General features: G+C 48.1%; 1 protein-coding gene across 3 annotated transcripts; it reads right to left on the bottom strand.

Moving 5' to 3' along the window:
* Positions 1-67,948: 67,948 nt before the first annotated feature.
* ADCYAP1R1 (ADCYAP receptor type I) lies at positions 67,949-123,171 on the bottom strand. 3 transcript variants are annotated; one of them, XM_067746660.1, is made up of 17 exons: positions 122,548-123,171; positions 111,388-111,526; positions 109,774-109,879; positions 99,172-99,279; positions 97,135-97,155; positions 95,857-95,898; positions 93,216-93,325; positions 92,583-92,680; positions 91,970-92,102; positions 90,969-91,122; positions 90,476-90,536; positions 89,795-89,864; positions 85,765-85,856; positions 78,750-78,830; positions 75,432-75,561; positions 73,995-74,036; positions 67,949-72,773 (listed from the first exon to the last, which is right to left on the bottom strand). In XM_067746660.1, exons 2-17 carry the CDS (start codon positions 111,436-111,438, stop codon positions 72,585-72,587), a joined length of 1,488 nt encoding a protein of 495 aa, XP_067602761.1. In that variant the 5' UTR covers positions 111,439-111,526; positions 122,548-123,171; the 3' UTR covers positions 67,949-72,584. The 3 variants fall into 3 exon arrangements, with proteins under 3 accessions (XP_067602761.1, XP_067602760.1, XP_067602762.1); XM_067746659.1 differs by having other exon boundaries at positions 78,750-78,833; positions 122,548-123,169; XM_067746661.1 differs by lacking the exon at positions 78,750-78,830 and having other exon boundaries at positions 122,548-123,168.
* Positions 123,172-144,179: the final 21,008 nt, after the last annotated feature.

Raw genomic sequence — 144,179 nt, 5'->3', positions numbered from 1 at the left:
AATGCAGTAGAGCAGAGTAAGGGGGTGAAGTAGAAGGTTCAGAAAAGACAGACACTGAAGAAGAGGTAAAGTCACTGGGGCTCAGCAGATGGCTTTGCTGTGGGAGGCAAGGGATAGAAAAAGAACTGAAGAACTGAAAGACAGCCAGGAGGTTCTGCTTGGAGTCTGGGAAGATGAGACTATGGAATTGACTACAGAAATAGGAAGAGAGTAGAAAAACAGGTCTAGGGCGTCCCTGGTGGCGCAGTGGTTAAGAATCCGCCTGCCAGTGCAGGGGACACGGGTTCGAACCCTGGTCCGGGAAGATCCCACATGCCGCAGGGCAACTAAGCCCGTGCTCTAGAGCCCACGAGCCATAGCTACTGAGCCTGCATGCCACAACTACTGAAGCCCGTGCGCCTAGAGCCTGTGCTCCTCAACAAGAGAAGCCACCGCAATGAGAAGCCCATGCACTGCAACAAAGAGTAGCCCCCGCTCAGTGCAACTAGAGAAAGCCCACGCACAGCAACGAAGACCCAACACAGCCAAAAATAAATAAAATAAAAATAAATAAACAAAAAGGAAAAACAGGTCTAGGAAGGATGATGACCAGTACAGTTTTAGAGCTCCTGGGGACTGACAATTTTAAATGTGGTTGGAGATACAGAATTGTAGACATGTAAATTGGGATATATATACACACAACATATATACATACATATTATATACACACAATCTTTGTTTGGAAATGTATAATATATTTGCTTTGGGGAAAGTTTGCTTATATATGCTTGGGACATTTACAGACTTAGGACTAAGCGTGAAGATACAAATTTTGGATCATCACTGAAGCTATAAGAGGGGATTAAATTGCCAAGAGAAATAACAGGAAAACGGAAGAGAGGTTTGGGTGAAGGACACAGGGAGCATTTAAGGAACAAGGGTCAAAAGAGAAGTAAATGAGACTTCCCTGGTGGCGCAGTGGTTGAGAGTCCGCCTGCCGATGCAGGGTACACGGGTTCGTGCCCCGGTCCGGGAAGATCCCACGTGCCGCGGAGCGGCTGGGCCCGTGAGCCATGGCCACTGAGCCTGCGCGTCCGGAGCCTGTGCTCCTCAACGGGAGAGGCCACAACAGTGAGAGGCCCGCGTACCGCAAAAAAAAAAAAAAGAAAGAAAAGTAAACGGTGCATTCTTTGGAGAGGCAAGAGAAGAGCTTCTACTTGTTGGAAAATCTCTATTCAGCCACCGTAGCTGTTCCAGAAACTTGAAAAAAATTCCTTGCATTTAAATAATTAAAATTTTCAAGGGAACAGATGAAAGGATTCCCCCTGTTTTAGACAATAACGTAGATCCATTTTTACTTGCATTATCAGAAGACGACACAGGAATCTTAATTTCTTCTTAGCTACAGTAAATCTAAATAAAAGTTTCAAAAATCAAAGAACTTAGTGGCTACTAGCTATTGCTAGCCTCAAAATTTCCTTTAAGGAAAATAAATGTATTTTCATAAAATATGAAGAAAAAAATCAAATACAGCTACATAGAGTATTGGTCCTAGAAGTGATCCAATCTAACCTCTTTTTCCCAGGAAGCAGTAGAATTTCAGTCAAAGAACTCAAGAGAGTTTACATTAGTAAACACTGGTTTTTCATATTTCCACTGCATCAGTGATAGAACATTGATACAAACATCAAAGCCATAAAACTATTCTTGCTGATACATTGCATGGCCTCTTCTTTCTGTTTCTCTCTGCACAAGGCTGACCTGCAGCACTTGTGTTTAAATATCCCTGGTTACAGCCACATGCAAGGACCACCCAGTGCCCACCTGATCTGCTGAGGGCAGAAGGGCAGAATCTGTCCCAACATACAAATGTGGTTGCCAGGGCTCACAGTTGTGACCCCACAGGAGGTGATGCTTATTGAAAGGATGGGCTGAGAAGGGTCCCCAAAAGATGACTTCCTCCTTGATAAGAGAACTACCTTTAAACTCTTCCTTTTCATTCCCCAAGCCCCTGAGCTTGAAAGAGACAATGATACTCTATGTAAGTGGATTTATGAGCGGCTGTAAGCTTTATAGAGTATTGAATCTTCTGTGCATTTTTGGCTACTGTAGAATAGAGGCTCCCTAACATGCTTCCTGAGTGTCTGTTTATATGATATCCAGAAATAATTAACTAACCAATAAGATATCAATTTAATAAATTGAGTTTATTATTCCTATTGCAACATCTTTGCTGTTAAGATCTATCAATGTTTTGCCAACAACTACTTAACTGGCATTTTGAATAAACCTTTAAAGAATTTATAAAATATGGATTTATAGGAAACACAGAGCATATAATGCAGTTGAAGAAAATTTATCATTCTTTCTCTTTTGTAAATGGAAAATCAATGGTTAGGAAGCATCAAAGGTTTTATTTGCTTGGTCAAATCAATTCACAATCATCGATCTGAGAGTGTCTGTATATCTCCTTCCAGATAGGATTTGAGAGCTACTATCAACAGATAGTGTACATTCAATATGTTTATTATAGAAATAGAAAATCAGAGTCATGACTAGTGAAACACGGAAAACATGAAATAGTGATAAACTTCCACAGCAGAAACAGAAAGCTAGCCTTTCTTCTATATTGCAGTACATGCAAACACACTACCCCAAAATACGGCACTTGGCATATTGAATATTTAAAGCTGAAGAAGTTTGAGAAAACAGCAGAAGCAGGAAAGTCCCTTTGACTTTCCTCCCACCCTGCTTCCCTGAAACAGGTCATAAACTTTCATGTGAGACGTCCCTTCCCTACACATGGAAGAAAGGAGAGCATCCTTATCTTGGAAGACAAGGGGACACTGTCCTAACAAACGGGTCTTGCTAAGTTTCCCCGTTTGCTACACTTACTTCATACTCCATAACCTATCATATCTCTGCATGACTGCCCACTCCACATCAAACCCAGCATAAAAATTCTCAAGTCAAACTGTTTCTTCGCGTCTTCATTTCCTTATGAAGGTTTCCATGTCACGTAAAACTTAAACTTGGTGAATTTTCATACTTTTCTCTGTTAATCTGTCTTTGTTAATTTAATGTTCAGACTCAGCCAGAGACCCTAACTTTTTCCTCCCCTATAAAACCATCAAGCAAGGAGAAGTAAGCCTCAAAATATATTTGCTAGTGTTCAATTATACAACTATGCCGACCATCTCAGGAATCTGGTTAAAGGAGTTTGAAAGGATTTTCTTTCCACCTGCTTCATAGGGCATAATACTAGTGCTTTCAGCAGCCTCCTTCTATACAGAAGCATCAGTTATTAGATTGGACATCATAATCATCATAACATATTTCATTGCAACATTTCTTCCCATATAAAGCCTTTCTGCATGCTTTATGTCAAGAAAGGATTGTTATTTTTGGCAGTAATGTATCTTAAACGGAATTTGTATGAAACCATACTGTCTTTTTAAGCTATGTACAGACCATGTGGTGTTCCCAATATTAAATTTCCCTTTAAAGAAATTGTCAACTTTGAACTTGAGGATGTGTCTACAAGCATTGGTGACTCAGAGACAGAGCTGTTTAATTATAGTGGTACAAGGTATTAATATGCATCTGTTCTACAAAGACTAATTTTAGTTAAATTTTTTTATCACAAGTGCATTGATGTTGCAAGAATAAAATGGTGAAAAGGCTGCCGCAGATGTTATTTGCATTGGGGCTGGAGGTGGGTAATTGGGTCAGTTGAGTTCATATATTAAAGAATTGTCTGCTGGCTATTGCGTTGGCTGTCACAGTCTGTCTCAATCAAGCATAACTGCAGATCTCCAGAAATCTGTATTGATCAAAATAAAAATCTACATTTTATTTAGGTTCAAAGGGTTGGTGCTAATATCAACTACATTTGATTACCAAGCGTGTGATAGTTGAGTATTCAGGTTTACTGTACTGCAGCTTGCTAAAATAAAAACGTCTTGGTCTCTTTGGAAATACAGACAGGTCTGATTATTTGTCTCAGTTTGAGAATAAAAAGTGATGTTGAAGGAATGAATGTTTATTTGATGATGTCCCATCTCTGAATAAAAAGAAGAAAACAACAAAAACAAGCAACAGCCAATATATAAAAATAGTTGAACCCCATCACAAAAATTTCTGACTTCCCTAATCAAGCCACATTTCCTAAAGACATGCATGTTTTTCCTCATTGTCTATTTAAATGGCTCAAAAAAAGGCATCGCAATGGACAGACTCCCTTGTTAGAGGAAACAATTACTTGGTAGTATAGGTTATTTTAATGGACATATCACTTTAAACGAAGCCATCACATCTGTTCCGCCTTCTAATTACGAATGCAAAAGAAATACAATTCACCAATGCATCATAAAAGAGTAAAACATAAGTGATTTAATGCATATGTATGTTCCTAAGTCAATGCAGCATGCAATCTGCTATGTTTTTTACATGTTCTGAGCACAAATCAGATGGAAAACCTGTTCTCTGATGAAATGTGATTTCTTCTCCCTGGATAAGTTTGGTGCTGTATGGAAGCAATGGTTTGCACAAACGATTTGCAGACTACACTGCTGCTCTAGCAAGTGTTCTTAGCTAAACTCTTCCTGGGGACTAATATTTTATGATCAACATAATGGGTTGCACCACTCTGATGCAGGTTGAGTACGAAAATATCTTAACCTAATGTACAGGGGAAATTTTCATTGACACATTAAGAAATAACTTCTTTTTCCCTCTTTTTCCCTAAAGGTGGGGGGAACATCAGAAGTATTAACAGGGTTACCCAACTGTCCTTGCTCAAGGGGGTGACTAAATGGCATTTACTGCTCCTCAATGACTGCTTAAAGAATTGTGTGTAGCTCTCATATTAGTGGTAGAATAGACATTGGTAAATGAGGATGTTATTTTCTTGTTTCTAGTAAAAAATAGTCCCATTTAAAGAAAATATTTGAATGGGGTTAGCTTTCTGTACCTGTGAGTCAAGCAGGAAGGCAAGAATTTGGTTAGAGTTAGAGGTCAGGAAGGGCAATACTCCCGATTTAGGACAAAGCAGCGTAATCACAATTCCATGATAGCAACCAAACTTGAATTAACAATTCAATTTAAATGTTAAGAAACTGTTAGTTATCGTATCCCTTCCTCAATCAAGGTTGGGTCCATCCAGTTTCTCTTACCGGCTTTTCACCAGGGCAGGAAGTGTTGGAGGCGTGTGGATGGACCTCAGTTCTCCCTCCGCTAAGATGTAGGCATCTCAAAAGCAGGGGCTATGTTTTATCCATCAGCCTGGTCCATTACTGAAAATAGACCCATTACTGAGAATAGAACTGAATAGATATTAGCTGGCAGCAGTTTCTGAGTGAATGAGTAAACCTGAAAGTATGGATGGGTAATTGACTAGTCCTGACAAAATTCTGTTTCCAAAGGGTCATTTTATGTGGAAATATTAAAACAAGTGTTAATGCAGCCTTTCAATCTGAGGGCAATTTTTCCACCTTGTTAATTATTACTAAATTTCAGAAAAACCCCGTTGGTATTTCTCTCCCAGAACTGTCGTGAGGATAAAATGAGATAATATATGTAAAGGACTTAAACAGTGCCTGGCCCAAAGTAAGTGCTTGGTGTAAACATTAGCTATAATTCTTCTGTTCATTCTTACCTATGCCCAAATGACTCAGCCAAAGCCTGATCAATTTCTCATCCAATGGAAAATTAATCATATTAACTATTAATATGTTTAAAAACCTGACTTTGATGGCAGCACTGGATAAAACCAAAGATTCAAATGCACTGAGTACACACACACACACATAAGCATACATAATTAACGGGCGATAGACAATCATCAGCATAAATTTTATTGAGATACAATAGAGAATAAAAGTTAAGAATATGGCCTTTAGAGCTGGCCAGTTCTGCCTTAGAGAACTAACTTTGTCTCTTCTTCTCTATGTGAACTTAGACTTAACTTGTCTAAGTCTCTGCTTCCTTATCTGTAACATGGGAATAATAAAGAATACCTGCCACCTCATAGGTTTGTTGCCAGTGATTAATAAGACATAGTGCAAAGCACACTGCCTGGATCATTGTAAGTACTCAATAAATATTAGCTAATATTATTTTTATGGTTACCACCTCTGGTAGCAATAAAAGTTTCATCACATGCTGTCAAAGCATTTAAAGTGAATTCTGTCATTTTCATAAGCAAGAAGAAGGAAATCCTGATAGAGTTTGACAAATAAGGACCCCAACATAAATTACTTTCTCCTTTCCATACACAACTGACTTCCTTTGATATGAATATGAAATCTCCATGTGCATAGAAATGAGGAGACACCAAATGCTCTTCACATCTATTTGGCTTTCTAACTTCAAAAGCAGAACTCTGAGGCAATCTGCTGCAGCAGGCAGTCCTCACAGCCTCCTGACTGGGTTCACTAATACAGCATCAGATAGAAGCTCTAGTCTTCAAACCCCAACTGTCTATCACCTGATTGGCATAAAAGACATATATACACGGAATATTTTTCTTCCGAGCTTCTTCTCCATCCTCTCCATTCCCACTGCAACACCTTCACGTCATGGACATTCAGACTGTTGGTCTCCTGGTAGATATCCCTTCTGTACATCACCCAAACTTTAATGCCACCTTTATCCTAAAACATAGTCCAATAATATTGTCTTTACTCAAAAAAAGTTGTCATGACTTCCCAATGACTCCAGAATGCAGAAACATCCTTAGTGCTGGGTCTTCTCCATTTGCCCTTCCAGATCCACTCTCCACCCTTCTCCACTGTGCTCTGTCCAGTAGGCTCACCTCCAGAGGTGAACGCTAGGAGCTCTTGTTCTTTGGCTTCCAATTGCATTTAACCAAAGAGAAAACCTAAAAGGTCTAAATGAGGACATTGCTTGAAGTGTGGAAGAAGAGGGAGCCACCTTATTCTTCCCTGCCAGAATATGGTTTGGGGACTGGCTGCACTTCTCTACTTAAGGCCACAGTTCCTGCCAGATATCCATTTCCCACGTAGCACTTTGCACATTCTGGTAACCGTTTCCTCCTCTTGCCTATTCAGGTCTGAAGGTGAGGATTGCTTCCCTTATTAAACTCTTCTATTTTATCCCATTAAAGTATGTCATCTATTTCTTGCTAGGACCTTGACTAATACAGGTTAGTTCTAGAAAACAGACCCTCAAAGTGGGATTCTGGGAATGAGTTGCCCACATATTTCATGAAAGCACAAACAAACTTCCTGCCAGGGAAAAATAAGACACTGGCAATCCATGGCATGTGCTACCATCATGAACAATCAAATTATCATCATCTCCTAACCATTCCCCTGAGAGGACCTGGACAATGCTTTATCAAGGCATTTAGAAATGCACTGACAAGAGAAGAACCAGCACCTTTGAAAGTCCCTGAGGTGGTGATGCAGAAGACAAAGGTGGAAGCTGGCATTGAACTTCCTGATTTCAAAGGAAATACTGGGACCTCAGGGTAATAGAAACCAGATGGCAGTGCTTAATCATCACATGTAATTACCCCCCAATAAACCAGGGAAGGGATAAGAAAATATACATAGAAATAGGCTGTCTTCAAGTAGAAGGGAAAACTGTATACTTTGCAAGGCTTCTGTCTACTCTCTTGCTTTCTGTCATAAGACAGTCCAGAGGTATCTTGACTGCCTTGGTGTCCCGCAAAATATTTCTCTGGTCCAGTTCATCCCTGATATCATGCTAGTTGGATCTGGAGAACAGAGAGTAGCAAGAACTTCAGGTGTCTTATAAAGACATGTGCATCCCAGACTACGGAAGAAAATCTCCACAAAATTTCAGAGGCCTGCCATATTACTGAAGGTTCCAAGGGTCCAGCAGTTGGGGAGCATAGCAGGGTATCTCTTTAAAGTATAAGACAAATATTTTACCTTGACCCATTTTTCCCAAAGAGCATTAGGTTTGTTGGGCCTCTTTGGATTCTAGAAAAAACATAGGTGTACTGCTCTGACCCAAGTTCTGGATCACCTGTGAGGCTGGCAGTTTTGATTAAACATGGGCAGCCATTCAAACTGCTTAGCCACTTGGACCTTCTGACCAATCATATCCAACTGGACTGGAAGGGTCTATGGCAGACAGGGATGCTCACGGATTCTCTGGCAAGTCCTAGTAGGACAAACACAGAACACCTCTCTTGGGGTTTGGAGTATGGCCATGCCAACTCCTACCAATGGCAACTCTGTTAGAAAGTCAGATCCAGACTTGCTACCAAGCCTAGTAGAGTCTGAACACCTGACCATGGAACATCAAGTGGTTACCTGTCATGAACTGGATGGGATCTGATTGACTGGATCAGAAAATTGGATGTGCACAGCAGTATTCCATCACCAAATGGAAATGGGTTGCTTAAGACTTTGCCCAAGCAAGTCTGCAAGGGACTGTAAAGAGCACAGACGGTGACTCAGACCCCCACTGCACTTGCTCCTCATACTGAGCTGTCTCTTTCCCAGCCGGAACCTGTGATATCTTGGAGAGTTCTCTCTATTACCGGTTAACAGAGGAAGGGAATGCATGGGCAGGTTTACTGATGTGTTTTCCAGCCTACTGGCACCAGCCAGAGGTGAAAGGTGGTTATGCTACAGCCCTGAAGGCAGTAGAGGAGAAAAATCTTCCCAGGGAGCCAAACTGTGGGCAGTACATCTAGTTGTCCACTTTATATGCAAGGAGAGAAGCCTTCATATGTGAATTTACAATTATTCATGAGCAATGCTCAAAAGGTTTGCCAGAAGGTCAAGTTTTAGGAAAAAATGATATTGGAAAAATGGTGGCAAGGAGGTCTAAAGGAGGAGGTGGGTAGGTAACTCCTAGGAATGGGCACAGTATAGGAAGATATGTGTGCCCCACATAAATTTCTGCCATTGGACATCCACTGAGGAGGACGATCTCAGGAATCTGGTGGACAATGTGACCTGTCTGATGGGTGTCAATCAGCTTCTTCTTTTCCAGCCACCCCAATACTTGTCCAATGGTCCCATGTACAAAGTGGTCATGGTGGCAGAGAGGGAGGTTTGCACGGGCACAGAGATGGGGACTTTCCCTCCCCAGCACTCACTGACCACCTTCATTGCTGGCTGCCCAAACAGCCATCAGCAAAGAAAACTCAGCCTCTACTATGAAATCCTCCTGGACAGCAAAATGAGGACAAGATTTTTCACAGAGCTAAACAGATCCATTTCAAAAGACAATTCTCTATTTTGAGATTAGGTCCTTCTGCTTTTTGGTATAAAAATATATTTTTATTTGATTGCATAATGGTGGTAGGGTTTCTTGCTTTTATTATTTGTTTGCTACTCAATGTTTATACTAGACAAAATAAAATATGACTACCTTATGTTGGTTTCTGGAAATTGTATTAGTTTGTAAAATCTAGAGGTCTAGAAACCACCGGTGTACTGGTTAAGAGCACTGAAGCCCTTGGCAATAGACCACCAACCCCAACTCCACTACTAACCTCTGGAGGAAATTTACTTACCCTTTGTAGATCTCTGTTTCCTTATTGACTTCATATGATTTGAGGGCAAATTAAATGAGGCATTGCCTATTTTGATATTTCATATACATGCAGTCATATAATATGCAACACTTTGTGCCTGGTTCCTTTTACTCAGCATGTTTTTGAAGTTCATCTACGTTGTAGAAAGTATCAGTACTTCATTTCTTTTCATGGCTGATACCCTATTAGTATGTACATACTACAATTTACTCATCATTTCATCCATTGCTGGACATTTGGGCTATTGTAGCCATTTTCTAATCACCCTTCATCATTAATGATTTCCAGCGTGGTTATTCCTTTTTATTTTTAACTTGCTTCTATTACTTTGCAGTAAAAGACATTCAAGATCATTTGACACTTTAGCTAATGTTGAAAGACCCATATTCCAAAAATGCCTTACTTCTACAGATATATGTTTCTGCGAGAGCATCCTCCAAGACACAAATCATCAAACCTGAGTGGCTCAGTGAAAACTTTGGTGGGCAGACAATCGTATAAAGAGAGAACTTTGGTTCAGTCAGTTAAGATGGCAAATGGTACATCTTCACGGCACCAGTCCCAACATTGGCATGAGCTATCATGAAAGAGGTCTTCCCTGGGTGTGGAAGGGCTCTGTCATCTCTTCTACTTCTGCCTAGTCACTCAGTCCCCTCATTACAGACCAACATCATGAGGACCTTTTCCCTAATTGGATATCAACTTCCAGGAAGAATAAGGAGTATGGTCCCATACAGAGATTACGGGGCCTGTTGAACTGATTATGTGATTAGGAGTAAACTAAGTCCATGACCTCTCATATGGAGTATCCACATGTAAGGATGACATCATCACTTGCTTTGTGGTGCTTTTCCCCTCCCCTTAGACTCTGCTGCTTCCCACGATGAATTCTGTCCCTGAAACTGCCTCACCCAAAAAGTTGTATCTACACCTCACTGAAGGAAATGGAGATCTGGCAATGATCCAGTTCATTTGATCAACATAGCTGGCGGAACCAGATAATTTAAGCTCCAAATTTCCCCATTAATCAAAATTGTCTGACGACGGCTACATCTGCTTTTACTTTGGGTTGTGTAGGCACAGTCTAATTGTGCATTTCCTAAAAACTGAATTTTATCATCTGTAACATTCATAGAGCTCTTCTTGCCCACATTTCTTTCCCAGCCTGTTTGACTGAACAGATCACTCAGTAATTAAAATTCATAATCAACACATGTTGAGTGTTTTTCCTCTTTCTTATGTTTTTACAATCCTTTCCCCTGACTTCTGGCTGGTTTGCCAACTGTCCCACTTTTCAGGAGTAAATACTAGAGGTTATCTTCCCAAGGGGCCACCATATTGGCTGCCTTTCTTAACCCTTTCCTCTCGTCTCAACCTCCCACCCCACCACCTCTGGAGGCAGGAACTTCAGAAACATTGACAGTTCTGACTATACCTCAAAGGCTAGTTGCAGAATAAAGTAGTAAATAGTCAGAGAAATAAAAAATGGAGACAACAGAGGGTCTGGTTTGAAGCAAATATACCACTGGCTTTACGGCTATGATCTCCCTTTTCAGAAGGTCTGTGAGTCCTAGACAAGCCCATTAGGCATGTGCCACTGGAATGGAGCCTGGCCAAGCCAAGCTTGTGTCAAACAAGGGGGAGGAAGGGTCAGTGGGCTGGTAGGCAGCTAAGGTTGCAGTTAACAGGAGTCAAGAAAGCCCTTTGTAAAATGTTTGCCTGGGGGCACAAAACAGATGCCTTCTGAAGAGGAAGACCAAGCTCATGAACCTGACTTAGTTTCTTTCCGAGTTGACCCTGCCGGGGAGAAAACAAAACTCACATAGCTTCTAAAGTAAACCTGAACCAAGATTATCACCAACATCCTTAACTGGAAACGGACCCTCAGAGTCAGGTCTTCTTCTGGAGTCCTTGCATCCTTCCCTGCAACACACCCATAGTTTCTTTTCTCCTCAGCACTTAGGGAAGCTTTCCTCATGAACAGATCTCTTTCATCCCACACAACAGTCCTGTTGCTCCGTCTTATAGAGGAAGCCACCACCAAAGTCAAACCTTGACGGGGCTGCCTGCCTCTGTCCCGTTCTATCCCACGTAGCTTTGCTCCTTGGGGCCCAAGAAGTTGCTGGTTCTTTAAAATCTTAAGCACTGAGATTCAAAGCTGCTGTTGTATAATCCAATGAGACAAATACTTTGAACTGGCTTGTGCATTTCTCCCAGAATTACCTTCACCCGAGTACATAAATGAGGATGCCTCCTCACTGTTCCATAAACTTGTGAAGCTGAGATGGTATTTTTAACGCACTCATTTTAAACAATGTCTGTGCCGTACCCCTTTTGCTTTTGCTGTTGGCGCAGGTGAGGAGCTGCCTAACAGCTGAGCTCCGGATCCGACATGTGTGGCCCGGGGCGGGCCTTGGATTTTTCAAAGGGTAACGTTTTCACACGTGGCAAAACCCTCAAGTGTTTTCAGTATTCGTGGCTCAGTATAGCTCCTTCGTGTGTATTTCACAGACAAGCGAGAGGCATCTAACAATGGAAATTCTATCACCTTATCTGTTTTACCTTCCTTCCATCTGGAAAGCGCGCGCGCGCGCACACACACACACACACACACACACACCTCTAGGAAGTTCACTTTCTTCTTGAACTCCAAAAAGCTTTTATGATTGTACATAGAATCGTCTTAGAGTAGTTAGAAGTGCTATGCATATTCCCAAAGCCCTGAAGAAAACATGGTCTGGAATTGTTTACTCCAGCAGAACCTGCCTAGAAGCAATAAGATTTCCTAAAGTTCCCAGATAGATAGGACGTTGACTTCCTAGCAAGAGAATGCTGTGGGCCATACCCTGAGGGCTGCGTGGAAATGAGGGTGCAGTGCCCTTAGTCATGCTTCAGAGAAACCTCAGATGGGGCAGGACTGCACTTTCTCAAAGCTGGGCCACCTACTCAGCTCTCTGTGTGGAGGAAAATAGGAAATTTTGGTCTCCCTATGGTCCCCCACAGACCATGCTACCTTTGGTGGTAAAGGGTTCCCGAACACACCACTGTGGCATTAAAGTCTATTTTGAGCAGAGGCGTTTGAGTTCCTGAAATCTCTTTTCTGCCTAAAAGCAGAGCCTCCCAAAAGGACTCAAAAGAACTCAATCGTCATGAGTCCCAGAGCTTGCAACTGGGAACACTGGCTCATCATGGGAGATGAGACACTGTCATAAAACTATCATGTCTCCCACCTTTTCTTCTAAGCATGCATCTATCTTTGCAAGAAGTCATTTATTTTCCTGTAAGTGCCCTTCTCCCTTTCCTTTCCCCTATTAAGATGGTGTATAAGCCCCAAATTCTAAACACTTCCTTGAGTTACATCTTTCTGTGAATTCCCTTAAGTACATTTTAAATCTCTCTTTTCTCTTGCTAATCTCTCTTTTGTCAGTTTAATTTGCAGGTCCTCAAGTTCTGAACCTAAGAGGGTAGAAGAAAGGCTTTTCCTCCTCTACAGTGGGATCAGCCTGTGCTGGGTATCCTCCCTTTGCCCACGCCCCCAGACCCACCCTCTCCTCTCTGCTCTCGGCTCTGCCCTAGGAGACTCACCTGTATGGACTACTTCAACAGGCCCGCCCCCTTGGTCCTCTAGTTTCCAGTTGGTTTGGCTAATGGGAAGCCTCAGGAAGAGCTCACAGAAAGAAGAATATGGTCAAGGTATTTATTCCCTCAGTTCCCTCCAGGGCTGTGAGGTCACCATGGGCTATGTCCCTCAGCTGAAAGCCCAGCTCCTGCAAGGGAGCCCACTCCCCATAACTTCTCTGACTGCCTCTTCTTACCCTTTCTGGTCTAAGGGTGAGAGAGTCCTATCTAGCCCCTGGGTACTACTGTACCCCTTGAAACTTTCTGTAACCCCCTCTGCCTTTGTTCATGGTTTCATATGAACCCCTCCAAATTACCCAATTTGGATGTGTTTTTTTTTTTTTTACCGGAACCCTTGCTCACATATAAGGAAGATGGAAGACAATCATGAATTTGGAGGCAATCTCATTACCTTTGAATGTAATCCCCATCTCTGGGGAGTCACTGAACGCCTGTTACACCAAGCCCTCTCTCCTGATTTGGCAGCAGGGTCCCAGCCAACTTTTTCATGCTCCTTTGGAGCCGTGAAAGCTCAATCACTGCTCTGCCACTTCGGCCACTGTCCTTATGCTTACGGTCAAGGTGAGGGGAGGAAGTAACCAGGTACCACCACCAGCATGCCGCACTTGTGAGTAAAGGACAAACTGATCTTCTCTGTCTCTCTTTCATCAGAGAGTTGATTAAGTCTCTGCAGGATCCGGTGAGAAGACAGCTGAGCCAGCATCCACCATGTGCCCAGAAGAATCCTCTGCAGTTCCTTTGCCTCAGGTCTCAGTACAAAGCTGCACCCTCTTCACACCCTCCCCACAGAAGCCAAAGTGTCATTTAACAGAGCACTCTCCTTAGAGGTGGGAGGAAGCCTTTCTCTTCTCTCTTAGAAGAAAACTCTCATCCATCTATCTTAGCCAGAGTCCCCCCTGCATCCTCTCTCCAGTAGATCTCCCAGAAAGGGGGTGTCCCACCTAGGATACTACATGTTAGCTGCCAATGCAGGAAGGTGACCCCTTGCTTCTTGTCAGGGTTTATAAACAAAAGAGGAGTCACCTGGCCTCCCCATATGATAAGGGACACCTCTGGCCATGACAAACTCACCTGCACTGTTTTCCCATTACCTAAAGGATTCCACCTAAACTCCTCCACCTGGCATTCAAGGTCCATCAGGATCTGCCCTCAATCTGTCTTTCCAAGTATAACTGAAACTCCTTATCAGGTGATAGGTTAGATGATCAGAGACCTTACAGGCCAAGTCAGGAGTCTTCATCTTCCTTGTAGGTGATGGGCCCTGGGCAGTGGGGGAGATAAGATGATTGCAATGAAAGGTCACCCAGACCCCATGCGGTGGAAGACCAGAATGGACGTAGCCTGCGCAGAGGCGGGATAGGGAGGTTGGGAGGAGGGAGAACCACGGCTTCCTTGGAATGTGACCCTCCCCAAGGTCAGGAGAGGTTGTGAGTGAACCTGCCCTCTGTTGAGAGGAGCACGTGGTATGGAACAAGCTGCTGGCAGCTCCCAGGGGGAATCGAGGGGTCAGAGGCTCAGCTGCTGCAGCCCTGCAGCCCACCTGACCCCCTGTACAAGGGAAACTGGAAAAGGGAGGGAGAGAGAGGTTCAAAAAAGGAAAGGAAGAGAAAAGAGAGGCCAGTTCGTGAAAGTCAAAGTCTCTGGGTTCTCCCAATATCCTGAGCTGAGATCTATTCTCACACCCTCTCTAACCTTCCTTGGCATTCCAGAAAGCTGATCAGACCCTGGAACTCAGGGAGTCAGAAGGAAAGGGACATTCAGAAGTTAGGGTTAGGAGGCAGGGATTCCTGCACTGATAGCATCTCCCCGCCCTTCTGCCAGCCTGTGTGCTGAGATGTTGGCACGGTTGCCTGGGAACAGTCATGAATCCCCAAGGTGAGCAAAGGGGCTGAGAATCCTTGTGTCCTGACTTCAAGAGATACACCCACCTCCTGTCAAAGACCAGAAGAGACAATTCACAGAAGAAGAAATAAAGGTTCAATAGCACACGTAATGCTGGACAACCTCACTACTGATGAAAAATGCAAATTAAGACATCATTTTTTATCTACTAAACTACCAAGCACTGAGAAAAAGATAATACCCATTATCGGGGAGAGTTTAAAGAAACAGAGCCTGTTATAAATCACTAGTGCTCATGTAAAGTGGAACTGTCTTCCTGGTACTTTTTAGGAAATATCAAAACCCTGAAAAGTGGCATACCTGTCACCCAGCCATCTCTCTTAGTGGATTTATCCCAAATGACTAATTAAGAATGTGACCAAGGTACTAACTTTCATCGGATGATTGCCTTATGTTCAATCCTCAATCCTCCGTATCAAAGGACTGAAGATGGTATTTACCCCTCTTAACAAACAACTCCTCATTATGTTACCAGTTGAGTGAAAAGAATATTGATTTTTAATAAGCACATGTAGTGGCCATATAAACAAAAGTCCCACATTTCTTAACTTTCTATAATAGGCCTTAGTTTTGGGCTTTGTTTCTACTGTTCCTAGAAATAGTTCAACTCTACACACTTTTTTTTTTAATTGAAAAGCCTTATACATATGGCAAATAATTCAATATGGATTTGGTCCATGCTGGGTCACTCAAGAGAGATTAAGATGCAGTAACAAAAACTCTACAAATGTGTGTCATTTGTTACCACAAAGCTGTGTTTCTTGCTCATGTTACACATCCCATATGGGTAAATGGAGGGTCTGCTTCCCGTCTTCTCACTCAGGGACCCAATGTCCTGGAGCCTCTGTATCTAGAGCATTACTGGTCACGCAGGCAGGGGAAGGGAACCTGAGTGGGTACCGCAATAGCAACTCAATGCTCCGGCCTAGGACAAACACCCATCACTTGTTTTCTAGGAAGAAAAGAAGTCACGTGGTTGCACAAATAATTTCAAAGGTGTGGGAATTGCCATTCTACTACGATTGTAAGGAAGAAAGGCAGAAGCAAGTGAATCAGCCTTGTTTCTACCACACAGGCCAGAGTCAGGGAGTTTGTCTCTAAGACGTGAGACTTAGTATCAGACTGCATACTTCACCCCTGAAATTTTCTGAGAGCATTAGGAAAGAAGAAGAAACAGGATCAGTCCCATTTACTGATGATTCATTCAGGGATTATTGAGTATTCGTTCAGCATTGTGCTAGGAAATTCGGAAAATACAAAGAATATAATCACAATGTTTCCAGGTGCTTAAATCTAGTGGAAGAGGTAATACTATAATATTGCATATAAATTTAATTTATATAACATTGCATATAATATAGCATATAAAATGCAGGGGCTCCATGATAACTACTGACCACAATACAAGACTATTGTTTCTTAGCCTGTTTCAGGCTTCAGAGTCACTCAGAGAGCTATTTCAATGATACATAATCACGTTCCAGCGCCAGAAATATTGAATATTTGAATCAGCAAATATTCAGTGAGATAAAGGCCAGGCACATGAATTTTGATTAAAACTCCCTAGATGACTCTGGGCTCACCCCATTTTAAGAACCCTTGCAATATGAAAATGCAACAGTCATGCTCTCAGGGACAAGTGGGTATTAGAGACACTAAATAGAGATTCAGAGGAGGAAGAGGAACCTGTAGCCTGTAGCCTTGCGGTCAGGAAAGTTTTCAAGGGAAAGGTGGCCCTGGGTCCATGAAGGAGGCGTAGGGTTTGGCTAAGTGGATACAAGAAGTGAGGAATGGCCAGGGTTCAGGAGTCGGTGTACGTATATATAAATTATACTAGAGGGATAAAAAACATGTCAGTCAAGTGAGAACTTAAGTTGCAATGATGATTAAAAAGTGAGTATTTAGGGCTTCCCTGGTGGCGCAGTGGTTGAGAGTCCGCCTGCCGATGCAGGGGACACGGGTTCGTGCCCCGGTCCGGGAGGATCCCACATGCCGCGGAGCGGCTGGGCCCGTGAGCCATGGCCGCTGACCCTGCGCGTCCGGAGACTGTGCTCCACAACGGGAGAGGCCACAACAGTGAGAGGCCCGCGTACCGCAAACAAACAAGCAAAAAAAGTGAGTGTTTAGTTTAGAGCAATATCCAGCTCTATAGAAAGCCTTTGAATCAACGTAGTTCCTCAGCTATTTAGACAATGACAGGCAAGTGATAAGTGCTTCATTAATATTTGTTGAATTAATTAAATTATTAATTAATCAATTCTGAATTGAGTAACTGAAGATCGAACCTCAAAAGTCTAAGAAGGTAATTAATGGCTGTTTATGAATAACTGATATCCAACTTCTTTGGTTTTACTTGTCCCAGAGATCAAAACCAGAAGTGATATGGCCCTTTTGTTCTTTTTAATAATCTATAAGCTACTCCTACTTCCATAAAGCATTCTCAAAGTTCACTGAATGAGCTGAAGGGGTCATTGAGATCTCCTAAAAGGCAGAAGCATTTTGCTATACTAGCCTCTCCTAAAAGGAGAGGCTAGTATAGCAAAATGGTTAAAATCATGACTGTTGGGGTCAAACAGACCTTGCTTTCTCATTTACGAGCTGTGTGACCTTGGACAAATCAGTCAACCTCTTTGGAAAGTTTAGATAATAATATCTAACTCATACCTAACTCACTTGAGGATTAAATAATATCAAGACCATAAAGACAATTTAGAAAAATCTAGAACAATGACATGGTCAGGACAAGTACATCTTAACAATTACCTGAAACTATCCCCTGTGACAGATGAGGATATCAAAACCTGCATTCAACTAAAGCCACAGAAAGACCCACATGGTAAAGCTCAAATCTCAAACCACTCAGTGACCATACCTTGGTTGACATTGGATTTTAGACCTTATTAATTTATACAATTGCATTAAAAATGCTGGACATTTTGCCATGTGCTTAAACTACCTTGCCGATAGATGGAGAAAACTCCCTGCATTTTGTTTTCACAAATCACTGAGACACAGATGATTTAGCCAACAAACTTTCTTTGCATTGGCCTGACCTGTATTTACAAGGTTCTCTGTTGGCCATTCTACCTCGTTTTCTTCCCAGCCCTGTGCCACCAGCTGGAACAAACACGTGCATCTGCTCATAAGAAGCACACTCAGGTCTTTGTCTCTTCCAGGCAAAGAAACAAAACAAACAAGTAAACAGAAAAGGTTGATATGATAAAAATTGAGCCAACCATGGTTTTTGGCTATAGAACACCAAACTAGCTAAACTAATTTTAAAAATCAAAACAGACTTGACTGCATGAATGCACAATTTATTAGATACTAATCCAAAAGAGTGGGTTCATAGCTGGCCAAATAAAAGCAATAATAAGAGTAGTTAGCACTTTAAAGCGTGACACTGTGTGCCAGGAATTGTGCTAAATGCTTTGAATGGATTACTGTGCTATCCACACAACAACCTAATAACGTAGTACTATTTTATCCACATTTTGCATAGGAGGCAGTAATAACACTGAAAGGGTAAGCAATTTGCCTAAAGAAACGGCAAATCACTAAAACTCAAGTTATGTTACATGGACCTCAATTCCAATGCTTGGTTATTACCAATAATACCAACAACAGGATTGCTATGGATATAACACATGTTGATTTTAACACTGTCTTCAACAAAACTTCCTGAAATCCTTGTGCTCGGTATCTGAACAGTTTAGCTGGGTATTAGCAAAATGAAGTAAATGTATGGTACATTGATTAGTCCTGGCCAAGAAGTGTGGATTACTATCATTGCAATTCTTATTAAACTTTATGAAGGCTGGTGTCTAGTTAGGTCCTATATAGCTCTGTCTTAATCAAAATATTACTGACTTGGGATGAAAACATAGAAGAACACTTAATATATTTACATATAACATATTTACATGCTACAAATAATGTTGTAAAAGTTATGAATAAGAAACTGAAGATTCAAAGACTCTCAATTGGCTCATTCTTTCAGTCCACAAGCATTTGTTAAGCACCTATGCAATGCCAGGCGCTGTGTTGGGCACACACAGAGTTAAGAGACACAGTCTCTGACCTCAATGAATTCATAATCTAGCCAAAGAAACTAATAGTCTGCAAAATGAACAAGTTGGTATTGATGAGACAAATACAGAATCCGGTTTCTGGACTCAAACAATCAGTCAAACAAGTACAGGATGGGGAGTGGGAAGTAGTGTGGTTCAATAGCCCTCGATGTGAAAAAACTTTGGAGTTTATTTTGCTCCATGCTCCACGATTCAAGAGCAAAATGTTGCTCTGAGAGACACTAATGTACTCCTGGAACATGTTAATGACGGTGCAGTGTTTAGAATAAAGCAGGTGATAAACTAGCACTCTGGGAAAATCCGATCTAATCCACAGTTCCGGGTTCAAATTGGGTACCAAAATCTAAGAGGTGATGAGAGACATTTACAAACTGGAGAAGATCTAGAAGCTAATAGCAACCAAGATAATGACGATTCTGAATCATGCTCCATGAAGAATGGCTGGAGACCTGTGAAAGAGAATTCAGGAGCTTTGGTAGCTGTCTTTGAATATCCCCAGAACTGACAGGTGAAAAGAAGGATCCAGCCCCTCTCCAGAAGGCAGACTAAGTACTAACAGGAGGAAAATGTACATGGCGGGATCTTCAAACACCACAAATGCAGCAAAATCAATGGGAAAAGAAGACAGAAAAGCCTAAAGGCAGTGGTCTATTGTTGGATTAACTTTCTTACTACTTATCTTGTACAGGGTGTTTGCAGAGAAAGAATGGTACCCAAGATATTTCATAAGGGGAAGATCGCAGTGAGCATCTTGTCCAGCAATTCACACCATAGCAAGCATTTTCATAAGCATCCCCTGCACATGAAGCCAAAGTAGGAGGGGGGATTGGTGGGGGGGGGGGGAATCTCTGTCCTCTAGGAAGCTGTGATTGGATGACCTGAGCGTGAACAACACACAGCCAGCTGAACCACAGAGCAAGAAATAAAATACCCAAAGTCCCCATGAAAGTCCTGTTCCTTTGGAATTTGAACTTGACAGGGTTACTAAATCCTGAGAATTGTCCCTTGAAAATGTGTCTGGGGGCAGACTCTTCCTTTCCAACACCTGCCACCCTGATTGTTATCACCCCACCCCTGACTCCTTCACCAGGTTCCCAAGGGACATTCCTTCTGCTTTAGTTGGACATTGTGTTTTTGTATTGGGATGGGGTAAGGGACTCACGAAATATATTTAAAGAAGATTACTCTGGTAGTCATGTAGGGTACAAACTGGAAGGAGTAAAATTGTGCTTCCCAAGATGAACCAGGGCATTCCCACCCCTTCCTGAAAATTCAAGGACTGCCTTTGTAATGCTTCCAATGGTAATAATTAATGTCAGCCAACAGTCACTGAATGTTTACCGAATTATCTTGTAGGAACTTTTTAAGAAATGAATTCTCTCGATTCACCATCATTTTACAGATAAGTAAACTGAGGGACAGAGAGGTTAAGGACTTAGGACCTCACAGATTGTTAGTGATGATCCTTTGCCTCCCAGCCCACTCCCATGTGAACACAGGTAATCCGCCTCTGAAGTCCTCCAGTTAATTACTATGCTAGTTTGCCATTTAATAACTACTTTTCATATCATTTTAGGGCCTTTAAATTCGTAATCACTCTTAAGGATTTAAAAAAAAATAACGAACAAGATTACATATAGTAGAAATAACCTTCAGTTGAGACTTCTCGTGTGATAACCAAGGCTGTTTGTTTGTTTTCTCCTCTGGGCCTCAGTTTCTTTGTGGATAAAGGTTTGACATAAAAGGTATATGAGGTTTCTCACAGCTCTAACATTTTACGGCTCTTGGATGCAAGAGGTTGAACGCAGCCCAAGCAAAAATTAGAGATTATTAGAAAATATTACTAAGCCATCTAGAGCCATCTTTCTTTTCTTTTTTGTTTTTTACCATTAAGAAGTGAGGCTAACCCCATGAAATTGAAGAAAAATTTGACCTTTTCTGCCTTCGGAAAAACGCGTCTTCAGGAGGAGAACCGCGGGGAGGGGCGGCGGCGGGGCGGCGGCGCGCAGCGGCGGGGATGACCGGGATGCTCTCTGGGGCCTTCAGGGAAGCCGCGTGGCCCTGGCGCCCAGCTCCTATCTGCCTAGAGAGGCACGTATCCGGACAATCCCTGGATCAGACTGACCCCTAGGGGCAGCGCGGCAATCCGCAGCCAGGGCTCCCGCGCACACAAAAGGAGTCGCCGGAGCTTCCAGCTGGAGCGGGCCAACAAATCTGCAGCGAGTGCTCTCAGATGCAGACACCACAAAGCCAAAACATTAACATTTTGCTTGCTATTTATTCAGCTTCTCCGTCTTGAATTCCCCCTCGCCAAGTAGCCTCCAAATGTGTCTCTTTGGGTATCAAAGTGATCACTTTGGATTAAAGTATTCCTTCTCAAAAGATACCTTAATTAAAATGTGTGTGGTGGAGGGAGGAGGGTGGAGAGAGACCTCTGTACTTCTAATTCCTCTATGAAAAAGAAATGACTGGTTAAAGGAAAAGGGGGATGGCCTTTTCACAACAGGAATTAGGAGACACAAAATAAGTTATTTTCAAGGTTTTTATTTGTTTCTTTCTGGTAATTGTTCAAAAGCTTTGGATAATGATGACAATAATAACAGTATCAGGTAACATTTACCAAGTGCTTACTATATGCTGCTAGGCGCTGTTCTCATTACGTTCACTTAGCATACATATTATATTATAAGGCACAGAGAGGTTAAGTAACTTACCCAAGGTCACACAGCTGGCAAGTTGCAGAGTTAGGATTCCACCCCATAGCCTCCTTCCCTAACTGGTATACTGCGCCCCCTTCTAAGCTGTAGCACTCAAAGCATTTTCAAACCTGAATTTACGCACTCAACAACTTCAGCAAATAGCAAAATTTTATTAACACTTAGATAACCTAGCACTCCAGGTTCAAAAGGAAAAGCCAAGAGTTTCTCAAATAGGATGAAAAGAAGTAGGAAAAAGGAAGATTCATGCCTAAAAAGCTCTAATATCAGGCAAAAAATTATTGGCCAGAAAATATCAGTGAGGTGGACCCTGGAGAAGTATGCACCCTAATGTGGAAAACGTGCCCCATCCCCCCTGTACACCCAGAACCGCACCCAAGGCTCAGTGTCCAAGAAATGGTCCGTGACATTGTCTCTAAAGCATTCTTACCCCGTATTTCAAACCTGAGTCTGATCAAGTCTGTAGACCTAACTACCAATTTATGGGTAATACAGAAGACAGAAGAACATATTAAGCCATGCTACAGGAATGCAGTCAGCAAAAAACAGAATGTGGGAAATTCTATAGGACAAATGATCCAGTTTCTTTAACAAATAAATTATAAGGAAAAAAAGGGAATGTATAGATTAAAAGAGATTTAAGTGACATATCAACCAAATACAACGGATGGACTTTCTTGGAATCCTGATTTGAATAACCAACTATAAAACTAAGTACATAAACATTTATGAGACAGTCAGAGAAATTTAAACATTGACTATAAACTTGATATTAAAGAATGACTTTTTATTTTTTTAGATGTGATCATGGTATTGTGTTTATGTTTTTTAAAAGAGTCCTTGTCTTTTAGAGATACTTACTGAAGTACTTATGAATGAAACAGTATGGTGTCTGGGATCTGCTTTAAAATAGTCTATTAAAATGCTACTTACAGCAACATGGATGAACCTAGAGATTATTATACTAAGTGAAGTAAGTCAGACAGAGAAAAACAAATATCATGTGATATCACTTACATGTGGAATCTAAAAAAATGACCCAAATGAACTTATTTACAAAACAGAAACAGATTCACAGACATAGAGAACAGACTTGTGGTTGCTGTGTGGGGGCGGGGGGAGGGATGGTTAGGAGTTTGGGATTAGCAGTTGCAAACTATTATCTATAGAATGGATAAACAACAAGGTCCTACTGTATAGCACAGGGAACTATATTCAATATCTTGTGCTAAATCATAATGGAAAAAAATATGAAAAAGAATGTATGTATATGTGTAACTGAATCACTTTGCTGTGTAGCAAAAATTAACACAATATTGTAAATCAACTATACTTCAATAAAATAAATTTTTAAAAATAAAAAATAAAAATAATCTATTAAGGGTAAAGTTGAAACAAGTCTGGCCATGTACTGGTTATTGTTGAAGCTGGGTAACAGGTACATGAAGGGTCACTTTACTATTCTATTTAGTGTATACAGTTGGCCCTTGAGCAACAGGGGAACTGCCTAGGTCCATTTACACATGGATTTTTTTCAATAAGTGCATCCTACAGTACTACACAATCTGTGGTTGGTTGAATCCGTGGGTGCAGGACTGAAAATACAGAGGAACCTCAGATACGGAGGGCTGGCTGTAAAGTTAGACTTGGATTTTCCACTGCATGGGGGTCAAGTGCTCCAAACCCTGAGTTGTTCAAGGGTTAACTATATACATGAAAATTGACATAATTTTTTTTATGAATGACTGATCTAACCATGGATAAATAAGGAACCAGGTGGAAAGACGTACATGGGTGCAAGTGCAGAGGTGGGCACATCCAGGCTGCTGTAAGGAACAGTGAGCAACTCAGACTAACACAGATTATGTAAAGAAGGGTGGTGACCCGTGGGTTTGGGCAGAAATGATGAGAACTGATTAGGAAGAGCCACGAATACCTGTCATAAAAAGAGCAGCTAACGTTCTTTGACAATTTCTATGTGCCAAGCATATAGTTTCCCTAACACTGTTTTGTGTTAGATCAATAATGAATTCCATCTTTCAGAAGAAAGTGAAGCTTACAGAAGGGATGTGACTTTTGCAAGCACACAGAGTCAGCAAGCTGAGGAACGAAGACCCAAACCGAAGAGTCTGACTAAATAGTCCACCGTCTTAACCACTGCTGGCGAGCAGTGTGGGATCAACTCAGAGTCGGGGCCGGGCTTACTCAGAGCTGTGCTCCGGGAAGATTCATCTGGCAGCAGCACAGGAGACGTCTTGGAAAGAAAAGAGACTGGAGGTGGGGAAACCAAAAGACCCTGTAGTTGTCGAAATGAGAGGCGGAGAAGGCTTGAACAAAGAAATGAGAGAGAAAATAAAGCGACTGAGAGGAGAAATGAAGAACGTTAAGAACACATAAGGGTCAAACAGCAGATTGCATTCAAATGACTAGAGAAAGGGAACCCACAAAGAGAGCTCTGAACTTGGAAGGATATTTAGGGAGAATAATTCCTTTCAACCGCTGATATTGGGGGAAGAAGGACATATACGCTGTTACATTCGATGTACTTATGTTTGGGCGCACATTCTTTGCTGTGGAGTATATTCAGATGTCATTTTGCAAAATGATGCTTTGCCTCATGATTTATACACCATTATCTATTTAATTTCAGCTATGAAATTGAAATCAGACATGTCTTTTAAAGAAAAAAAAAGCAGACTTTGATGTATTTTTGTGCCTCACAATTCCAGAGGCACCCTTGGATTCTGGTCTGGAAAATGGTGCTCCCTGGAGCCTTCTTGACAGATCTGGACAAAACAGCCAAGCCACCTAGAGCTGTGGGAGAGATTTAAATGGCCTCGAGTGAGAGGAAGAACCTTCTTATGTAGGCAGAAAATTGAATCCCTGATGCTCCAATAATGTCACCATGCTTGATTTATTAGACATGGAAGGAACTCTCATCCCCTATGAGTGTGAAGCCCAGAAGGGTGAGGTGACAAGCCCGAGGTCACACAGCTAGATGTTGGCAGAGGCAGGCCTAGAAGTGAGGGCTCCTGCTGCCCTGTTTCATGCAATGTGTATGCGACTGGGCCTTGAGGTTTCTAAAACACAGCATCTTAGGAGCAATAGAAACATACTTAATAACCCCTCCAGTAAACTAATAATTTCTCATGCTTTTTCAGATTAAGAAACCAAAACGCAGCTTAACTGTCAAGGTAACAATCTGCTCACTTGCCTGGTAAATAATTGGACTTTACAAGGGTCTACTCACCAATTTTAACAGGGATGAACATGGTTAATTGGCCGTACTCTGGGGAGAGCATCTTAGCCCCTTCATCCCAGGCACAACACCAGCTCATCATAGATATATTCTATGCCTACTTGGTGAACACACGATGTGGGGTTCTAAGAGAATGAACTGGACCTAGTTATGTCTCCACTCTATGACAAGATGATCTTAGGGAGGTTTTGTTCGCTTACTTTAAAGGCCCATTGAAAACTTAACAAATACAGACTTACTAGGCCCAAGACAGACACCTAAGAACTCGGACAGTTTTAGAAGAGTCCCTATACTCAGGGCAGGCGGGAGAGCTCGCCCTGGCCACTTGGCCTGGCATCCTGATGGAGGTACACTGGGAGAGATGGCAGTGTTTTCGGATGCCAAGCCTGCCAGAGGCACTCAGAGACATCTGGTCGCTCTTTTAAGAAGGCAGAGACCCCAAACGGCAGGGAAAATTAATTCAACAGAGCAGAATTCGAGCGCCATCAAAGTCAGGCAAGGAGCACCGAGAAACGGATCCAGGCTTCCTGTCAAACGATGATTCTGCATCTGAGGCAGGTTGAATAGTAAGCCTTTGGGGTCTGCTGGGAAGTCACCAAAATGGGAAGGAAACGCACAGCAGTGTACTAGCAGCAATGTTCAATCGTACCAGTAGGAGTCAGTGCAAGTTGGCTGCTCCGTGCAATTTCACCCCCAAGACTTGCAGAGAGAGAACTTCCGCAGCAATGACCCCATCCTTGTGCAGAGGGACAGCCTCAGAAATTAACACATTGTACCATGGGAGAATGTGGTCATAAAATTGGAGTGGTGGTTGGTCAATATACATAACAGATGAATAACCTCACTCATTTATTCAATTTCTGGGCCAGCCACTGTGCTAATACCAGAGACACAAGAATGAAGAAAACTTAGGCCACTTCCCTCGATGACTTAATGATCTAGCGAAACAAGATAAACACTTGTTTACAATATGGGGTAGGGTCCACAATAGAGGCATGAAAAAGAAGTGTTGTGGGAACTTAGAGGAGAAAGCAACTAACTCCATCTAGGGGGAAAACGATGGTCAGGAAGGTTGCACAACGCAAGTGACATCTGAGTAGAATCCATACGAGATTAGTTTACCAGGTTGGGCGAAATATCATTCCCAGGCTGCAAGGATGCAGCAAACTTGGAAACACAAGGAATAGCATCTTCAGCCTGTTGCTGTGGCTTCACAACCTTCCTTATCAGAGGACTTGTAGCTCTGATTATTGTCTCTCCCAAATGTATGCTTTAGGTCACTCACAAGAATTGTTTGACTAGTGCCAACTCTTATCATTGCTTGTCTATGGGCCAGTGATGGAACGAGCAAAATATTATAAAGCCTCCCTTTAATTTACAAAAGTACAAGAAAATAAACTTTTAAGGTATAGAGCTAAAATAGCCACTATTAAAATCCCTTCCACTCAGCCCTTAGACACATCAGAAAGAAGCAGCATTTGTAGCCAAGCACATGCCCTGCTGACCACCTCTCTCAGTATTATTGCAAGAGGAAGGAGGCTTTCAGTAGCCAGAGTTTTCTCATTTCCCACACAAATTTCCAGTCATCTTGGGCAACCACCTTGGATTGTTCCGTCATGTCATTTTTCAGAAAAGGCTTATTGCTTGCTTATCCCTTCGTGCAATGAAAGATGTTATGCTCCCTGAAAAATTCTATTTTTATTTTAAATGCTCAGTTGGGAACTTTAAACTTTGTTTTGCTAACTCATTTGCAACTGAAGCTGAAAAACAGCATATGATCCAGATTCTATAAATTTGCCTCCTAGCTTCAAAGACTTCCACTCCCAAGAGCTTGAACTCTGGTACTTCACACAGCCACGTGGCTGGAATGTGGCAGAGGACTAAGGGTAAAACTTTCCATCAGAATAGCATTTGGGGCTGAAATAGTCCCACAGTCACAACTGGGGCATCCCCACCCTTCTGTCTGGATTTTTGCTGCCCTCGCCCAGCCATCCTGGTTCCCACAGTGACCCCAGTAGGAAAAGAGCTAAAAACAGAAGCAGAATATATAACGGTCATGGATGTTCCCTCGTGACATCCATGCATAGAGGCTGCCAGATAATAGTGTTTATTCACCATTCTTGGTGTGCCAAGTGCTAGGAACACCATGACAAAAAAAAATAAATAAATAAAGTCCAGGCATCATGGTGCATGCATTCCTGTGGGGAGACAGAAAATATATACCATCGTGTTAGTTACATAATGAAATGTAAAGCTGGCTAAGTGGGCAGACAGTGACGGTGTAGGTGGAGCCTATTTTTGTCCAGATGATCATGGACTGCTTCTTTGAGAAGCCAATATTTGAGCGGAGATTTGTCTAAAGGGAGGAAGAATCCAGACGAATATCTAAGGGAATTTGCTGCACTGTCTTCTGGGAAAGACATGTCTAAGTGCCTAGGCCCAGAGTAGGGGGGCAAAGGTGGACTCTGGTTCCCATTAGGAACCTGCCCAGGCATAAGCAGAGTGGTGATCCTGGTGGTCTGTTTTCTGTAAGAACTCTCAGTCTGCATCGCAAAAGTGCTTTGGCTGTGTCAGTGGTTACGATGAGTAGGTTTCGTGAGCGCTCAAGATCCCGAAAGGAAAAGATTGATTCTGAGTTTCTAAAACCAGTAATCTACCCAGAGGAGAGAAGAATCCATTCAAATTCAAAACAACATGAACAAGGTGGTTATCAGCATGTGTTTCCAGGCCCCTCCCTTATAACCATCCCTGAACCTGTCATGGGAAAGTCAAGCTGATATTCAAATGGAAACACTGAGTCAGCAGTTAGCTGTGAGTATGGAGTCTGGAGTTAAGGTCAGGGCTGTGCATGTATATTTGAAGACTTTAACATGGTTACGGTATTAACAGCCAGGAGAATGCATGAGCGTACCCGCTGTCCTGCATATAAATAGTGAAGAGAAGGGGTTCTCTTTTCCTAGAGCAGATCTCTGGAGTTGCCCCCATCTAAAGGTCAGCAAAAGGCAAAGAAGGATGGGAACATGTGGCCAGTGAAGAAAGGGGAATATCATCTAGTTTAGTGGAACCAAAATGAAAAAGAACTCAAAAGGGGGGCAATGATAATTCTGACAAATGTTATTGAGCAGTTACTTAGAACCGACATTTGAATTCAGCAACCTGATCGTTGGTGATCCTGACAGCAGTTTGGGTGTACTTAATGAAAGTAGGTATACATATATCAACACAGAAGGTCAAGCAGTCCCACTTACAGTGTGTAACCCAGAGAAGCTCTCTAATCGTCACATGGGGACATTTATTAGGATTTTCACTGTAGCAACATTTACGAGAACAAGGAATTGGATACAACAACAGGAAAATGGATAAATAAAATAGGAGTTTAAGCAGGATGGAATATAATTTAGCAGTCAGAAATAATGGACTAAATTATGTATGGCATTTTAGATAGATTTTTTAAAATAATATTCAGTGACAATAAAGAAAAAATTTCTTAAATTAAGAAATAGTAAGATTTAGAGCATGATACTACTATCACATAAAGTTTAAAATTACAAACTCAAAACAACACTACCTATTTTTTAAGAATATTAGGAAAGTAGACTGAAAGGACATAGCTTGAACATAACAGAGTGGGTGCATATGGAGTAAGGAGAATGGGGCTGGAGAGAATGAGGAATGGGTGGAAAAAATAAAACCAAACCAAAAAGATGGACCAACGTTGTTCATTGCCATGAACTGAGGAGTCTGACTGACTCAATTCTGTTCACCTGAGGTCCTTACTTCACGTCCTTGCAACAAGCAGTAACAAAGTTAAGAAACAAAGGGCAGAGTGAGAGGGGGAGTGATTTGTCACAAACTCGTTCCCTTTATAGGCTTCACCATCCCTATCATCTCCCTCCCATCATCATCCCCTTCCTGATCTTTCTAAAACACCTCTGGTCAACCACCACGGCTGGATGTGTCTTTCCACATTTGCCCACTTAGGGCCTCTCTTCTTAGGACCCCTTGTGCACACTCTGTATACTGTCCTTGTATTGTCAGTACTCACCACAGTGTATGGGATTATCTGTTTCTACCTCTACCTGCCTATTCTGGGCTTCCCCAGAGGTTTCAGAGCCCATTTAGGAATTTTCTCAGCGATTCATCTAACATTTCTGCACTAATTGAGAACTGCATATACTGTTTATCCTTTCGCTTTTTTGCACAATGCCTGGCACATCTGTAGCCATAATTGTGTTTTAGGTGTATGGAGTGAATGATTCAAAATATATGTCTCAGATGGACAGATTAGTAACATTGTGGAGAAATTATACCATATCTTCCTTCTAAAAGCTTTTATACTGTTGCCTTTAATAACTTTTGAAAAGTGATTTCTGTGACGGAAGAGTCAAATTTCCCATACAGAAGAATTCCAAATCATCGAGGTAGAGACTCTGCCCTCAGGGACAGGGAGCCTAACGCCCCACTCCTTAGGTGTGGGCTGCACACAGTGAGTGTGGGAAAATCGTAACTCTGCAGTGCTGAAATATGACAAACACTACCTCATCCAGGTTATCAAGGTCAATATGAACTATCATAAATCACATTGATAGGATGTACCTTTGCAATGCCGTCATGCTAATGGAACTTTACCTCTGTGATCTGCCCCCCAAAACACATGACCCCAGTCTAATCACAAGGAAAGCATCAGACGAATCCCCAAACACCTGACAACTGTTTATCAGAACAGTCAAGGTCATCAAACACAAGGAAAGTCTGAGAAATGGTCCCAGCAAAGAGGAGCCTAGAGAGACAGGATACCTAAATGTAATACAGTATCCTGGATGGGATCCTGGAACAGAAAAAAGACATTTGGTAAAAACTAAGGAAATCTGAGTAAACTATGGATTTTAGTTAATAATAACAGACTAATATTTGTTGACTAATTAATATGCCAAATATATTTATATATAACAAATATACCATACTCCTGTAATTGTTACTAATAGGGGCAACTGGGTGTGTGGTGTATGGGAACTCTCTGTACTATGTTGTCAATTTTTCCATAAATCTAACACTGTTCCAAAAAATAAAGTCTATTAAAAAATAAATTGGATTTTTAAGAGTGATTGCCAATACCGTAAGAGCAACGGCTATGTACTTTCCATTAGTGTTAGCGTTGTTAGCTCATAACCATAGGTTACCCCCTCTTCTCCCCTCGCCCAACTAGTTCAGCCCACAGGTAATGAACATAGTCACTCGTCTATAAGGCTGACACAACCAAAAAGAGTGTCAAGAAGTAAGTGCCGAGGAGACAAGTCAGCCCTCTGGCTCCTAGAAAGTAGAGCAGAATCAGGACTAGGAAGTCCCCCAACCAGTGAGTGTATGAGATGAGTCTCCTCTCAATGGAAAAGAGCCCCACCTACTTTATTGCACTGGTAGCAAGGAGATGCAACCCCAGAGAGGAGCGATGAGAGACAGATACCAGAAGATAGAGAGATAGAGAGATAGACATAGAGATAGAGAGATAGAGATAATAGAGATAATGTATTAGTCAGGGTTCTTCAGAGAAAAGGAACCAATGGTATATATATATGGTCACTTTTTGCACATTTTTGCAAAGACAATAACCTAATGCAATACTTTGCTGAGAAAATATGATTTTCTTTTCTGAGCAAACACATGTTTCTTTAGGATTAGGGGAGATCTGAATATGAAAACAGTTTATAAACTGTGATAAACTATTCACATATCAGTTATATTATTCAACCTTATTAGCACCTTAAGGTAATCAACAGAACCAACATACACTGATCTACAGGCTCGTAGCTAAAAACTCAAGAACCACTGCTGATAACAACTAAGAAACCTCAATTTGCAAAAGCCATAATGGAAAGCCCAGGCAGGTTACATACGGAGGTTTCAGCAAGTTAATGTGGAATGGTGATGGACACTTAGGCAAAGAGACCGTCCTTCCAAAACGGATGTGAGAATTAAGCAAGTGGGAAAAAAGCTGAGTCAGAATAGAAGTGATCTTTTACATTAGTTGAAAGTGTTCCATTTTCTTTCTTTTTTTCTGGGTCATTTCCCGCAAGAGAATGGACTGTTAATTTAAAAAAAGAAAAAAAGCAAGATGATATTGGTATTTTCTGTATTGCTAACAGAAACAGCTGTGAAAAGAAGATAAGATAGTACTACCTCACAGGACCAGTACTGCCCAACCCTGCCAAGCACTTGGTAAGCTCTCAATAAAAGTTAGCAATTATTATTTATGCTTCAATTACTTAAACTATGCTCCCTTTACTACTTGGCTACTCTATCCTCATTCTTCTTCCAAATCTTAAGATTCAGAAACACAGATTCATGGGAAGTGGAAGGGGATGGAGAATCCATTCCAAAGACAGCCCAAACAGGGGGTCATCCTGCCTCTACATGATGCTTCCTCTAGGACGGCTAAGATCCCTTGTCACGCTAACCTACCACGAAGCCCTGCAACAGGAAGGCTTGCTGTGTCTTAAGCAGCCCTTTCTAACTTGGGACAGGTGTGTTTATAAACGCCCTTTTCCTTTTATTAAACTGAAACCTTCCTGTCTTACAGCCGCTACCGTCATCCCAGTTTGCTCTTTAGAAGCACGCAGAGTCAATCTCATTTTCCTTCCTGCAACCAGACGGCAGGATGTAGCCATATTCATCTACTCATCCCAGGCTCCATGTACCGGGCTGGCTCTGAGCTAGTGCTCAGATTTTTATTTCATTCACTAAGGCTTTAAATATTTGGAAGCAGCTATGAGGTACCTCCACGGCCTTAAGTGTCCCCCCTTGAAATCTAACTTTCCTGTTTCTTCCAAATTCCTCATCAACGCGATTCCCAGACCGTCACCATCTCAGTGGTCCTTTGGTGTGAGCACAATATTTCAGGTGCAATCTGGCCAGGTCAGAGAAGAAACGTCATCATCCTTGTTCTGTTCAGTTCATTCACTCACTGGCACCTTCTATCCTTGTTCCTAGGAAATTTTTGGAGTTCTCAGAATGGGAATTGTACCTAATACACAGCTCAACACACTTACTGTTGATGTATTACTACCTCTCCCTTCAGGGAAGAGCCCTCCCAGTTCCTTCTATATCTGTTGCGGCACTAATTTCAGCTCACCTGGACTGTCAGATTATTTGCTGCTCCTCGCTTTGGACACTGAGCTTCTTGAACTTTCCTGATGGACCTAACCTTTCTCCAAAATTAATTTTAAGAAAATAGAGTTTGATTTTTTTCTTCCTTTCACGTTGGTGAGTTTCTTATTCCTAATTTTTTCTAATTCCTTCTGATGGTCAATCTTTCTGTTCTTCCCTTCACTCAGTGGCCAACGTATATCTCTTCTTTCCTTTTGATCTATGCAGTGGCAGAAGACGTCAGCCATTCCCAGAGGAACTTGGCCTTCAGATACTAATCACCACCACGGGGGCAGGGGAGATAAAAGGAGAAATATTTTGCTAACTTGAGATTTAAAAAAACAAAACACTGCTTCCATACTTCTGCAGGCAAGTCAGCTACACAGATGTCTGAAACTTTGTGATTCTCCCAAGGAAGAGCCGACAGGTTTAATTTTAACACAATTCTTGAAAGAGCTTAGGGAGCTCAGGATAACTGGTGTGCTGTAAACCTATGATACAACAGGACAGGAGGGGTGGGCATCCCCTAATAAACATGGATCCTGGCCCTCAGATTTTCATATGATGACTGTTTTCAAAGGGAGAGTCTTTTATCTGAAGGATCAGATTGACAGGTAATGTTTTAGAAGCTCTTTCATCAACAAAATGGGTGGAGAAATACTAGCATAATTAACTATTTTAGCTGCTGCTTATTTTTTTTAAGAGCTGTGATTCCACAACTCTTAGTTCACTATTCTCTTTCTGAAGTAAGTTCCATTTCCTACATGGTCAAAGACAGTCTACCAACTTCTTCAAGGTCAAACTACAAACCAGTGGGATATTTGAAGTCAGGCTGCTTGGGTATGATCCTAGCTGAGTCAGACAGGAGCATGGGGTGTGGCGCATGTGACCCTCTGTGGGGTAGGTGAATGTCTAAGGGAGGGACGAGAAGGGGCTCGTGGGACTTCCCTGGCAGTCCAGTGGTTAAGACTCTGCCCTTCACGCAGATGTAGAGAATGGACATGTGGACACAGTGGGGAAAGGGGAGGGTGGGATGAATTGGGCGATTAGGTTTGACATAAATACACTACCATATGTAAAAATAGATAGGTAGTGGGAACCAGCGGTGCAGCCCGGGAAGCTCAGCTCTGTACTCTGTAATGACCTAGATGGGCAGGAAGCTGGGGGATGGGAGGAAGGTCCAAGAGGGAGGGGATATATGTATACATATAGCTGATTCACTTCGTTGTACAGCAGAAACTAACACAACATTGTAAAGCAATTATACTCCAATTAGAAAAAAAAAGACTCCGCGGTTCCAGTGTAGGGGTGCTGGTTCCATCCCTTGTCAGGGAACTAAGATCCCACATGCCATGTGGTGCAGCCAGAAAATAAAAAAAAGAAGGGGCCCGTGTGAAGTTGCTGCAGAAGTGAAAACGGCTGTCCTACAGAGTGCATGCGCGTAAACACTTGCGAGGAAAATCTACCAAAGTACCTCAAACCCACGACTCTTCCCACTTACACAATTTCACAGAGAATAATCACAGAGCTGGGAGAAATGTGGAGTGTGACACCAGGGAATCTGAGTTGAAAACAGAAGGAAATTCAGGTGGTGTTTTCATCTCTTCTTCCCTAGAAAGTTTTTTTTTTTTAACTTTTATTTATTTTTGGCTGCATTGGGTCTTCGTTGCTGCGCGCGGGCTTTCTCTAGTTGCGGTGAGCGGGGGCTACTCTTCCTTGCAGTGCGCAGGCTTCTCATTGTGGTGGCTTCTTTTGTTGCGGAGCACAGGCTCTAGGCACGCGGACTCAGTAGTTGTGGCGCACAGGTTTTGTTGCTCCGCGGCATGTGGGATCTTCCTGGACCAGGGCTTGACCCCATGTCCCCTGCATTGGCAGGCGGATTCTTAACCACTGCGCCACCCGGGAAGTCCCCCTAGAAAGTTTTGATTCTGGAAGAGAAAGGAGGCTGAGGTAAGTGACCAGTTGGACTGGATTTTAAGGTGCCTCTTACAACGCCAACATGATGCCTACTGGCATGAGTGCATCCAGTGGGAACCGGGAAGACATCGCTGGCAAGAAAATTCTGAATAAAGAGGGCTTTAAATCAGGCAAGAGAGAAGAGCGCCCACACGACACGGTAAAAACAGAGTATGATGGAAGCAAATCCACATTCATATATAAAAAAGAAGAGCATCTGGCTTCTTCAGAGAACCTAAAAATCCTGAACTCTTAATATTATTATTCTTATTAAATCTTTGTATAAACAGTTGATAGGATGACTTGAATTCAGCAGTGGAACACTATACATTGTCCCTTTCAAATGAATTTTATTTTATTTTAACAGAACCAAATGAGATAACGCATACAAAGGGCCCGTCAGTTAAAACTCTATTCATTCACTTATTCATTTATTGATTCTATGAAGATTTACTGCTCAGCAACTCCATGTCAGATCCTGCACTACAGACACCGCAGCTACTTAAGAATGTAAACACAACTACTTCTTGCTCTTATAAAGCTTACTAGCTAGTGAGGTCCCCATAGTACATGTCATGTCAGAAAGAGATATAATTGAAGTCACAGAGGGGGAAAAAAGATTCTAATAAATATCACGTGGAGAAAAGACCATAACGGGCAGAGCCAGAGTGAGACGGCTAGGTCAGCCCTGCAAGAATTAAATGCAGTCCAGTGCGATGATTGAGAGAATGGGTTTTGTTACCTGGTGGACCTTCTGGAAAAGTGATTTCATCTGCGTGCCTCATTTTTGTTATCTGCAAAATAGGAATAATAATGCCCATTTACAGAGTTGTTGCAAGACATGAATGAAGGTATGCATATAAAGCCTAGGGGACATGGTTAAGTACCCAACAAATAATAATTTTTTCAAAAAATTAAAGAAACTTTCTGTCATACATTTCTGTACTATTTGCATTTTTACAATAAGTATGTATTATGATAATAGGAAAAAGGACAGAAAAGAGTCCTACCAAAAATACAAGGAAATATGCAAATTAATCCTCAAAAACGTTGATTTTGAAAAAATACGAGGTAGGTGAAATGCTGATCTCAAAAACAAGGACAGAATTAGCCAAAGCCAACTTCTTTTTCCCAGAGGTCATGTTACAGATTTAGGTACCCACCCAATCAGCACCATCCTTGAAGAGGAGCACCCTATGTGCTGGGACCCAGCACTCCAGCTCTGGTGCCTGCCACACACTGAGCCTGCCAATGTCAGATACTGAGAAGGGAAATCCCAGGCCTGCCTCAGAAGGGGCAAAGTGTGGATTCTCTGGAAGGTCAAGCTACATGGAGATTTTCCACACAGGTATCAGCCTGGGTAAAGAATGTTCTTTCTGATACACACAGAACTGGATATCAAGAGGATACTGTGCCACATGAAAAGGAATGGCGCTTCAGAAAACAGCCCCTCAACTCAACCAGTACAGACTGACCCATGTGAATCATTCAGACCTTTAGACATTTAATACATGCTGTGCGTTTGAGCTTTCCAAATACTCTGTGTTCTGTAGCAGAAAGAGTAGGGCTTGGTTTCAGACAGACCTGACTTCAAATCTGCTTTCAATCACTTATTACTACGCGGTCATCTCTATCTCCTTCTATGTACTGGACTGTAAAAATAGGGATAATACTACCTGTCTTGTAATAAATGATCTTTCAGTCTGTGAAATCTCCTAACCTAACGTCATTTAAATAGTAAATGCTGTAAATAGTAAATGGTGGCTGTTAATACCTGGCTTTCCAGATTATGATTACTTGATTAGTCAAGTATATTGAAAATTTGCCCAATCTTTACTTAAATTTGATCGTGTGAATTGAATCAGATATAGTAGAATGGACAAAATATTGGATTGGGGTATTTTATGGCCCCAGAATAATAACCACTGACTATTAAGACCTGCTGGTCTGCTTGTTTAGACTCTTTGTATGGAACTTATTCATATTTCTTTTGTCACAGATTCAAATGGCTAAACAAGTAGTAGTTCCCAAATAATAATAATCTACGATTAGAACATGAAGCATGTTCAGGATGACTAAGACGGAAGCCTGGGGAGCTGTGCCTGGAAATCTTGGGCCTCTTTGATGTTTCCCTGTGCTTTCTTTCTCCTGCTGTACTATATTCTCTACTTGACTAAAGGCTTACAGGAGTACACTCTCCGGAGTTTTGTGAATCCTTTCAATGATTCAAACTTGTGTAAATGATGCAGGAACTGTTCTAGATTAGAAGATTTAAGAAATGCAACAACTAAGTGTAATGTGTAATCCTTTATTGGAACTCAGATTGAAAAAAAAAGCTATTAAGAACATTATTGAACAACTGAGGAAATTTGAATATGACTATATTAGATAACTGTATTTATCAATGTTTAGCATAATCATTATTTTGTGCTAATATATGAGAATGTTCTAATTCTTAGGAGATACATGATGAAATATTCAAAGATAAAGTATTATTATATCAACAACTTACTTTAAAAAAGTTTGGCAAATAAAAGTAAATAATGCACACATGTATAGACAGAGATACAGAGCAAATTAGTAAAATGTTAACAATTGGTAAATATAGATGAAGCATATATGGATGTTGGCTTTAATATCTTTTCAATTTTTCTGGACAGTTGAAATTTATTTAAATAAAAAGTTGGGAAAAAACTTTACTTAAACCATAAATTTAAAGATGTAAAATTCTGTTTTGAAAGGACACACTAAATGTTGGAAAATTTTATCCAGAATGGCCAACACCAAGACAGAGTCTAGTAATTTTATCAAAACTTTAACAAAAATAAAAGAAAACATATATTGGATATCCAGACAAAAAGACTAAGTCACTGTTAGGGGAAAGAAAATCAAACTGTCACTTTGTTTTTGACGGTAATGTGATATGCCAGATGATAGTAAGAGTAACAGTTTATATACTTAAAAAAATATAATGTGAGCCTTTTATATCGGACTAAACTGACCTCAAGAACAGAGGACATCAACATTTTAACTTTTTATTTTGAAATAATTTTATAGTTACAGAACAGTTACGAACAAAATAGTACAGAGAGTTCCTGTGTACCCTTCACCCAAGTTTCCCTAATGTTCTCATTTTCCATACCACAGTGCAATTATCAAAACAGGAAGTTAGCACTGACAAAAGACTATGAACAAAACTGTAGCCCTTATTTATTCAAACTTCACCAGTTTTTCTAAATTGTCCTTTCTCGATTCTGAGATCTAATCCAGGATCCCACATTGCATTTATGTCCCTTTAGTGTCCACCAATTTGTGATAATTCCTCAATCTTCTTTGTCTTTCATGATCTTGGCATTTTGAAAAGTACTGGTCAATTATTTCACATGAAGTCTCCCACTTTGGGTTTGTCTGATAATTTCTCATGATTATATTGAAGTTATGCATTTTTGCAAGAATATTTAGAAGTGATGTTGTTCTCTTTCCAGTGCATCATACAAAGGGTTACATGGTATCAGTATATCTTATTACCTGTGGTGTTAACTGATCACCTAGTTAAGATGGTGTCTACTGGGTTTCTCCACTACAAAGTCACTATTTTTCCCTTTGTAATTAATAAATTTCTTGGTGAAAATACTCTGAGACTAAATAAATATCCTGTTTCTCCTCAAAGTTTCATCCACTGATTTTAGCATCCTTTGGAGATCTTGGATCTTAAATCCAAGTTGTTGCATTTCTTCAATATTATGGTGTTTGCCTAACAGTGACTTTCTATTGCCATATATCTTCTACATTTTTAAATTATTATTCTTCTATAAGGAAGAGCTATCCCTCTTCCCGCTTTTTTATTTATTCAATGATTTATTTGTATCAGTATGAGTTAATAGCTATTAATTTTATTCTGTGGGTTATAACCTAATATTATCATTATTTATGTCGTTGCTCAAGCTGTTTTAGTTTTGGATATTGGGAGCACCATCTGATTGGCTCTTGTATCCTAGAAAAAGACTTCTTAAAAAAGAGATGTAAACATCACTATTAAAGAAAAGATTTAAACGCTTACCATTAAAATAAGAAAAAAAAATTATGTTCATCAAAAGAGGTCACTAAGAGAATGAAAGGTAAGCCACAGAAGAGCAGAAGATTTCTGCAATACTTATTACATTCAGAATAAGTAAAGGACTCCTAAGTCAGTAAGAAAATGTCAGCTGACCAAGACCAACAGACTTGAAATGGCACTTCAGGAAGGAGGAAATTCAAGCATCTAATAAACACACGAAAAGGAGCTCAACCTTATGAGTGATCAGGGCAGGGCAAATTAAAAACACAATAACATGTCACTACACACCCGCTAGACCGGTTTAAAATGAAGTACAACCGCTTTGGGAAGTAGGCTGTATTTTCCCACTATAGTTAGGATACCTGTAAACTATTACATGTTAATTCTATTCCTAGGTATATACCTAACAGAAATGCATGCTTATGTGTACCATATACATATATGATGACATTCATAGAAGCACTATTCATAATAGCCACAATAATTGGAAATAACCAAATGTCTATCCATGTAGAATGGATACATTATAGTATCTTTACTTAATGGAATACCATATAGTAATGAAAATGAATAAACTATTACTATACATAACAACATTCATGAATCTTAAGAAGAAAGCATAAGCAAAAATTATATATATGTGTGTATATATACATATATATGTGTATATATATATATATATACACACACACACACACAAGTGGTGTTAAGTGCTATGGTGAAAAAAATGAAATAAAAACTTTTAAAAATAATAGATGTAGAAAAGGTAGATTAGCCATGAGCCCTGAAATCAGTTAAAATTTTGGTGAATTATAAATTATAAATATGGTAGAAAATGGAATACAAATTTAAATGATTTTTTAAAAGAGAAGAGATATAGTAAAAATATAATAATCATAAATCAATTTAATAGAGTATTAAAAATAATTATATATGATTAATAGTCATAAACATTATAATCACATAAAATTAATAAGCTTACAATAAGAACAAATTCCTATATGAGTACATTTTAATTATTACCATTTTATATATTTTAATAATGAATAGAGAAAATCATTCCCCCCTCTCTTCTTTACCAAAACTTTCTTAGTAATTTCTTTCCATTTATTTTTATATATGACTTTCAGGATCATGTTGTCACATCCCAAAAAAGGCATATATTTCATAAAGCTTTTAAAACATATGAGTATAAATCAGCTCCCCTTGAATTTGGTGGCCAATATCCTTTTTCTAATTTCTGATTCTGTGTCTGTGTTTTCTTTTTTCTTGACAAAATCAGCCAAAGGCTTAATTATTTTACTTTCTCTTTGAATGAACTGTTAGGCTTATTTACTGGCTTTACTTATTTTCAATAAAATATGTTAATTTTTTTCTTTAAAATATGTTAATTTTAATTTTCATGTTTATTATCATCTTCTTGTTTGCCTTAATCAAATAGCCACAAATTGGGACATCTTCATGACTCCCAATAGTGGCCGTATCTGTGCAACTCCAGACCCTTCTGGTAACAGACCCAACCCTGGTCAGAGGAGTGTGTACATAATTCAGCCCATCCTATTATCTTATCCTCCTGTCCACATTGATTAGTCCAGGTAAGTGAATTTGAATTCATCAGAATCCTTCAGGATTTTGCTCTAGCTCTTGGGGAATGTATCCTAGTCACTACAGTATCTGACTCATTTAGATGAGGTGAGGTTATGCTATGGTAGCAAAGCTCAAAATTTATTTCTCACTCACATGAAGTCTTCAGCACGTCCATAAGCACTCAAGAGCAACCCCTCGGGCTTCCCTGGTGGCGCAGTGGTTGAGAGTCCGCCTGCCGATGCAGGGAACACGGGTTCGTGCCCCGGTCCGGGAAGATCCCACATGCCGCGGAGCGGCTGGGCCCGTGAGCCATGGACGCTGAGCCTGCGCAGCCGGAGCCTGTGCTCCGCAATGGGAGAGGCCACAACAGTGAGAGGCCCACGTACTGCAAAAAAAAAAAAAAAAAAAGAGCAACCCCTCACAACTTGTAACTCAAAGATCCCTGTATCTTTGCTTCTCAACATAGCACTTCTAGGGTCACTGTGCAGGGGAGGACAGAACAAAGAGAACCCTTAAGTACCTCCAACTAGATATGGTTTGTGTCTCTTCCATGTAAAGCTCACTGACAACTTGGCCCCAAACTAACTGCAAAGGAGGCTGGGAAATGTCATAGTCCTTTGTGCAAGGAAGAGGCCACAGAGTAGTAAGCACATAGTGGCTTTCTCTGTTACAGATACTGAAATGGTCCAAGCCACGTCCCCCACTCTGGGAGAAACCCTCTGTGCAGAAGCTATGAGAGGAGTGGAAATTAAAAATCATGAGGGAAAGTCTGACAGCTTATGGTCTGAACCCACTTATCTTGAATGCCAGGCCCACCTCACCTTTCCACAGTCTGGGTAAGTGTCCATAAATCCCTCTTCTAGGCTTGAGTGAATTGGTATTGGGTTTCTGTCCTTTGCAACGAAAGAATCCTAACTAACATAGCTGAGATTTTTTATAGGTGTTTTTCTAACACTGATAGAACACTTAATTCACTGATATTTGTGATTTTTGTTTAGCATCTAAAAAAAATTAATGTAGTGAGGAAATTTTTTGAGACCCTATATACTATACACTAAATAAAATTTTAGAAAAAGTGAATTTTTTATTGTGTATGCAGATTTTTATGTATTTACTAACAATCACATTAATTTTGAATGATCAGATATCCTATAATCTTATTCTGGTTTGTGGATCTATCAGAGGCTAAGGACTGCTTATTAAAGTGTCCAAATATAGTTGTGTGTCTGTCAACTTGTCCTTGTATTCTTAACATTTTATTTAATCGATGTATTACTAAGTTATTCTGCACACAAATATTTAAGCATTGAGGATTATAAATTTCCCTTCACCATTGTGCCACATCCTAAAAAGTTTAATGGATTATACAAGTTTTAGTGTATAGTATTTTCATTTTCATTTAGTTCTAAGCATTTTTGAAATTTCTATTAAGTTTTCTAATGTACCTGAAGTCAGAAAACAAAATCATCTTGTTGAAATTGCTGTAAATTCTTATACATGTTTCATTGTGTTTAAGACGAACGCATACTCTATTTGACAGGTGCAGAATTTTTTGCAAGCTCCGTTAGCTCAAATTTATTAGATTATATATTTAAATTTTCGCTGGCTTTACTAATATTTATCTGCCTTTCTATAATTGGAAGGGCTGTGTTGAAATCTCCCATCGTGATGGTAACTTTGTCAATTTCTCTTTATAATTTTTATCAATCTGATGTATGTATTACTTATATATTTATATTTCTCTAGATTATTTTCTTAGATGCCTAGAAATTTATAATGGTTATGTCTTCCTGGTGAATTAAAATTTTTATATTATGTAGTGACCCTCCTTGTCTTAAAATATTCTATTTGACTTAAAATTTTATTTTGACTAAATTTAATGATGCTACTCTAGCTTTGTTTTGGTTAGTGTTGCCGGGTATATATTTTTCTATCCTTTCACTTCCAATCTTTCCAGATTCTTCTTTTTTCTTATAAATAGCATAAATAGGTGTATTTTTTTCTTTTAATCTAAACTTATAGACTTCATCTTGTAACTGATGGATTTAGTTTACTTTTAATGTGATTCCTGATATATTCTGATGGTGTCTACAACCTTAATAACTGATTCATCTTTGTCTCACTTTTTCTATGCTGTTTTTTCTTCTCTTTTTTCCCCTTTTTATATTTAATAAACTTGTATTCATTCTTTTCTTCTTCCATTTTTGCTCCTCTACTGGTTTGGAATTTTACACTCCTATTTACATTTTGATTCTGTTTTCCTAAATTCCGTAAGTTGGACATTAATATTTATTTATTGATAAATAATATTTGCTTAGGTTTGTAAACTTAAGTATGTATTTATTTCTTACCTTTCTTTCTTGCATCTTAGATCAAAGACAATTTAGGATCATTTTCCTCCTACTTGAACCAATGTTCCTTTAATGAATGTCTCTTAAAGGTAAATTACTCTTGTTTTCGTTTACCTGAAAACGCCTTGCAGGATAATTTTCTCGGTTGAGAATTATTTTAAATCAACCAATTGAAAACATTATTCCATTATCCTCTATCTTCTATTATTGCCACTAACATCTCCTGTCAATTGATTTGTCTTTCTTTTATAAGTCCTGTCTTCTATTTCTAGCTGCTGTAACAGTAACAGAAACAGAAGAAACCCCTTAGCTCATATAAGTCACTGCCTAAATCTACTAGGAACACATTAGTAATAAGCAAACAAATATATATCACAAGACTTAAGTGTTATGAAAAAAGATAATAAAGCTGTGTAAGAAGGAAAAGAAAGTGACAGTGAGTTCTATTTTCTATGTGATGGTCAGAAAAGACTTCTTTGGCAAGGAGCTCTTTAAACAGGGACCTTGCAGCAGTGAGGCTCTCTAAGGAAAAGCATCCCACGGACAGAGAATAGCCGTTGCAAATGCCCTGACACGGGAGTATGCTTGGTGTCAGAGATACAGTAAGAAGATCAGCGTGGCTGGAGTGCAATACACAAAGGTGAAGAGTGTTACAAGAAAATGTTGGAGAGGCAGCGTTGAACCAGATTACACTGGCCCTTTCAGGCCATTTTAAGGCTTTTGGAGAATTTTAAAGAGAGGAGTGTTATAGACTGAATTATGTTTCCCCAAAATTCATATGTTGCAGCACTAAATGTGACTGTATTTGGAGATAGGGTCCTTTAAAGAGGTAAGTAATATTAAATGAGATCATAAAGGTGGGGTCCTAGTCCAGTATGACTAGTGTCCTGATAAGAAGAGGAAGAGACACCTGAGATGCACATATACAGAGAAAAGGCCAGGTGAACACACAGGCAGAGGCAGCTATCTGCAAGCCAATGAGAGTTCTCAAGAGAAATCAGCCCTGCCACTACCTTAATCTTGGACTTTTAGCCTCCAGAACTCTGAGAAAATAAATTTCTGTTGTTTGGGCCACCCAGTCTGTGGTATTTTGTTATGATAGCCCAAGCAAACTAACACAAGGAGTGACATGACCTAACTTCCATGTTTTCTGCAGGCAGTCCTTTCTTCCCAGCCTCTCCCCTCCAATTTAGGATATCATACTGTAACTCTGCCAGAACTTTCATCTCTTACCTCCAAGGATCTTTGGTTTCTTGGAATGGTCTAACATGGACTGATTCTTTGTAGTCTTCTTTCAATCTGCCATATAAAATCTTGCATAAAATTCCTTCATGTTTCTGGCATGGGGAGGCATCGTCTCTAGTTTCCAAGACTGTCATATTTTAGCCCTACTTTATATTCAAATAGCCGTTTCACTGAGAATCTGCAAATATGGTATTATATGCACATACTTACTTCTTCAGCTCTCCAGGAAGTCTGATGAACAGCCTATTTAAATGAATATTGGCTATAGTAACAGATTTGTTAAAAATTTCTTGATGCAGCAAGGTTATGAATTTAATAGTCTCTCTAGTTTATGAAAATCTTCTAACCTACCTGGTAATGAAGCAGCAGACAAACAACATCTGGGCAGATATTTATCTTGTTAAGTTAAACATGCACCTGGCCCCTTAATTATCAACTGTAACTGACAACTTCATCATAGCAGAGCACTTTTCTGTCCATGCCACAGTGGTGCAAGTAATTAGGTAATAATTAATGATTCTTTAAGTGCATTATTTCCTATGAGTTCAATTTTCACTGTATGTATATTTAAAGAGCAACAACTCTGTTTGTTTTACCCTTATAGACAAGGGTTAAAATGAATGAGAATCACTGTGCTTATCCTGGGTATCTGGAGGATCATCTATAATCATTTCTGACCTTTTTTTCTACTCAATGAAGTGCTTATTTTATTTTCATTCGGCCTTACCAAATAACCATAAAGTATTAGAGCTAATCATAGAGACCAAATGAATATACATTCACAAAGACACTCATCACTATGTTACACATAATAAGGAAACATGTAAATAACCAACATTGGAGAAAGGATAAGTAAATTATGGTACATGAGCTAAACAAAATATTATGCAAAAGTTTAAAATAATTTTGAAGACTATAAAAATATGAAAAAGTTATCTTAAAAAAATAAAAAATTCTCTGATTATAATTATGTAAAATATGTATGATAACAGGCAAATAATAAAAGGAAATAGGCAGTTCAGTAATGCCCACAAATGAAAATTATTTCACTAGAGAATATGAAAATGCATGTTCTATTTTAAAAAATGTTTCACTTACATTTTTGAACAGGTAACACATGCCCACAGTATAACATCCAAAACAAAGAGAAGGATATGCATTGAAAACTTAATGACCACCTTGAACCTGTCCCTCAGTGACCTTGTCCCATTCCCCAGCAGTAACTTTTGGAGAAAGTAGTAACTTTTACTACTTTTTGTATATATTCCAGACTGTTTATGCATTTATATAAAAAAAAAAAAGTATACATTTTTTTTCACACAAATTATAGCAGTAATATCATACACACTCTTCCACGCTTTGATATTCTCACTCAATACCTCTTGGAATAGTTACATGTCATTACATAGAAAGTTACCTCATTATTTTTAATGGCTATGATGTTTTATTATATGAATTTATCATAATTTATTTAACCATTCTGTATTCATGTACACTTAGGTTTATTCCAATCTTTTGCTATTTGAAATAATGTTCCAGACAAAAGCCAGAGGGATTCATTTAAAATTAAAATGAGATCAGACTTCTGATTTTTTTTTTTTTGGTTGTGTTGGGTCTTCGTTTCTGTGTGAGGGCTTTCCCTAGTTGCAGCGAATGGGGGCCACTCTTCATCGCGGTGCACGGGCCCCTCACTACCACAGCCTCTCTTGTTGCAGAGCACAGGCTCCAGACGAGCAGGCTCAGTAGTTGTGGCACAAGGGCTTAGTTGCTCCACGGCATGTGGGATCTTCCCAGACCAGGGCTCGAACCCATGTCCCCTGCATTGGCAGGCAGATTCTCAACCACTGTGCCACCAGGGAAGCTCCCAGACTTCTGATTTGAAGATAGCATTATAAAGTTAGAATTTTTCCCTTCATCTCCCCAGAAGTCTTTGTAAACTAAAAAGAACAGGAAATATAAACACAGAAACCACACACATTTTCTTTGTAGCAGTGGGTAAAGAGAAAAACCCTACAGATATCTATTCAATTCACAGGGAAAAAGATAAAAGTGAAATGAATTTATACACCAAATCCTGGATCATAAGAAAAAATTCACCTTGATACAGAGCCCTTACTATTCTTCCACAGAAATCTCCTGTAAAAACTCATCCAGGAAAATTATATATACTTCAAATATTAGTAATCAGAGATTTATGCTTCTAATAATTACAGAGTAGCTGGTTTCAAATCAACTTTCCCACTAAAATCAACTAGAAATACTTGGAAATATGTTTTTAAAATATGTATTTGGAAGTTATTGGAGAGCTACAAAACAGTGAGAACTTGAGGAAACAAGTCCTAGAGAGAATGAGTTTACAATGAGGTGAGCTTGGCATTAATTTCATACTGCTTTTCTGATCAAGGAATTTGATGATTCACAAGTGGTGGCTAACAGACAGAGAGGCTGAGCAAGGACCTCCTACACTTTTATAAGACTTGGGGAAAATAAGTGGAGGGGGGCCCTAGTAAACAACCTAGGATTTTGGTTGAGAGCCCTAAAGAACCTATATTGTAGGAATAGAGATGAACCAGAAATACACCATCCCTAACAAAGACTGAAGCCCAGCTTCAAATTAACTCATTATCTGATTATGTTAAAATTATTGTATCCTACCCTAACTGTCTATCAGGGGCAAAATAAACCTTCTCTAGGCATAGATAACACCATCCAGAGCATCTCTAAAATGTTTTTATATTCAATGTAGGGATTTAGTCAAAATTTGTTGCTACATCAGGAAATAAAACGAAATGGTTTAAATCATGAGAAAAAAACAGATAGGGCTTCCCTGGTGGCGCAGTGGTTGAGAGTCCGCCTGCCGATGCAGGGGACATGGGTTCATGCCCCAGTCCAGGAGGATCCCACGTGCCACGGAGCAGCTGGGCCCATGAGCCATGGCCGCTGAGCCTGCGCGTCCGGAGCCTGTGCTCCGTGACGGGAGAGGCCACAACAGTGAGAGGCCCGCATACTGCAAAACAAAAACAAAAACAAAACAAAACCAGATAGCAGACACAGAGCCACAAGGTTTAGTCAATATTGATGATTCAATATTGGTTTTATAAGACACTGTCTTTAAAATAAGTGATTGCTGCTGTTCAAGAAATTAGGCAACAAGTTGGTAGGTTTGATTAGAGAACTGTAAACAGTACAATAGAAAAAAATAGAATCTTAATTTCAAAACCAAAATTAAAAACTCAAAAGATGTGTTAACAGCAACATATATATATATTATATACATATATATAATGTATATACATATCAATATAGAGAGAGCTCTGTATATCTATCAATCCACTGAGAGAGAGAGAAAATTAGTTAGCTGGGAATAGATCAGAAGAAAATATCAAAAGTAAAGGACAAAAAAGGAGGAGGATAGAGTAAGAGACATAAAAGACACAACAAAAATGTCTAATATGTATAATTGTACTCCAGGAGAGAATATAGAGAATCAGTGGGACTGAAGCAATATTTGAAGTGATACTAGACAGAAATTCTCTAAAACTGATGAAAGACATCAAGCCACAAGTTTGAGAAACACTATGAACCCCAAATAGGAAAATATAAAGAAAAAACACACCTACATTTATCACAGTAAAACTGCTAATACACACACACACACACACACACACACACACACACACACACAAAATGTATTGAAAGTAACTAGAGGGAAAGGAGGCATCTCCTTGAAAGAATCAAAATAAGAATTACAGCATACTTCTCAATGAAAATAATGGAATCTAGAAGACAATGTAATAGCATCTTCTAAGTACTTAAAGAAAACAACTGCTAAACTTGAATTCCTTCCCAGAAAAAAATATCCATCAAAAAATTTAAAAAGACATTTCAGAAAATGAAAAACTGGGAGAATTTGTTAACAGTAGATCTACAATAAATGAAATATCAAAGACATAAGGGAAATAATCCTAGAGTAATCATGGAAATGCAGAAAAGAATAAAGAGCAAAAGAAAGTTCAATATGAGGGTGAATCTAAAAATAAATATTGATTGTATAAAAATAATAATTGTTTAAAGGGATTAATAGGTATGTAAAACTAAAATACATGATAACAATTCTAGGGTCTTTGCATTAACAGAGAGTGGTTAAAATACTAATTTATGTTCCATTTTAATAAGTCAGCATTTGCAGATGACATGATTGCATGTAGAATATTTAAAATTTACAGATAATTTATAATGCTTGATAAGTAAGGTAACAAGTTTGTTTATGTAAAAATTAACTGTATGGGGCTTCCCTGGTGGCGCAGTGGTTGGGAGTCCGCCTGCCGATGCAGGGGACGCGGGTTCGTGCCCTGGTGCGGGAGGATCCCGTGTGCTGCGGGGCGGCTGGGCCCGTGGGCCATGGCCGCTGAGCCTGCGCGTCCGGAGCCTGTGCTCCTCAGTGGGAGAGGCCGCAGCGGTGAGAGGTCCGCATACCGTAAAAAAAAAAAAAAAAAAAAAAAAAAAAATTAACCGTATTTCTTTAGGTAAGTAACAAAAATTAGAAAATAACATTTTTAAATATTATGCCATTTTCAAAAGTATCAAAAAGTTAAACACCAGAAATAAATGTAAGATGTCATCTCTTCACAGAAAACTATAAGATTTTACTGAAAAATATATTTTTAAAGAAATGGCTTAATATTACCATGTTTATTCTTTGGAAGACTTAATATTGTTGAAGGTGTCAGTTACTCCCAAATGGACCTACAGATGCAAAGGAATTTCAGTCAAAATACTAGCCTATGTTTTTAAGGAAACTGACAAACTGATTCTAGAATTTATAAAAAAAAATGTAAAAGGGGAAAATAAGCCAAGACAATCCTGGGGTTGGGGGGGCAGGGAGAACATTATTGAAAGACTTACACTACTAGATATCAAGATATATAATAAAATCACAACAATGTAATAATGGCACACAGAGAGACAAATAGATCAATGGAATGAAACTGAAAGCCCAGACAGACACATACATGAACACCTGATTTACGATAGTTGGTGATTGTGGTAGGCTGATAAAAATGGCTCCAGAAAGATAGCAAGTCATAATCCTTAGAACCTGTGAATGTTACCTTATATGATAAAGCTTTTTGCAGAGGTGATTAAAAACACTGAGATGACTATCCTGGATTACCCCGGCAGGCCCTAAATGCCATCACGAGTGTCCTTATAAGAAAGAGGCAAAGGGAGATTACACACACCCAGGAGAAGGTGATTTCAAGATGGAGGCAGAGATTGGAGTGAGGTGGCTATAAACAGGCATGCTGGCAGCTGGAAGAGGCAAAGAACAGATTCTCTCTTAGAACTTCTGGAGGGAGTACAGCCCTGCCAACACCTTGATTTCAGCCCAGTGATACTGATTTTGTATTTCTGGCTTCCAGAACTGTGAGAGAATAAATTTCTCTCGTCGCCTTAAGTCACCAAGTTTGTGGAAGTGTATTATAGTAGCCACAGGAAACTAATACACTGACACTGTGGGACACTGGGGAAAGGAAGGATGGCCGTGCCAGCAAATGGTGCTTGGTCAACTGAGTAGCCATATGGAAAAGCAGTGAACATGGGCTTTGACTTCATATTATACACAAGCATAAACTTGAGATGAATCAGAAACTTAAATGTAAATGATTTTTAAAGGAACATCAAAAAGATAACATAGGGAACACATTCACGAAAATGAGATAGACTAAGATTTCTTTAATAGAACTCCAAGAGTAACTAAGAGAATGTACACAGAGAAGAAGATTGGTAAGTTGGCCTACATTGACATTAAGGTTTATTCATCAAAAGATTACATTAAGAGAGTAAAACTGGAAGTCATATAGTGGGAGAAGATATGATCAACTACATATAACTCTCAAGAGATTTGTATCCAGAAAATATTTTGAAAACACCTCCAAATAAAAACAGAACGACTGTCAACTCAATAGAAAAACAGACAGGAGATTTGAGCAGGCATTTGAAAAAATATAATATCCAACTATACAACTAAACACCTAAAAATATGCTTAATGTCATTATTTAACAGAGGAATGAATATTAAAACTATAATGAAATATACTGTTACCTACCCATGAGAATAACTAAACTTTTAAAGATCGACATACTAAGTGCTGGTGAGCAATTTTAAACTCCATATACTGCTGGTGGGACTGTTATGTTGTACAGCCAGCCACTTTGGAAAAGTATTTGTCAGTATCTCCTAAAATTTGACATATACATACCTTACTATGTCCCTGCTGTCTGATATTTGGGGGATGACTCTTTCAATTTCTGTGTCTTCATCTGAAAAATACAAGGATATAAAACAAAAACAAAAAGATTCTTACTACATAGGGGTTGTTGGGTAGATGAAAGGTAAACATCTTTATGAAAAGCTTAGAGCAGTGCTTTGGTATGTAAGTTTAGTTTATCTGTTTTTTTGTGGGGGGGGTTGTTTGTTTGTTTGTTTGTTTGCGGTACCCGGGCCTCTCACTGTTGTGGCCTCTCCCGTTGCGGAGCACAGGCTCTGGACACGCAGGCTCAGCGGCGATGGTTCACGGGCCCAGCTGCTCCGCAGCATGTGGGATCTTCCCGGACGGCGGCATGAACCCATGTCCCCTGCATCGGCAGGCGGACTCTCAACCACTGCGCCACCAGGGAAGCCCTATCTGTTTATTTATTTAACAAAATGAATGAATATGATTACTTCTAGTTTATTTCGGAAGGATCATAGCATACCAATATTTTTTCTACATGAGACCTGGACAAGGCCTGGTTCGAACCAGTGACTGAAATTGTGCCTATTCATTCACTAAATATTTCCGAGGGTCCAAAGCTCCCATCAGCGGCTTTCAGTGACCCTGAGAATAAAGTCTGCAGTGGCACCAATGGCTTCAAGAACTCTCCACTGGCCTTGAGGAGAGTCTAAACTCCTGAGTGCAACTTTGCAAACTCGGGCCTCTGGCTACATCTCCCCACTACTCCTTCTCACCATAATAAAACCCTTCAAGTGCCTCCGAAAAGCCATGTTCTCTCACCCCTCTGCTGCTTCCTCTGTCACAGGGTTTCTCAACCTCAGCACTATTGACATTTTGTGTGTGTGTGGGGGGGGGGGGTCCGATGGGTGATTCTTTGTTATGGGGACTGTCCTCTTCACTGTAGGATGTTTAGCAACATCCCTAGCCTCTACCCACTAGATGCCAGTACCACTTCCTCCTCCTTCCAGGATGTAACCACCAAAAATGTCTACAGACATTACCAAAAGTTTCCTATGGGGCAAAATCACCCCTAGCTTCCAGCTGGGAACCACTGTTCTATTGTGAGTGCTTTTACCCCCACTTGCCTGGCCAACTTCAACTCATCTTTAAGATTTCAGGTTAGATGTTACCGTTGAATCCCCAGTGTCAACACCACTGCTATATTCAAACACATAGGTGATCAGACAAACAGCAGCATCGCTCAGCGCAGATGCAGAGGAATGGGAGGACCGAGGAAGCAGACGTGAAGTGAAGCACCACTGACTGGTAGCAGGTTGCACAGGAGGGTGAGAGCTCCGTAAGGAAACAGTATGACTCTGAAGTTCCTGCAATGATAGGGTTATGAGAGTGTAATATATCAGGAGGGAACTGGAAAGAGAGGATTGGGTGGGAGAGGATAAAAAGAAGGAAATAATGAGTTTGGTTTTTGAAACGATAGAGGCGCCTGTGGAAAAGCTCGCTGGGGATGCTCAAGAGAAGTGAGGGCTCAAGCAGGAGAGCAGTGAGCAGTTGCAGTACCTTCTTTCTTACCCAGAGTTAAATCTGTGCCCTTAGAGGGGCCATCCAAAATTGGGTAGAACTCACAAATTCCCTCTCCCTCCCTACCACCCCATGCCACACACACACACACACACACACACACACACACACACACACACACACACACATCTCCTCTGCCTTCAAAATCACACAAAAACTGCTTCTGGAAAAAAGCCCAATTTTTAAATGGGGTTGGGATGGGGTGAGAAGATGGAGAGAAAAGTGGGAGAATGACAGTGGCAGAGAGGGGAAGCTGTCTTCAGACCCTGTCTTCGCTCTGGGAGGAAGGACCTACAGAGCTGGCTCAATAAAGCACGTTAGTCTGAACAGCTGGTGCTATCTAGTGGCTGATCCTTATAACTACTGCAGTGGAAGTGGAACTGATACCTGCTTTGAGGACCGTCAAAGGCAGCCAGAGGGGAGGAATGGGGGAGTTAGGGAATCAGGAGAGGAGAGCGGTAGTGATTGGAAAGGCAGACATGAGATGTTCTTCTGGGACCCAGGATTCATACACCCAGCTTGGAACAGGGTTCCTGAACTACATTCAGGCTGCCCATTGGTGGTCTTCCATCTGCAGTCTTCTGTCAACTTCTGGGAGGCTGGCTTGTCAGAGCCACATCATTGCCTTATAATCCTCCCCAGACGCCTGGTCCCTTTTCTTTGCCTGATCAGAATATCTCATGTCTGGTTGATGTTGTCCCTTTCTGATGTTTTCTTCCTGATTATTAGCAGTCTTTATTACTAGTGCTTGGATATAGTATTTCTTGTTTGGATATCCAACAAGCTTTTAATTAGAGAAGCAACAGGAAGAGATATTAAGCTGTATTAATGCAACTGAAAACCCAGCACAGCTAAAAGAAAGATAATCTCATAGATAACAGTATTGTTGAAAATTATAGGAACAGCTTCCAGCAAATAACTAAATGGAAAATCCCAGAGAGGGTCAATTGTTGTTAGTTGATATTTGTAGCAAAGTACAGCACTTAATAATGTGGCTGTTTCTTATCCTTGTGGGAGGCAAATAACAAGAGTTGGGATTTCCACTTTACATTGTAACTCTGGTTCTTTTTTTTTTTGCGGTACGCGGGCCTCTCACTGTTGTGGCCTCTCCCATTGCGGAGCACAGGCTCTGGACGCGCAGGCTCAGCGGCCATGGCTCACGGGCCCAGCCTTCCCGGACCGGGGCACGAACCCATGTCCCCTGCATCAGCAGGCAGACTCTCAACCACTGTGCCACCAGGGAAGCCCTCTGGTTCATTTTTAAGGGCCCCAGGTCCTGCAATAATGAGCATAATAAAAGTTTAACTTAGAAATAATCCTTTCACCATCAATTCCCAGAAAAAGGATCTCTAAGATGCTTTTCATCCCAAGGAATGTCACAAAAATGACCTTATATTAGGTCATCAGATAGACACTGAAATAGATTGTTTGCAAAAACTGTCACAATTATTCCCCTCCCTATATTTATTCCTTGAGTCTGGGCTGGCTTTGATTTGTTTTATCCCCCACAAAACACCATGGAAGACACTTGCCAATTCTGAGCCTGGGCCTCACGAGGCTTTGTGTGCTTCAGCTCAATCTCTTAGAACCCTATCAGCTACAAAGCAAACAACTCCAGGCAGCCTGGTGGAGCTTGCAAGAACACACAGAGTAGAGACAACCATCCCAGCAAGACATGGTGACACATGGGAGGGACCAGCCAAGATGAGCAAAGCCATTCGCAGATACCTGGGAAGGCCCAGTAAAAAACAGAAAACCACCCAGCTGATCCCAGCCCAAATCAGCAGTCTTCAGAATCATGGGCTGAATAAATGGTGATTGTTTTAAAACTCCTTTGGGGTGATCTATGATATAGTAATAGCTAACTCTTATAAGCATTATGGCTAAATTACATCTTAGAAAATTTATATTTCCTGACTGAACAAGAAATCATGATGCCAAAAAGAAGACATTTGAGGAATAGGTCAGATGGTATGAAGGAAGTTGGGCCTTCTCATGTTGCCTGTCTGAGGACTCCTGATTTCCCTCTGGAGTAATCCAACCCTTGCTGTAAGTAACCCTATGTAATCGTTAGTACATTCTAGTTAAGCAGAGAGAGGCAAAATTTTAATAAACTATAATTCCTGTTGTTCCCACACTTACCTAAATTGTTATTTATTTTATACCTAATTTAATGTAATAGTTGATTTTCCTTACTGTAGATTTATTTCTACTTCAATTTATATCATTGTCTACAATCAGACCAATTTCTGTTTTCATGTCTCTTTCAAGATATTGCTCCCCTGCTCAAAATTCTTCAAAATCTGCCTACTTCTTACTGCATAAAAATGCCTCTGAAAACAAAAATAGTGAAATAAATTTAAAAATTGATAAACTGGACTTTATAAAAATTTAAAGTGATTGTTCTTTTAAAGATACTATTAAGACCCAAAGCAATCTACAGATTCAATGCAATCCCTACCAAATTACCAGTGGCATTTTTTTACAGAACTAGAATAAAAAATCTTAAAATTTGTATGGAGACACAAAAGAACCTGAAGAGCAAAAGCAATCTTGAGAAAAAAGAACAGAGCTGGAGGAATCAGACTCCTTGACTTCAGACTATACTACAAAACTACAGTAATCAAGACAATTTGGTACTGGCACAAAAACAGAAATATAGATCAATGGAACTGGATAGAAAGCCCAGACATAAACCCACACACCTATGGTTGACTTATCTATGACAAAGGAGGCAAGGATATACAATGGAGAAAAGACAGTCTCTTCAATAAGTGGTGCTGGGAAAACTGGACAGCTACATGTAAAAGAATGAAATTAGAACACTCCCTAACACCATACACAAAAATAAACTCAAAATGGATTTTAGACCTAAATGTAAGACTGGACACTATAAAACTCTCAGAGGAAAACATAGGAAGAACACTCTTTGACATAAATCACAGCAAGATCTTTTTTGACCCACCTCCTAGAGAAATGGAAATAAAAACAAAAATAAACAAATGGGACCTAATGAAACTTAAAAGCTTTTGCACAGCAAAGGAAACTATAAACAAGACAAAAAGACAACCCTCAGAATGGGAGAAAATATTTGCAAATGAATCAACGGACAAAGGATTAATCTCCAAAATATATAAACAGCTCAAGCAGCTCAATATTAAAGAAACAAACAACCCAATCAAAAAATGAGCAAAAAACCTAAATAGACATTTCTCCAGAGAAGACATACAGATGGCCAAGAAGCACATGAAAGGATGCTCAACATCACTAATTATTAGAGAAATGCAAATCAAAACTACAATGAGGTATCACCTCACACCTGTTAGAATGGGCATCGTCAGAAAATCTACAAACAATAAATGCTGGAGAGGGTGTGGAGAAAAGGGGACCCTCTTGCACTGTTGGTGGGAATGTAAATTGATACAGCCACTATGGAGAATGGCATGGAGGTTCCTTAAAAAACTAAAACTAGAATTACCAGATGACCCAGCAATCCCACTACTGGGCATATACCCAGAGAAAACCATAATTCAAAAAGACACATGCACCCCAAGGTTCACTGCAGCACTATTTACAATAGCCAGGACATGGAAACAACCTAAATGTCTATCAACAGAGGAATGGATTAAGAAGATGTGGTACATGTATACAATGGAATATTACTCAGCCATAAAAAGGAACGAAATTGGGTCATTTATAGAGACGTGGATGGACACAGAGACTGTCATATAGAGTGAAGTAAGTCAGAAAGAGAAAAACAAATATCATATATTAACGCATATATGTGGTATCTAGAAAAATGGTACAGATGAACTGGTTTGCAAGGCAGAAGTAGAGACACAGATGTAGAGAACAAACGTATGGACACCAAAGGGGGAAAGCAGGGTGTGGTTGGGATGAATTGGGAGATTGGGATTGACACATACACACTAATATGTATAAAACAGATAACTAATAAGAACCTGCTGTATAGCACAGGTAAATCCACTTCGTTGTACAGTAGAAACTAACACAACATTGTAAAACAACTATACCCCAATAGAAAAATTTTAAATTTTACATTTTAAAAAATGATACTATTAAGAAAATAAGGACAAGCTACAGACTGGGAAAAATATTTGTGAATCACTTATCTGATGAAGGACTTGTATAAAGAATATATATATTTTAAAACTCTCACAAATCAATAGTAAGAAAACAAACAACCCAATTTCTAGAAAAAAGGATATAAACAGACATTTAACCAAAGGAAAGATATGAGTGGCAAATAAATACAGGTAAAGCTGTTCGTCAGAATAGTTCATTAGGGTAATGCAGATTAAAACTAAAGTGGATATCACTACACACATTAGAATGACAAAAATAAAACTAATACATGAAAAGATACATGCACCCATAGTAGCATTATTTACAATTGCCAAGATATGGAAGCAACCTAAGAGTCCATCAACAGATGAATGGATAAAGAAGATGTGATACACACGTGCGCGCGTGCACACACACACACACACACAATGGAATACTACTCAGCTATAAAAAAAATAAAATTTTGTCATTTGCAACAACACGGATGGACGGACTTGGAGGGTATTATGCTTGGTGAAATAAATCAGACAGAGAAAGACAAATACTGTATGATATCACTTATATGTGGCATCTAAAAAATACAGCAGACTAGTGAATATAACCAAAAAAGAAACAGATACAGAACAAATTAGTGGTTACCAGGGGGAAAGGGGAGGGGTAGGGGATTAAGAGGTACAAACTATCATGTATAAAATAAGTTACAAGGATATATTGTACAACACAGAAAATATAGTCAATATCTTATGGAGCAAAACGTTTAAAATTTGTGAATCACTGTATTGTATACCTATAACATATAACATTGTACATCAACTATACTTCAGTTATACTTCAGTGGAGGGTAGAACTTGTACTAGAACAAGTCTAACCTTCAGAAGCAGAGGTCAAGAAAGTCATCACCTAGCTGACGCCTAGGATAGAGCAAGAGCCTGTTGCTGAGAGACAGGAACTGTAAGGTTGGGATGCTGATGTAAAGGCCACAATACAGCATGATGTGTGAAGTTGGAGAGCAGAACACAGATTTTCCAAGAATCAGGTTTTCAGTCAACATTTTAGAGAATCCCCAAACTAGCAAATGGGGGTCAGGGAATATTTATCCCCAAGAGCATCCCGTTTCTCAAAACAAGGCCAACAGGAAATGAGCTGCTGAAGCATAGCAGTACCTGGTAGGGGGAAATCCTCCTGAATCTTGCTTTCAAGTGTAGCCGTGGAAAACAAGGTATAAAGGAAATCCCTCCAGTGTGAAGCTTGAGCTCGGCCAGGTATGGTGAATGATGGGCTGGGGGAGAAAGAGAGCACAGAGGGCCACAAGGATCTGGGAGCACCGTTCTTTCCACAAGTAGCTAAGAACATGAGCTGCCTGAAATGTGCTTCTGTTCCCCACGGACAGCTAGTCTCAGCTGAGCCAGCCCAGCCCAAAGACCACCATCTCCGGAACCAAGTCTGGCTGTCTGAAACTGGGACTAATGGGAAGGCTGAGATGGGGTGGAAACCCCAGAGATCATCATGGGAAAGAACTTGTGTGATGAGCTCTAACAACCAAATGAGGAAAAGTTAGGGATGCTCAGAAAACATCCATGGCATTTGAAGGTGCTGGCCTGGAGGGTATCTGCATATCCAGCCCTTTGGGCGCCACTGTGCTGCTCTAAATCACAGGTCCTAGTGCCAACATCAGAGATAGAATCCTGGAGAGTCAGGCCATAGGAGCAACCATCCAACATGCGCTAATAAGAACAAATCAGCTTAACAGAATCAACTTTAAAAAATCAGCTCAACAGATTTTTAAAAGAAAGCTACTTTTAACCAAGTCAGTGTTGGGTGGTGTTAGGGGCTCTGAAGAAGTATGAAGAAGCATCCTTCTTCAGAAACACTTCGGTGCTTCTTAAGGAGGGTAAAACCAGCCTCTGTGGGCCACTTTGGAAATTTTAGGCGGTGGGGGGGAAGGGGGTTTGATTATCACAGCAATTGGAGTTGGGGTGCAACTGGTACTTACTGGGCAGGAGCCAGGGACAGTACATATCCTGCAATACACAGGGCAGGTGCACACTATAAAGAATTGTCCCACATTCTGCACGACTTTCCAACATCCTAACAGACCTTTTGCCTTCTGTTATGTAGGCAAAAACCATGTAGGTTTTTAATTAAAACCTGGGCCAATTGTAGGTTACATTCAAACCTGGACCAGGAACACAACTCCTGGTTATACTTAAACACAAAGTATTTGGAGCGTAGTTTCAAAATACATTGCATTTTCCCCGGAAGCCAACTGCTTTGTTAATCAAGGGAGGATTAAATTTTCATGAAAAACTTTACTGAGATTTGCTCCTATTTTTAGATAATCACGTCAGTGACAACAGCACTGCCAGTTATGTTTGAGTCACTGGCATAGCTCTAAGAGTCTGCATTTGCAGCTGCTGTATTCCTAGTGCTAAGATGTATAGGGACAAGCATCTCCCTCTTTAGGTCTGCTAGCGTTGTCAGCTACTGAATATATATCATTACAATTTAATGCCCGTTTCTTTCTCCATATTGCAGTTAGACCATCATATCACTTTTTTACATTAAATATATATGCATATTATATATATGTATATGTATATAGGTATATACATATAGACACAAACACACACACGTATACTATGAATTTCATTTTAGGAGACTAAAATGGGTGCTTCAGTCATAATGAGCTACATTCCGTGGCAGAAATTAACAACCTGGGTTAACCCCTGTGACTTCAAAACGGCCAAAGTTTATTTCCAATGTAATCCGCAGATCCATACTGTTCTTGGCTCCAGCAGAGGCAACAAGAACGTGACAAAGCTTAAAGGGCTCTTTAATGCTTCAATGGCAAAGTGGTCCAGCTCACTTCTGCCACAGTTCGTTGGCCAGTGCGCGTCACATGCCTATGCCTGACTTCAAGGACCTTGGGTGAATGCCATCCCAAGAAAGAGAAGGATCGGAATATTCAGCAAAGCCCTAACGACAATCCAAAGTGTTATGTAAAAGGAAGGTAGAACTTCATAGGATCGTTTGCTGCTGCGTTAGGAAGATCCTATCCCATACAAACTGGAGAACAATAACTGGTTCTAAGGTCAGTCTGAATCACAGTGATCACGGGAACCTTTGCGGAGGAGGTGAGATTTGAAAGGTAGATGCCGTGTGGTTCTGAAAATAGAGGACATTTCAAAAGCAGGCCGGGAAGATGGGAGAACTGGAGAATGACACACATTGAGTGCCTACTATATACAGGCAAGAGTGGACACTGTGTACAAAGTTTCTATGCAGAAGCCATTTGCCCTAAGTCACACACTTTGGGATTCCAGTGCAGGCTTGGCTACCCCAAAAGCCCAGGGGTTTCTTTCAATTACCCAGGCAGCCACTGAGCAGGACAGCAGGCTGAGCAAAGGCACAGTGGCTGGAAACGGCATCAGGCTTGTCGAATGGAGAGAGGACTATGGCCTGGTCACTGGGGACCATGGAATTCACTCATTAACACAAATGTCACTGGTTAATTCTCATGCAACACGATTTGTTTGTGCCCTTGGGGCACAGGAAGATGAATAAAACACTCTCTGCCTGGGAGACATCACAGACCAGAAAGAAGAGGGGTTACCTTGGGAAGGCACATTGGATTAAAGGACAGTGTGGTTCTGGGATACTGGCATGGAGAACGGGACTTATAGCTGTGCAGGACAAGTCAAGCCTGAACTCCCAGGAAAGCCAACTTCTCCTTGCCCCCAGAACCATCTGTCAGGCAGCCGCAAGTACTCAATGCCAGCAATGGCAGGGACTTGCATTCTACCAGTTTACAGCATCCCCAGTTCTCTAGAGGGACTCTGCTCTGAATCCAGACTAAATGAAACTCTTCAATGCTTGAACTGTGGAAAGTCTGAAGAACGTTCCAAGATCCCAAATTCAGGCTTTGGAAGTGTCTGAAACATGTCTGGGGTCAATGCTCTGTTTTAAAATAACCATCCACAACCGGAACTCAGTGGGAATTGACACTGATTGAAATTTGAACCATTGGATGTAAAGAATTATAACAATTGGGAGAGAGGTTGGACTGAACTACCTGTTCCCATGGGTGAGTGTTTGTAGAATGGTAGGAAAGAGAACTGGTGACATTAACCAGTTACCATGCTTTATTTTCACTATAGCACTTATCTGAATTCATCTAATCGTCCATTATTTGTTTTCTTCTTTCTTTCCTTCTCCACCAGAATGTAAGTGCCCGTGAAAACAAGACTGTCATATTTGCCGCTGTGTCCCTGAGGCCTGGAAGAATGCCAGGATCATAGAAGGCACTTGTCAATAGGTGTCTGTAGGATGAATGAATATTTTCTAATGTGCTCAAATCTAAACTAACCTTCAAGGCGTGCTTTCCCTGATCCTGAAACTAGACATCATCTTTCCTGGGCTTCTTTGATAGCACATGTTTTTGTCTGGATTCCCAAGAAGTAGAGCCTGAAATGGAGCTTCTTGAGCAAGGAACTTATGGAGGGGCTGCCCTTGGGAGAAACTGTAGAGGCGTGAGGAAAGCAGGGAGGGGCAGGGGAAGGAGTAGGCAAAAATGTCGTTTCAGCAGAATCAGCCTCCTCCCGACCCCGCAGGGGGCTCTGGAGTGTACAGGGCACCAGAGAGGCGGTCCCACCCGGAGGGCAGGGGGCGGGGGCCACATCGGTCAGTCTCCAGCCACAGGCAACCCCGGGTGGGAAGTGTGGAGAGGGGGTAGTGTTACCTCTCAGGCATCCCTCAGCAAGCGTCTGGAGAAGGGGCAGGTGTATGCTGTTAGCAGCCCACACCTGCAGCAACTGGACTGGCGAGGGAGCCCTGGGCGGTCACCAACAGCATCTGGGCACATCTCTCTGTTTGCCTTCTTTCAGCGTATTTATCAACTTCCCTACAAACAACAAGCTCCTTGAGACCAGCATCCTTATCTCTTTCACCTTCGTGTCCCCCAAAGCATGGGAGAGACGACATGGCAAACATCTCATTGAAAAAGTGAGGAAGGAATGAACAGATAAATGCAAACACTCATGTTTACAATTAAGTGTGAATATTCTTAGACACATATTCACTTCCTAAATGACACCAAACATATGTTTCTTACATTTATGTGACCTTCAGAAATAAATTTTCTGTATGATCAGGAAAACAGTGTAAGCGCGTTCTTCATCAACAGGAAATGCGGAGGATTAAACCCACGGCAAAATCTTCTCTAGGCCACATTCTTTCCACAGGCGATTTAAGATATAAGTTTTTCCACCCGATGTTAATTATATTAAATATCTTAACTTGCTCTTATCCCTCATTATCTCATTTATGAGTCACCGTATGGAAACAAGCCCGGTTAGCAGAACACTCCATTCTAAGGAGAGCTCCTGCGATCTCCAGGTTAGGGCCGGGCTCCCGGTGTTGATAACCAAGTGACGGACAGAGGGCAGTGCAGACCCATGCACCGATTTTTTGCCAAGACAAGTCAAGATGGGAGACTTTGCCCCTAGACATTTTGGTTGGAGGGAAGAATTGGCTCTTGGTTCCCGGGCTTTTTATATCTGCTGCTGCCTCACCTGCTTCAGGTTAAGTGACTGGTTGTGTCAGGACCTGTTTTCAGTTTTTCTCCGCTGGTGATGCAAATGAATGACGAGGCAGGACCACTCAGCAGGTTGTCTGCAGAGCCCATGAGGCCTGTCTTCTGCCCTCTGTGTGCTTCCCTGTTGTCTGCCCTGCAGGCCAGGGCCCAGCCTCAGGCCTTGGGTCACTGGGAGGTTTGGTGCAGCCTGGACGTCATGCAGGTCCACGGACCAGTTAGACCTCTCCTCAAACCTCAGTGTGTGGTTCCATTCAAGGATACGGCTTTGGCCAGTCCTGGGGTTCCAGTCAAAGCAATGGTTGCAGACGTTCTGGGGCCAGGGCTGGGTCTGACATTTCGATTGCTTGAGTGGGCCAAATACGGCAGCATTCCCTTAAACGTGCCTAAAGATAAAACCCATTCCATCTTCAACTCATCCCTTCCCCTGCATCCCTTTCACTCCAGCGAAAGGACTGCTTTCCGGCAAAGTTCCTTCCCGGGGGCAAATAAGGACTGAAAAAGGATGGGTTCCTTTTCCAGCAGGGCCTTTCCACCACCATCCCCACTGTTTCCAGGGCCTGGTTCTCACACCTGGCAGTGCCCTCTCCTTCCTTCAAGAGGCAGGGATGCAGACTGGACTCTCATGAGAGAACTCTCCATGGTTTCTACCAACACTGGGCCTGACCCAACCCATCCTGGAGGGAGAAAAGACTCCCAGTGAGCCCCTCCCCTGAGCCAGCTGCCGGTTCTTTCCACTTAGCCCTTTTTGTGGCCTGGACTCAGCTCTAGAACCCTGGGGCAGGCTGGGACGAGCCCTGGATTTTGGTGAGAGAGGCTCATGGTTCCTAAAGGTGCTAGGACCTGCCCCTAATAACCAGGGTTAGTAAGGACTGCAAAGTGACAAACCCCCTTTCGCGCCAGCTGCCCATCCTGCCACCACCAGGTGACTTTTAGGTCTCAAACCCCTGGGAGGTCTGGATGAGCCCTGGGCTCTCCTGTGGGGAGGCCACTGTGGTCCCTTCAAGCACTGCTGCCTGCCCTGTGGAGCCTGGGGTGAGGGGTGCCCCTTAACAGACACCACTCCTCCCAGCCGGCCGCTGGTTTCTGTCCTAATCTGCGTAAGTCAGGAACAGTTTAGGGACATATGTGTTTGCCTATGTATTTTCTGCTTTCTTGATTAGAATGTATTCCCTGTAAGAAAAAAAAAAATTCTTATCCTTAACTCATAGTTTTACTGCCAGGTACCTAAAGAACGTAAAACCTAACAGAGGTACCATTAATATTTCTTGTATAAATGTTTAAAACTCAGTGTGCCTTCAGTACAGAATTTTATGAGACAACATCTAAGAGGCATTTAATCAGATCTGGGCTCTTGGAAAGCTTTTCAGAAGAAAGTGAAAAATGTCTTCACTATAATTTCTCTGCTTCTAATGTTTTTTCTTTTCTCTCTTTTTTTTTTCCCCTCATTCATACTCAAGCTTAAGAGCAAATTCTCATGGAAAAGTTTACTTGTCAAACCTCTGCCCCAGCTAGAGCAGACAGCTCTAACAGTCAAGACACGATATGCTACAAGAGACTGAAAACTGAACACCGTCTCACATGCGGGGCACTGTTGAACAGACCATGAGCATTCTGGAGATCCAGTTAAGAGGAAGTTATGTTGGAGATACATTTAGTTTGGGTTATGATTAAGTAGTGTACTATTGCTTCAGTATATAGTTAGATTATCACTACCCTATGTTCTACTCAGCATGACATACAAAGGCAGAGGGCCAGAGATCGTATCATAACATGAAACGTCCTACAGTGTCCAGCACTGTGAGTAATGCTGGAGAAACAAAGTTTGGCGTGTATCGAACCAGGCAGTAAGCTGTGAAGAAAATCTTCCAGTCAACAAATATGTAAAATTTTAAGTGGAGGATTCTGTTCTCATTGGTGCTGAGTCCAAACTATCAATAATAAAACACATATTTTGACCATGTGACTGAGGTCCATTTCCATTATCTGTCTAGAAAATGATATAAAAATTGTTACCCAATAAAGATAGAATCAAAAAATGTACCGCCAAAAAGTAGGTTAAAACTATCATAATACAAATGTTATGTTATTTTTCTGGATTTTGTAATATGATAGTTATCAACTTTTTTCATCCTAAAAAAATCCATTTGACACCTAATTTTGAATATTAAATTTTTCATTTTTTATTAAAGAGTACCTCCGCCAAAATTATATGTTTCAGGCCCCATAAAACCTAGATCTGCCTTTGTTCACATCAGATAAATTGGCCACAATCTGCTCTCAAATAGGTACAGTGTCTTGGAACTGTCTGTGGGGCTGGAGCCAAGTTCACTCAGCTCCCTTCATGGTACTTACTGCACTGGCCCCTGCCTGTGCCAGTGTCCCTGGAGATGAAGAGTCAGGATTACCAACTGAGATCATGTTTAATGCATAGGAATAGATGCTTCTGCTAATGGAAGGAGTGTCTAAAGAAAAGGGGGTTGAGGAGAAAACCACAGACAATTCCCAAGCATCAGGGAAATTCGAAAGATGTGAGCTCCAAAAGAATATCAACTCAAGGAAAGCACTGACTGCCAAGCCATGCCCAAGTCTAGATCAAGGGCAGAGAGGAGGGACCTGGAGTGAGAGAGGAAAGGCAGTGAAAATATAATTGACTGAGGTAGGGGCTATCTGGAAGGCAAAGAGAGAGGAGAGTGACTGAGCGGGGTGGCCTGGGAGAAAGCCCTGAGCGCGCCAGAACAAAGATGCTTCCCGTTGAGCTGGCTGGGGAGAAGCCAGCTAAAGCTGGGGCTTCACTCCCAGACCCCATGAGAGTCTATGTGAATTGGAACAGATGTAAATGATGGTTTTATACAAGTCTTCTGGCACTCACGAGTGTAGACGGCTATCGGAAGATGGTTTGGGTTTGCTTTTGTTTCTGCTTTGAAATGGGCACTCAGTTTCTTTGAAAGTTGGGGTTGTTTGCAGAGTGAGAGGAGGTCAGTGTTCAGCCTGCTTGAATGAATTTCATCCGGCTTCACTGGCTAAGACGGAGGCCCTCTAAGGATTTAGATTCTGCTGTGCAGCCTATGATCTAGCAGGCAATGGACTCTTAGGAGCCAGTTAATTTCTGTGAGAAATGCTCAAAAAAGGACCATACCAGGACCAGGGTGAGGTGTGTTTGCTTTTTTACCAAAACACATGGGTGGTGCCAGGAGGTGACTGTGGGTGAGAGCAGGCTGTCACCCTCTCTTGCCCCACATATCCATCATTGACCCACATCTCTTCCAAATTATCTAAGTCAAAAGCAGTGTGCCAGCTCAGCCAGCGAAGCTTCAGACTTTCTTTCCCTTTGTTGTGCATTGAATTGTGCCCCTACCCCCAAAAAGACACACTGAAGTCCTAACTCTAGGTACCTATCAATGTGACCTTATTTGGAAAAAGGGGTTTTGAAGATGTAATAGGCTAACATGAGGTCGTACTGGATTCGGCTGGGTCCTAACTGCTTTATTTTCTTCATAACATTTTCCTCTATCTGAAACCAGCGCATTTCTTTTCTTCTGTACTTGGGATGTAAGCTCCTGAGAGCAGGGCCCTTATCACCGGTGCTCACCAGGGACAGAACAGTTTCTGGCACATAGTAGGTACTCAAGAAATAATCATTAAATGAAGAGTCAGATGCTCAACAAGCATTTGGTGAATCAATAAATGAAAGGTACAAACCCTATTGCCACCATCCTCCTTCTAAAAGGATTTACACCCCAAGCCTGTCCTTTACAGAAACAGAGGAAATGACAATTTCAAGAAAAACTATCTCCATATGAACATATACAATACCACATATTAAAAGTTAGAAGAGCTCTTGGTGGCTGAGTTTCACACGTGGAATCCTTAATCTTGCATCCACGACAGGGAAAAAAGGCCATCTCTAAGATCAGATCAGAAGAATGGCTGTGACAGGCATCCAGCAGGGGGCAGCCTAAGATAGTTGGGAGGCTTAGAAGCACCTAAGTTGGGTTCACTTGAGGACAACTGACAAAAATTAAAAGACCAAAAAAAAAAAGTGAACTACATCACCACTCTGATGATCCCCCAAATTAAAAAGACATTAAATAATGTAGCAGCTGCGAGGGAGCAGAATCCACTCAGGAAATGCAGTCATGAGGGCGCAAGAAAGATGTAGGAAACCGGAACTGAGGCAAACATGCCCTCACACCTCACACCTCACACCAGAGTAGGTCCCTGTGGGTGGACATAAGCAGCTCCCTCAATTCTGACTGGGAACCATCTCGAGTTATTCTTTGGTCCAGGTTGGAGACTGCATCCCCCAGTCTGTTTCCAGTTGTAGAGTGGGACATCAGTAGGATCAGTTAGCCTCTGGGTTTTCACAAGTGTGGATGAGCTCAGTGACCGTCAGCTAAACCCTGAAAGCTTTGGGGTTTTGAGACTATGGCACAAACTACCGTTTGCCCGCCAGTATCCATCCTCCCTTCTATTTTTACTAAGGGTGCATAACATCACCTGCCTTGAAGTGTAGCCTTGTGATTAACCGTTGGCCAATGAGATGTAAGCAGATCTGAGGCTTCTTCTAAAAAGAAAATTAAAAAACTAGGAGGGAGCTTTTGCCTTCTCTCACTTTCCCCTGAGTCTGGTGACATTCAGACCTCTGGGAGCCATTCTGGGACCACGAGGTGACCCTGAGAGAGGAAGTCACATGCTAAGGATGGAGGAGCAGAAACGGAGAAGCCTGAGTCCTTAGAGGGACCATACAGCCACCATACCAATTCTGGAGTGCCTACCTCTGGACTTCTTCAATGTGAGAAAAATTAACTTCTGTCTTCTTTAAGTCACTGTTCATTGGGGTTTTTCTTTTATAGCCCACTGAAATGGATCCTACTTGATTCAGAGATGGACTTCTACTTACTCTGATTGAAAATAAATGACATCCATGGGCTGCTTTTCTCCTGGAACTTTCTGCTTCCTGTCCCTAAACAGTGGCCTGGGAAGAAAAGTCAATTAAAGTTCACGTTGCTGATGTCCCTGCTTGTCCTCCCTATGCCGGGAAGTTAATCATTGTCAAGCCTCAAGGTTCTCCAAAAGGGACTGTGATGCCCAGCCAGTGTCCTTGGGTAGAAAGTCTAGAACAATGGTTCCTAAAGCATTGTCTGCAGATCAAGAGCAGCGGTACCTAGAAACTTCTTAGAATTGCAGATCAGCATGCCTTACCTCAGACCTGCATCAGAAGTTCTGAGGGTGGGCCCAGCAATCTGTATTGTATCCAGCCCTCAGATGATTCTGAGGCATGCTAAAGTCTGAGAACCACTGGGTACCCAAGAGGAATTGCTCACACCACCTGGAGCAAAGAGCGTCACCAGAAATAACCAAGGTTGAAGGCATTCTTTTATGGGGCTTGGGACAAAAGAGAGCTGGAAGAGTTGACTAGTCGGGACGAATGGATAGAGGAGACAGGATTTAACAGGTGCTCATCTGAACTAAGTCTCTGGTTGGTCTTCACAGTTGCCAAGAAATTCAAGACTGAGATGGAATTCAAGGCTTTCCATTTACTTTTGGTTCTCTTTGCTTGTTGAGTGTGACCTCTCTCTGCGAGTGAAACATATAGAACCTCAATATATCATGGTCACACCAGTAAGAATATTTTTCTAAGCACTAGGGAAGTCATCTTGGCGAGCGGTCAGCATAGTCTGACACACAAGGAGACTGATTTTCAACCTTCAAGGGTAGGTTCCATTTTGGAAGCAGCTCAAGATATCTGCCAGGTAAGTCATATGACATAGCCTGATCATTTCCCTTAGGAGTGGAAGACGAGGTGGACCTGGAGAGGAAAGAGCAGGGGTGATCTCAGGCAGCCTCCCAGCTGGGGAGCACCCGCACCGGATACCTAGGAGCTTTTGGCGAGTGGTCTAGCTGCCTGTAGGGATCCCGTGCAGTTGGGCTGGGATTCATCTTTCCGTTGATTTGACTTCCCCAGAGTGGCCCACCTGAACACCGAAGGGAGCTGGCTCTGCAACTGCTGTAGACCTCAGGCCTGCGGTGGTAGGCATTTATTTCAGGACTTTGTAACCCTAATGTTCGATCTAGAAATTCTCCAGATGTAGGAGCCTGACCTCCCCAAGGTTAAATTTCCAGCCTCATTGCAGCTAGAACACAGTCAATCTGATGGACTCATGTGAGACTTTGATTCAGAAGTGAGCAAGTGGAAGAAAGGGGCTGCACGTGGAATTGGGCTTGCTGGTGACAAAGACAGCCAAGCTATTTGCTTTCAAAAGTGGTTAATTGTGAGGTTGGGTCCCTGGCACAGAAGAGACACCCCTGAACTGGTAGCAGCAGCAGTCAACAGCTTTGCCTCAGTTCCATGACATGATAAGGCTTGAGACACCTTTTCTGGTTTCTCCAGCCTCAAAAGAATTCTATGAGCTGCCTAATATCCTCTCTTCTAAACTTACTTTCTGATTCATCAGCTAAAATGATCTTCTATAGCTAGCAACTAAAAATTCTAATATAAATATGGGCATTGGAAGTTGTGGAAAATCAATAGAACCTCAAGGAAATGGGGGTTACCTGGAATTGGTTATCTGGTCTGGCAGGGGCTGATGACTCGGAATGTCCAGAAGAATTAGGGGAGCCTGTGGTTACCTGTGGAATGAAATGCTCGCTGCAGGCAGGCTTTGGGGATAGCCAGTGGCCACTCTCATAAAACAATATAAAGGCCATGAAGCAACAAAGACTATGAGGTGAGCTGCTTCCATTTCTAGGAACGCAGAACATCCAAGTGACCTCGATTCCACTCGGGTTGCATGATCCTTGCAGGTCCTTTTGAGGTCAGGACTTTACTCTTCCAAGTCCATTCTAAGGTCACGCAGGCCCATTCGCATACCGTTCTCGAAAAGGCTACAGGACCTTATAGACTGGATTACTCTGGGGGATCAGATTTCCTCCCCTTCCACCTCCTCTCCTCCCTGCCCTCCACTTCTGCCAAGTTACAGCCACCAGGAAAAAATGATAAGACATTTATTGAATCATCTATAGCAGTTTGACATTCTTAAAATCCCGGACAAGGTTGTGAGCACAGCAGTAGCAGTGAGGTCTGTGGGGCTTATCTTTATTGTGGGAGATGAGACCCAGGTGGGCCCAGCTCCCACAGCGAGCCTGGACCACGTCTGGGAAGCCAGGGGCGTCCCCACTCCAGCCCTCACAGGGGCAAAGCTACAGAAGACAGACATAAGACAAGACACACATGGCCAAGCACAGACACATCCCAGGACACTGAGTTCAGGAAAAGGAGAAAAATGAGCACACAGCCCTTGAGGGGTGTCCCAGATTCTTGAAGGATTCCCATGGGGGTGGCATGGAAACACTAACATCACCCACATGGAAGTCTCATTCTATCCGAAGAACAAACGCCCAACTAATGGGAATAAACGTGGAATTCTGTGTCCATCAGCGCCCACTGGCCTCCCCCTCCACCCCCCAGTGCTGGTGGTTTTGCAAATGGGGCCAAGGTTAACCCAGGAGGGCTCAAAGCAGTTGACAAACAGCATGGGGTCCCCCTTTCAGAGGTCTTCACCCCAGTAAACAGCTCACACCTGTGTAGTTTCCAAAGCCCTTCCATATGCAAGGGCATCTCACCTCAACCTTGCCCCTGACCCGTGGGCCAGACTGAAAATCATGTCCACCCATTTCTCAGATTAGGAAGCAGAGGCCCAGAGAGTGCCTGTGCCTTGGAGCACAGAGCAGGTGGTCAAGTGAGGCTAGAACGCAGGTCTCCCCTCACCACGCCGACTCCACTGTCCCTCCTGCAGTCTGGAGTCCCGACAACCTCCGTAACCAGAGCCCTTCTCCTGCGCAAGGCTGAATATTTTCTGGTCGGAAGCTTTACTGGGTGTCTTGTCCTGGCTCACGTGCAGGGGGGCACATATTGGCAGGCCATTTCCCCATTCAGGTTTGTAAAGCATACCGGGTCCCCAGATGGTGCAGGCACTGTGCTAAGCCCACCTGTCTGTGTCTTCTCATCAGCCCGATGGGGAGGTTTGACCTGCAGATCTCCAAGTTTCCTCCCAGCTCTAGTACTTTGTGAGTTTCCCCAAAGATACATGAAGGAGTCCAGGCCAAACAACAGCTCAGTGGCAAAACTGGAAGACACCCAGGTCCCCTGCTCCCTGCTCAGGGCTCCTCCAGAGGAATCCATAGTCACTGGGCCCAAGTAGGAACTTATGATGACAAAGCGCTCCCTGCTTTCACTCTGAAGTGGCCTTGAGTGGATCAAGGGTACTCACAGAATTACAAAGAAGCCTCTTGTAGCTTTCCTTCCGGGAAGGGAGAGGGTCAGATGAAGGAGGTGGGTGATAACGGACTTGAGGGTACTTCAAGGCTCGGGCCCCAGCTCCAGCTCTCTGGCCCTATGCCCTAGAGAAGCCGGTTCAGGGAGGGGTGTGGGTTAGAGAAGGAATCACTGCAGGCCCCTGGATATGTCAAGGAGGGTCATGGAGCTGCCCACTGAGACAGAGAACGTGGCCTGGCCTCAGGCATGGTGGGAAGTCATGAAGTCTGTCGTGCTGGGGACCGCCAGAGAGCCCCTGAACCCCGATTCCCACACTCCGACCCCTCACGGTTTCCCTGACAGGCTCAGCATCTTTGTCTTGGAGTCCCATTTCCCCCAGGGCTAGAGTCTCTCTCTTGATACTGCTTGACAGCACAGTCATGACAGAGGATGAGAGATTTCTTCATCCCAAGGGAACACTGCCTCCCCTGGGTGAGTTCTGTCCCTTAGGATTGCACAGCACAAAAACAACCCCTTTCTAGAGACATGGAGTCAGATAACTGCTCCTCTCCAGCCCAACCGTTCCCAAGGCCCTTCGGCCCCTCCTCACTCAGCATGATTTCCTACCTGTTCCTGGTCCAGGTGAATACTGCAATCCTTGCCTGGAGCCCATTCCCAGGAGATGGCTGATGTCTAGACGAGAATCTCCGAGATACAGTGGGCTATAAAAGCTAGCTAGTCTTATTGCCCATTTTACAGGTTTGAAAAAGCAGGTCAGAGAGGGAAGGGTGGTACCCAGACCTTATACTGTCCCCCCACTGCCTGTGACCCTGAAGAACAGCTCCTGGAGCATTCAAAATACATCGGGCGCATCTGCTCACAAGGCTGGCAATAATTTGTTCAGAGACAAAAAGCAACCAACAGGAACCTGGAACCTCTACGAGGATGCAGGCCCACAGCTCAGGGGGCAGCACGGCATGGGGATTCGGGGTAGATTTTGCTTTTGCTATTTTGTGATGATATATGTATAAGATCAAACCCTCTTCTTCCACAGTGAAGCAGACCTGCTGGTGGGGGCGAGGATGAAGAAACAGGGTCCAAACTCAGGGTACCGCTCCTAGGATCTGGGGGTAGCCATTGCCCACCCAGACGTGGCACCCTGCCCCAGCCGGGACACAGCTGGGTCTGCATATCATGCCCTGTCCGGCCGTCCCTGGCCTGAGCCTTCCCTCTCACTGTGGTGTCCAAATGTAAGAGACAGATGTCCCATTTCTAAGAAAGGGAGAGTACACAGCATCCAGCCTCCCTCCACTCATACACAAACACAGACGTTTCAGAACCGCAGATGATACACATAACAATGATGTGTGCCCTTTTACCCGCCCTGGCTTTGAACTGGAGAATTACTGAAGCACAGAGCCTGGAGAAGCACTAGAAGTCGCCTCATGTCATGAATGGGGAAACTGAGGCCCAGAACAGGGATCACTGTGTCCAGTATCTCAGCAGTCTGAGCCCAGCTGGGGCAGACTGTGTGTCTCTGGACACCCCCTCAGGTAACACACGTGGCTCCCAGACAGAGGGAAGGGGATCATGAGGCAGGTAGGTGTAGGGTGGGAAGGCCGCCACACACTCCATGGCCAGCCTGAGTCGCCGTGTGTGCCTGGAGCAGGGAAAGCAGGCCCTGCCCTCCTCTGGCTTAGCCAAGACCCAGGGTCCACAGTGCTTCCCTGCACATGGAGCTTATCTGTAAACCAAGCACTAGGCCCTTCTCCAGCCACTTCGAAGGCCTCTCCAGGAACACGTCCCTTCGTCCCCTGGGCCTCTTCCTCTCTATAAAACCAAGCAAAGCAACATTCCCCATCCTCCCAAACTCTCCAAGTGTTCCAGAACGTGCCCGTCAAACAAGCCCACACACACACTTGGACAGAAACACCACAAGCTGACACAAACGAGGGGGGCCCCGCACAGGGGCCACTGCATTCTAGCACTTTCCTCCACCTGTCCTGAACCTGGTTCTGCCCCAGTTTAAATTCTTAGGGTGTGGTCTGGTAACTTGTGGCTGGGCAGCCAGGACAGGAGTTTGGGTGCAGCCACTCCTCCCATCAGCAGCCCCTGCTAACAAGCATGGCAGGTGTGGCTTCCCCTCCCAAACCCTACGACACCCCGGCATCCGTGCTGACTCCATGTCTAAAGCGCACAGAGGGAAGTCTTTGCAGAGGTCTCCAATTTCATTAGCTGAGCCCAAGCCAGAGAAAGCTGGTGACGGAGGCTCCTCGTGGTCTGGGGCGGTGGGGGGGCGATGAAGGGGAGCCCTGGGCCCTGGGCACGTGGAGGTGTAAGGTGCTTCGCGATTCACTGATATCACAGAAAGGTGGCTGGTTCATCCCAGTCATGGCTTTGACTTCGAGGGGGAGGGGGAGGGCTTAGGGGCTCTATATGGTGAGCGTAGTTGGGGAAGAGTTTCTCTGAGGCATCCATCTCTCAATGTTCTGCAACCGATGCCTGGGGACAGGAGGCACAGAAGGGAAGCTACCAGATGAACCCCCGCCTACCTTGAGTCAGGGGTAAACTAATGGAGGTGGTGAAGGTCTTCTTCCATGGGTCCCTCCAAACTCTTTCCATCTCCATTCCAATCACATCCACTTTTCTGGCTCCTGGCAATTTTTCTTGGGCCAAATGAAAAGCACCAGAACTTTCTCTGGCCTTAGCCCCACATCCAAACTGAAGACTCTGACTGGAAGAGCCCTGGAGCTTTCCCACTGTCTGATACCCAGGAACTGGGCACCTGGATACCAAGATGTTGGGTGAGCATGGGTCTCGCCTGCACCGAAAAGCACTCCACGCTGGACCTCTGGCAGCCTCGGGGACTGGGCCAGGCCTGAAAAGAGCCACAGGGTGGCGAGTAGACTCAAAGAGTCCATACCGAGAGTCAGACACTGCAGGGGGGCTGTCAGGCAGGGCCCACCCCGAATCCACCAAAGCAAGGTCACCAGCCTCAGCTCACAAGGCCTCCCACACAGGGTCAGGCGATCACTGAGGCTGGTGGGGACGGGGTCGGGTGGAGCTGGGGACCTGCCTGAGGTGAGCAGGGACACAAGGTAGAGGGGGAGGGATGGGACGACTTTCCCAAAATTAAGGAGTATTTACATGTCTGGGGTCAACGCCCAGGGGCCCACGGTGGGCGGGGCCAGCGCCAAAACGGGGAGGGGAAATACCCGTCTGCGCCCTGCATCCTTCTCCCACCTCGGGGAGCTGGGCTCCCAGCCCAGGGCCAGCCCGAAGGGAGAGAAGAGGCACAGCACGCGTGGGCCGGCGCCCACCCACCGGAGCCCCAGCCGCTGTTCCGAGGAGAGGAGGGGGCAGGGTGGGCTCAGGTGGCCAGGTTGTCGGCTGGGAGGCCAGACATGCGGATCTGGGAGCTGCTTTTGCTCAGGATGGAGAGCTGGGTGCCCCCGTTCACCCCGCTGCTGGCCAGGGACGGGTGCCGGTGCTTGAAGTCCATGGTGAAGTAGCGGTTCACCTTCCAGCTCCGCCACTTCCGCTTGATCTCTGCCTGCACCTGCGGGGGGCAACTCGGGCGGTCACTTCTGGGCAGACACCCTCCCACACCTCACCTGCCCGCCGGCCGGCCCTGGGGCCCCTCCCAGGCGGGCACTCCCATTAACAGCGGCTGCAGATGAGGATCGCCTGGAGAGCTTTAAAAACCCAGATGCCCAGACCATACCCAATCTCTGGGGTGGGGCACCCATATGTTTTAAAGCTTCCCAGGGGATTCCAATACGCCGTTAGGGTTGAGGATCACTAAATAAAGCACCCTTCTGGGCCAAGACCCTCAGGTTGCTCTTAGCATGGCGCGCGCAGGGCATGCCCAGTTTCAGCGTCCACATACCCACCCCCTTCGCCAGCACTTTTGTGCGGTGCAGGCACCCTCCACCTCCAGTTCCGGCTCCCACTTCCACCGTCGGTCCTGACAAGCTACTTGTACTCCGACTTCTTGTGTCTCCCAGCCACTCCCTGCAGGGCCCTGTCTGCCTCTCCGTATCTACCCTTATCTGACCCTTCTGTAGGTGGTCTGAGCTAATCTTCTTATTTCTCAGATGCAAAAAGAGGAGGAAGCCTGCCGCGGTCACCCAGCCAAGGCCCAAGCACTTGGTGCAATGGTTTCTGCCCGCTCTCCAAAGCCATCCGCCCATTCAGCCCCCATCCCCATCTCAGCATCTCTGTTCCGCACTCTGCTCGAAAGCCTCACCCTAACAGGCCTGGAAATGGAGCATTGCTAGAAGGTTCCAAGCCGCTCCCCAGGGTCCCTCAAGTCCCGCTCTTACAGGGGATGGGTTTGGGCAGGCAGGCCGGCCTGCTGGGGGCAGGGCTGAGCTTTGGATAGCTCCCCACTCAGCACCCCTGCCCATCACCAGCCTCAGAAACTGTATGTACCATTTCCTGTGCTTTGTCCTTCCTCACTTTCGGTTCGCCCTGACTAAGGTGTGTCTTATGGTGAGAGCCCTCCCAGGTGGGTCTGCACGCAACAGTTGGTGCCTTTATGGAGGGAGCTCGGCTCTGGAGGCTGGGCCTCAGCTGCACAGCAGGCAAAGCGGGAGAGAATCTGGCACAGGGTGGAGGCCGTCAGGAGACGCCGGCACAGCTGCCGGCCCCCTCCTGTAGGTGCTGGGAATCTGGCAAGTCCAGGTCGGGAGGATCAGCCCTGTGCGCCCAGCAGGCCACAGCCCTGTCTGCTCCCCAGCAAGCTGGACCTCCACTGCTAAGAAGGCCAGGATCTTACCTCCCCATTCAGAAAACAGTAGAGAACAGCCACCACAAAGCCCTAGGGAGAGAAGACAAACAAAACCTGAGAATGCCAGCAAGGAGCCCTCCACCCGGGGTGTGTGGGAGGCCGCAGGAGCAGCGAGTGACACCAGGAAGCAGAAAACTAAGATGATCTGAATGCGGGCACCTGCCTGGGCATCCGTGGTAAGATGGGAAAAGTTCCGTTCCACCAGGCTGGCCACGTCCATGAAGCCAAGTGGCTGGCGGGGGCATTCCCTCCCACTGACAACCCTGGCTTTGGATCTCACATTCCCTTGGTCAAATCCTTCCCATTCCCAAGGGCCAGCTCTAACCCACGTTCTAGAGGAGGCCTTCCCTGCACGCCCCAGAGTGCTCTCTGGGCTCCCCAGCCAGCCCGCAGGCCCCCTGAGGGCAGCAGTCCTACAGGACAGAGCAGTCCTGTCTGTGTCCACCACCACCTCCCCACTCCACCCTCCCGCGGCCAGACACCCTCGTACGCAGAACACACAGAACACCACAGAAGTGCCTGGGGCAGAGTAGGTGCTCGGCTCGTCTACACACATTCTTGACTTATATTCTGTGCATTCAGAATTCTTGTGCTGAGACAGGAACCCCAGGCTCTGACTCCCAGGCTGGGGCTTCGTCAACAAACCTCCCAGCCTTCCCAGGCTAAGAACCCGAACAGGTAAAATGGCTTTGAATTAAAATGGGGCAAGGGAGAGAGTCCGGTCAGATACACAGAATAACTTTGCGACCATCGAGGTCAAATACTCCTCTAAACAGCTGGGCTAGGGAGAGGCGCTCTATCCTGGGGACTTTCAAGGGAGCCACCCACCGCCTTCACTGCCCCACTCATGCGCCCACTATTTCATTTACTCACTACGCGTCCTCGCACTGGCTCACTCACCCCTTCACTCACTCATTTACAGCCCCGTTTACTGATTCCTTCATGCACGGACTTACTAGTCTCTGGCTCTCTCATTCCCTGGATCACTGATTTACATATCTGTTTGCTCATCCCCCCGTTCAGCTCATTCAGCTCCCTGTGACCAGATCCTGTGCTGGGGATCTGTCTTACTTGGGTAAGACAAAGCTCCAGCACTCACGGGGTGCACGTTCTACAGGCTGCAGTCAGAGAGGTCTCTTGAGGCCACTCTGCCCACCCCCGGGGCCGATGGTGAGGGGCGGGGAGCTGCCGCCTTTGATTGCCCAAGGGAGGCCTGGCTCAGGACACCCAGACGCAGCAGCAACAAGAAAATAACAGCGTGTCTTCTCGTGGGAGCCTAGTGGGCTCTCCCAGCTCCCTTCTAATCTAGTCCTATTATTCCAGAGGTGGAACCCAGAATAGGTTAAAGACATAGAACCACCAGCAAGGGAGAGGCCAGGGCCCTGGCTCCCCATGAGTTCTGCCCTCCACACACACCACACCTACCTGGAAGGAGCCCAGCCCCAGCTCAAACACAAGTCTCTCCCTCTTGCTGACGTCCTCTGGGGAGAAAGCAAAGACCGTGTAGTGGATTCCAAATAGTGGGATGAGCAGCAGGGTGGACCGGGCGAGCCGTCTGTGGGGAAAGAGCAAAACCTCTGCTCCGGGAGCTGCCAGGGCTTGGGGCCAGAGCCATGCAGGGCAGAGAAGCCCAGTCCCAGCCCCTACTCTCCCCCGGAGCTGGGGCCCCTATCCATGGGCTCCCTCAGGATTCTCTCCCGGTGCGTGGGGCCTGGGGGAGATGGCAGCCAACAGAGCCCAGGCTTCCAGAACTCCCTGGGAAGTGCTGGGGAGACAACCCCCTGTCTGCAGGGCACCCATCCCTCTAGGCCATGCCGGTATCCTGTACAACCACTAAACATGCACATGTGAGTGTGTGATTTACACAGACCCTTTTTGGGAGGTGTGAAACCTTTGGGAAAAGTGAAGTCAGGGCAAAACCCTGGGATGGGATTTGGAAGGACAACACGAGGTGTCCTCAAGCAAAACAAGCATTCTCCTGCTCTGAAAAGCAGCTCCCCGTGCCTGGAAAGAGCAGCCCCTCGGGAACCACAGAGACCGTCGGCTTTCCTGAGTCTGGGGCTAGCCAGGCATGCTCGTGGAGAGGGACGGAGAGGCGCTGATGACAGGGAGGCGGGTGGGGAGCACTGGGTAGACCACAGAAGGAGAGACACGGGAGGGGTCCTAGGAAGGATTTACTGACTCCGAGCATAAACAGGAGGAACCTGCCACCTGGGAAACTGAGCTGGGGGAGCAAAGGCTGTCTGCTCAGGTGGGAGTAGAACGGGCAAGGGAGAAACGGCCCAAGGGACCTCAGTACTCTCTGAGGCCAGCTCTTCTGAGGTTCCTCTGACTGCAACTGGCTCCTGGGCCCAGTGGGGAGGGGCTCTTGTCTGAGAGGGTGGGGTACAGAAGCCACAGGAAAACATCAAGAGTAGGCATGGCGACGTGCTCTTTGTGGGTCCTGCTCCGGGGGGAGGGCGGTTCCCAGAGGGTCTCCAAAAGGGGGGACCCCGTCTCTGCCCACCCCAGCAGACTGGCTCCCTTTGGATCTCCTGGAAGAGCCAGCCCCGCCTGACAGGTGCAGTCCTCCCCCTGGGCCCTCCTAGCAGAGCTCGGCCCACCAGGTGGGCAGCGGGGTACGGGGGTGGCCGTTTGACTTGGGGCAGTCACGCCGTGTGCCCCTCCCTCCCTCTTTCCCATCCCAGCCTTTCTGGGAGAGAATGTTCTACTGAACGTGGGGCCTCCGGATTTCAGGAGTAGAATCCACGGAGTCTGAGTGATGCCCGTGGCTGACCAGCATCTACCAAGAAGGAAAGGATGGGGAAGGGGAAGAAAGAAAAGCAGGGGAGGGGACACAGCGGAAGGGGAAGGAATAGCCTGGGGAGACCTTCAGGTGGACCAAGGCTCAGTCCCGGAAGGAAACAGCCCCTCGAGTGCCCAGTGCCCACCAATCCTCCCCGTGCTCACTGACTGCCCATTCTACAGGACCTGGGGGTGCCTGGACCAGAGCGGGCGCCAACAGGATCTGAGGGGTTCCCACTCGGAGCCCAGCTGAGTTTGGGAGTGCTCTAGCCTCTCATGTGTCTGTCCTCTCTCGGATGTGGCTCTCTGAAGGCAGGCACGGGACCTCACTTAACTGTCATCTGCCCTGGCCAGCACACACCCTGCACAGGGCTCACACTCGGAAAGTGTGTGTCCATGAAGGGATGGCCACACGGGCCCGGGACGAACACCTGGGAGCCCTTGACACTGAGCATGACCTGAGAGCCCTGCTCATGCTCATCTCCAGGCACCCAGAGGGCAGCGAGAAGTGCTGGCTGGAGAATGAAAGTCCAAAAAGAAGAGGACAGTGGCCTGGAAACGCAGGCGTGTGGACATCTTGCGGGTGCCTCTGTGACCCTGCCTAAAGGGGTTACTTTAAAAGAGCAGCTTAACTCAAGAAGCTGAGGAGGGAAGGCAGCCCTGGGATGTGCCGCGGTCCCTGCCTTCTTGCCTCCTCTCCCCAGAATGGATCTGTTTCCAGGGATCTGCCCCTGACGTTTGAAAAGTGCCCTGGAAACCGAAAGGCCAAACTTCTCCAGCTTCCGTGGTGGTGGCGGATGGGACGGGTTTGGTACGTGAGAAACACAACCTTTCAGGCCCTTCCCGGCCCCAGGCAGATGTGGCGAAGGCAGCAGGGCATCCCACAGTATAGTCCAAGGGCAACGCCTTCCCTCCCCTGTGGCCCCAGTGCAGCCCAGGAATAATCAGGGACTTCTACCAGGGACCCAGGGCACCCCCATGACTCCTTTTGGTAGATGGGACAGTGGAGGCAGGTGAGGAAGTCACTAGGTCTCAGAGTCCGAGGACCTCTGTCCTTCGGAGGCCTTGGGATGGGAACATATTGTGTGAACCTTGGAACCCCGCGTTGAGGAGTCACTGACTCAACGCTACGATCTGATTAACCCAGAGAGACCGCGGCACAGAGGCCTTAGCCTCTGTCTTCCTGCCCCAAGGAGGCATCACCGGGCAGAAGAGGCCTAAAGAGTACAAAGAAGAGCTCCAACGGTCAGAGCCCCCCAAATTCCAGTGCCCCCCCCCCCACTTCAAGGGATGTCCAAGTTGGAGCTGAGGCTCCAGCAAGAGATGCCCCAGGGACTAGTGCTTAGGACTCCCTGGGTTCAAATCCTCACCCTGCCAACCGTGTGGCCTTGGGCGAGTCATTTCACCTCTCTGCGCTTCAGTTTCCTCACCTGTAAAATGAGGATAATACAAGTACCCACCTAATAGGCTTGTGTGGGGAGTCAGCCACTCAGCACGTTCGGTGGGAGTGAGGTGCGTGGGGTGAGGGTCCCGCCCCCTGCAGGAGGACAGCCTAAACGAACTCAAGCTCAAGGCCCTTAGAAATAATCTGGCAGTTGCAAAGATTGAAACCCAGAGACGTGGGGATCTGCGGAAGACCACACATCACGACAGCGGCAGCGGCAGAGGCTTCAAAGCTGCTTCCTGCTCTGCACCGGCCGCACCCCACCTGCTCCACAGTGGCCACAGCCCCATGCCCGCAACCTCCCCTCCCGTCCCAGGTCACGAGGTTGCAGAGAACTCACAAGACACACAGATGTCAACATGCAAGAGCTGGGCAAGGGCTTGGGGCTGGAGGCACAGGCTCGCTCCCTGCTCTCCTCCAGCCTGGGCGGACGCAAGCTCTGGGCGGTGGCAGCAGCAGCATGCGTCCCCCTCCCGTCCAGAGCACCCAGCCGCAGCCACGCCACGCACACTTACAGAGTAATGGTGGACAGTTCTGACATCTTGCAAGGGTGCTGCTGAGCCCGCTGTGGCCTGCAGTAGCATTTCTGCACGCAGCTGCTGGGTGTGACAAGATGCGCATTACTGTCAGCTGCGGGCACTGGGCAACGAGGAACTGAGGTGGGACCTAGGGCGACACGGCTCACAGGGCGGGCAGAGAGGCCCAGGGTGTAGAGAGAGACAGGGCCGGGGCGTCACGTGGAGGAGAAGAAGGAAGCCAAGGGCCGAGACGTGGTCAGCTCTGGACGCAGAAATACACACCTCTACATATATACGTGTGTGCACGGACGCACAGGCACACGCGAGCCCTCACACTGGGAAACCGACAGGTGGTGGGGTTCGGGAGGGAGGGAACACATGTGTTTGGAAGGTGGGGCCTGACTGGGGCTCACGCAGGGGACCAGGAACTGTCTCCAGAGTCAGCTCCAGGCACAGAGCATGGCCTTGACGGAGATCCCTCAGCAAGATGGGCAGCTGGAAACTCACGCCATGGACCTCACGCCGGCCCAGCCCTGGAATCAGGCCATTTCTACACCTGCTTGTGAGAACCAGCTGGAGCACCCACGGGTCCTCCCCCCCCCCTCCCGCACCTTCCTCTGACTGAGCCCCCGGGTACCTCAGTGTGGGCCTAAGGGGAGCAGAGGTGGGATGGATGGAGCAGACCCATGAAACACGACACATCCACCATGTAAGTTAAAATTCAGTGAAACATCCACTTCTTGGGTTGCCTGAGCCACACTACAAGGGGTCAACAGCCACAGGCAGCAGTGGTTCCTGGGCTGGACAGCACGGGTCTGGGGCATTTCCAACACTGCCGAGAGTTCCACTGCACAGTGCTGGCTGGACTTCTCGATAAAAGTTCAGAGGGCAGGGGCTGAAGGCTGAGAGAGAATCTTTCGGGCTCTGCCCCGCTGCCTGCGGAAACGAGTCACCTAAGGAGACACCCACAGGTGGGCCCAGGATGCCCGTCCAGCTCTACCTGGCACTGGGCGAGGCACAGAGCTCTGCCTCCTCAGAGAGGTCTCAGGCTCAATTTCCACCTGCTTGTGCTTGGGTCGGCACAACTCATTTGTTTCCATCTCTGACAAACATGGAAGAAATGGAGTAAGAGCCGTGTCATCTCATCAGACTGCAGAAGAGGTGCCCATTTCACACCCCCTCCTCAGGCACCGTGTGGCGGAGCTCCTAGTAGCTGCTGGCGAACTGATCAACCTGAGGGGGTCGGATGCAAATAAGAACAGATACGCACAAAAAGGCCAGACCTTTGGCATTCATGGATTCATAATTTGTGATTCCCACTCTTTTAAGAGTAAGTCTGAAGGTCCTTGACATGTAGTGACACGTCATTTTGCTGAGGCGAACATCTGAATCACACACTTCAAAGATGGGGCAAGCCGAGGTCCACCCAGCATCCTTGCCTCAGTTATGTCTGTGGTTCTCTCTTTTAATTAACAACATGTTTCAATTCACACCAGACTGTGAGATGGGCACTAGTGAACCATCATACAGATGACGGATGTTATGATGCTCTGCTACCCAGACCAGCAGTATCAGTACCACCTGAGAGCTTCTTAGAAATGCAGAATTTCAGAGACTGGCTCAGACCTGCTGCCTCAGAATCTGCGTTTTAACAAAATCCCTAGGTGCTCCACCTGCAAATCAAAATTCCGGGAACACTGTTGTGAGGAAGTCATGTATTTGAGAAGTTTTTCATGTGCCTCAATGAATGTCAAAGGTCTGTTTTGTACACATACAAAGAGACAGATGGACACATACAAGTATGTTTTCCTCAATAATTAGAAGAGCTTAATTGGGTATTCAAGAATGGAAGCCACTCTAGTCTACAAATTTATTCTCTACCTTGCCCAGATTGAAAGGTTGACTACTCTCTCCTACAGCCAGTGGCCTGACCCCTCAACCTTGGCCTGGAAATCACAGAAATCAGGGTCCAGGAGCCCAAGAGCCCAAACCTCAGATGTCACTTCCTGCACACCCGAACTCTAAAGCTTCAGCTGTTCTCCTCTGAGACCCCCTTTCCCCAAACCTCCAATGACTGTTCAAAAGAATCCAGTGAAAAGAAACAAAAAGGAAAAGGGGTGGCAGAAAAGCCAGAGACAGGCATGAGAAAGAAAGACGTCAGAATCTCTGAAAAGTCACTTGTTAGTGAAAAACAGAAAAGAAATGCAATCAACAGGAAGAGAGAAACCTAGGCTGGCTGATCAGCTCAGTTCTCATTTGGATCCAAGGGAGGATAAGAAACTCAGACAAGGGTAGCGGACGGAGGCTGCTTGGAGAACCCCACAGCAGGTGCACGGCTCACACCCACATCTGCAAGTCAGGGAGCCCTGGCTCCCGGGCCTGACTCTGCCAAGGCTTTGCTGTGTGTCTGCAGGAAGGTCAAAGCCATTTCTAGCCCATCTATAACCCAGGGATGCAGCACATGGTTTCTTCTGACCCTGCTTTGGTCTCAAGCTAAACTCCACGAATGCTGCGGTGTCTTCTGCGTGCAAGGCTGCCTGGGCTGTAGCCCCAGGATGCTAGACAGAGAGCCCTGCAGGGGAACCCTTTGTGGGCAGCACCCCTGTCTATTTCACCCTGCTCCTAGCGGTCAGCATAGCATTGGACACTCGGCAGGCCCACAGAATGTTGTGACCTGAGCTAAACGTTCTCCATAGGGTCCCTCCTGGTGCTAAGATGCTGTGTACCCACAGAGCCCCGGCCCAGTCCCCAGGGAGGCACTCCCCACCACACTGGTACGCCAGCCAGCAGCCCAGTTCAGCAGATCTTGGAGTTTCCCTGCCCACCCTCCTTCTCCCCCACCGCCCCCCCAATGAGGACCAGCCAGCCCTCAGTGCCCCTGGCCTGACCTGGGGGGGTCAGGGCACCTGAGCTCAAAGCTTTGTTTGACCACTGACTTGCTGATTTTAGGTGTTGCCACTTTCCTTCTCTGGACTTCAGTTTCTCCACCTGCAAAATGGGGGCAAACATTCCTTACTGCCAATCCCTAACAGGAGCTGTCAGGATAGGGTGCTCCCAGACAAGGGAGAGAGTGCTTTGGAAGGAGAAGATAGAGCCCCATGTGAACTGGGAGCCTTAGGCTGTGGGCTGAGAGCTTCCCGGCTGCACTTCTGCCTAGACATGGAAAAGTCTGTCTTCAGAGGCGAACGTCATCCCTCCGACACTGGGTAGGTCACAGCCCTGCTGCGCTATATGCTATCGGGTTGGCCAAAAAGTTCGTTCGGGTAACATCTTACGGAAAAAACCTGAACAAACTTTTTGGCCAACCCAATACATCACGGTGTCTGTTCTCCTTCCTTTACCCCAAGGTGCCGTGGGGACCTGCTCTGTGGGATGCCTGAGGGAAATACAGATGGGGTTTCCCTCCCTGACCCCAGACCCAAGCGGCAGCTCCCAATGCCCATCTTGCAGCAGGGAGAGCACTGGGAATAAAGCCAGCTCCCTGCAGGGCCAGGCCTGAGATGCTCTCAGCACAATCAGTGTCTGCCCTGAAACCTCACCCTCCTGTTTCTCAAGCAGTTGGCTTCTCACAGAGGTAAACTCTGGTCCCCGAGACAAGGCAGGCTAACCCTGACCCCAGAATGGGGCTGAGCCCAAACCCTCTGCCCCAAACCAAGTCGAGCCTAAGCGCAGGCTTAGCCCCGACCCAGGCCCACACTCCATGCCTGGCCACTGCCCAAGTCCTGAGCTCAGCCACTCCTACCAGCCAGTGAGAGAATGGAGGTGGCTCAGGGCCACTGTCTCGCTGCAGGAGCCCCAGCCCCCAACAGGTCCCTCTGCGGCTGGGTCGGGAGCGCCGTCTTGGTCTAGGGAGGAGGACAAACCCTGATCATCTGAGCAGCTGGAACCAACCTACAGGAAGGGGAGTGAATGCTGGTCTGAGGGCACAGGCAGGGGGTCCTCTCGGGCTTTCTTGGGGATGCCCAGGCTTAAATTTGTTCTGGAAACAGAGGAAAAACCCGGAAAGCTGTTGTGGGCAGATATGAAAGGATATCAGCCCAACACATAACTCTGTTGACCCAAGGGGACTCGGACGCAGCCCCGAAATCTCCCTCTCCTACCATGTCATGCCCCTTTTTTAATCCCCCCCATTGTCTACCCCCTTCCCCACCTGCAGCAGACACCTCCCAGCTCAAAGCACTCCAGGTGGGGCAGTTTTTTACAAGGCTGGAACCCACTGGGGCCTCTTCTTCCAGGAAGCCTTGTTTAACACTATCTTCTTGTCTGTAAGGTCAAGAAGTGCTGATGGTGCAGATGATGGTGGAAATGATGGTGCAGTCGAGTTTGAAGTCAAGGGTCTGCCTGCACTGTGGCTATGGCCTCACTCTTTCCTGCTGGATTCATCTAACTTCACTGATAACTAGTTCCCTTGGCTGTAAAATGGGGATTATGTTTAATCCAGATTTGCCGTGTGGGCATTAAACGTGCATGTACTGAATGGCAAGTGTTTTTAAATGCTCTGCAGTTCTTCGCGGCATGGCCACTTTGAATGTCCCTCACTTTCACCAGTAGGGTCTCCTGGACCCTAGAAACGCTCAAGCATGATGCTGCATTTAATGGGATCAAGCTGATCCCTTGTCCTGTGTCAGCCCTCCCACCTGGCTTGCAGACCACATCCACCTGAGGTTTCATCTTTGGGGCTTGAGACGAGCACAAGTTTAGATTTCTCTCAAAAAAAAATGCTGAGATTTGAGGGGGATTTTTTACACGATAAAAGTAAACCAGGGCTTCCCTGGTGGCGCAGTGGTTGAGAGTCCGCCTGCCGATGCAGGGGACACGGGTTCGTGCCCCGGTCCGGGAAGATCCCACATGCCGCGGAGCGGCTGGGCCCGTGAGCCATGGCCGCTGAGCCTGCGCGTCCGGAGCCTGTGCTCCGCAACGGGAGAGGCCACAACGGTGAGAGGCCCGCGTACCGCAAAAAAAAAAAGAGTACACCAACTACAGCCATACCCCTGGGATATTGTGGGTTCAGTTCCAGACCACAGCAATAAAGCGAATACCGCAATAAAGCGAAATATTACAATAAAGCAACTCACATCAATTCTGTGATTTCCCAGTGCATATAAGGGTTATGTTTACACTGTCCTGTAGTCTGTTAAGTGTGCAATAGCATAATGTCTAAAAAAAAAATGTACACACCTTAATTTGAAAACACTTCATTGCTAAAAAATGCTAATCATCTGAGCCTTCAGTGAGTCGTAGTAGTAACAAAGATCACTGATCACAGATCACCACAACTATAATAATGAAGACGTTTGACATATTGCGAGAATTACCAAAATGTGATGCAGAGACACGAAGTGAGCAAATGCTATTGGAAAAACGGGGCTGACAGACTTGTTCAACACAAGGTTGTCACAAACCTTTAATTTGTAATAAAAGCGATATCTGTGAAGCACAGTAAAGTGAAGCGTGATAAAACGAGGCATGCCTGCAGCTGGTTCTTTAAACGTTTGTACTTAAATGTATAAACCCTGTGCTAATTACAGATGGTTCTTACCTATGCATTAGGAAGGCCTGACAAGACTCTACCGCTCCCAGTCTACAATTTACCTTGAAAACCCTGGCTCCACACTTCCCTCCCTCCAGACCCTGGGGTTCTTGCTGCCTGGGGAGGGATGTCCAAGCTGGTAAAGTATGTCCGGGGGTCAATAGAGGGTCCTTACTCAGGCTGCAGCTGAGTCACCATGTGTGACCCTGCACAGGCAGAGTGAGGGGAAGCTAGGAGAGGCCCCAGAGGAGAGGTGCCAGGGACCTCAGAAGAAGAAACAGATCCTACCAGGAAGCAAGGTGGGGCAGGAGCTGGGGGAACCATGGTTGCTTAGAGCTCAAAGGATAGACAAGGCCGACTTTGCTACCCACCAGCTTCAGAGGCCCGAGATGACTGCTAGCGTGGGAACCAAGCCACCCTCAAGCAGGATAAGCAGGCCAGACGTAAGGACGTGGTTTCTGACACTGGACCAGAAAAGGTGAGGGGAGCGGTGGGGCCCTGTTTTGTGGCTCCTGGGGAAGAAGGCAGGAATGATCTCTCCGGGGCAGTTACTTGCAGACAGCTGGCCCTACCAGCCCATCAGCGCAGGGCCTCCAAGATTTTATGACTTATGTGGATGAACAATTTCCAGCTACATAACATACACATATAAGCAAAGGTTGGTAAACATTTGCCAAAACATGAAAAAATAAAGGGCAATAAATGGAGAGCCAAAAGAAGGAGGGGAGGGGCGGTCAATGTAATCATCCTACACGCGGGGAGAAGCAAGCCTGACGGAACCAGGCCCTAGGCTAACCCCTGCCCCCAGCGGAAGGGCTATCACAGGAGAGGTACCCAGGCTGAACAGAGACCAGGGGCAATCTCCACTGACCTGGGGAAGCCTCAAGGAGCCTGAGGGAAGGATCTGGCGCTGATCCCTGAGCAGTTCCTGCCTCTCCCTCTCTCCGGGAGCATGGCAGGGTGGAGGAGCCCTCTGCTGGAGTCTCTCTGCTGTCCCACTTGTCCACTGGGCAGCCCATCAAGGTTCTGAGCCCCAGGTTGCAGCCTCTGATGGAGGCCGGACCAGCCCCCTCTGGTGCCACGAGAGCACTTCAGCTCCTTCTAACCTGCTCTCTCCTTAAACTGAGGACGCAACACATACAGCTTCCACGCCAGAGACTGTCCTCAGATTCCCTGTGCCTATGTGGCCCCTCCAGCCAATCACAGGGCACCAACCTGCCTCCCCGGGGCCGGAAGTGCCTCACAGCACACACACCCAGATGGTCACGTTCCTGACCACAAAGCAAGAAGGGTGAGATGGAAGGTGGCGGCAGGAGAGGTGGGCAACTATATTTTAAAGGTACTTTAACCCAAAAGAATTCTTGCCAATGCCCGTGCTAGGGTAACCCGTCAGCGACACCCAGGCCTTCTCCTCCTGTGTCCTGTGTGCAGGGCCCATACAGCTGTTGGACTTGACCATGGCATTCACCTAATGGTACTTACAAGTAGATGCTGGACTCATTGCCTCCCATGTCTGGAGACTGAAGTTTCTGCACGAGGATGACAATGATGCCGACGAAGAGCACAAAGTTAACCTGAGAAGCAAAGAAAAACCAGATGAAAATGGTTCTGAGCAAAGACTTTCCACACCCCGGCCTCTGCACTGTCTGTTACTCCCCCAGCAGGGCCCTCCTCCCGTCCAGTCAAGATCCCATCGAGGCTTAGAATCTTCAGATGGCAGCATGAACACTCATTCACCCCCCAGCCTCCCTCCATATCACTGAAATGACAGGAGAGAGAGATGAAGAAGAATTCCATAAGAGTACTGAGAAATAGCAAAGATTATCATGAGTGAGCCAGAAAAGGGAGCAATTTCTGGAAAAGAAAGAGCCAACAGTGTCAGGGTGATGGAAAAACTACAGTGCCAAGGAGAGAAGAGGCTATCGCAGAGGTGAGAGCTGTCCTCTGGAGAAACTCCAAGTCCAGAGTCACTGAATACGGAAAACCAGAATGGACAACCATATAAGTATTATTAATTAAAGGACTGCCTGGGAATAGCAATAACGTTTACCTTCAGACAAAAGCTCTCTAAACAAAGCGGGAAGCTGTGTGTATGGTGAGAAAGGAAGAGGGAGGGGAGCAAATGAAAAGAAACAAGGCGACTACGCAGCAACATCTGGCTGTAGCAAAGCAGCGCTCAAGGAGGAAACGGAGAGCCTAACACTAACTTAATAAAAAATAATAAATATTGAAAATAGAATAATTAACCATTCAAATCAAAATCTAGGGAAAGAGTACCACAAATTTAAGTTATACAAGAAAGAAGTTAAAGATAAAAATTCATTAAAGAGGGCTTCCCTGGTGGCGCAGTGGTTGAGAGTCCGCCTGCCGATGCAGGGGACACGGGTTCGTGCCCCGGTCAGGGAAGATCCCACATGCTGCGGAGCGCCTGGGCCCACGAGCCATGGCCGCTGAGCCTGCGCGTCCGGAGCCTGTGCTCTGCAACGGGAGAGGCCGCAGCGGTGAGAGGCCCGTGTACCGCAAAAAAAAAAAAAAAAAAAAAAAATTCATTAAAGAAATACAAAAAAAAAAAAGTAGACTTGATCGATAAAAATAGAATTTTTTGGTTTTGCTCTGCTCGTTTTCACAGATCAAGTAGAATGGTAAAGCCTCCTCCAGAGGGCAGGGTTCTGTCAGTCCTGCTTTCTACTGCGTGCTCAGTGTCTAATCAGTACTCGGGATTTAGCACAGTAAATACTGTTAACTGCACATGTTAGTCCAAAAGGAGAAAATGCAATTAAGCACATTTAGGGATGAGAAAGAGGACAACAGATGTACAGAATATTTTAAATCATCACAAGGAAAAAAAAATCAAACAAAATGGGAAAATATAAATTAATCAAATCAAATCAACATGTAGAAAATCAGAATAGAGCAATGACCTCAGGAGAAATTTAAAAAGTACTCAAAGACGTATGCATTAAAAGGCACCAGCCCAGATAATTTTACTGGCCAGTTTCAAAATACCTTTAGGGAAGATGTAATTTACATACTACTTCATTATTTAAAAGCAAATAAAAAGAAAACCTCCCAAATTACCTATGAGGCTAACAAAACCCTAGTACAAAACCTAGACAAGGACAGAAAGTGTGTGCGCGCACACACACCCACGCACACGCCTAAAACCGGAGAACTTACAAAGAACAAATGTAAAAACTATAAACAAAATATTAACAGATAGAATTTAGCAGTGCATTAAAAGAACAAACAGATCACGGCCATAAAGGTTTTATGTCAGGAATGCAAAAAAAATCTACTAATATTTGTTACATTAACAGATTAAAACAACGAACTACCTTTATCCCACATAAGATTGGTGAATAGTTCAATAATGGAAACATCAACAAAAACATAAGAAATGAGCACTTTCGTACTCTGCCTGTGGAGGGCAATTTGATATCCATGAAAATGTTAAATGTATACATCCTTTGTCCCAGAAATTCCACTCCTGGGATTTACTCTAAAGCGTATTCACACATAACTCAAGAGTATGCACAAATATATCCACCGCAACATTGTTCATCATGAAGATAAACTGGAATATTATAAACATCCATCACTAAGGGAATGATCAACTAATGTCTCCAAAACACATTTGATAAAATTCAACACCTATTCCTGACTTTTAAAAAATAAACACTAAAACAAGAAAAGAATAGAAACTTTCCTAATTCAGAGACAGTAACTCCCCAAAACTATAGCAAACACCATCCTCAAAGAAACCAAGGAATAAACAGTATAAATATTGGAAATGAAAAGTAAAATGTATTTCCATTTATAGATCATGTAATTTTCCATGAGAACCAACTGAAAATGGATAAGAACCAATAAAAGAGCTTCAAAAGGTAACCAAGAAAAGAAAAAAATACACAAAAACTAATAGCTTCCCTAAGTCCCAGCACAAATACACCCACTAGAAAATATAACGAAAGAACGATTCCTAGACACAGGACGAGCACAAACGGAAAGACACCATAAAGGGAAACCTAACAAGACAACTAAAAAAAACTGTCAAAAATGACTCTATGAGAAAGACTGAATAAATGGAGAATCATGCCATATTCTTGGAAAGGAAGACTCAATATTTTAAGAAAACCACTTCTCCAAATTTGTTTATAAATTCAATGGAGTTCCTATAAAAATCTCAACCAGCCTTTTTTTTGCAACTTGACAAATTTGCAACTTGACAAATTTGAAAGTCCATCTGAAAAAGTAAATGTGCGAGAAAATTTGGAAGGGGAAAAAAGTAAGGAAGGGGATATGAGCACACCCGATATCAAAACATGCTGCCAGTTTACAGTAACCTGCCACAGGAAAAGCCAGATAGATTAGTTACATGGAGTAGGAAGTCTGGAACTAAATACAAGTAGAGTACATTGAGTGTTTACGATAAAGTGGCATTTGTACGTAATGGAGAAAGAAGGACCTATTCAATAAAAAGAACTGAGAGGGTGGATGTCCACCCATTGGAAAAAAAATAAGGTTAGCTATCATTTCAGATCAGACAGAGAAATAAAATTTCAGATAGATTAAAGGCATATGTGTAATAATGCAATCTATAAAATTGTTATAAAACAATTAAGAATACTTTTATATCTTAAGGTTGGGAAAGACTTCCATAAACAAGAAATAAGACTCAGTGCTTCCCTGGTGGCGCAGTGGTTGGGAGTCCGCCTGCCGATGCAGGGGACACGGGTTAGTGCCCTGGTCCGGGAAGATCCCACACGCCGCGGAGCGGCTGGGCCCGTGAGCCATGCGTGTCTGGAGCCTGTGCTCCGCAACAGGAGAGGCCACAACAGTGAGAGGTCCGCGTACCACAAAAAAAAAAAAAAAAAAAGAAAGAAAGAAAGAAGGCTCAGAATTCATGATGAGAAAGCCTGACGGTCTGACTATATAAAATTATGCAATCTTGGAAGTATACTTACAACATGTATAACAGATGAAGCATTACTATCTATCGAACAGTAAGAAAGATAACAACTGGACTAGAAAAATGAGCAAAGAATAGATAATAACCAGAATAAAAACAAATTGTCAATAAATATTTGAAAAAAATGCTCTGTTGCACTAGCAATATGGAGAAATGCACGTTAAAACAATAAGCTACCATTATCTCCCACAAGGCTGTGCGAAAATTTAAATGATTGAAACTACAAGTGCAGACAATGATATGGGAATACCCTTTGTGACCCAGCAATTCTACTCTAGGGATTAATTCTAAAGAAATATTCACACGTTTTCAAAACTATGCACAGAACTGTTCCTAGTAGCATCTTTCATAATGAGGGAAAATGGGATAAAGATAAATGTCCAACACTCGCGGAAGAGCTAAATAACTTGTGCGCCCCTTTTGCAGAATATAACACAGCCACGGGAGGTTGGTTTGTGTGGTGACCTCTTTATTTCTCCTCCTCCCTTGCCTTTCAGCCCAGGCCTCTGTTTCTTCCCTGCTTCTTGTCCCAAGGACACTCACCATTATGGAGCCAACCACAGGGGCTTTGATCACCCACCACAGAGCCGTGTTGTCATTCATATCCCAGCAGCTGCAAGACAGACAGAAAGAAGAGAGATGATGCTTGAGGGCATCATCTCTCCTGGCTGGCTGGAAGGGATGCAAGGGCATCACCATCTCCTTCCAGCCAGCCCCTCCTGCAGCTCTGAGGAGGGGCTGGCTGGAAGGAGAGGTCTCAGGCAGGCTGCACACCCAAGCCCAGCCCTGGTTCAAGTGCCTTGGTCCTTCCCTCTGCTCCCCTGTCAAGGCAGGGACTGGAGCCCAGGAGTGAGGGCACCAGTGGGCTCCTGGGCGAGGGCCACGTTCCCCCTTCAGACCTAGGGCTCTGGGGGATGCGACCTCACCCTCGATATTCCTCCTCCCCTCCCTAAAAGGAGAACAGCCACTCAGAGTTGGGCCCAGAAGCAGAGCAGGACTCTGAAACCTTGCACATTCCCTCACTGAGTCCCGGCTGAGATGTGGCTGGGTGGGTCCACCCGCAGTGGGGTCAGAGCACAGTCACTGCCCAGGGCTGGGGGTGCAGCCATGCCCGGCATTGGATGGTTTGCCTGAGACAGTTCGTGGGACATCAGGACAGCCACTGACAACCATCTGTAAGAGCCTCCTTGGGGCTCCGGCCCTGGCTCTCGGGCACGTACTCACCCTGTGTCATCGAAGTAGAGCCTCAGCACAGCCCACACGGACACACACACAGTTGGGGTCCCTGGAGAGCAAGAAAAGGAGCCCCGTGATAACTGGAAAACCAATAGGCCCAGTGTCCCCCTCAGACTTGGGGCTTCTGGGGGCCAATGAACCCCTCAGAGGTGGGGTCCCGACCCATGGGGCATGTCTCCCTCTCAGACCTGGAGTCCTGGGGACCCTAACTGTCCCTCACACCCAGGCCTCCTGGGGGTCCATGTCTCTCCCAAACCCTGGGCTACCTCGCCTCTCAGGAGGACTCTTGAGCATATCCCCTCCATCAGACAGTGGGCTTCCTACGAGAAGAGCAAGAAAGCGACCAAGAACCGGGAGTGTGCCATCAGCTGCGAGGCAGGTCAGTGCCTCCCTCCTCCGACCTGACGCTCCCGGACGGCAGGACCAAGGACATCCCCGGCCATGAGGCCTGAACCTGTCTGGGAGACAGCCAGGGACCTACCCCAGCCAATGAGGATGTACCAGTAGAAGTATCTCCTCTCGGGGAAGAAGGTCTCCACCAGCAGCGTGAAGAGGTACAGGCCCTCGATGAACAGCCAGAAGTAGTTGGATACGACACAGTAGTGGAAGAAAACCATCACAGCCTTGCATTCCACCTGCAGGGAGAGCGAGGAGGGGGAGGGTGGCACGAGACCCCACCGAACCCTGAAAGTCCAGCCCAGCAGGACCAGAGAGGATCCTGAGGGCCCTTCAGCTGAAGCACGCTCGGGTTTAAACACCCCGTGGGTCTGAAAGACTCAACATTCCTGGATTCAGAGTTTACAACTGCAGCATCCTGTGAGTCTGAGTCGAAGCTGCCATGGAGGCAGCTCTGCACAGGTCAGAAAACATGGAACCCCCTTTTCTCCCCAGGCTCATTCTCCCCGACCTTCCCGTCCCGTCCCCAGTGTCCACAGGAGAGGCGAATAAGGAGGACCCTGCAGGAGCCTCCTTGGTAAAATAAAGGTTTCAGGCACCACGTAGGTTAGGGGAACACCCCTGGCCCCCCGGAAATCTCACAGATCCCCCTCCAAGTGAGCCCTTTCAGGTCAAGGTCTTGTGCTCTGGGCTGTTCCTTCCATCCTGCCCCAACGAAGCCTATCTTCTCTGCTTATCTCCAAATGTATCAGAACTGGGGAGGTGGTCTGGAGGGAACCCCAGCCAATCAGCCCCTTGGCTCCATCTTGGGTTAAACGACCCGCGGCCAAGCCAGCCGTCTCTCTGAGCCTAGTCAAGCGGGACTCGACATTTCCACCTGACCCTCCTCCACTGCCCTGCCAAGGACACACACAGGCCAAGGGACAGGAAGTGAAGTCCCGCTGGGGTCTCCCTGGCTGCTAGTAACCGCAGGGTCATTCCTGGGTTTCCGTGTTCACTGGGGTCGATACCTTAACCTGCAGGAAAACACCTGGACGGCAGGGCGTCGCAGGGAGGGCCAGTCCTGGCAGGGCTCCGCGCACTCACAGTGGAGACGAAGCAGTGGTTGCCGTCCTGCTCAGCGTAGAGGATCCAGTCTTTGATGAAGACGGAGATGGCCCTCAGCATGAACGACGCAAAGAGGTTCATGTGGATGAAGTTTCGGGTGCAGTGCAGCTTCCTACACCAGCGGCCAGGGAAGCAAAAGCCTTTGAAGCAAGGAACTCCACAGCCTTCCACCCTCCACCTCGGGGTTTGCTTTGGGCCAACTCCACGGCTTTGTCTCAAGGGGGTCCTCCACCTAGACCATCCCCTTCTTCCCACCTAGACTCTAAACCCTCGCTCACTCCCAGGCCCCTGCCACCTGGCCCCACTACCCTGTGACCTACTCCCTCCTGTGACCTCTCTTTATCTAGACCAGGAAGATAAAGTGAGGAACGTAGGTCTCCTGCCCAGGGTCTTCCTTGCTGTGTGGCCCTGGACAAGTCCGTTGCCCTCTCTGGGATCAAGCTTCCCATCTCTTATCCTAGGGGTGGGGGAAATGCCTTCCAAGGGACTTCCAGAGCTGACATCCAGGGAAGCAGTGGGAGGTGGGAGGGATGGAGCAAGGGCTCTGAGCTGGGGTGGGCTGCGCTCACTCGAATGCTGCCCAGGGTCTCACCGGAAACGACACAGGATGACCATGGCAGTGGTGAGGGTGACGAGGGACGTGCTGTAGCCAACTGTGTACAGGGCCTTCACCGACAGGTAGTAATAATCCTGGAGCAGAGCACAGGACACGCAGGGCTCCACGTGGGGCCTGCCCCCGGCCCCCCGCCCCCACGGAACTGCATCCGATCTCCCAGGTGCCCCCCAGCCACCTCCTCCCTCTGCAGGGTCCGCACTGTGCAGAAGTTGAGCGCTGGCAGAGTGCAGGAGCACTGACCAGCCAGAAGGGGGCCCAGCCTCATCCTGGGGGAGGAGCCCGGAGGCCCCCTGCTGGGCCCCACATTAACCCTTCAATGGCTGGGCCACAGAAAGTCTGTGTATCCTGAAAGAGTAGCTAGGGAGGTGGAGGACGCGGGCTGGGGGCCGGAGGAGCTCAAGCAGCAAACCAGTTGTTTCTCAGCCCAGAATGAGCAAATGAAAGTCCCGCCCTCTCATGCAGCAGGCTATGCAGCAGGTGCTCATGAGCACTGCCTGGGGACCGGAGTTTCCGCACGTCCATCAGAAGTCCAGGCCTCTGGTAGACACACCCCTCCACCCACCTCCTCAGCCTCATCCCTCCACCTCCAGGTGAGAAGCAGACACTCACCTGGTCCCCAGTCTCAGACTCGTACTCATCAAACCCACAAGCGTCGAAATAATGAGGGAACGGCTCCGACCATCCATCCTCTGTGCAGTTCCGGCTCACCACCCTCATGCCTGCAGCAGAACAAAAACTCAGCAAGCCACAGAAATGATTTAAAAGGGCTCCGAGATTCTTAATCGAAAATTACTTCTTAAGCGGGAATTCCTGGAAATCCACATGCCCGTCTGAGAAGCACAGCAGCTGAAGGTTCATGAGATCCTCCACTGTCCAAGGGAAAGTAGTCATTGCTTTTACCCTTATACAAAGGATGAGGAGGGTAGGAGGACAAGGTGCAAGCTGACCTCTAAACAAGGGGTGAGGGGACTGAGCCAGAACGAATCCAGCCTCCTTCCGCCTAGGGAAAGGCCTGAGCCCCTGCCCTGGGCCCTGGGTCGGCACTTGCCAAGCTTCGGCGAGGAGAAGAATGACCTGGGATCACAACTGTAGATTCCAGGCCCGAAGATTCTGGCCCAGGAGTCACCTCAGGTGGTGGTGCAGCAGGAGTTCTGGTCATACCTGGAGCTCTAGGTGATGCCTTTTCCGGGAGCTCTGGGCCTTCCAGCAGCTGCAATATCCCATGTCAGGGGGACACGTGGCTTGCTTAATTAACAAGGACCAGACCTCCACTGACCTAGCATCAGATCTTATTAAGATACATATTTAGGTTTAGAAAAAAAGAGACTTTGCCTTTTCAGGTTTAGAGGTCTGTTTCCTGTCACTAATATACTTTAATTTTCTTTTGCTCGAGTTTAAAGGCCATTTTGCAGGACACCAGAGTGGGCAGGAGTCATTTGCTGGCTGCAGAGTGGAGTCCAGTCTGGTTTTCACCCCGCCTGGGTGCCTTTTGGCCTTTAATGATTGCTCATTTCACCTTCCCCGCTCCTGATTGTCGAAAGGTGAACCACGGGTGTCTGGGGGAGGGGAGAAGGCAGCAGCCACCCCCTGCCTCCAGCCCAGCCCCTGAGTGTGGCCCCAGGCCGACCCCCCTTCCCAGACTGGCTTCCTGGGAGTTTACCTGGTATGTTAGGACACCTAGGGTTGGCTCTTCCTTTCAGGATTCAGGGGCCAGAAAGTCGTATACAAGAGACATCTGCATAAAAGAGGCTCCAACACCCATGTTGTTGGAAGAATCCCCCCCCTGTGGCCAAGGCCACCTCTGGGGCACTCAGGAAGGGGGCAAGGGCAGAGGCCAAGAAAGGGGACCCCTACACTTTTCCAACCTCGTGTCCTGCTGGTTGAGTTGGAAGATCTAAGGCCAGTTCTTTTTTTTTGCGGTACGCAGGCCTCTCACTGCTGTGGCCTCTCCCACTGCGGAGCACAGGCTCCGGACGCGCAGGCCCAGTGGCCATGGCTCACGGGCCCAGCCGCTCCACGGCACATGGGATCCTCCCGGACCGGGGCACGAACCCGTGTCCCCTGCATCGGCAGGCGGACTCTCAACCACTGTGCCACCAGGGAAGCCCAAGGCCAGTTCTTTTTAGCCAGGAGTCAGAAACGCACTTCCTGGGACTCTGGGAAGCAGCGGAGGGTGGGCTCTCCTGCCATAAAGAGAGCTCTGCCCAGAGCGGGAAGACTGGTCTCCATCGCTGCTCAGATTCTGAGTCTTATGACCCAGGACAAAAAGGACATCTGGCAGGCCCAGGGAGAGAAGGGCTCACTTCTGTCCCACAGTTTGATGCCAAATGGTTCCTTCTTCCAGCAAATCTGTTTCAGGCTGCTACTGGCAACCTCTTTCCAAGTCCCTCTGAACGTTTCTTTCAGAAAGTCTGCACGTCCTAGGGGACCACGGCCTTGGCCAAGCCCTTCCCTCCCCTGGGTCTCCTCTCTGCTTTGCCCACATCGGGGTGGTGAGAAGAGGAAAGGGAAGTCGCTTTGAAAAACATTTTTGTAAAAAAGTATCCTGGAGATACAAGCCATTTCCTTTCTTTTATTTTCCTTCTTTCTCTTTTAGTAATACAGCGTGGGCTCAGAAAAGTATAAACCTTTTTGTTCAGAACTATTCCATGAATCTGCCACTCTACTGTTCTGATAGAAATCTCCGGAAGATGTAGTCCTCTCCGGATTGTCACCACCCTGCAATGGCTGCACCTACTTCACTAGGCTGTTTTGCCCCAGCACCTCTGTAGGAGCACAGAATCTTAGGGCACGGGTTCTCAAAGTGGGTGTCCCCCCAGACCAGCCCATCAGCGTCACCTGGGAGACTGGCTGGAAATGCACATTCTCAGGCCCCGCCCAGGCCTGCTAAATCAGACTCTGGGAGTGAGGTCCAGGAATCTGCTTTAACAAGCCCATTAGGTGATTTTTAAAGTATGAGAACCACTGTTCTACGTATGGGAGTTCAACGCTATCGGAGACCACTTAAGGAGCTCTTTACTGAGATCTGTGCTTCCCTGAAATTGCATGCACAGTGTTCTGTCTGAGCACTTGCGTGCAAATTTCCATGGAGAAAATCCACGGCTTTATCAGAGAAGGAAAGCGAGCTGCCAAAGATCACACAGCCAGAGAGAGGCATAGACCGGCCTGGAAGGAGGGGTTCCCCAAGTTCACGGGTTAGCAGATGCCCTCCCTCCAGCCAGCCCATGGTAAACCCCAGCTCATCCCTTACCTGAGGGATCCAAGGAGTTACTGTCAGCAAATCCAAACTCTCCTGCAAAACAGGCGTGAGCATGAGTCGGGACACCCGGCCATCAGCTTGCCTGGGCTATCCACTGCTTACTCTGTACCGTGGAAGGCCAAGGCTGCCCCTGGCCTGAAGGATCAGGGCTGGGGGAAGGTGGGATCTTGGCCAAGAGGCTGCATCACACAGAGTAGCCACACACACCTGTCTGACTCACTGCACCTTCCAATGCCATCTCATTTGCTTTGCATTTCTATGATGCTAATGGTGGCCCATGACTCAGTTCTCCGCACTGGACCACAGGGAGTGGAAATGGGACATTGTCGGGAGGATGGGAGGGCCTCTGGAGTGGGAGAGGACTGGAAGAGGGTAATTGGGCCTTTCCTCTTTTTTTGTAGGTGCTTGTTGTTTATCTATTTTATATAAAGTAGTGTGTATATGTTAATGCCAAACTCCTAATTTATCTCCGCCCCCGCCTCCGCTATCCCCTTTGGTAACCATGTTTGTTTTCTATGTCTGTGAGTCTATTTCTGTCTTGTAAATAAGTTAATTAACTGGGTCTTTTCAAGAAAAGGGCAAAGAATAGCAATATGGGTCCTGGGCTTGCATTTTTTCTTTGGTGCTCAACCCTCAATCTCAGCCCACAAACCACTCCCATCAAAGGGAACCCAGAACTCCAAAGACTTCCTCCTCAGACATTTTTTCTCTTTCTCTCCTGACTCTTTATTCCCTCCTCCACCCGTTCTTTAGGCTGAATCTCCTGTTAGCAGTGAACCCCAATTTCCCCTCTACTTCTCAAAATTCTGTTTTCAAGGTGCAGCTGACATGCCACCTCCTCCAGGAAGCCTCCCCTGACATCATCGTTTTCTGCCCGAATGCCACCTGGTTGGGTCTCTTCTACTCTGGAGCTTGCTATACATTCCAACTCCACATGTTGGCTCACTCACACAATCAGGCCTGTACGTGTACATATGCACGTGCCTATGCACACGGGTGGCCTTGTTTGCTAACCCCTCCACAGGGGAGTGGGTGTCAACTTCCCAAACAAGCTCATGAGCACCCTGAGACCAGGAGCTCCATCTTCCATCTTCCTGTGTCTCCCCCACCTCCAGATGGCCAAGGAGGGAGGGGGTGGGGGGGAGGTGGGATGAACCCAGCCCCTGATGAGCCTCTCATTCCACCCCCACCCACTCCCAGCAGTCAGAGCCAGGCTCCTGCCGGATGGACAGATGATCAGCAGTCTGTCCTCTCCAAGGTTCCTCTTACCGATGGTTTCCGTCTCCCAGACTGAAACAGAGAGAGACAGACGGACAGACAGAAAGACAGAGAGAGAGAACACAGAGGTGAGCAAGGGGTCTAAAGTCAGGTCTGCTCTCTCTGGGCCCTGCTGACGATTTCCTCCTCTTTCCCACTCCCGGACTCTGGAGAGAGGCTCTGCTGGGGGCGCCAGAGGCATGAGAACTACAAGCTGGGGCTGGACCAGACACTGGAGACTTCTACGATTCCCTCGAGAACAGGACACAGTTAAAGAGAAATATCAGAGGCATGTGTAAGGAGGAGAGCGATCAACGTTCCCGTCCCTCCAATAGCCCGCAGAGCAACAATTATTACAATGAGATTCAGCCCTGAGAACCAGGAAATAAAATGAAAAAACGCCACCTTCAGCTTTCTAAGTATTTAAGGCAAGTCTCACTAATCCAGCTCTGTGAATGGAGATGCTAAAAAGGCCTGCCTTAATGAACCATTAAGAAGCAGGGGTAAATAACACATTCATTGTGCAATTGCCAGAGGGAGGCACAGAGTCTGAAGGAAAGTTTATCTTAAGAAAATGTTATTTTACTGCTGATTCATTTTACCTTTTTTTGTGGTTGAAAAGAAGTAATCCTGCCATGGTACCTGACCCAGAGTAGCTGTTCTGTCAACTTTAAATAAACGACTGAACGAAAGGAGTACGTGAGTGGAGGAAGTGATTAAGTTGGTTTCTATAGGAATGAATTCGAAACTGGGCTGAATCAGCAGGCGGCCACCTCGCCTGACGTCCCACCATTCATACTGTGCCTCTTGCTTCAGAACTTCCCATCCTGCCCTGGGTCACACCCAGTCCCCGCGCTGTCAGGATGGAAGAGTTCAACTGCCACTCTCCTGCTGGGCTGGCTGGAGATTCTGGAGGTGGGAGGTGTGGCTAACAGGCCCTGCTCCGGAGCGGAAGTTGGGGGGAGGCGAGGCAGGGGTGCGATGCAGCTAGACCCTGCCTCCTCTGGGCCTGGGCAGGGAGGCAGAGATGGGGCCCTGGCACCCCGATACAATGCCACTACCTCCCTCCGCCGCCTCTTGCAAAAAGAGAAGTCCAGGCACAGTCTAGGTTGCTGGACTTCCAGGTGTGAAAGACTTTGCCGCTGCCTCTCACACACACGCTAGGGACAGCGGCAGGCAGGATTCTGTAGTGAGGTGGAGCTTGGGGACTCTCCACTTCTGGAGGGACACTGGCTGAAGCCTTAGGCAGGTGCAGGACGAAGCTGAGACCCAGGTCTCAAGGGGCCCGAGCCTGGCCGCCCACACGTGTCTCAGACTCTCTAATCTCCTCAGGAGCCCCACCCTCCGTCCTCCTCAAACCAAGGCCCCAACCCAGGGCTCAGTGGTCCACGGGTGGTTCTCAGCACATCACCGGCCTGGAGCCCGGCCCCGCCATCTCTCCCCACCCAGCCCAACTCAGCACCCCTCAGCTTGCCACCCTGCTTCCCGTGACACCTCCAGGGTTGGGGTAGAGGGCCAGTCTGGCTCCAGGCCTTTCCCAGTGTCAGTGTGGACTCATCAGCCACCAACCTTCTTTAGGAGTCCACGAAGCCTCCACCAAAGACAGGAGCAGGCCTGGAGAGACCACCAGACTCACATTCAAAGGAGAGACTCCCCAGAACCCCCTCCCCATGAAGAGGCGGTCACCCAGGCCTCTCTGTGCGAGTGATAACGGTGATAACATCAGCTGACACCACTGACCATTAAGACACGTCCAGTCTCGCTAAGGGACTTCTCGCTAAGGGACTTGGAGTCCAAGCTCGAGAGCCCAGCCACGACGATGCACCTCCACGTGGACTTGCCACGTCTGAGGGGTGCTTCTGTGTCCCTGTGTGCACGAGGGTCCGTGATTTCATCTCCCCGCCAGCACACGAGCTCTGGAATGGGAAGTATCTGCCTGCAGGGCGCCCTATGTCCCTGGTGCTGGTCTCTCAGAAAAGCCTGAGGTCCGAACAAGGGGAGCAGGCTGGACCCAGAGTGGCCTGAAGAGGCCCCCGGGGGGGGACCCACCTTGGTCTGGGTTGAAGATTCGGAAGAGCTCAGGGCAGCTGACGAGGACCATCTCACCCACATGGGCAGGCTTCCAACATGTGATGTTGTCCCACATCCCAGGGCAGCCTGTGAGGAAGGGAACCACGGTGAGAGGGCAGCCAGACGCCCACATACACACACACACACACATCACACGCACACATCACCCTGCATGGGCTCTTCCACGTCCCCAGGCTCCACATCGCAGTGGGGTCTCCCTACCCCTCGGGGGAGGGGCAGGAACCGTCTGGCCCAAGGATGGTGCTCCACGCCCTCTCCCCACCGTCACCCAGCGCCCTTCAGGGCAGACCTGCAGCAGGAAGACGACACGGAGCTGGGACCTGAAGAGGACCACAGATTGGCCAGATGGGGGTGGGGGGAGGAGGGGAGAGGCCTGCGAAGCCGAGGCCCCGAACTATGAAAGGGCTCGGAGCACGAGGAGCCAGGAAGCAGGGAGCACCTGAGGGGCCACTGCTGGTGAGGCACCCCCGCATCAGGTGAGCACCGAGGGCTGGAGGAGAGCAGGGACAAACCGAGAGCTACTCAGGAATCGCCAAGGCGCGCGACTCGCTGGACATGGGCTTGTGAGAAAGGAGGAAGAGGCTGAGCTTGAGGACCAGGCTTTCAGATTTGGGGGCTCCGTGGACGCTCCGACCCCCGTGCCTGCTCTCCTTCCAGCCCTTGCCAGCCTCTCTCTGGAGTCCTCTGTACTCCTATCACCACCACCTCCCCTCCCCTTCATGCTTCACCCCTCGTCTGACTCCACCCCTCCTCTCCACGGAGAGGCCTCTTGCCCTTACAGACCTCTCCGCCCTTATGGAGTGGGCTCCACCCTGCCCACCCCGACTGCGTGCAGGGGCTCGTGTCTGCCCTGCCCTCGGCCCCTTGCCCCACTGCCCTTAAACGAGACCACCGGGCCCAAGGACTTCAGGATAGAATTACACAGACAACCGCCAACCCTGACTCCTGCACAACACGGGGGCTACCTTCCATGGCCGGGGCCTGCTGGATATCCCCACCTTGAAAGGCCTAAGACGATCCACACACAGTGTGTCCAAGACTCAGCTCAGCATCTCCTACAAACTCTGATTTCCTGTCTCAGCCCCAGCTAGAGCCCTGGAGTCACTCTTGCTTTGTCTCCTCCTCCTTCGTGCTCACAGCCGACCGGTCACCAAGTCCTGCTGGTGTGACGTCTGGATATTCGTGGAATCCATGCCCTGCTCTCCATCCTTGCACTCCCACCTAGCTCAGGGCTGACCACCTTTCACTGGGACCATGGTTACAGCCTCCCCAGTGGTCTCCTCACTCAACCGCACAGAGCTGTGACCGTGAGCTCTTCCAAAGGAAGATCGGGCTGGGTCACACAGCCGCCACCCCCAGTGAGCACCTTCCAGCGATCCTATCACCTCAGCTGTAACGTGGTTCCTAAGGCCTGGCCCTTGCTTCTCACTCTGGCGTGTGGGGTGTGGGTGAGGCCCTGGGATGAGCGCTCACCCAGGGAAAGGATGTGATGTGAGAGGAGCATGGAACCCCCCATTTTCCAGGTGGGCAGAAATGTAATCATGACGGGGGGGCAAAGGCAGAGAAGGGAGGCAGCAGTGTGGCGTGTCTGACGGCAGAGTACAGACTTTCAGAAAAGGGACCACATCCTGCTGAGCGGTCTATAGTAAGGGCTTTGGAGGGCTTCCCTGCCATGTAAGGGACAGCCAGCGCTTGTCCTAGCCCACAGGACTGCTAGGAGGACCAATGAGTTCATACATGTAAAGCTCGCAGAAGAACGGCGGGCTCACTCAACGCATGCTCGCCATTGTTATTACCATTGATTTCATTATTTCAATTAGGGGTCCCTGGGGATCATTCCCCTAAGAGAGATGAAACACAGCCCTAGCAGGTGAGAAGAAAGGCCAGTGGAGGGCCACTGACAGACACAGAGGAAGCCCGGGCAGGTGCTGGACAGGGATGGGGGCCCGGGGCGGGCCTCATGAGCTCACAGCCTCTCTGTTGGGGTCCATGACTGACTTTCAGGTCCTGTTTGGACCAGAAGGCACCCAAAGCTTCCAGGTGCAGAAAACCCTATCTCTCAGAACTCAGACCTGGCTACTTCAGAATTCACACCCAATCACATTAGCCTCTAGCATCCTGCTCCCAGAATGACTGAGTTTGGGAGACAGAAGCATCACAGAAAGCTCTGAGGACAACAAACCAAGATGACGAGGATGCTGGGGCCACATGAAGGGAGATGGGTCCCAGGTCTGTTACTGACGATTCCTATCCGCCCACCACAGCAGGGCTCCAACCTGCACGTGGCTGGTTATGACAACATATCCTTGAAAGAGACCTAACAGTACATCTTTGGCCGCCATGGCCCGTGTTGACCGTGGAATGGCCATGGAGCGTGGCCGTGTCTGGCCCATGCCCTGGGAACCCCAGTCAACAGATGTTCCCTAAATGTGGAACGTTAGGCCCTGGCACGGCCTAATGTGTTCCCCTGAGTTCTGTGAGCCATCATAGCAAAGTATGGAGCCTGAAGAGGAGGCTGTGGGAACTCTTTTTTTTTTTTTTGCGGTACGCGGGCCTCTCACTATTGTGGCCTCTCCCGTTGAGGAGCACAGGCTCCGGGTGCGCAGGCTCAGTGGCCACGGCTCACAGCCCCAGCCGCTCCGCGGCACGTGGGATCTTCCCGGACCAGGGCACGAACCCGTCTCCCCTGCGTTGGCAGGCGGGCTCTCAACCACTGCGCCACCAGGGAAGCCCAAGGGAACTCCTGATTTGTAGCCAAGACAGACTGAAGTGTGGGTAACCTGGGGCCCCACGACTTGCAATTGGCATCTGAAATGGGGGAGCAGTCTCCTGAAGCTGACCCTTAACCTGCTGGGTCTGTGCTAACTCCAGGTCATTAGTGTCAGGTTTGAATTAAATTGTAGGGACATCCAGTGGGTATCCGTAGAAAACCGGAGAACTGCTTGGTATGGAAAACCCACACATTTGGTGTCAGAAATGCTGTGAAACAGTTTTGCTTTATGGGACAATGTCCCCGACCCCAACGGGAGCTTTCAGCCATCCACACACCTCTCTGGCCTGCATCACTGGGGTCATAGGAGACGCAGGTCACCATCTCGGGGCTTTCCAGGATGCCCTGTGCACATTTCTCCCGTAGGTATCACCTCCTGGCCTGACCCACAGAGGAAGAGAGGTGGGGTCTGTCTCCTCTCCTGTTCTGGATGGGGTCTGCTCTGGCCTCAGGAGCTTTGGAGCTGAATCCTCCCAGGAACATTTTCCAGGGAGATGAGGATGGGATTTGGGCTCCTGAGAGTGCCTTGGGTTTTTCTAACTAAGGACAGAAACTCATTTTCCTTCCACGCCCACAACACACATCCAGTTTCTCTTTCCCCATCTGTTCCAGACTCCAGTCCCAACAAAGCTTAGTTCTGTTGAGGCTAGAAGATTTCAAGATGCCATTTCTCCCCCACTCTCCCTTCTCCTTTTACCTTTTCTGTGTCTTCTCTTTCCCCTTCCCTTCCCTCTTTTTCACTCATTTATTCAAGAAATATTAAGTGCCTATTACAAGTCAGACACTGGAGAGCAAAACTGGGGTGAATAAACCCCCCTGGTCTGTGCCCGCACAGGGCTTATAGCCTGTGGTCCTGGGAATGAGTTTGGATTTAATACCAAATGCTGAGAAGACCTTGGATGGTGTATTACTTTCCTGTTGCTGCTATAACAAAGCAAACTTGGTGGCTTAAAATGACACAATTTCTTATCTTACAGTTCTGGAGGTCAGAAGTCTCACTGGGCCAAAGTCAAGTTGTCAGCATTCCTTCTGGAGGCTCTAGAGGAGAATCTGTTTCCTTGTCTTTTCCAGATTCAGGAGGCCACCCACATCCCTTGACCTGCGGCCACTCTCTCCATCTTCCAAGCCAGTAGCATAGCATCCTCAAAGCTCTCTCCTCTGACCCTCCTGCTGCCTCCTGTCACCTATAAGGCCGCTTGTGACTACACTGGATCCACCTGGATAATCCAGGCGACTTGCTCCATCTTAACTTAATTACACCTGCCAAGTCCCTTTTGTCATGTAAGGCAACACACTCACAGGCTTTGGGGATTCGGACGTAGGCATTTTTTTTTTTTTTTTTTTTTGTGGTACGTGGGCCTCTCACTGTTGTGGCCTCTCCCGTTGCGGAGCACAGCCTCCGGATGCGCAGGCTCAGTGGCCATGGCTCACGGGCCCAGCCGCTCCGCAGCATGTGGGAGCTTCCCAGACCAGGGCACGAACCCGTGTTCCCTGCATCGGCAGGCAGACTCTCAACCACTGCGCCACCAGGGAAGCCCATGGACGTGGGCATCTTTGGTGGGGGCATTATTCTGCCTCCCACAGATGGGTCTGAAGACGCAGAGTCACATGATCTGATTCAGCTGTGTGGGAAGGTAATATATTTCAAGAGCAGGAAAGCAAACATGGAGACGTGTCTGTCAGGATATGGCAGCAGTCCAGAGGAGGGTGGTGGGGCTCGCTTAGGAGCCATGGCAGCCAAGGTAGAAAGCAGTTCTGCGTAGGAGAGTCTGGAGGCAGGACTGACAGGACTTGGTGACACACTGGCTGGACCCAGCCAGTGAGTGTGCCAGGGAGCGTTGGTGCTCATCCATCTCACGTGACTAAGTGCTCACCCATGGGAAGAAGGGGGAAGTGATGAACAGGTCTCAAAAACATCCCTCGCAGACTCCATACCCTTTCTCTCTCTCTCTCCCCTCTCTGCAGCATCCCTGGAGGCCGCATATCGAGGGTGGCAGTGTTGCGAGATGCAAGGAGCCTGGATCTCTGAAGGACCGGGCAGAGTCGAACTCCACCTCCCACCTCTGCTGACCACGCTGGCTGGTGACGTGTGCAAGCAGGAAATGTTATGGTGCTAAGTCTCTGAGATGTTAAGGTTCATCTGTTACCTCAGCACGGTCTAGGCTACCGTGACTGATGCACTAAACGGGAGAGAGGGGCCAAGGATGGCACCTGGGTTTGAGTGTCCAGATGGCTGGCTAGCTGAGCCACTCGCCACAGTGGGGAGGGCTGGATGAGAAGCAAATGGTGGGGGGAATCGGCAAGCTGGAACTCAAGAGTGTCATCTGGGGTATGTTTAGTTTGAGATGATGTGAAGAGCCAAGTGAAGCCAGATTTCAGATAGGCAGTTAGACAAGTTTCTGGCGTTCAGCGGGGAAGCTGGAACTGGAGGAAGAGAACGGGAAGTGGGCGGCACAGGGATGCTCTGTAGGGCCGTGGACCCGGGTGACATGTCCAGTGAGAGGGCGTAGATTTGAGAAGAAAAAAAGAGAAGAGACTAGGGCCTGGCCCCAAACGAAGAGATGCCACCACTCAGAAGAGGAGCCGGAAAAGAAGACTCAGGAGGGGTGGCCGGAAATACAAGGAAAACCAGAAGACGTTGGTGACACAGCAGCAGGAAAGCCTGCTTCAAGGAGGAGGTGGTCAAGTGCATCAGACACGGCTGCGGGGTCGAGAAAGTTCCTGTCCTCTTCTACCCTGTGCAGAGGAAATCAGAACCGGTCCTCTTCCCTGGGAGAACTCTCCACTCTGACACCCCAAGCCTTCCGATCTACCTGCCTTGGGCCCCAATTCCACACGAAGCCTGCCTGTGCCCTCCTGGCTCAGTCTGTCCCGCCGAAAGCCTCTATGGGACTTGATGGGAGGAATTCAGGCACCGGGGGATTCCCGCTCGGGGGGAGAATGCTGGGCACACTCTCCGGGGCTGCTCCCACTAAGATGCTGACACACAAAGCAGCCAAGGAGAGGCGGTGCCTTGTGACAGCAGGAGGGGAAAAGACCACTTGGGCAGGTTGAATGGAGAGAGAACGCAAGAGCCATTAGCCCCGACAGGAACAAAATAAGGAGCTAATCTCGGGTTGTCATGGTGATGATTCTGCCCAGTTCCACACAGTGTTCAAAACTCGTGAGACCAGGGGCGCCAAGGGGACTCAAACAAAGGCGCAGTCCTCTCTTTGAGAAGCTGCCTGAGGATGCCTGCGTATCGTTAGAACAAGCCCCTCATTTCGGCATGCGATTCACGGGTAAAAAATGATTCAATTTACTGAAATTTACTTTACAGCCAATGTTACTGATCCATAAAATGAAGAGCAGCTGTGAATTCCGTGCTGGGGGAGTGGAGGAAGGACTGAAGATGCAGCCCTCCCCTCTGGAAGTCAGCGGTTCTCAAAGTGCAGACCCCAGAGCGGAGCGCCACTGGGAGCGTGCCAGAGACCCAGACACTCAGGCCCCGGCAAATCCACTGAGTCAGAAACTGGGGCTGGGCCCCGTAATCTGGGTTTTCACAAGACTTCCAGGAGGTTCTGATACAGGCTTAAGTCTGAGAACTACGGACCAAAGAGAAACAGGTTTGGACAGAAACAGAACCCTTTGTCAGATCTGGGGAGCGAGTTCCACAGAGGGCGGGTCCCTACAGGCCCCACCCCCTCCCCACGCTGGGGGTCTGTTCGTTCTCAGAACAGCTGGGAGGCACAGACAAGAAGCTGGTCTTGCCCCGAGGATGGGGAGCCTGGGCCCAGCCTTGCAGTGGTTCCCCCGCCCTCCTCCAGGCCTCTCTTCCGGTGAGGGGGTGGAGCCGGGGGCTAGGGTACATACTCTGCACCCTGGACAGGCCTCAGAGGCTGGGTCAGAATAGCAATGAGCAGGCTTTCCTGTCTCTCCTCCAAGCCACTTCCCTCCTGCCCCTGCCAAGGCCACGTCAGGCCTCCCTCTTCCATCTTCTCCAGAGTATGGGGCGTGGGACCCCCAAGGAGGACCACACCTGACCAGCCCACTTAGATGCAGGGAAGGCCTCCAGACTGATGCAAGCCCGCAGTCCCACAAAGAGGACGTGCTGGCAGGACTCACCCTGGACAGGCAGGTTGGCCGGGCTGAGCCGAGAGAACAGAAGTGGCCAGCCCAGCAGGCAGTGCCTGTGCCCTGTGTGGGTCTGGGGACACTCCAGAGAGGAGGTGCAGGTTCCCACGCACAGGAGTCCTTTCTGCTTCTCTCTAGGCACAAGAGCACCGCAGCACAAGAGGGCCCTCCCTGGCTGGGACAGCAGACCTGGGTCCTGTCCCAGAGCTGGCTCTGGCCCTCGGTGTGACTTGGCCAGCGACGCCCAACTCTGGCCTCAGCCTCTCCGTGCGTCCCACGATACAGCCGGACTTGGTGCTGTCTCAAGGTCTGTTTAGCATTCAGGAGTTTGGAACGAGGGACGAAACCACTAAATATATCACCTCAACAACGGTCCCAATAAACATCTTTAAAACCCGCCAGGGACGCTGTGGGCAAAACCACCCAGTCAGAAAGCCTGCTTTCACTCTCCGCTATCTTACCTATATTTTCTACCCCCTTCAGCTGCCTGCTGAGTGCCGGTGCCCCTCCCTAGCATATCTCTGTGCCTCGGCTTCCATTCTGAAGGCCCCCGTATGCAATACGGTCCCACGTTCCCTTTGCGGTGAAGGTCCCAGGATCAGTGAGGGATATGGGTTTGAGGGGTTGCAGGTGTCATCCTGGGAACCCCTCACCATCCCCCCAACCACACGTACATGCCACAGACACACCTCCCCTCTAACAGATCAGTGTCTTCATTCCAACGCACTCACTTTATGGGATTTAAAAGATCATGGGGACACACAAGTAATATATAAATATCTACAAGCATTGCTGTGGATACACACTCACAGTCACTGGAACAAGCTGACAGACTTTCTTTTTCAAGTGTGTTTCCGGGACATCGGCTGACCTCTGGCCAGCGTTCTGTGCATGGTGTATGTGCTTGGGACAGAAGGGGCAGGGGAGGTGCAGAGAAGGGGTACAGCAGGAGGGCTGGCCTCTCTCATTTCACCCCAAGCACATACATTCACACCATAATGCTGATTCTCGCTTATAGTCAGATTGGACTCTTGGCTCCCAGCCAGGTTTGCCTGGACGCTGGGGGCTGCTCTCTGGCCCCAGTTGACATAAGCACCCTGGTAGAGGCTATTCTCTGGCCAACCCAGTGGCTCTCAACCTTGGATACACTTTAGAATCGTTGGGAGGCTTTTAACACGTACTCTCAACAAGTGCCCCCGTCTGAACGCCAATCACGCTGGTGTGGGGAGGGCCTGGCCGCCAGCATCTTTCAATTCTCCCAGAAGCTCGGCAGGCCACACCCCTGGCTTTGCCCTCACTCCGCCGGGGCCGGACACCTAAGATCCCAGCTCGTCATGTGAGTTGAATGAGTGCACGAGAGCATGAGGGGATAAGTGAGCGAATGAATGAGCCGGTGGATGGGTCCGTGAAATTCTTCCACAGGCTTGGGGTCCTTTGACCAGGTTCAGGTTTGGGGGTGACCTGACTTACAGGGCCCCCGAGGCAGGGCTACAAGAGGGAGGTCCAGGCAGGGTCCTGGGCAAAGCTGGAGGCACGGCAGCTCAGGGGATGCCACCACTGCCGTCCCCTCCGACCTCCAACTCCAGGGGCGGCAGACGTGCAACACACAGATACCTGCTCCCGGGCCCTCAGCCACACGTCCCTCTAGCCCATCCCCACCGACTCCAATTCAGGGTTCCAGACCTAGGCGGGGGCTCACTCCCTTCCCCCACCCGCCTCTTGCTGCTGTGGTTCCCGCAGCCCAGAACATCCATCCCTCAGCTCTCACCTGCCATTAAGTGCCTACTCCTCCCTAGGGCCTAACTCAGGGGTTCTTAGCCTAGTTTCTCGTCAGAATCGCCTGGGGAGCCTCTAAAAATCACAGTGACTCCAGTGGAGTGAGGCTCTGGCCTAACTGGTTTGGATTGTGTCCTGGGTACATTTTCCTCAAAGCTCCCTGGTGACTCTGACGTACAGCCAGGTCTGAGGACCAAGCACCTGATGTAAAGGCCACCTTCTCCATGAATCCTTCCCCACAGAGAATTCCTTTCATCGTCCTCTCCTGAGCATGCCTGGGGGTGGGAGCCCCTCCCGGCAGCACTGGTCTGCCCCTCTTGGGCTGGCATCCATCCTTCCATCTGCCTCACTCACGCTCACACCTCTGCCTGGATGCCCCTGGGGGGAAGGTGGCGGGGGGGAGGTCTTGTCCTCTCCCTGCCCGGGGCTCCACAGGTGCCTTTCACCTACATGCCTGCTGGCCCAGTCCCAGCCCCACATCCCACCTCGACCCACCCCTACGGAACGCTTCCTACTACTCGATCCCAAGTATACCTGAGACCTGCGAAGCAGGAACAATGGCCCCGGGTTGGGAGGGACGGCACCTGGGTTCCAGGCCCACCTGAGCCTGCCACTCCCCCTTCCTATGGTTCTAAAGTCACTGCCCTCCAGGCTCCACATTCCCATCCCCTAGACAAGAGGCCTGGACAGGATATTCTTTGAGTCTCCCGCAACCGTGCACCCACCTAGGCCCCCTGCCTCAGGTTCCCTGGCTGGTGAGGCCTCAGATCCACTCTTGGCCTCAGTGAGAGCTGAGCAACAGCTCACCTGGAGGGAAAGGACAGCATGGCTGGGAGTCGCTCCATTACCAGTTAATGCCTGCTGAGCTGACTGGCTGGGGAGCCCAGCCCAGCGGGACGATCACGTTTAACTGGGCTGCCGACTAATCCCGCATTTAAACAGATGGTGCTCAGAAGAGCTCCCTGTAAATGGGGAGGAGCGGGGGGAAAGTGGGTCCCTCCAGGGTGGGTGGAGAGCCCCACCCTCCAGTGACTGGCGAGGCCTCCAGCGATGCCCCCCTACCCCCAAACCCCCAACTTCCCACACAGACCCTCTCCCTGGCCCTGCTGGAGTCAGGAAGCCGAGGGTGCCCTTGCTCTACGGGCCTCAGCGTCCCATCTGCACAGCAGGGGAGTTAGGAGGAAAGGGGTTACACAGGACCACTGGTTCTCAGCCGGGGCCACACCACTCCCTTGGGACATCTAGAAAAGTGAGGCTTTTGGGACTGTCACTGAGATCAGGGGCAGTTAGGGGAATCTAATGGGACAGCTAAGGCCACTGCATGTCCTGCGGTGCGTGGTACCATCCAGCACAAGGAAGCAGCATCCGGCCCCCCACGCTGGTAGCAGCCCCAGGAGAATGGGAGCACCAGACATGCACAGGACTGGGGCTCCTGCTCCCTTGTTCTCTCCCTTCTGATGGAGTGAGCCGAGGAGATGGAAATGACCCCACACCTCATGCTCTGGGGAGACCAGGTGCTCTCTAGCTCGGCCACCAGCAACAGCTGTGTCCCTTCCACCACCAGGCCCAGGCGGCCTGCTAACGAGCTCTCCGACAGCCGCTGCTCAGCCCAGACACCAGCTCTAACCCAGCTCCCATGGGAGTGAAGGTGGCCACGTCCAGTCACCCGGAATAGCCCCTTCCAGAGGGAGGCATCCAGGGCAGGCCATCCCCAAGGAGGGCAACCCCAGTGTCACTGCCTAGAGCAGACCCAGGGCTCCATCACCCCAAGGGGCTTTCTGAAGGATCCAGGGACCTGTACCCTCCACTACTTTCTATAAGTTGGCCAGAGGCTGGGACATCACTTCTAAGGCTGGCCTGGATGTGCCAGGGATGGTGGCCCTCCCCGCCACCCTCCTCACCTGGGGAGGAGTCATTCAAGCCCATCAGCTCGTTGGCCCTCTGGATCTTCTCCAGGCACATGGCTTGTCCCTTCTTGAAGATGCAGTCAGAGTGCATGGCGGTAGCCTGCAGGAGGCACAGGGGATACATGGTGAGAAGGAACAGGGAGGTTCACCGACAAGCCCTGCTACCTAAGCCTCCGGGGCAGTGGGAGAAGGGGAGTGACAGAAGCAGGAAGACGACAGTGACAGAGAGATTTCAGAGCCAGCGGGGACCCTGCCTCCACTTCGTCACAGGCGCCATGAGGACTCTTCCCCTTCACCAACTCAGTGTGGGACCTGGGCAGATCCCACCCGCTTCCTGGGTCTCAGTTTCCATGTCTTATAATAACATTAGCAAGTACACACAGAGCACCGTACTAACTGAGTGCATTACTCTGTCATATGCACGCATATATATATCAAGAGTACTACAAAGCAGGCGCTATTTTTACCATTTCCCATTCCACAGATGGGAAACTTAAGCACAGAGACGTTACGAAACTTGCTCAGGGTCACACAGTGTAGTAGACTGTACAGCCAGGATTCAAACCCACGCAGTCCAGCTCCAGAGACCACGAGGCTACAAGTGCACTTTAGGGGAGCAAGCAGGAGGTGAGAAAGAGGAGGGGCTGAGAGAGCTCATCCTCTCTCTCCTCTGGGGGCCTGGGAGCTGCAGGTGAAGGACAGTGGCAGCATTCCGTGGGGCTTAGTAGCCACTCTCATCTACTCCTGCCCCATGTGACAAAGGAGGGAACTGAGGCTCAGAGAAGTTTAGAAACTCCTGCCCAAGGTCACACGGCTGGTTAGTGGCAGATACTGGATTTAAGTGTAGGACCAAGTAACTTCAAAGCCCATGGATGCTATCACGACAGCTGCATCCTAGTGTTGTCACTTCAACTCAAAAGCCAGGGCAGGGATGGTCCCATAAGGGGATGCTGGCGAGTGTGGAGGCAGGCACAAGGCACCCCAAGCTGCCAGAGCAGTGCTCAGGGATCCAGTCTAGCTCAGACCGTTCACAGATGTGCACGGAAAGGGATGAGCTGGGCTGTGGCTCACACGGTAAGGCAGGGCAGAGGCAGGACTGGCATCCAGGGCTCTGAAGACAGCTGCATCCATGCTGGTCAGAATTCCCAGGTTGAGGGGCAGGGGCCAATGTCTGGGAACCCTGCACCCCATCTCTCTCACTCAGAGACATGAGCAGAGAGCAGCCTTCTGAGCCCTAACCTGCCAGAGATCAGTGAGCTGGGGACCAGGATCACAAGTGCTTTCTGCAGCCTTGACGAGGGCCCCTGCATACGGTTGAGCAGGTTGTGTACTGTACAACTCTAAAGGCTGCCGCATATGTTACTATCATAATAGATTTGTAAATTATGTAACAATTTCTGGTCAAATCGGTACAGGGTCTTGAGGAAGGGGCACCCTTTTTAGTTCACCCAAAAGTGCCAGATGGTCCAGGGGGGTACTGGCAGTGATACCAGCCATGTGAATTGAGCTCGGCTGATAGCACACAAAAGACACAGGTTATTTGGGGTGGGAGCTCAGGTGAGCCTGGGGTTCTAGCTGGTCATGGAGGGGAGGGTCCTGGGCCCTTACCATAGGCAGCAGAAGGAGGGCAGCCAGGGAGGCCTGTATGACACTGGCCATGATGCTTCTCAGCCCAGAAGGAGGCTCAGGCCAGTGCTGCCCGCCTCTCACTCACAGCAGCTGCTGTTCAGCCCCAGGTATCTACAGGCTAGAAAGAAAGGAAAGGTATGAATCCTGCAGGTCCAGCGGCATAAGAGGGGCGGCGACAGCCCCCCACCCCTACCTGCAGCAAAGCCTCCAAGGGTAACCCCCCTCCATGCCTTTGTGCTGTTCTTTATTCTTCTATCCCACAAGCACCGGCCGAGGGCCTACTCACTACCAGGCACTGGTGGTACAGCAGGGAACACACTGGCTCGGGCGCCTACAAGAATGGTCTGAATGGCTTTCTCCTCTGCAGCAGGTGACTGTGTCCCCAGATCTCCCTCCACAGGAAGAGAGTTTTAGCTGGCACACGCGTGCCCACCTGGAGAGGACATTTCCAGGTGCCTCTTGCTCTCAGGTGCGGGCATATGATGAATTTCCCACCTATGGAAGGTGGGTGACAGTGACACGTACCACCTATGCGCCACCTGTCCCTAAGGCATCACGTGCTCACCCCTGCTGCTCTTTCCCCCTCCCCGATGCCAGACCCAGGCTGGACAGAGCCGCCAGGACAACACCAAGAGGCGGGGAGCGACACACCGAGAGGAGCCGGGATGACTGAGTGCACCCGCGGCGCTGAGCCACCCAGCCAGCCTGACGGCCCACCTAGCTACAGGCTGCTACGTGCCCTCCTCTCTAACTCACTCACTCATACAGGGCCGCTTTGTTCCAGCAGCCAAGCCCAGTCCCCAACAAACATAGCCTCCTTTCACCCTGCCGCAGCCCACTTGGCCTCCAGGATAAAGCCTTTACCAATGCAACAGACAAAAAGAGTGACTACTGAGAAGGATGTGCCTGGACCTCGAGGACCTTCCCCCCAGAGCTCCTGTGGCTCTGAGGCCCGAGTTGCTACTAAGGACCAGAAAGGGCACGGGCAGTCGAGTGAGGAGCCTGAGGGAGCCCCAGCACATGCCCAGAGGAAGAGTCCGGTCAGCTTCTAAAACTGATCATTAACACATATTCCCTGCAAGCCAGCAATTCTGCATCTGGGTGTCTATCCTAGAGAGAGATTTGTGCTTATACAGAAAGAAGCATATGAAAGGATATTCACTGCAACATCATTTAAAATAGCATCAACAGCAAAAAATGCGGCCGCCAACCATCCTTCGAGCAGGCACTGTTAACAGGCCCCTGCATAGCCATACAATGAAATACTATACAGTAATTAAAATGTTTTGTTACTATTATTATTAAAGAGATTGAGTAGGCCCATGTCAGGGCCACCACTAACCCACAGGTGGCTGGTTTAAGAGGCCCATGGGGGCTGCTTCCCAACCATGAGTCCTTACACACCCCCCATCAATGGGCAGAGCAGCCAGTACCCTGGGGCCCTTTGTGCCCCCAGTGGCTGCCTCCCACGCCTCCCTCCCTCTCTCCTTGCCTCAACAAGCTCCCCTTGGCCTCTCCAAGCTCAATCTGGTGACAAACGAGCACCCGAAAAGGAGACAGAAAACCAGCCGCAGGAAGGTTCAAGGAAAAGGGGGTCCGTTTCATCTACCCACTGTTCTGCCTTTTTGGCGCCCACTTGGAAATACTGAGGGAGGCTTTGGTATCCCCAGGAGATGCTCTGAGAAGCCCAGGGTAGCCGTGGGGATGCTGGCCCAGCCTCTCCCCCAGGGGTCAGGAAGGCCTGGGCAGGCTGGGGAAGCACTGGCCTCAGCACCCCTGGGCACCCCAAGCACAGGCTTCAGCCTCTGTACCCACTCCCAGGACCTTCCATACACCTGGTGGCCACAGGCTGCCTCTGGCATGATGTGACACCAGTGGTCCGCATAGGGGTCGGTCATCTCCACATCCCTGGGGAGGCCAAGGCCCTGTCTGCAGGGAGCTGGTGTTCCCTACCAACCCGGCTGGAAGAGAGGAAGGCCGGGCCCACAGCTTCTCAGCAGATGCTAAAGACTGAGGGCCTAGAGGAGCTACTAAGGCAGAAGGCCTCCGAGACCCGGATTGACTCTCCCGCACAGAGGACAAGGTCAAGCCAAGGCCTTTTGGGGTCTGGAGTCAAGGAGGCTTCCACCCAGGACAGTCCTGGGTACCCCCAGCACCTCCCTCGACACAGCCTGTGGCCTGGGCCTGGGTTCTGGCCTCAGCACTTGGCCACAGTCAAGACCTTTGCTTCTGCGGGTCTCAGCCTTCTTAGCCGAGAGGAAGGTGACTCACCACCTCAGCTCCCTCCTTGGCCTGCCTCACAGCCAGCCGGGCCCAGACAAAGCCAGAGGAGGGAAATGGATGCATGGTCTGTGTCTCTAAGTGGACACACGGTGCTCCTTCCTGGAGGCCGTCGCCCTTGTACTCCCAGCAACATGCCACCAGAAACACATCTCTTGGGAGAGACCTCTGCCCTGGGACATAAAGCAAGCTTCCTGGAGGAAGAGGCCTGGGAAGAGTGCTCAGGGCCCCCTGAGACGGCAACAGCACTACCCCCTTCCTTCAGGACTGGGTCCCCACAAATGAGACTCACGGCCTCCTCCCCCGAGCCCTGACCCGGGACGCAAGATGAGCTCTGACCTCTTAACACAGTCCTCAACATGGGCTGCTCAGCACAACCACTGAGGAGTGTTTAAAAATACCCCTGCCCATGGGGCTTCCCCGGTGGCGCAGTGGTTGAGAGTCCGCCTGCCGATGCAGGGGACGCGGGTTCGTGCCCCGGTCCGGGAAGATTCCACATGCCGCGGAGCGGCTGGGCCCGTGAGCCATGGCTGCTGAGCCTGCGCGTCCGGAGCCTGTACTCCACAACGGGAGAGGCCACAACAGTGAGAGGCCCGTGTAAAGCAAAAAAAAAAAATACCCCTGCCCAACTAAGTCAGAATGCCTGGGTATCAGTGTTGTTTAAGTTCTTCAGGTGATTCTCATGTATAGATAGGATTATAAAGCCTCCATTTTAACCTTAACTTATTAGAACCAAGAGAGCTGGCCTGGGAGAGCTAGTGGCTTGCCCAGCCGGGGATGCGCTGGAGGGCAAGCGGGTGGCAGCGGGCAAGCAGAGAAGGAGTTTGTGTTCTGAGGACTGGCGGTCTCTCTCTTTCTCTCTCTCTCTCTGACACACACACACACACACACACACACACACACGGAAACAGGTTTCAAAGAAGAGCATAAAGACACGTCAACTCCACAGAGAACGACATTTATCCCCAGGGCACGCACCTGAAGGCATCAATACAAACACCCATGTGTGGAATACACAAAGGTGGAGATTCCTTCAGGGACTGAGAGACAGCTCCACACGCCTTCACAGAAATGCAGAGGCACACTCAGAGCACAGCACAGAGGTGTGTGCAGAGGCATCACACAGCGATGTAGACCTTCACATATGTTTATCATACTATTGATGCATATAATCACACACACACTCATTCTGCAAAGGCATTCAGATGTTCAGCGGCAGTCAGATGTATCTGGATTCAGATGTGGCCGCAGGTACACACACACATGAGCATGCGCAGACACACACACACACACACACACACACACACACACACACACACACACACACACACACACACACACACACACGATGCCCAGACTTGCGGGCTGCTTATCCCTGCAGTGGATTAAAAACAAGCTGAAGCGATCAGAGGTCCCCGCCTAACCATCCCCCCGCTCCCTGCTTTGTCACCAGGCTGCTCAGACAACGCGGCGAACCAGGAGAGCGGCGTGCTCCCAGCCCAGCGCCGCAGGGTGTTGGGGCTGGGGTACTCTCAACACGAGGCCTCCTCTGGCACTAGACCCGGGTTCCTGATTCCCACTTTTGCCCCCTCTTGTTCACCTTCCCCAACTACAGTCCACCCTCTGCCCAACAGGACACAGATACTCGCTAGCCAAGAGATGGAAAGAGGGAAGCTGGGAGCTCCCAGGCCTTGACTTTCCCACTCCCGACCTCAGCTGGAAACCTCAGAGACGACCTCCTGCAGCCTCTCCAGGATGGTGACCTCAGCCCCCACCTCTTCTCCCCTGACCCCCGCCCCGAGGCCACTGGGCACAGCCCCTGAGGGACAATGCTCAGAGTTTACAGTCTGAGGCCACCTGTCCCAAACCTCATACTCCTCTGGACCACATGCCTGGCTCCTCTGTCCCAGGAAAGCACTTTGAGATGTGTCCCCTGGGTCAGCCATTCCCAGCCCTGTCCCCTGCACCCTGTTCCAGCTGCCTCTCTCCTCTGGACTCCCCCAAGCTGCCAGTGACCCTCCTAAGGGCCAGGCCTGGCCACTGCAGCCTGGGGTTGGACCCTCCCCTCCCTGAGGATGGATGCTGGGCTCTTTCAGCCCAGCCACACATGTGGCTCTGGATGACCTGGTCACTGATACTCCCAGGTGCTCTCTCTTGGGTCCAGGCTCTGCTGGGATAAACTGGCTTTTGCAACTAATCTGAGGACAATTAAACTACCTCCTGGCATGTAGTGTGGTGGACTCAGGAACCATTTTGCTAGGGTTTTAAGCTTAAAGACCTCAGGGAAGCCACTTAACTTTTCTGTGGCTCAATTCAATTATATGTGAAAATGGAATAACAGTAATGCCTACTTCATAGATGTTACTGGGAGGCATCAACCAATTGATATAAGTAAACTATGGAGAGCGGAGTATAGCCTGGCTCCCAATAAGGGCTACACGTGTGTTAACTATTATTATTATCTTACCACTTTGTGTTCAGGTTTTTTCACCTTCCTGCTGCCACCTCCACCACCATAAGCCCTCTGTCATATTCAAAATAGGAACATCAGGCCTGCTGCACTTTTATTTGCTGATGGCTAACATTTATTAACCACTCGGTACATGCCAGGCACTCTTCCAAACAATCAGTATGCATTAACTCATTTCACCTGCCCCAAACCCATGCAGTCGTTCCTAGCATTATCCTCATTCTATAGCTGAGGCGACTGAGGCACAGAAAGGCTAAGCAACTTCCCCAAGGACACACAGCAAGCATGTGGTAGAGCTGGGAAGTGAACCGAAGCAGCTTGGCTCCAAAGCTTGTGCACTCCATCCCTATGCTCCTGCCACTCTCTGTTATTGGTAAAAGGAAGACCAGCTCAGAGTCCATTGGTACCCTAGTAGTACCCTCTCACCTCCCTGGGGACTGGCCAGGCCCTCTGCTACCCTCTGCCCACACTTCTATATCTGAAGCACCCTCCTTAAGAAGAGTGAATTACAGACACAGCATTTCAGACCTGAAATGGACTTTAAAGGTCACCTCCCCTACAGTACAGAGTTTCCTGTGGGGAAACTGAGGCCAGAGGCGGGGGAGACACTTCCCAAGGTCACACAGGAGAGAGTCCCGGAGCCCTGCCTGGCGAGAACGCACGTGCCCCCCTTACAGACTTGGGAGGGCCTGCCCTCCTCAGGCCCCAGAAGCCCAGCGACTGGCCTGGGGCGGGAACAGAAAGAGCAGCTGTTTTCCTCCGGCGAGCCACTGCGCCAGGCACGCAGGAAGACGGCGTCATCAGTCAGCACACCGGAGCCAGCGGTGACTCACCGGGCTCTGACTTTCCGCGGGCAGTGGGAGGGGACTCGGAGACCCTGCAGCCACCCCCCACACTGCCCCACACCCTGCAGGACCCTTTCTGCAGCCCCCCAGCTGAGAGTGGTCCAGCTCCTGGGCTGGGGCGCTCAGCCCTCTCCAGCAGCCAGTCCAGGGCCCTCGGGGAAGCTGACGTCTCTCCACTGCACCCTTCCAGGCCAGCCGTGAGCAGCACAGGCTCCTTTGTCTCCTGGGAGCCCCCCACAGTGGGAGGGCAGCATCTCACTCCTCCTCTCCATGGGGCCACACAGCCCTGGGTCCCTCTTCTGCCCTCATGGAGCTGAGGCATCTCCTACTGGACTCCTCTGGCCGCTCCGCAGCCCTCTCCCTCGTGGGGCAGTGCCAAGCCTGGGCACCACACCAAAGATGACCCAGGGAAGGCGGACCCTACACCTCCCTCGCTCTACACGTGCTCCCTTTATTAACGAAACCTGAGCAGCACTCGCCTCCCACTTCCTCCTTGCCCTCCTAGTACAGAGGACCAGAGAGGGAAGCCTGAAAGATGAAGCACTGCCTCTCCAACTCACCCCTCAAAGGGAGAGAACTCAACTTCATTCTGGGAGACAAGAACCTCTTTCCTCCCCAATAAGGTCAGAGCTGATAAAGGTCAGTGTCCAATGCCGGAGTGAGGGGTGTTCTCGCAATCAATGGATTAATCATTAACGCTGACGTTCCTCTTTGATGTTCCAACGTTCCCCTTTCAAAGCCTGGTCCCCGGAGTCCTGGGCACAGCAGGTGACAGAAGCCAGGTCCCTGGAAGGCCTACGATGATTCCACCCAGGCCCTGCATTTTACACAGAGGGAACCCGGGCTCAGGGTAGGGAAAGGCTGGGCACACATGCACACGGGTAGTAATATCCCATTTCACAGGTGAGGGTTTGAGGCCCGAAGAGGCCCAGAGCCTTTCCCAAGGTCACGTTGCAAAGCCCTTCCACACTGGCTAGTTCAGGCACATCTCCTGTCCTGGAGGGGTCCTGGGAGTCCTCTGCCTGGGACAGCCCCCCAGGGCCTGAAAGAGGATGAGGGGAGAAGAATGGGAAGGAGGAAACAGAAGATACCAGAAAGGGGAAAGGAGGGACGGGAAGTGATGGAAGGCAGTGGGAGGTGCGTGGGGAGAGGGCGGGAGGGAGGGCACAGGAAGCAGGCTCTGGTTTGTGGAGAGTTTGCTTAGCACCTCCCAGGCGGGGGGTGAGGCTGGGGCAGGTGGGATGGCGAGCACTGCCACCTGCGCTGACCCCTGCTAGCCAGCAGTCCCTCCAGAGTAGCTGTGAGGCCCTGGAAGGGCGGGCCAGCTCTGACTGGCACAGGTAGAACACGCGGTGGGGACCCTCAACCCTGAGGAGTGCCGGGTGGACGGGTTTAGGAAGGTGAATGCGGGGTGTCGAGGGACCCAGCAAGATACCAGGAGTTGGGGGTGGACGAGAGGGTGGAAGACTGGTGCTAGTCTGCGGATGCCAGGGCCACTGCAGCCTAGCTCCACGGGAGAGGGCTGGGGGCACTGAGGAGTGTTACAGGGCAGTGACGTGCTAAGCTGCCCGTTTAGGGAGTATTCCTCAGAAGGCTGGTGAGCTGAGCGGAAGGAGCAAAGTGCAGGCAGAAAACCTATCCTGGATTCAGGGTAGAGGTGATGGGGGCCTGGGCAGGGAAGGGCAGCTGGAATGGAAAGTGGGGGACAGAATCCAGAGGCTTGGGCAAGTGGGAAAAGAAAGTCTCCCTGGCCCACCCCTCTGGGGAAATGGCAGGAAAGAAATGTCAGAAGGGGACAGACAGGAGAGATAGGAAGAAACCAAAGGCAGGACCCGATTCACCACACGACCTTAAATCAGACACTGGGACATCGGAAGTGCCCGCAAAGGAACTGTATGTTTAGTCTTTTGTCTCAGCCGCCCTTCTCTGATGCCCATTTTTCACGGGGGAAAGGTGACAGCTAAGGCAATGCCTGGAGCTGGGAAGAGAATGTCCAGATATTCCACAAGGCCAATCTAACCTCCTGCCACCACCTCCAGGAAGCCCACCCCAGCTGCACCCACCTCCACTGGCCTCACCCTCCTCTGAGAACTACCAGCCCTAGATGAGGAGCCCCTTACTCTTGCCTCGGCTATTTCAGGCCTCATCCTTCTCTTTGTGAGTTTGAAGCCTGTCTGGGAACAAGGGGCATGTCCAGGTTTCCCTGAAGTTTTCCTACTGGTGGAGATGGGCATGCCCCTGGCCAAAGAGGGTGAATGGGAATGGGGGCTCAGGACCTGTTTGGTGAGCTCAGCGACGCAATGTCCTTTCATTTTCAGGCATGGATGTTGTCTCCGGGTGTCCTTAGTACAGGAGATTTATCACATGAACACAGCAGAGGCCTGTCTAAGGTAGGATGCTGAGGCCAGGCATTACATAGATGGGCACCCTGAGCTCCAGGCAGGGTGAAGGGAAGGCCCCCCCTAGGGCAGCTTGGGCCCCCAGGACTAAGCCCCTCCCTTCTTCCACCTCTTAAACCACTTCTCTTTGCTAACCTACAGCCCAGGGGTTCACAAACCCTTCCAGCAGGTCAGATCCGGCCTATCACCTATTTTTGTGCAGCCAGTGAGCCAAAAATGTTTTTTAATCTTAAAATGGTCAGGAAAAAATTAAAAGGCTCATACTTCATGACACAGGAAAATTGTACGAAATTCAAATTTGTGTCCGTAAATAAAGATGATCAGAACATAGCCCTGCTCGTTTGCATAAGTATCATCTATGGCTGCTTCTACGTTATGACAGCAGGATGGAGCAGTTGCAACCTAGTGTACGGCCAGCAAAGCCTAAAATATTTACTATCTGGCCCGTTACAGAAAAAGCCTACCCACCCTCGTTCCACCCTCACGCAACAACACACACGCTTTCTCCACTCAGTGCAACGTGCATCTGGACGCTCATTAAGGAAGAATTTGTTATCTTCACTGGGCAGACGTCTGAGTCCCCAGGTGTGTCGAGATCTGTGTGAGAGGGTGTGTCCCCGTGTCCGTATGTATGTCGTGCTCTGCTGTTGTATGTTTGCCCCAGTTCTCTGGCAGGTGTCATGGGAAACCTGCATGCCGCCCCGGCAGTGTGTCACTCCCTCTCTGTGTGTCACTGTGGAGGTGGCTGTCACCATGTGCCTCTGACGGCATCCAGGGCTCAGTACAAACACGCCACAGCTGAAGAGTTTGCAGCCTGAATGTTGCCAGGCAGCTGGACCACTAGGCCCAGACCAGTCAGACCCTGGACTTGTAGATTCCTCCATTCAGAGGTGGCCAAGGCTTCCAGGGCCCCTGCCCCACCTGTCTGGGGCATGGGACCTCTGCTCACATACCTCCCCAGACAGGAAACCCACAGTCACCCCAAGTGTCGCCTCCACACTGGGTAGCTCTCAGGGAAGCAAGGCCTTCCTGGCACTGAGCTGAGCTCGTGCTCTGTGCTTGGCACACCTTGGTTCTGCCCTCTGGCAGACAGCACAAGGTGTCCTCTGCTTAACAGTGCCAGCCCTGGGTCAATGAAATCTTCACCCTTAAGAGGCCAGAGACCTGGGACACTGAACCTGAGGCCACATCCCCAGGAAGAAAGCCACCTTGTGGCCTTAGCTCTTGTCTTTCCTAGGCTCTTAGGTGCAGATACTGATCTCTAAACACCCATTTTGTGTTGTTTTGTTTATTCAACACAAATTGAGGAAGTGTCCCAAAGTAGGAGCACGGCAAAGAGGGGCGGCCGCGCGAGAAAGGGTGTGTTCCAAGCGTTTCTCCAATCGACGCCCTGCCGGCCTTAACCTTACACAAAACAGGACCTTAATGAAACTTTAGCCCGATTAGTTCTTAGAATGTAGGAAAGAGTCCTTCAAGAGGCTTCCCAGAGATAACCCCTCTCACCGCACGTAGCGGCAAACAGAATCATACGGTCTTGTCCCAGACACAGAATCATGGATGAACTACCCACCACAGGGGAGGGAAGGCACCGGGTTCGCCTCCCTGGTCACCCCACACACACTTGTTGATGAACTGTTTGGAAGATCTGGACAGGGCCTGCCCCAGTGTGTTGTATCTCTAATTCATATACTCGAATTTTGACTGGTGTCCAGACTGAAACCTCTACTTGCCCTCCCCAAAGTCAGTGGAGAAGAGGAGCCCCAGATTCATCTGAGGACTGGGGGTTCTGCCAACCCGACCTGCACCCAGCACCAACTCAGACTGGCCCCCTGAGAAAATCTGAGCGTTGCTGCCCCCCAACCAAGGCCCATACACAGTTGTGTATCCCCTTCAGAAGCCCACAGCCGCTCAGAGCCTCCAGCCTGACCTTCACAATGCTTGTCTGCCTCTGCCCAAGAGGGTCCCAAGGCAGGCTGCCCTCCACAGACTGTGTAGCCCCCTCCCATCCCCCAGCCGCCCCCAATGCAGCGCTGCTCACTAGAAGAGCCAAATGCTGTATATTTTCTTTTGGTGTGTGTGGGAAGGCGGGGGGAGCGGATAAGGGAGACATGCACCTGCACTAAAAGCATAGAAATCATCTGGAGAATTTAGCAGGGGTCCTCCATCCTTCCCCCAGCAGCTTTCAAAGGGGGTCTGAGCACGGGCCAGGGGTGAGCTTCCACTCCCAGCTCCACGTGAAATACAATCAGCTCCTGGCTGGGCTCTCCCCTGAGCGTCTAGCTCCATCCATTGGCACCCTGGCCCCTTCGGACCACCCGCCACCCAACCTGCAAAGGTCCTGCCTGCCCAGGATGTGGGCCCCAGCCTCCCGCAGCTGCAGCACAAGCCTGTGCCTTTAAGGCAGTGGGCAGGGGTCTCATCTCAGGCGAGCCCACTTCAGCCAGGGGAGGCCACTGCGTTTCTCCCACAGGCCCCCGTGGGGCGTTTCCTCGCGGGATCGCAGAAGCCCAGGCATCCGGACCCCGCCTCTCTGCGCCGCGGGAAACCGAGAGACGACGCTCTTCTGAACAATCCCGAAGGTGTCACTACAGGGGGACATTCTCCGCCGGCCCATACTCCACTCTGTACACAGCACGCCGCTTGCCCACCCCTCAAATCCCGTGAGGACTGCGGTACCCAGCCCCCTGGGGACCCTCCAGCTTCGCCTGGCCAAGTCCGTCTGCCCTGGGAGTAGAGAGACAGGTCCCTGTGGGTCCCTCCGGCCGCAGTGCCTTCCCTGCCCCTGGTCCTCCCTTCTGGCACGGAGAGGGGCGCGAGGTAGCTAGCCCACCCCACCCCCTGCGAGCTGCAAGGATCGGTCGCCCCCGAGCATGATCCCAGATATTGGGAGGGCGGGGGAGGGGGGCGAGAGGGAGGGTATCAGACAGTCGCGCAGGATGGGTGCAGCGGCGGGAGACGGCTTCATTTAGGTTTCGGGAGGTTGGCCCCGCTCTGGCCCTGGCCCGCTCTCCGTCGGTGAAGGACGCTGCTTGCGGAGACAGCCGAGCTGGAGGAGGGGCTCCGCGGTCCCCAAGGGGCGAAGGTTCTGGAGTCGGGGGAGGGCGGACAGGGCTTAGAGGGGCAGGGGCGGCGGGGCGGCCCTTACCTGCTCACAGCGGGGCCTCGCCGCGGGGCCGCGGGCTGCGGGTCGGCCCGGGGCAGACTCCGCGCCCCGAGCCGCCCGAGGACGGGGAGCGTGTGCGCTCAGCAGCGCACGCCGAGCCCGGGTCTCCGCGTCCGTGTGTCCGCCGGCTGCCGGTATCCGTGGGTCCCTGCGCGGCGGAGTGAGCTTGTGCGCACGCGGGAACCGCGCTCGCCTGGAGCCGCCGCTGCCGCCGTCAGTAGCCGCCTGGGGCCCGAGCGCGGCGCCCCCCGCCTGCCCTCGCCCGCCCTGCGCCGCGCGCCAGCCCAGCTGGGTCCGGGCTGCGGAGAGGCGCCGCCTCCACCGCGAAGCCAGGCCGGGGTCAGGAGGGAGGCGAGCGACCACCGCCTTCCCCCAGAGCACTTCGCAGGCTGGGGGTGGGGTACAGGCCAATGGGCGCCCGGGGGAGGGGTTAGGCCGGGGATGGGGTGGAGCGGGACCCCGCCCGCCGCACATGGGAGCAAGAGCTTCGGCTGGGAGACCTGGGGGCGAGGATGCGGAGGCAACAATTCCCCTCTGTAGTTCGGCTTCCGGGGCTCAGCGTCGGGCCTTACCCGGGGCTCACCGCCCTCCTTTCAACCCTCCCGAGATACCCAGAGCGAGAAACCCTCTGCCTTCTCCCTGCCACGTCCTCCTGATTTCCTGAGCCAGCTCCTCCTCCTCCAGGAAGCCTTCCTTACAGGGCAAGTCCCAGACTCCCCTTGGGATTTTCTTTGCCCACGCAGCCCTGGCCTGGGAAAGTCAGCTAGCTCCGGCATTCCTGCCTGGATGTCTTCAAATGTGATCCCCTAGAAAACGCCTCTATGGCCAGAAAAGGGAGGTGGGGGCCTTACCGGGGCGGCCTACAGCAACTTAAGATGACAGTGCTCTGGAGTCAGACTGCCTGGCTTCAGTCCCTGCTGTGCCAGGGCTAGCTCTGTGAGCTGGGGCAGGGGACTGGGCATCTCTGAACCTCAACTTCTTCCCTGTACGTGGGAATCATAGTACCTACCCCCCACCTCTTAACAACATCATTAAACAAGAATGGTACACACATCCCAAAGTAGGTTTTCACTGATTTTATTTCCTCACTAATTAATTAATTACTATGGCTACTGTTATTGTAGTACCACTCAGCCTCCTCCTAGTACAGATGGATAAGTTGAGGCTTATTGCGGGGAACTAAACAGGTCAAGACAATGTAGCCAGTTGGTCGTGGAGCCAAAGCCCGACAGAGAACAGTTACCCACTCCCACCAACCAGCTCATTGCTTCCACCTGCCCCTGCTCACGGTTTCTGGTCACTACCCCAGGTGTCAGCAACCCAAGTCTCCCTCCATAGCCCCATCCACAGTTCTGCAACCAGGCTCTGTCTTTCCTCATTCAAGTCATCGTTCAGCCTCCCTGTGGGCCTGAGTTTTGGGTGTGGCCACCTTGTTGAGGAAGCTTCAAGGAAGAGGAGGGAAGAGAAAGAGACTTAAGCCTTTCCTTGGGAATTCTAGTCCAACTGGGGAGGAGAGGACTGGAGCGTGAAGCAGGACTCCATAACGAAAACTTGAAGGAAGTATCTGGAATGATGCGAGGAGTTCCCTGGGCCCGCTCAGTGAGTTGATGATTTTTCTTTACTGCGCAGTGAACCCTGCCCCCCTCTGTATACCACACTGTTGGTCTTCACGGATCACATTTCTTTCAGTCCAGAAAAGCTTCCTGGAGGAGGAGAATGTTAGTTCTTCTCTGTATCAGTATAGGGTGAGACCCTTCTGGAAAGAAGAGGGCCTGGTGCCTTGCTAGAGTCAGACAGACAAGATGGACAGGACTTCCCTCTGGACCTGGGTACACCCCTTTCTAGATTGTTGCCATTACCCCTGGGAGCCTACTTTCATCTGTCTCCAGCCCGGGTATCTGAAGATCAAATAAGATGCTGTGTGTGGAAGTGCTCTGTAAACTGTGAAACATCGTGAGGGGGAAGGAGGGGCTGCGGCAATCTCTGAGTCAGGAGGGGAGCATGGAGCATGGGACGCTGGAGGCATGAAGTGTGAGGAAGGGTGGAAACCAGAGTCACCTGCAGCAGGCCAGCCGTCCCTGGGAATGTCAGCAGTCGGGCCGCCGGATGAGGACCCTTGGCTCTGAGTCAGCCTTCATTTCCGGGTTTATTCCCTTTTCCATACTCCAGGTCCCTCTCTGGGCTCTGGATCCCCTGCCCTCTGTTCTGTGTCCCGGATGTATGTCTTGGTGTGGGCAGTGAGCAGGTTGGGCACCTCTTGCTCTCTGCCTGGGCAGCCAGTGGACAGGAATGAACCCGCAGTCCTCTGCTCACACCCCTTCCCTTCACCTGTTCTCCCTTTGCTGCAAGGCCCCTAGCCAGAGGGTAGGCTCCTAGCTGACCATAGCTAGGGGTCAGTCAGGGCTCCAGGTCCCACTGTGCAGTCCATTCCCTGCATGGGGCAGGTAGGGGTGGAAATCCAGCTCCTGCTCTGCCCACTTCCCACCAAGCCAGGCATGCAGAGTCCACCAAAAGGGGTGCTTTTTCTAGCTGGTCCTGGACAGGGCACCTCTCTAATTTTCTCCAAGGTGCTGCAGTCCTTGTAGATGGCTTCTAATCCCAGCCGTACCTAGTAGCATCAGCCTGGATGAGGCACAGAAATGAACATCATCAGAGCTGGGCTCCAGGAAGGCTGGCTATTCCCCTTCTCTACGCATGAAGTGCCCAAGCCCGAAGGGGCCACAGGACTGGCCCAAGGACGCACTTTTCAGACTGGGGACTAAAGCTTGTGTCCACATGCCCAATTTAGTGTAGTTCTACCTAGTGGGCTACCCCTGTCATGCTGAAGCAGGCTGGGCTTCCATGCCCCAGACCGTTCTCTGCCCATCCAGGCATATGGCTTTGGTCTCTCCAAACAATCTTGGTTCTCCCTGAGCTATGCCAGGTCTGGTCCCCCAGACTGGGCCTCCCCAAGGACAGGACCACAGTTTCCTTCTTCTTCCAAGATAGCCAGCCCCTCCTCACCCTGCCTGCCTGGCTTGAGGGAGACGGGGGGCCGAGGGACCACCCCTGGGAATGGTCTCCTTCCAGAGGACCCCTTGAGTTGCCTTCTTTCCCTTAGGGTGGGAGGCTGGGGCATCTCCTCAACAGCTTTTCCCTACCCGGAGGTGCTCACTGCCTCGGCTCGCTTCCACAAGCCAGCCAGCCAAGCAGGCAGCCGCCGAAAAAGATAGATTTTAATTCAGTTTTCTGAGATGTGGCTGAGGGAGATGGATGCCAGGCTGCCCTACCCAGCATTCATCTCTCCTGAGCAGCGCTTCCCCCCGCGACTCCCGGCCCCCACCCCTCTCCAGCCACACCAGCCCAGCTGCACAGGCAGGGAGAACAGCACATTCGAGGACACCAAGGGGTTTTTATTGTGAATCGCTGACATTTGCTGAATGTTCATCTTGTCTTGAGCCAGTGCTTCTCAACCCTCCTGTGCTACAGAATCCCTGGGGAGCTTTCAAAATGTACCCATGGGGGCTTCCCTGGTGGCGCAGTGGTTAAGAATCCGCCTGCCAATTCAGGAGACACGGGCTTGAGCCCTGGTCCGGGAAGATCCCACGTGCCGCAGAGCAACTAAGCCCGTGCGCCCTAGAGCCCGTTCTCTGCAACAAGAGAAGCCACCGAAGTGAGAAGCCTGCACACCACAGCGAAGAGTAGCCCCCGCTCGCCGCAACTAGAGAAAGCCAGCACGCAGCAATGAAGACCCAACACAGCCAAATATAAATAAATAAATTTATTAAAAAAAAAAAATGTACCCATGCCTGGGCCTCACCACCAAGATCAGTGGACAGTTGGTCTGTGGTGAGGCCTGGCCAAAAGTATTTTTTTAAAAGCTCCCCGGTGGATTGCAGTGTGTAGCCAAGGCTCAGGACCACTGCCGTAGGCCCTCTGCTAAACGCTTTACCTGTGCACGTCCCAAGGGGCCGTGCTCATATGTCCAGAAGCCATGAGAGGCGTACCGAGGTGCTGTCCCTCAGAGCCCTTGGTAACCGTAAGCATCCTCTTCTACTTCCTCTGGGAGCTGTACACACGTTTTTGTTTTCTATGTGCTCCAGGACGTGAAAAGGATGCAAAATTGCTGCCTTACGGGCATTTGCCCATTGAATTCATATTTGGGGAGCGTCCTGGGCATTCATTGAATAGCAGTCTACGGAGTATGGGTTTCTTTCTATGGAGGAGCAAAATGCTGACCCTGGGTCACTTCTCCCCCAAGCTAGTGGGAGCCAGAGTTCTAGATTGTGCAGCTCTGGGGAAAGTTTGATTCTGAAGGCCCTCTGGTCACCTCCTGCATCTGTGCTGGAGTCCGACAGCCAGGCAGGCTCTGGGAAGGCCCAGGTGCATCAGGGAGTGCCCACTGGAAGGCCCAGAAACACAACAGGGTGAGCAGCAGGGAGGCTATGGAAGGCTCAGCCCCATGAAGGGGCGTAGGCCAGGCCCATTGCCTCATAAAGGTCCCCTCTCCCGCAGATACGCAGGCTGCAGGGACATTCCAGGTAGCAGGGCCTGGGCTCCCCTGGGCGAGCACCATTCCCGAAGTAGGCCCCCTGCCCTCTCCCCCAGGAGGCAGCATCCTCATCAGATAAACCAATACCCTCCAGAGCCTTTTCAGCCACCCCAAGGACCCTTGGAATTTTCTAAGAAACCAAGGCAATGAACATCAGCCCATTTAGATCCATGGTTTTCAAACTGTATTCCAGAAGCTCTACAATACTTGAAGCTGCCTCACCAGAAACCTGGAGTAAAGAAGGAAGGGAGACCTGTCTTCCTGTCTTCAGAGCTTCCTGGGACCTCCACAGAGCTGAGGAGTCCCAAGTCCTCTGTGTTCCGCCCCCCACAGGGCACAGCAGTAGATACGGATGAGCAAGGGGAGGATTGTCAGAGCAGGGGGAAAGGACCAGGGAGACAGGGATCTGGAATCCTAAATTCTAAGTGCAGACTTGACTAGCTAAGCACCCCATTTCACAGATGAAGCAAATGAGGCTCAGAGAACAGGAATGGTTGGCTCAAAGTTATAAGGCTAACTAGTAGCAGAGATGGGGCTGCATACCAGGTCGTTGAGAACTCAAGTCCTGAGTTCTCTCCCCTGAACCATAACTCTTAAAAGGGAAGATACACTTCCCGAGAGCTGGAACGTGTGGGTGTAATGGGAGTAGGTACCAAAAGAGGTAAAAGTGAGAGATACATATGGAGAGCCAAACGCCCTGTCTTCTTCCCCCATGTACATAAATCCTCAAATGCAGCCTCTGGCCCGGAGAAGCATACACCCAAATACACACACTGCTGCACGCGACTATACTCTGCACACACGCACATGTGCATTTCCATCCGTTATGTATGCCCAAATGTACATTCACACAGGGTCCAAGCGTGTTCACGTACATACACAAGGGCACCTTCCAGAGATCTGCGGTGTGAAAGTGCATCGTCTCTACCAAGAGAGGTGTTTTCTCTCTTACAGAATTGAACCAGGCAGTGGGCCACTCTGCAGCGGCAGAGCTGCATCACTGTCAGGCAGTTCTCCTCAGAGAGAGACATTTCCCATCCGCCTTCCGTAGTCCCCTCTCCAGGGGACTCAGCTGTTTACCCATGGGAGCTGAATACCCTGCAGGGAACTCTGGTTGAAGGAGAATGTGCTACTTCCATTCCATTTCCAATTCTCCTCTATCCACAGGACTTTCTTTTCTTCCCCCACCTTCACCCTCTCCAACATCTTCAGCACACTCTGGAGTTGGTGTGTAGAATTCTGCTGCTGCAGGAAAGTCCCCCTCCTGGGCGTCCTACAAATGGGCCACATTGTGTGTGTCCGAGAGCCGTATTGCTCACGCCTTGCCCTCTGATTGCCAGGTGCTAGCTCACTGCCTTCAGTCTGGCTCCAGCTCCCGTTGGGGTGGACACCCACACCCCCTCTGCCTGCGCTCCCCTCCCCCCTTGCAGGTCCCACAGTCAAGGCCAGGTCCCACTTGCTCTTGTTACAGTTTCCTCAGAACCTGACTTGGCTGCCTTGAAAATAACAGTGCGCCCGGCCCAGCACAAGTCCTTGCTTTTACAGAGGACCTCGGCAAGCAAGCACAGAGGTGCGGAAATTACAGATAATTTACGTGGGAGGAGGCGGCAAGCGTGAGGCATGGATACAGCTGTTCCCAGAAAAGCAGCTCGGGATAATCGGGGGCCTGTGACAGGCTGAGCCCTGACTCAGTGTCGTGATGCTGACAATTATATTAAAAGTAGGGCAAACAGAACACTCTTTGACGACCAACTTTGGGAGCAGCTTGGCAGCTGAGGAAACAATCCTTTGCCACGGCTGATGGGAGCATTGTCTGCGAGGAATTCACTGGGGCACTGAGGCTCTAGGCCCTGAGCGGGGACTGGGAAGACAGCTGGAGCCAGCAGGTGGCACTGACCCAAGGCCTTGCATGCACTCAGGGGCAGGGTTTGTAGATCAGGCTTCTATTGCTGGGGGACAAGTTCCCACAAACTTAGCAGTTTAAAACAACGCACACTATTTACAATAGCCCGGAGATGGAAACAACCGAAGTGTCCATCGTCGGATGAATGGATAAAGAAGATGTGACACGTATATACAATGGAATATTACTCAGCCATAAAAAGAAACGAAATTGAGTTATTTGTGGTGAGGTGGATGGACCTAGAGTCTGTCATACAGAGTGAAGTAAGTCAGAACGAGAAAGACAAATACCGTATGCTAACACATATATATGGAATCTAAAAAAAAAAGTCATGAAGAACCTAGGTGTAAGACAGGAATAAAGACACAGACCTACTAGAGGATGGACTTGAGGATATCGGGAGGGGGAAGGGTAAGCTGTGACAAAGTGAGAGAGTAGCATGGACATATATACACTACCAAACGTAAGGTAGATAGCTAGTGGGAAGCAGCCGCATAGCACAGGGAGATCAGCTCGGTGCTTTGTGACCACCTAGAGGGGTGGGATAGGGAGGGTGGGAGGGAGGGAGACACAAGAGGGAAGAGATATGGGAACATATGTATATGTATAACTGATTCACTTTGTTATAAAGCAGAAACTAACACACCATTGTAAAGCAATTATACTCCAATAAAGATGTAAAAAAAAAAAAAACAAAACCAATGCACACTGATTATATCACGGTTTCCCTAGGGCAGGAGTGCAGCGGGGGATGCCCTGCTCAGGGTGTCATAAGACTGCAATCAAAGTGTCATTCAGGCCTGGGGTGTCATCTGAGGCTTGGGGTCTTTTTCCAAGGTTGTTGACAGTCTGTTCCTCATGGTTTTCGGGCTGAGGCCCTCAGCTTCTAGGGCCCCATCTGGCCCTCTCTACCACATGGCAATTTGCTTCTTTAAGGCCAACAGCAGAGAGACTGATGCCTCTGTCTTTGAGTTCTAGACCCTCTCTTAAAGGGCTCATCGGATTATCTCAAGCCCTCTCAGGATAATCTCCCTTTTGACAAATTTAAAGTCAATGCATTTAGGGACTTTAACACCCTCTGCAAAATCCCTTTCCCCTTTGCCACATAACTAGCCTAACCAGGAAAGTGAAATCCCGTTATATTTCTAGGTCCTGTCCACATCCAGGAGGAGGAGCTTGTGTGGGCTTGTACCCCAGGGGACCTTACAATCCTGTCTACCGTAGTCCGTATCACCTGGAGACTGAATATGAGGGATGGGGTGGGAACAACCTATTGACCAAAAGCTCTCTGAGGTCAGAGCCTGTGTCAGTCTCATTCCATCCAGGTGCTTGGCATGAAGTCAGTCCTCAGAAAATATTTTTTGATTGAATAAGTGAGTCACCAACTCCTACCTCCATTGTACAAGTGGGGAAGACAAGGCTAGAGGAAGGAAAGTACTTTTTCAAGTCACCCAAGGCAACAGATGACAGAGTTGGAACAACAATAAGCACTACCATTTATTGAGCACTTACTGTTTACCAGACACCACGTTTGGTTATTTTCCCAGCTCCTCAAATTGCCATAAAGCTGTGTGATTAGGGATGATGAATACCTCAGGTCTACACATGAAGAGACCAAGTCTCAGGGAGGTGAAGTAACTCGTCCAAAGATGCTGCTGGCACGATCGCAAAGCCAGGACTCAAGCTCACTCAGCTTCATCCCGGTGTCCCCAGTGCTCCCTTTTCCATGCTGAGTTGCCTGTGTATGCAGGCGGGACAGACTGAGACCAGCGTCAGGCCAGGTGTGTGGGATATGCAGGCGGGACAGACTGAGACCAGCGTCAGGCCAGATGTGTGGGAATGCTTGGGGATGCTTGTCCACCCTCACCCGTAGCTCTGCCCACCGCTCCGCCTTCCTTCCCAGGAGGATTAAGTCATCACTCTGTTTCACACTGGGCCACCCAGGGCCTGACAAGGCGGGGAGGTGTTTCTAATTACTCATAATTAGCAGGCTGATTAGTCCTGTCACATGGGATTGTCTATTTTAGCTCTCTCCTTTGCGTTCTGGGGACACTCCTTTGGAAAGGAGGGGACCCGTCTGCATGACCAGGGAGGAGAGGATGCAGGGGAATCTGACTGGGATGGGCAATCAGGTCGTTTATGACCACAGAGGCAAGCATCTTTCTGAGCTTAACCCTCCCACCAGATCCCCATGGGAGCCTTTTTCCAGCCCCGGAGCACAGAGAACATGTGTCCTCCATAGTGGAAACGGAACCTGGCTTACTCCCCAGGGGAGTGTCCTTCCCCAGAGATGCACATGCATTGCCACCTTGCCTTCTGTAAGGCTCTGGTCAAATGTCACTGCCCTCGCTGTGTGATAGCGTCCTCCCTCGGTCACTGTGCCTACCCTCACTCTGCATGATAACACACTGGTTAAGCGTGTGATTTTGGAGTCAGACTGCTGAGTTCCAATCCTGGCTCTGCCACTTGGACAAATAATTAACCTTCTGTGCCTCAGTTTCCTCATCTATAAAGTGGGACTAAACAGTAGCATCTACTTATTAACATTATTATAAATGTAAATAAGTTAATATATTTAAAGCATTAGACTTCCCTGGCAGTCCAGTGGCTAAGACTCCGTGCTTCCACTGCAGGGGGCCTGGGTTTGATCCCTGGTCGGGGAACTAAGATCCCACATGCCTCGTAGTGCAGCCCAAACTAACTAAATAAATAAAGCATTAGAACAGTGTCTAGCACAGAATAAATACGATAAAGTGTTAATAATTCCTTTGTTCCCTCTTTTTCTTTGTAGCGCTTATCACTTATCTGACATGTTGCATATTATTTGTCTATTTGTTTAATATTAGTCTCCCCTAAGAGAATGGAAGCTGCTTGAGGGCAGGATCTTTCTTTGTTCATTTCTCTATTTCCGGCACCTAAAGGGGCTGGACAATGTTTGTTGAATAAGTGAGTGAATCCCACCTTCCCTCTTCCCAGGCAGAGGTTTCATTTCTCTCTGTGCTCTTCAGAAGTTCTCATTTAAAGAGAATAAAAACGCAACTTCCATGCCCTCATCATCTTCCAACCTCTGTCACCCTGATTCATGACCACAGTCTCCATTTCTGGAACCACAAGACCCCTTTGTCCAAAGTCTAGCCTACGGTGAATAGTCTGAGACCATAAGATCCTGGAACTCTAGAATTCATGAATTCCTAGAATGGACGCCAGGCCTTGAAGAATTCCAGAATGGAACTCTGGAATCGCAGAAAGTAAGCTGAGAATTGCTGTTAGGACCCAGGAGTTTTGGAGAGGAGGCCCAGAATTTCAGAAGAGACTCTCAGAACCGGGTCACTGGGAGAATCTGGTGAGACCAGCTGGCTCCGCGGTGTTGGCTTCTTTGCAGAGATAAAAACACAAGTAGGGCTTCCCTGGTGGCGAAGTGGTTGAGAGTCTGCCTGCCGATGCAGGGGACGCGGGTTCGTGCCCCGGTCCGGGAGGATCCCACATGCCGCAGAGCGGCTGGGCCCGTGAGCCACGGCCGCTGAGCCTGCGCGTCCGGAGCCTGTGCTCCGCAACGGGAGAGGCCACAACAGTGAGAGGCCCGCGTACCGAAAAAAAACAAAAAACAACAACAACAAAAAACCACAAGTGATGCTGGTGCTCAGAGCTGAGGGGCAGGGGGAGAGGCCAGGATGGCAGTGGGAAAGGGCTCCCCTGTGAGGGTTGCTAGGCACTGGCCCTGGCCGCAGACAATGAGGCTGGCTGGGTAGGTAGAGCCAATCTCCTAACCAGGTGCAGAAAGAGAAAGGGAGGAAGGGGCTTGCGGTTACAGGCAAAGGGTGGGCATGGCTGGCCCTAATCCCATTACAGCTCGCCATCCAGCTGCCAGGCCTGGCTGGGCCCTCCCCTCCAAAGGCAGGCTTAGGCCGCGCAGTGCTTGGGTTTCAGAAGATGCTCCATCTTGTTCTGAAGTCCGTACCATAGAGCAGGAGTGTGGTTGGGTCTTGAGCCCCAGGAGACTCAGGGCTAAAAGGAGGATGTGGTGAGGGGTCAGAGGATGGAGGAATCCCTCAAGAAAATGAACTGACCCAGAGTAAAATGGTGGTACTTGGTGAGAATTCTGGATATAAGACAAAGGTTCAATTAATGGACACCTGACACTACTTCCACCCTGAAAATTGACTCAATCCCAGTCAGCCCTTTGACCTGGGCTGGACACTGAACCCTGAACTTGTCTCAAATTAGGTCCCAATTCTAGTCTCAGAGTACGTCCCTGTCCCAGCTACAAACTAACCTCTAGACTGAGCCCCGGTCCCAGCTACAGATTCTTCCGGACAGTGCCTCATGAGCCCACAGATCTCTGAAAATAGGATTCACCTCAAAGAATCCAAAGACCAGTAGGATTCCTTAAAATGGTAGAATAGTCCCACACCTCTGAGGCCTGCTGGCTTCTAGAAGCAGCTACAAAGACCCGGGCTGAATCCCTCTCAAAGCCCAGAGCAAGCGGACTCTCCCCTCCCTGCTGTGGGAAGGTCTTCTGTTCAGATGTAGCCCTGCGCCATCCTGAGCTCTTTCCAACATGAGAAAGACAACCTGGAAGGAGGTCAGTGGACCAGGGGTTAACCTGACCCAGAGTCAAGATGCTGTTGGAGATAGAGATACAGACTGGCGCGAGAGAGTCGGGCGAGTGACCATGGAGGTGGCCCTGGTGATATCTGAGGTGGAGATGGCCACGGGGATGCTTGCCTCGGTGATCTTGGCAAATGGAGTTGGTGACACAGATGAATATTTGTAAGCCCGGTGGTAGCCACATACCCCATGCAGGTCTCCCAACTTTTCTGCTCTTCCCTCAACTGCACTCCTTTCTGCCCTTCTGCCACCCACTGTCTTGGCCTCGACTTGGCTGGTTTTAGTGTCTTGGAATATGTCACTGTTTTTCCTTAATGAGCCTAGAGCTTTTGGAGGAGGGACCCTGTAACAATACAAATAACAAATAAATTGGAGTCTTTGTGTGTTCCCTGTTTCTCCTTTTTTTTTTTTTTTTTTTTCTTGTGGCATGCGGGCCTCTCACCGTTGTGGCCTCTCCCGTTGCGGAGCACAGGCTCCGGACGCACAGGCTCAGCGTCCATGGCTCACGGGCCCAGCCGCTCCGCGGCATGTGGGATCTTCCCGGACCGGGGCACGAACCCGTGTCCCCTGCATCGGCAGGTGGACTCTCAACCACTGCACCACCGGGGAAGCCCCCTGTTTCTCCTTTTAGCATCTCCAAGGTGGAGGGATGGCTGTCTTCTTCCCATCAATATGGTGCCCAGCAGAACTGGAGGCTTCCCCGCGCCAAGGCACTTAAAAATGTCTGACACACGCACTGCTCACTCCCAGGAAGGTAAGGTGGTCCTGTCTGGAAAGGATGGATGGACCCACTGACCTCTCAGAGCTGTGATCACCTGGACGAAGAAGCAAGAAACCATCACCCATATCCCAGGGGCTGTGCCAGCTGCACCACTAAGGGGCAGCCTGTCCAGCCTCACTTGGCTCAGATGCCCACAGGAAGTGAGGTCACAAGGAAAGGCCCTCTATCCTCTGGGCAATCTTCCTGTTCAGTGCTGCACAAAAATCTCTCCACTGGCATGCATTTTCTTTTGGAGGGAAGTGGAAATATACGGTGCAGGGAGCTCTCGTGTGATGGGGAGAGAACCTGCATTCTAATCTGGGTCACAATGCTGCTTCTAACCCGTACTGGTGCCACATAACCCCACACTGTGAGCATTCGGGTTAGGATACTTCTTTATTGCCAGGCTGTCCATTGCTACTCAGACCATGAAGCATTAGTCGAGTCTCCAGTTCTAAAGGCTAATGGCATTGCCTCGTCATTGTGACATTAAAAACACTCCTGTGCATTCCCACCACTGCCCTCTCCCTACCCCCTTGAGAAACTATTCAGAGAGATTGTCTATGAAGGACTTGCCAAGGGAAGAGCCTCAAACCTGCTTAGCCAACATCTTCCCACCACTTCCAGGCTATATGAGAGGGGGTAAGGAAGAGATGTTCAAATTACTGAGGATGCATTTGTTGGGGGTTCCCAAGGGAAGGCAGGTAGAAAAGGGCACTCCCCTCACCTCAACCCACTGAAAGGAGCTTGGAAAGCCACACCTGGAGAGGTTGGCAGTTTTTGCTGAAATTGGGTGACGCGGAGACTGACAGCTGACAACCCAGAGACATGTCCCAGCACAAGGTGCAGGAAGAACTATAGCAAGAGATTGGATTTAGCTGTGGAGGTTGCAGAGCCAGGCAAGGGCTTAAATCAAGGGATGCTAAACAGAATCATTTGGGCAACTGGACAGAGGGTGTACAGGAGGCACTGAGTAGGGAGTTAGAAACCTACTTCAGCAGTCCTGAGGGTGATGAAGGGCTGAACTGAACTAAGGCAGTGGCCACAGAAGGAAAAGGGAGGGGCTGGATCTGAGGAAAAAAATAAGATAAATGAATGGTAACTATTTTTGAAAACTCCAATAGGCAGAACCCATTAAGAGGATCTTTTGTTATTGTTATTATTCAGTGTTTTAAAACGTAAAACTCTCTGGAGAGGGAATCTATTGCGTGCCATTATCAGTCATTAACACCTGAGCATGAATTAGCTGATTCATCCATGCAGCCACTGAAACTTAGCAGACGCAGATTTTAAACAACCTGGTGGGGAAAGGCAACAGGAAAATGAAAGACCTAAGTGGGAACAAATCTGGACACTTGGAGAAGGTGATGCAGGCGGAATTGATACAAAGTGACTTCAGACAGACTGCTTTGGACAGGGAGTCTGGAGAACAAAGTATAAGTTTCTGTCCTATCCACAACCTACCAGCCCCAGGATCCTGGCAAGTCACTTAACCTCTCAGAGTCATATGTGACTCATGGATGATACTGTTATCTCACAGGGTTCAGTTCTATAAAGGAACTTTTTAAACTACCAAGCTCTGTGAAAGGGTATTATTCCACCAGTGTGATGAAAGTTAACCTTGGCAATGGTTACCCATCACCTTTCACTGAAATGCAGTCAGCCCATCAGTGGCCTGTCTTCTTAAAACTAGTTTTGTCTCTTCCGAGGAAAACTGGATTAGTCCTAACGGGTACAAAAGGAAAAGGGCTAGAGAAAGGCAGAGAGAATTAGCGCAGCTAGGAAGTGTTATATTCACCAGATCGTTTTCCCCATCTATCTAATGGTAGTGATGATAGCTACCCTCACTATTACAAAATAATCCCACACCTCTAAGCATTTTTAAGCAAAGGGACTATAGTTTTCTTCTTTTTGCCACCAAGTAGCTGTGATCTTGTTTTGACGTTTTTGTTGCCTTGGTTTCCCCAGCTGTAAAATGTGAAGGATAATGACACACAGGGTTGTTGAAAGGGTTAAATGTGTTTCAATATATAGTGCCTCAGTGGCGTCTGGTATGAGTACGCTATAAACAGTAGCTACACTACTCTGCTACTGCCACCACCATCATGATTGATCCCCAGGGCTCTGGCATTCAGTAGACAACACGTACGTGTTTACTGAACTAGGCTGCTCGTGGGTGTGGAGCGGGGCGGTGGCGGGGGGAGAAGTGTGCCCTGTCACACAGGTGAGGGAGTGCAGATTCCAGCCCTCCCGAGCTCGCTGTGCTTGCTACTCAGAACCTCAGTTTCCCTGACAACCAAAGGGCTCAAACAGTCCCTTCCAAAAAGAGAACTCAGTAAAGAAAATTGCAGCAGAGAGTTTTTCTGGTACTTCCTTCCCAATTCCTCTCCTCTGAAGTTGGACACAAGACCAGGACCCCTATCTTTAGCCCCCAAATGGCTGCCTTTCTGGCCACCTGGACCCACGATAACCTTGAGTCAGGTGGAGAATCCAATGTCAGTTGATTCAAGCAGGACGTCTCTCCGGAAGTCCAGGGTCACTATCTAAGAGCTTAGTCGACATCCCTGGCCCAGCATTTCCAACATTGAACACAGGATCCTTCCCCAACTTACACCCACCTCCTAGGGCCCTGTCTGCACACATGGTACCACATTCATCTCCATGGTAAGCCAGAGACCTGGCAGTCATTCTTCACACTTTCCCACGCCTCACGGTTCACCCAGGCAACCAGCATTTCATGAGGGCCTGCTATGGGCCAGGAACCATGCCAGGCATGGGGGCTGCAACAGTCCCTGCCCTCCTGGAGCTTACAGTCAGATGGTGTGCACAGAAGTTAAGCAATGATCATACAAATAACATAATCCAACCTGTGATATTGAAATAAAAGAAACGGTACCATAAGTCTACATAACAAGGGGCCTGATCTTATCCACTAGGTCAGAGAGGCTTTCCAGAGAAAGAGTCCACTTACCTTAGATCTGAGGGACAAGATCTGATGTGACTGGGAGTGGAGAGATGTGGGGAGTCGGGTGGGGGGAGGATACTGCAGCAGAGAAAGCAACAAGAGCAAAGACCGTGAATGGAGACATGAAGCCACCTGCACTCAACCCACTGGACTCAGACCAGTGCGGCTGGAGGACAGACAGCAAGGGAGAGAGGCTTGATCTGAGGCCAGAGGAACAGGCCATATCATGAGGGACTTTATCCTGAGACAGCGGGAAGCTGCTAAACAGGTGATCAGGTCTCACTTGCATTTAAACCAAATCACTCAGGATGCAAAGGAAAAACCAGGTTGGAGGATGTGGGGAGACCAACTGGGAGGCTATTGCAGTAGGTGAGGTAGGAGATTATGGTTTGGGCTAAGGGAATGGTGGAAGAGGAAGTGGAAGAACCAGAGACCATCTGAGGAGATGAAATGCATAGGATTACGTTTCCCAGTTTTCTCTGCAGCCAGGTATGAGCCTGTGTCTAAGTTCAGGGCAATGTGACGTTCACTCAGTGTGATGTGAGCAGAAGTGATGTGAATGACATCCAATCTGTGCCCTAAAGGAAGGGCCATGACCTCCCCTTCCTCCTTGCCCCTTCCCACTGGCTGGAATGGGGGCGTGACGGTGGGAACTAGAGAAACCGTCTTGGACAAAGAGAAGAGAGCTGCTTATGAAGGAGAGCAAAGACACGTGACTGAGAGGAGCCTGGGCCCCCGTGATTATGGAGTGGCCACACCCTGAACCTCCTACCCACACTTTTATGTAAAAAAGAGGTAAGCGGGCTTCCCTGGTGGCACAGTGGTTGGGGGTCTGCCTGCCGATGCAGGGGACACGAGTTCGTGCCCTGGGCTGGGAAGATCCCACGTGCCACGGAGTGGCTGTGCCCGTGAGCCATGGCCGCTGAGCCTGTGCTCCGCAACGGGAGAGGCCACAACAGTGAGAGGCCCGCATACTGAAAAAAAAAAAAAAAAAAATAGAATAGCCCTACTCATCCGTACCAAAATGGTAAGTTTTTTTGGTAAACATCAAAGTGGTCAGTAATAAAACTGTAAGTATTTATGAAACACCTTGTATCTCTCTACCTGTGCTGTTCTCTGGGTCAGGTGGAAGACAGAGCGAGGAGGGAGGCAGAGAGAGGAAGGAGACCTCTGCCCCTGGGGCGCTTATGGAAGAATGCGCCTGACTTCAGTGAAAGCCTAGAAGGGGAAAAGCCTGTATCATTTGGGTCAGGAGGAACCCGCAGCACAGGAGGGCAGAGGTCAGTACAGGGAGTCCCCCAGAAGGATGCCCCAGCCCCAGCATTTCCTTGAAACCAAACATTCTCTTCCCTCAACTGGGTCCCCACGGCACATGGCCCATGTCTGTTCTGGGATGTCGGTGGAAAGTGGCAGGGCTCACCAGACCCGCTTGAGCGTCAGCGCTGCCACCTTCTGATTATGTGACACCAGGCAAGTTGTAAAACATTTATCCCTTCTGAGCCTGTTTCCTCATCTACAAACTGCCTCGCATAAAGCCTAGACCATAGCGGTAGCCAATAATAAATGTTAGCTATGTTTGCTGTTGACAGGATTATACCAACTTTGGGGGGCTCTAAGCTGATCAGGAAAAGGCCTGACCCAGAGTACGTGTTCCGTTCATGTTGGTTCCCTTTTTTCCTTGAAGTTTAATCAAATAACCCTTCACTGTGGTACAAGTGTAATGTTGGAGGACTGTCAGTTCTCTGTAACCATGAGGTTTCTGGCAACGTTACTGGCTGGCAGGGAGAGGACTTGGTGAACCAGTACCTGAAATGACCGTCTACAAGGTGAGAAGTCAGTTACTCCACCTGGGGTGTCAGGAGCAGATGTGAAAGATCAGACACGCAGCCAGGATGAATTGACTGACACAAGGGATGGTGCACAGGGAATCCATGGGTGGTGGAAGAGCCCCAGGCGAGAGTCAGTGGGAATGGGGGCTAGGGAGGCGGCAAAGGAAGGGCAACTAGAATATGTTCCTTGAATGAGTGGGCAGATGAATGATGGGATCCTGGAGCCCATGTGTCTGGCTGGGACTAGAAGACCTGACAGACTTGGATACGTGACGTTGAACCCCTACACTGATGCTAACAAATTGTCCAGCCACCACCTTTGACTGTTCCTGCACCCCTGGCGCCGGGCTGGCCTGTTCTGCCCTGTGGGAGTTGCTCTCCCAGTGCCTGGACTGGGCCACCCCCCACGGAGCCCTGAGTTGGGAGGTTTCCCCAGGACCAGCTGCAACCTCAGCCCACAGTCCCCACACTCAAGCCTGTGGCAGGGCCCGAGCACCTTGTAGGAGTGCTCTGGGCCTCTGGCTCCAAACTCTGCTCTTCTTGCCCTCTCCAGTCATTCCTCCTCTGCCTGGCTCCCCCAGATGATAAGTTAGGGTCCCAAGTGCAGGCCAGGTCTCCTTGTACTCTGCCACCTCCCTGCAGGGCATTCCCCCCCATCCATCGCCCAGCCCCTGGCCTGCCTTCTCCGTGGCCCAGTCTCCTCTGTGTGCGGAGCCCAGCCACAGTGACGTGCTTTGGCAGAATCTTGGGGTTCTCAGAGAAGATACCTGATACCCGCCTGAGCCCGGGGTCCCTGAGGCCCCCTAGTGATGCAGGAGCTCCCAAAGATCCAGGCCAGCGAGCTGGTGAGCTCTGGTCTCCGCAGTGGCCGGACTCAGGAGGTAAGCGGAGGCAGCTACTGCCTGGTTGATTCAGAGCCCTGGGCACTATTAATTGAGGCTCCTGAAAGTTCCAGTGTAAGGGTGGAGCTCTACTAGCATCTGTTACATAAATTATACCTGAAGGGACCTTAAACACCATCAGTCCAACCCCCCTCATTTTACAGACTAAGCCGGGGAGTCACCGAGAGCGTCACTAACCTGCTAGGACAGAAGGTAGGACTGTGGTTTCCCCACGTCCCTGCAGAAGGCTGTCCCTCCTCACTCTACACTCAGAGTCACAAAACTCCCTGGCCCTGCCAGCGGCTCCTCTCTCAAGACACACTCTTTCCCAGCTGGCCAGGGACAGCTCCGAGCAAGGTGTGAGCTCTGATGGTGCCCTGAAGGCTCCCTCCTGCCAAGGACCCCCCTGCTGACCGGGTGGCCAGCCTCGCATGGTCACCCAAAGGCACGAACGATGTGGATGTTGGAATCTCAGACAGAGCCCTCCTCGTGACATCACCCCCACTGGCCAGCATCCGTGGGTGTGAGCTCCGACCAGGAGATCCCAGCCACTCAGCAGGAGCCAAAGCAATCAGATTGCAGAAATCCATGAAAAAGAATGGATTTTCTTACTGCGCTCGGAGTCTTTAATTTCCTGTTTGCCCCCAAAGGGCCTTTTCATCGACAAAGCACTTGGTTCTGTGGGCAGTGCGGTTGAAAAGAAGCTGCTGATGAAGAGATTAGCGATCGGGGACATGCAGGGGCTGGTGCACCGGGACGACCGCTCTGATGAGGCGGCAGGGGAGCCCAGACGGGATGTGCGCTAGGGGCGGGGGCCACCCAGAACGCCAAGGGTGGGCACACTGCGAACAGAAGCCAGGTTGGGCTGTGGTCAGGAGCCAGGTGGCAGCGAGGAGGTTGCCAAAGCAGAAACAAGTGCTCTTGAGAACAGATTCCTGAACAGAGACCTTTCAGATCAGCTGAGAGAGACCGTGGGAGTTAGGGCTGGGGGCCAGCCGGAAGCTTCTAGAACCAGAGGCAGGACACGGGAAGCTCAGATCAGAGTCTCTACCCATCTCTCCCACTCTGAATCCTGAGCTAAATCTGTGGGTTATTGCAAGGAGGAGAAATTTCTTACCCAGGTGAAAGAAGGAGGAGTAGCCTGGGAGAGACGGGGTTAATGGGCTTATGAGAGGGTGGAGGGGAAAACAAGCACTTTATCTGTCTCCAACCATGAAAGGGATGTGTATGAGGGGGGCTGCTCAGCTTAGCTACAAAGAACTGTAGGCTAACTTTGACGTAGTTAGGATTATAGCCAGACATACGAGAGGACCTCCTGGTAACGAAATGTGGGTCCCACACCCACACCCCGGGGCTGCCTCTCACTTTAGCTGGGTGCACTTGACCTAGCCCCTCCCTGCTCTTTTCAGGAACCAAGGATGCCTAGTTCTGGGAACTCAGCATGAGTCTGGCCACGGGTGTGCCCACGGGTGAGCCCAGCCCCCACAGAGGGCCTACGTTGGGAGTGAGTTCTCCTGCTATCTTGCTCCAACTGGACAGAGGCTCACAGGCTCACAGGTCAACCTGAAAACTGACCACACCCTCTTTCTTAAGATACCTTCTTTTCTTGCCTAGTTTTCCTCTTGCCTCACTGGCTTCTCTCTCTCAGCCTCCCATCGGGGCTCCTTCTCCATAGCTCGCACTCTAAATGTTGGTGTGCTCCAGGCTCCATCCTGATCAACCTTCTCTCCAACATCTGCAGTCTCTCTTAGTGATCACATTACCCTCTATGGCTTTAAATTCCATTTATCTACTGCTGACCCCCAATTGTCTATCTCTGGCCCAGAGGTCTCCCTGCCTTCTTGATGTCTCCAGCTAGATGTCTACAGTCATCTCACTGCCTTCTTGATGTCTCCAGCTAGATGTCTACAGTCATCTCAAACTTGGCAGGACCACCCAGAACACTTGAGTCCTCTTCCGAGCTTGTTCTCTCCCCCCAGCTTCCCTCTCTCAGTGACTGGCATCACCCTCCACCTGCTGTTCAAAGCAAACCCAGTGAACCAGCTCTATACTTACTCCCTGTGTGGCCTTGGGCAAGTTACTTAACCTCTCTGAGCCAAAGTTTTCTTAAATGAAAAGTGAGAATAATAACAATATCTCCCTGATGAAGTGACTATGAAAAGTAAGTCAAATGGTGTATGTAAAGAGAACAGTCGGGGCTTCCCTGGTGACGCGGTGGTTGAGAGTCCGCCTGCCGATGCAGGGGACACGGGTTCATGCCCCGGTTCAGGAAGATCCCACATGCCGCGGAGCGGCTGGGCCCGTGAGCCATGGCCGCTGAGCCTGCGCATCCGGAGGCTGTGCTCCGCAATGGGAAAGGCCACAGCAGTGAGAGACCCACGTACTGCAAAAAAAAACCAAAAAAAAACAAAGAACAGTGCTTGGCACATAGTAGGCAGTTTAATCAATATTATCACTGTCTAACTCAGCACCATCCAGTAGAAACATAATGTGAGCTAAATATGATTTAAAATTTTCTACTAACCACGTTAAAAAAGATAAAAAGAAGGGGAATTAGTTTTAATGATATATTTTATTTAACCCCATATATCTAAAATATTTGGATTTCAACATATAATCAATATAAAAAGATGAATATTTTCCATTATTTTTATTGTACTAAGCCTGAAATCTGGTGTGTGTTTTACAATCCCAGCACATCTTGGTTGGGACTACCCCATGTTAATGCCCCAAAGCCCCACATGGCCAGTGGCTGCTGCGTGAGCCTGCGCGGTCTAAGTATCTCGAAGTTTCCATTCTTCCTCTACAGCAGTTTCTCAACCTCTGCACCGTTGACATTTTGGGTAAGTGCTGGAGACAGAATGTGAACCCAGAGTATATACAGAAAGAGCTAGAAATGTGACTCCAGTGGCCCTGGATTATCCATAAAGAACAGCAGACCCGGGGGGCACCAACAATTAGATCAGGGCTTCACAGCCTTAGCACTATTGACGTTGGGGGCAGACAGTCCTTGGTTGTGGGGACTGTCCTGTGCCTTGCGGGATGTTTTACAGCATCCCTGGCCTCTACCTACTAGAGGCCAGTAGCATCCCCAATCCCACTTTCCTTCTAATCATTCAGGCCTCAGTATAAGGCTCAGTCTCCCATCCGTGCCCTCGGGAGAGACCTCAGCCGGAATGTGTAACCACAGACATCTCTATCCGCCTCCAATCTCCCACTGCTCTTCACTCACTCCCCACCCCCAGAGTGTAAGTCTCTGCATGCTGCCTGATGTTTTTCTAGGGTACCATTGTCTGTTTCTTCAGCCTGAATCATAAGCTTTGGGACCACAGGGACCTTGTCTGTCTCGATTACCACTGTCCTCCCAGCATCCTGAAGAGTGCTCTCAATCAGTATTGAAGGAACCAACGCCCTTTCTGTCTTGGCCTCCAGGCCTCAGCTCCAAGTCACCAAAGCTTCCCCACGCAGCTGTGCCAGGAACCTGTCTTGATTCTGCAGGGGATTGGTCAAACTACCTCTCCAATTGCTGCTTGGCCGGCTCTTTTGGATGGCGATTCAGGTTCAGCCCTGAGCTATGGCCACCTACACAGGTGGTGAGGGACTGAAATCCATGCGCTGCGGGGCTATGGCTGCCAAGAGAGGGCGTATTTTTCTAATTCACACAAAGGGGGCACAGGGGCTGGCAGTATCCTTGCCTGACTGCCTGGTGCTGCCAGCTGCCCAGTCCCAGTGGAACTCCCCATCACAGCAGTGGTCCCTTCTGGTGCCCCAAGCCAAGACCCGGGGGACCCAGTGTGGATGGGGAATGCCTGCGTCTTTGCTCTGGACCTGGGAATCTGCTGGAGGTGGGATGATGTCTCCTTCCCATGTCCTTGTCTTGTGGGTGCTGGGAGATCTCCGCTCTCTGCCCCCCCGCCCCAGCTATTCACATGCAGTAGCAGCTGTCCCCAGGACTCTCTCCTCTCTGCACATGCCCCTTTGGTCCCACCTCCCAGGGCCAGCTCCAGCTTCCACATCTGTCAGGACAGGGGTGGCATGGCGGCCTTAATGCAGGAGCAACTCTAATCTAAGAAAGAACTGCCCAGCCACCAGAGCCTGCCAGTCCTGGGAGTGGCAGCTGGGAGAAGGCTTGTCACC

The sequence above is a fragment of the Pseudorca crassidens genome, chromosome 8 (genome assembly GCF_039906515.1).
Source record: "Pseudorca crassidens isolate mPseCra1 chromosome 8, mPseCra1.hap1, whole genome shotgun sequence".
In the NCBI taxonomy this organism is placed as follows: domain Eukaryota; kingdom Metazoa; phylum Chordata; class Mammalia; order Artiodactyla; family Delphinidae; genus Pseudorca; species Pseudorca crassidens.
Note: the sequence above shows the minus strand (reverse complement) of the source record. Positions and strands in the feature narration are given on the sequence as shown.

Bases quoted from the DNA above. Each gene is read 5' to 3' on its own strand.
- ADCYAP1R1 (XM_067746659.1), bottom strand. From the start codon at position 111,438: ATGGCCAGTGTCATACAGGCCTCCCTGGCTGCCCTCCTTCTGCTGCCT. The intron at 93,326-95,856 runs GTAAGGGATGAG...GTTCTGCTGCAG, and splicing joins TAACTCCTTGGATCCCTCAG to GCATGAGGGTGGTGAGCCGG. The intron at 89,865-90,475 runs GTGAGTACGTGC...TCTGTCTTGCAG, and splicing joins CTCTACTTCGATGACACAGG to CTGCTGGGATATGAATGACA.